At 35.3% G+C, this 144,179-nt stretch overlaps 2 protein-coding genes across 3 annotated transcripts; both read right to left on the reverse strand.

The window, feature by feature from the left end:
- Positions 1 to 2,254: 2,254 nt before the first annotated feature.
- Positions 2,255 to 54,134, reverse strand: LOC131050913 (uncharacterized). 2 transcript variants are annotated; one of them, XM_057985229.2, is made up of 5 exons: positions 53,732 to 54,134; positions 39,784 to 40,015; positions 39,451 to 39,487; positions 3,734 to 4,003; positions 2,255 to 3,597 (listed from the first exon to the last, which is right to left on the reverse strand). In XM_057985229.2, the coding sequence occupies exons 2-5, from the start codon at positions 39,983 to 39,985 to the stop codon at positions 2,388 to 2,390; spliced, it is 1,719 nt and encodes a 572-aa protein (XP_057841212.2). In that variant the 5' UTR covers positions 39,986 to 40,015; positions 53,732 to 54,134; the 3' UTR covers positions 2,255 to 2,387. The 2 variants fall into 2 exon arrangements, with proteins under 2 accessions (XP_057841212.2, XP_057841211.2); XM_057985228.2 differs by having other exon boundaries at positions 39,451 to 39,649; positions 53,732 to 54,131.
- Positions 54,135 to 105,595: 51,461 nt separating this feature from the next.
- On the reverse strand, positions 105,596 to 120,928 carry LOC131050910 (uncharacterized). Its single transcript, XM_057985226.2, has 3 exons — positions 120,892 to 120,928; positions 106,837 to 107,128; positions 105,596 to 106,700 (listed from the first exon to the last, which is right to left on the reverse strand). The coding sequence occupies exons 1-3, from the start codon at positions 120,926 to 120,928 to the stop codon at positions 105,704 to 105,706; spliced, it is 1,326 nt and encodes a 441-aa protein (XP_057841209.2). The 3' UTR covers positions 105,596 to 105,703.
- Between the last annotated feature and the right edge of the window lie 23,251 nt (positions 120,929 to 144,179).

Below are 144,179 nucleotides of genomic sequence, written 5' to 3' on the forward strand. Positions count from 1 at the left end.
ATTTAGATCTACAAAAGCGTGTTTTTGCAACGAAAAATTGCCTTGAAGACAAAAATCTATATCAGCCATAAGGTACAAACCGATGAAAAAACTTTTATGGTGATGAAATTTGATGATTTATCATGCATTTTTGGTTAATTTGGGATTTCTAGGTGCAATGGCAATGTGCAATTGGTTTCATGACACACTTATAATAGGATTAACTATGACATTAATCTAAAATTGACAAGGGAAGTATGGTTCATAATTTTGTTATCATGTTGAGTAACCAATATCTAAATAAAAAATACACTAGCTTCCACAAGATGAATATGTACAATGGAAATCTAAAAAACTATCACAAAATGTATGATAATATACGATGCACTCCTTATATATGTAGAACAAGGAGGAAGGGGGTAGAAATGAAATTGTGACTAATCCTTGAAGAAGTGTGACACATGTAGAATATTTGGGGCGAGTATGAGAGAACGTGTCATGTGCCTATGAGGTGAGACACCAAAACTATTAAGTGAACTTAAGCTAGTGAAAATAAATCTACTATAAAATAAATAAATGTAAACTACTTATGTAATATCTATATTTCACTACCAAGCTCCATCTCACAATTGAAAACCTTGTAAAACTAATAAGACACCCATTTTCAAATCTTCAAGTTCCTTTCCCTTTCACCACATAATTCTTACTCACCAAAACCAAAAGTAGAACCCCCACACAACCCACTATAAAACTAAACCAAAATCCCTATTACAAAGTCCACATTTCAAGATTGAACACCAAACAATGGATATAAAGAGGAGACTATCTACGCATGTCAACATGCACTATCACTACTTTAACCAACCAAATCTTCCTAAATGATTAGCTTCACTTTAATCACGTAAGGAAGGCCTTTAACTATTAAAAATCACACTATCCATATCACTCCAAGGAATATCATAACCTTGATAAATTAATACTCATTACTCCATCGAGTGGCAAACATCACAAAGTGGGTAGAGATAATTGAAGAGTCATCTCATTTGAATCTTTTCTAAAGTAGGCAATAGAGTGAATATATCTAAAGCCTTCAATCAAACCATGATGAAGCTAATTATCTCAATTTTATCATCAAGGGATATTGTGATACACCCATTTAGTTAGATAATCCAGAATAGTATTTACTTTTTATTGCAATGTTGAAAACGCAATTTTGAAAAACTTTCTTTCATAAACTAGACCTCTTCCACTATTCTATTGAAATACCAATTAAGATCCTTCTTTAAAGCATTGATCATGATAAGATAATCTTCCTTCTATCCCTTTATTCTTGTCACAAAGTTTTGACAACACCCAAGTCAATCATGAAAAATTCCCATTCTACTTTATTATTCATCTTTGAATTTAAAAAAAGAGACATCATACACAAATGAACCCTTACTATTTCAGATTTAAGAACCTCCACCAGATTTCTCTAGATATTACTTTACTTTCTATTGACAAATTGACAATTGAATGGAGAAAATGAACCCTTATTATTTCAGATTTAAGAACCTCCGCCAGATTTCTCTAGATATTACTTTACTTTCTATTGACAAATTGACAATTGAATGGAGAAGTTTATACTATGGTTGCACTAATTATATAGGAACATGAAAATTGAATTGATTATTTTTATTACACATGAGATATTTAACTCCAGATATATGTAAACAAGATGAGGAAGTTACCTCGAAGGCCTGAAAATGAAACCTTACTCATGGTTCGAACAGCATTTAAAGTTGTACTATTAAGTATTAAATTATTAAATTTATATATGATTCACTTTCTTTTCTATGAAGTTATATTGCCCCTTTGCATTGGATTTTGTTTTTAGTTTGAGAAATATTCAGTACAAATTTGAGTAATAGTAGTCACAAGTAAATTAGAGTTCAGTGATATATAACTAGGTCTTCTTGATCTTAGAAATAATCTTAGTATTTAACTGTTTTTTAGTCCCCTTATAAGCATTTGCATAGCCACCATGAACAATTTCCAATAAAAAAAAGTTGCCTATGCTTTTCGAACTTATTGCTCTGAATGCAATTTGACTAGAAGCTTGCCTTGTCAACGAGTGCAAAGATAAAGAAAATCAACAGAGAATTGAAATACATGGTAGAACCTTTTTAATACTGTGAAGAATTGATTTGAAAGCATAACACTAAGATCACTACAGTTGAGACAAAACTTAGAAATCTGACAGTCATCTTAAACTAATATTGTGTCATTGGAAAAATAACATGAAATAATCAACTTAATAATTATAAGATTCATAAACACAAGCTGCACTGTGTATAGTCTTCACTACGAGAACTACTAATTCTTTTAGGCTTATTTCTCAGGACTATATTTACATTGAAGAAATAATTTTAACGTCGAAAGCAACAATATGCAAAAATACTCCAACAAGTAATTTCTTCCTTTTGGTTTGCAAGATCATTGGGTTCGCTCAAAATCCTTTCTTTTTCAATGGTTGCTTCCTCTTTTAATAGCAAGGGCTCATTTAGCTGCTTGGAATTCTTCTCTTTCTTCCTGTGGGCTACTTCTTTGTGATAAAGAGCATCATCCTTCATCTTAACTGCATCTTCCTTCAATCTCAAAACTTCAGCTAGTAATTGTCTTTTCACTTTTGCTTCTTGGTTGGTAAGGTAATTGTGTTCCCTCAAAATCCTTTCTTTTTCATTAGTTGCTTCCTCTTTTAATCTCATGGCCTCATCTAGCTGTCTGGCAAGCTTTTCTTTTTCCCTGCAGGCTGCTTCTTTTTGATAAAGAGCATCATCTCTTTGTTTCACCAATTTATTCATTTCCTTGAGTTCCCAGTCATATACTGACACTTTGTAGTAGTTTAAAGAAGCCTCAATATTTGCATTTGCAGATTCAGCATTCTTTCTGGCTTTTCTTTCAAATTCAAGCTCCAAAAAACTCTCATCTCTTTTCTTAACTGCATCTTCCTTCAATCTCAAAGCTTCAGCTAGTAATTGTCTGTTCACTTTTGCTTCTTGGTTGGTAAGGTAATTGTGTTCCCTCAAAATCCTTTCTTTTTCATTAGTTGCTTCCTCTTTTAATCTCATGGCCTCATCTAGCTGTCTGGCAAGCTTTTCTTTTTCCCTGCAGGCTGCTTCTTTTTGATAAAGAGCGTCATCTCTTTGTCTTCCTAGTTGATTCATTTTATCGCGTTCCAACTCCAACTCATATTCTAACGCTTTGTAGTGGTAAAGAGAGCCATCAGATTCAGCATCCTCTCTGGCTTTCCTCTCAAATTCAAGCTCCAAAATAGTCACATCTTTTTGCTTAGTAGCATGTTCTTTCAATCTTAAAGCTTCAGCTAATTGTTTGGTAATATTTGCCTTTCCTCGCAATGCTTCATCTTTTTGCCTTCTAAATTTATCTCTTTCCTTTAATGCTTTATCTGCAACTGTCCTCAACTCATTAAATGAAAACTCCAAATTTGTTTTCTCAGTTTCAGCTGCCTTTCTGTTTTGCCTTTCAGTTTCAAGCTCCAAAATAGCTGCTTTAAGGCTCTTTGGATGACTTTGTGAAGAAATTTTGGGCAACATAGTAGGCGAGGTCATGAATTCCCTGTAAGCAGAATGCATTTGGCCATTAAAGCTGGGGATGCCAAAGGAGAGATTCTGTATATGAGGGAAAACACACAGTAGCAATTGCATGCAAACCAAAAGAAAAAATACCGAGCTTGACATGGGAATAATTTTACCTTAGGACGAACATGTAAGTCCGACACTCTCCCAAGAAGAAAGTCTCACCAATGTTGGGTCCAGCTCCTCTTCTATTAGTGTAGCCAGGATAATCTGCCTTGTCAAAGTTCACCGATTCTTTTAGAATCAAACCACAATTTTCTGCTTGCTCCACTAGCTTCCACTTGTCATAAGGATCTTTTTCTTTGTGTGTAACATGGATTTCTCCCATTTTGTTAAGCATGGTTAGCCCGTTCTTGAAGAACATCTGCAACAGATGACGGTGTTTTCTGTGCAACAAACAAATTTCAACTGTTGGTAACTGATGCGAATCAGCCAGTTTGTAAAATGTGTTTTTAGTTTAGATGTCTCTTTATTTGTGATGCAGTGAATTGTTATTTTAGAAGTTACAATATTGTTTCTATATTAAAGTAAATAAAATTTGAATAAATAAAAGATAATATTATGTTAAAAATTCAATTTCTGTTTTTTATTGTAATTTTAAATCTACAAAATGATATCAAAGTAGAAGATTGAGAAGAATTGAAGATTGCAGAAGCTTGAGATCTGAAAGAGATCAGAGCAGGTTGCTGAAGAGCAAGAAGATTGTGGGCACCAGGTTGTGTGAGTAAGAAGCAATTGCAGTGAGAAAAAAGAATTGAATGGAGGAATAGAATCACAGATAAAAAATGAGGCTGTTACATGCTTTTCAAAAAGCTGCAAGGTTGAAAAAATATGCATCTCTGAGTAATCACCTAGTTAAATGTGTAGGGTAGTTGCATGTTAGTACAAACTACTGCATGTTGTTAAAATAAGAATCATATGACTCAAGGAAGCCATGCAAAGAGAAATTGTTGATTGAAGGCTTTCATGTAGATCGAAGTAGTCAAATAAACGTCATTGAAAAAGGTATCATTTCTTTTAATGGGAAAGATAGATGAAGAAAAAAGGGAAAAACATGCTAACGAAAGCTGTTTAACAAATTTTAAAAAACACATGCAAACTGGCCGATTCTCATTAGTTACCAACATACTCCTTGATTTAGGGAGGACTCATAATACGATCTCAAGGCATACAAAATTAAATATTCGCAACTGCCCACTAATACATTTGGACTAGATTTCCGATTGAGGTTTCCGATGGAGAAAGTATATTGTGATCAAATTTGAATTTTTTTTTTTTACAAATGCTCAAATTCGTCATAATTCCGACGACAATTTACCATTTGGTTTCGATGAAGAAGGCATTAGCAATGAAAATTTTCTTTTTTTCAAAAAAGTGCTTGAGTTCGTCGTAATTCTGACGACAACGGCCATTACTTAAAAAAAAAAAAAGAGGGCAATTCATTTCTGCATTGCAATCCCGCATAGGTGTCCGTGGCGACTTCAACCCCCAACAAGATCAAACCCACGTCGAAGGCATTTGTGCATTGTTTGCAATCCTGCGCAGGAGGTAGATTCTTCACCTTAATTTCATGTTGCAAAAAATATACCATTCAAGATATTCTACAACTTTTGCTTGCTTTTATACATGCTAGCTATGCCTGCATTCTTGTGGGATATTGACTGATTGTGGAAGCAACTCTTGGAGTATGAGAGAATCCTTTTTTATGCAAAAGATGTTAGGAAACGAGACATGTGGTGGTTAATTGCCCTAGTTTTTAATGCAAATTGGTCAATCTTGTATTCATATTGATTATCCAATCTCAGGCCGGATGGCTCCTAGTCAAAGGTGTGGTTCCCTAAATGCGTAATACCCTGTAGGAATCCACTCCTCGTAAAACCATAGAACTGTGATTGAGGAGTGAGCATTCAATTTTGTCGCAGCAATCCCTTCCTCTCGTATACGTGTTGATTGATCACTATTGTACAAGCTAATATATAGGGCGGTGTCTGCCTCTGGCTGCTGAATCAATGGAGATCAAACCAACGCGCAAGAAAACAATGGGAATGAATATTATTCAAGTGATTTGCAACCTTCATTCAGTGTTGTTCGGGCAAGCCTTTCTTTCTCTTGCCAGCCAGCCTAACACACCCGACCCAGAAGCCCTAGGGAGATACAATTGTGTTCGGTTCAGCACAATCCTAACCTAGAAGGGGTGGACTGAAAATCTCCAACCACACAACTTATCACTTTGTAATTAACATATGGTATAAAGCTAGTCTATATGACCCCCAAACCATTTTCTTACTGTCTCGGGTTACCCTAGTTTAGGGTATTGCAAGTTTTTACTAAATCTTCTCTATTTTAGGGTATTGGCAACTATCTCTCCTTTTGCATAGTTTTAGGTGGCATACAAATTCAATGCCTTCTTTGGCTTCCTTGCGGCCTCAACCTCAACGATCATCTTTTGCAAACTTACTTTCTTCAATACTCTCTTCTTTATCCTTTCAAAGTTGAATTGTAGCCACTCGGGAACATCTAGATTCTCATCACTTTGGATGGACGGGTTCATGGTAGTTACAACCTACTTTGGCCTTTGTTCTTCATCTTGTTGTTTGTGCACCTAAGTTTGAAATTTTGGAGGAGTCGTCTTGGGGGTGGGGGCCTAGATAGATCCTCTTTTTCTTGTTCTCCATGCTTCTTTGACTCCATATTCTAAGTTCCTTCTGACTTATATTTCATTTTCATGAGTCAACATATAGTTCTTAATTCAGTTATAGGCTAGTATCTTGTGTGTTGATTGTACCTCTTAGTTTGATAAGGTTTTGGGTGGAATTTAATCTCTTATTTTGAGGAAAAAGTTTCCCTATAAATGTAATTTCAAAATTCATTTTGAGGGTCTAATAATTGATTATTTAAGGTCCAAGTTTAGTAACACTCATTAGTGTGTTTTCTTTCAAAAGACATTCAACAATAGGTTGTAGATTGAATACTTGTGCTTTGCTAGTATCTTTTGAAGAATTAATGGAAATGAAGTTCATAGTTTGCAACGGTATTGGTAGTCTTTTTTGATTGCTTGGTATTCTTTTATTTCTTTCATTTTCCTTAGTCCTGAATTAATATTTACATTTATGAAACATCTTCTTTGTTATAATCAATTTGTGCATCTTTCGTGGTGATTGAGGTTAATAAGGAACATGTGAATGAATAGTACTAGTTGTTCTAGAGCTTTCCTTGGTCTCATTTTCATGTTAGAATTGGCAATTGTGGCATGATAAATTATTTACATACAAGGTTATTTCTAGATTTTGTTGATAATGTGGATTTAGGTAATACTGATGATTCATTTTCTCATAGCCTTGTTCTATCTTTTGCAATTTATTTTAACCTTTTAGCTTAGGCAAATTGAGAAATTGGCATTTCAACTTGATTAGTGACATTTTCCCCTTGAACAACTTGATTAGGAAATGATAAATTCTAAAGGTAAGCTAACTTAACTCAAGGGACTAAGATGGTATCCTACCATGAAAGATGATAGTTCTAAGCAAAAGACTACCTAGTGATATGAAAGTTGATGCAAGATAGTAAGGACAACAAGGAAATTTATTTTGAACTTTGATAAGATTGAATCTTTGGGTGGAAGTTTGAATGGATTGATAGCGAAAAGGCATGTTGATGTAGAGAATCCAATAAACTCAACCAACAAGGGAGATATTTCTCCCAACTCACCTATTCAATTAGGTGTCAACCCTTCACTTACTCTCACAAGACCCCTCACAAGGCCACAAGTTACTCAAAACGATTCAATACCCCAAAACACACCCATACTCACCAACCCTCACCCAACCATTGAATCACACTCAAATAGGACAAATAAACATGTCTAAGTCACAATCCAACTCTCCAACATTCAATCACCATCAACACCCTCAACCCTTATTCACACAAATCCTCCTTCAACTAGGTCTTCTAATCCCCCATGGTACTCAACTCACAAAATGTACTAGATATCCAAAAACCAATGTACTTTCGGATACTCTTACAAGAACCACTTAACATATACCACCATGGGTCTTTACCCTCCCAACCACCCAAAGGTCAAAGGAAGATTAACTGCTGCAACACTAGGTTTTTGTGACAGTATCAAGCACTTAGGATAGTCCGTCCTTTTATGACAATATCAAGATCAGATCGATACTGGACTGGGTAATAACGGAACCGCCAACAATGTATTTCTCATCTCAAATAATAAAGAGAATATAGGGTTGCATCTATGAAGAAAAAAATTGTTGGAAAAGACTATTTCCACCTACTTGGCCACTGGAGTGGTTTTTGAGGTGTATTCAAAGCTTTTACTCCTTTTGTTGCATTTTCACTTGAAATATGGTTGAATTGGCTTTGTAAGCTCCTAGATACTTGGTACATATCCTAATTGAGTTAAAAGAGTCTCAAGACTACCCTATAGTCATGCTCTACCTTATCCAACTATTCAATTAGCTTCCCAAACTTATAGGACATATGGTTTTATTCCTTACTTTGAGTTGAAATTGCCTTCCAGGGTTAGATATAACTAAAATAAGCCATTCCTTCAACTACTTCAAAAATCGTCAAAAAGAATTCATACTACTATCTACATGTGTTTCTATCCTTAAGAAGTCTAATCTATGCAAGTGAAAAAACACCTAAGAGGTCATAGCTACTCCTTTTGACTTGGTAGTATTCATGGTTTTTCTTTGTCTATTTAACTTCATTCCTTGCATCTTACCCACTATCTTGTAGCATACTTTGTTTTCTTTTTTAGTGAATTGCTTTTAGTGGACTATTGTGCATCTTTAAAATCATTTGACAACTTCAGGAAATGGTTTTCCTTCTTTATTACTTGACTATATCATTTAATATGCATGGATGGTATTATCGTTTAATTTTCAAGATGGACCTTATATGGATGGTCCTTGCACCTTTTCAAATTGAAATTTTGCAAAAGTCCAAATTTGGAGAGGAAATTCCTACTATTTGTGAATCCAACATTCATCTTTCAAATTTTAGGTCCAATTTCCCTGAATAAGGGTTCCCAAGACCCTAGTCCTATAAAAATGAGCCATGAGGAACATCATGAATAAGGGAATGAACCAAATTTATGGAAACATTGTCAAACCTAAGTACAATTAGGCATAAATAAGGCACAACCACTTAAATTGAGTCCAAACTTAGTGTAAATTTTTAAAGAGATACAACTTATGATGCAATATTTAGCCCCCTCTTAGCAAGATTATGAAATTATGCTCATTTACTCTTTGAAAAATATGGAGAAACCAAATATTCTTTCACCAAGATATTGAAGATTCAAGATGTCTACAAGTTTGGAAAGGGGGTAGCTCCCAAGACTTATGATATTGTCAATCTACAATATTGAGATAAAAGGGAAATACAAAGTGAGTAATCTGAGTAACATTGGTAATACACATGAAGCATGCAAAACACAAAGTTATGACATTTAGAACAAGTAAGATTCATATATTCTCACTAGGAACCATATCAAAAAGACACGACATAGATCTAGGACTAGTAAGATCCTTATATAGTTACTAGGAGTTATGTCAGAGACACATAAAAGCATGATACCCAAGTTAGTAAGATCCTCTAATACTTAGTCATAGATCGCATTCTAACAACAAATAGACTCCTAGTTGTGAAAGTTTGAGGTCCATTGGGAAAAAAGTTGTCATATTGCCATGACAACTTTTGCATTTCTTGTAGAAACTTCTTAAAAATATGGTTGGAAAGTTAGTTTATGGTGGTTTGAGGTTGCAACACACTTGGATGGGAATAAATAGGCCTTTGGCATGCCATCCAAGAGTTTTTCTTAATGAAATTGGGGTTTTATGTGCATTTTTTCATGCTATGTATCATATCATGCTTGATGATAGACCTTTTTGCATGCTATGTATCATATCAGGGAATAATTTGGTGGGAAGACCAAGTGATTGGTATTTTGAAGTGGTTGATGATAGAGAGAGGGGTGAGGGGACCCTATGCAACCTTCGGAAGGGTTTGTCGATCAAAACCAAATGAAATAGATTAAATTTCTATGACTGTCCTAACGGTATTGATTGTCATAGTCATAGTTTTACTACTGATATTATTTTTGTTTTGACAGAGTTGTGTTTGTAAACCCAAGTGTGGACATGTAATGGAGTCATGAGATGTCTTAAGACTACATCAATATTTAACAACAACATAGTGTGTAGGCACCTAAAATATGAAAGGACTACATATTGAAAGGCACGTGTGATGATGCCATGAAAGGTCTGATATCCCTATGTATCAGACTAAGAAAACCAGTGAAAGACAAAAAAAAATGCATTGAGAAGGAAAAGGGTTGAATTGCCTAATGTTTGTTGTTGAAGCGATGTGTCGGGACCCTGCCAAGTCAAATACCTTGTTGTAGTTTCAAAGGGTGGAAAAAGAATAAGCATTTTATTTATCGTCCTAATAGACCATCCACCATAACAATTATTACCAATATTGATGTGTGCGTTGCAAACAAAGTTCTACAGGAAGGCTCTTTCTATTGTAATACCAAGTGAGTGTTCATAGACCTTCTGTAGGGTCCTCCTAGCCTAGAGTTAGGAGTTCAAAGCCTACATACATTGATTTGGCCTTGTGGCCATCAATGAGTACTCACCCAATAGGACAAGTCTTGAGATTGATAATTTTGGAAGTGTGGCATTGTTGAGAGCCAACACTTATGTGTGAACCCCGTCTTCACGTATTATGATTAGTTTCCATGATACTTGACCCTATACTCATGGTGTTGGGTCAATTCATATTAGTGTGTTTTGTTGAAGAAACATGATGTGTGAAATTTGATGTAGAGGCAAGGGTAGAACTCAGTATTTCATATTAAGACAGCAACCACATTGATTAGGCAAGTCAGATAAGGTCTCTCCAATGTTAAGGATACTGAATTCACATTAGACACTCATGAATTACCCCAATTAGACAATAGTCAACTTAATATATTATACAAGGATTGCATACCACAAAGCCATTAGATATGCTTTGAGATGAAAAAGAAGAGTTAAATGGTTTTGGTTCAATAATGATAATTTCTATTTTAAAGTAATTTAATTTGGTATATTATACTGAAACGTGATTTCATAACTAACATTTCAACTTCTATATAACTAGTTCTATAGCCCAATTTTCTTGCCTGTGAAGAAAGACCATGTCAGACAATATCAACGAACAAGAAAAGAAGGAGACAATTGCTAGATTGTGGTCTAACTTGAAAAGAAAAGGTGATGGAAAATGTTATTGTTCGTGCAAAATTTGTAAGGGGTTAAATACTAGAAGACTTCTAATCAAAATAATGAAGAAACATTGTAGGTTGCATGGTCACATTGAAGGTGGACATAATTATCATCCATTGGTAAGTTTTTCATTATATCGTTTTAACAATTTATATACGTAATAAATCACGTGATGATGAGATCATGGTCATGGTTTATTTATGTTTATCAATTTTATATAGGTCGAGCAGCCCGGAGCACATGGTATGGATCAACACAACCGAGAGAATATGGTTTTCAAAGTGGATGAACATGGAGGTGTGAATATCGAAGCTGAAGATAATGATCCCATGGAAGATGACAATCATGAGCCAGAAAACACAATCGAAGATTATGGTACAAATACATTGATCCATTACACATTTAGTACTTGCACAGCTGATCATGATGATGAAGATGACCTTGATGTTGTTGATGATGTCCCTCTACTTGAGAAGGCATTTGAGGCCCTTTACGAAGGCTCACATACAACTCTTCTCTTCACTGTATTGTTGTTGGTGAACTTGAAGGTTATGAATGGTTTATCCAACATAACAATGTCACATATGTTAAGGTATGTCATATATGTCATAATAAACTATGAATCATGTTGTACCATTAATATTCTTTATATTAACAAATTATATTTTTTTGTTGTAGATTGATAGGTGAGTTTTTCTTACCACCATCAAATATTCTACCTCGCTCATACCGAGAATTATCTGTTGTTATGAAAGATATTGGAATGGAGTATCAAGCAATAGATGCTTGTCCCAATGATCATATTATATATCACAAACAACATGAATTTTGAACTGAGTGCCTTGAATGTCATATAAGTAGATATCGAACAGATCAAATAACAAAAAGGGTTCCTCGCAAGGTTCTTCGCTATATTCTCATTATTTCACATATGCAACGATTATTCAAGTGCACTAGCTTGGCACAATTTATGGATTACCATGCACGCAATAGAAGTCGAGATGAGATTATTCAAATGCCTGCGGATGGTTCAGCATTTATGAACATAGAGGAAAAGTGGCCACACTTTAAAGAAGAACCTCGTAATCTCAGGCTTTCATTGGCAGCGGACGATGTCAATCCATTTGGAGAGATGAGATCTATTTACTCAGAGTGGCCTATTTTTGTTATCAACAATAACATTCCTCCATGAATGTCAATAAAGAGGGAGCACATAATGTTGGCAATGATTGTTCCAAGTATTTTATCATTTAAATATAGTCATCTAAATTTAATTATAAATATTGTAGTAAAATGGTCATAATAATTATGTAATGTTTTTGTTCATTCGATTAGGTAAGTACCAAGTTAAAGATATAAATGTATATATCGAGCCTCTTATCGACGAGTTGCTGGAGTTATGGAATGGTGTCACTATGTATGACGTCTCTAGACCAATAAGACAAAGACAATTTCAATTCCATGCGATGCTTCTATGGACAATACACGATGCCCCAGGGCTAACACATTTTTGTGGTATGTTATAGTGTTTAAGTTGTGCATGAACATTATAATTCAAAAAATTATCATATTTAATCCAATTATACATTATCTTGTAGGTCTTCAAACAAAGGGAAAATTTGCATGTCCTATTTGTGTTCCACAGACGAAATCTCGTCATTCAAAAATTTTAGGAAAGCAGGTGTTTAATGAGTATAGGCACTTTCTCCACAAAAAACATAAGTATCGAAATACTGAAAAACATATTTTCAATGGGAAAGAAGAGAATACATCAAAGCCACGAAGAATGACACCTCACCTATGGAAGTTGGAATATAATAGAATTAATCATCAAGGTAATGCCATTCCATCTATTGGTTTGTCATAAAACATCTTTTCTATTTTGTTTTGTTTACTGATGATGTGATTGATGATCATGAAGATCGTGAAGGCATAAATGACCACCTTCCTAAGCGACTAAAAAGTTATCCCCGACAATTTAGTAGGTTTCCCTACTACGAGTAGTTACAAATTGTTCATTTGTTTGATAGTATGCATATTGGAAAGAATATAATAGAGACAGTATGGAAAATCTTGGATGGAAGGCGTGACAAAGAAAAAATTGTCAAAATATGTAGTAACATTCAGAATTCCTATCATGCAATGATAAATGTCATTCAATCAAATAGCCATGGAGACCAGATTAATATAAGTGAGCTTCCTTGGTTATTAACGGACCAGTAAAGCAATGCTATAAAATAAGTCATATGAAAAATTTGATTTCCCACAGGATTTGTTGCGAACATAAACAATCTCATATCAAAGAAAAGTGAATTTGAGCCAGGGATGAAAACACATGATTGGCAAACCTTCATTAAGGGAATTCATGTTCTTGTGTTTTTAGTATGTATTTAAGTAGTGCACGTACGTGTACTTTTCATTGTATTATGTTACAAAAAAATGAAAAGATAATTTTATAATTGTTGTAGTACGTTCTACCTCTATCTCTCCCAGACGACTTCGACAATAATGTCAAGCAAGTCATATATGATCTTGGAAAACACATGAGGTAAGTAGTGATATTTGTTCAGTTTGTTGTATAGATATTATATTTGCTATTTGTTTTACTTGTTAAGTAATATATTTTTTTGCATCTTGAATATCTTGTAGGTGGTTGTCATGTAATCCATAAAGACGATATAAAATATTGGAAGAGAAAAATTCCTCATTTAATGTGTGAAATGCAAAAGTGTCTACCTCCAGCTTTTCTCAATGCACAAGAACACTACCTCATACACCAACTTGAGGAGATTGAATTGTGTGGACCTGTACACACTAGGTAAATGTGGATGATTGAGAGGCACTTGAAATTTTTGAAGGCTTTGGTTCGACAAAGAGCACATCCTGAGGGTTCTATGGTGGAGGGATATATGGTATACCATACTATTGTGTACATTTCTGAATATCTTCCTAAGTTTGCAGCAAAGATCCACGTGGATTGCATTTGGGATCCCAACCCCATTAACAAATTCGAAGGGGAGTACTTGACGGGGAAAGGTAGACTGAGAAAAGTGAGAGGTAATTATAAGATGTTATTGTAGTTAATTAGTTCTTAATCTTCAAAATAAATCGATTGTAAGATGTCTATTTATTTTTTGTACAGTTGGTCGAGATTGGGATGCACTACATTTGTATATTGCAAATAATATTGATTGGATGATGGTATGGATTAAGCATTGTCAACATTCTGAATGCACATTAACATGGGAAAGTGTGGCTTCATTGGTTAAAGAAGCTCATCGTAATGGAGATTCCAATGTTACGCAAAGGGAAATTGATTTAGCATATGGTTTAAGAGATAAACAGGTATGTATAAATTTATTAATCACCCATATGTTTATCAACTCACAATGCAATAAATTTTACATGTCTGACATATCGCAGGTCAAACACCACAACGCTATGTGTTGCAATGGTCATAAATTTTGCATAAAAAATTTGGATGACATGTAGAAAACTTATGATTCTAGCATCACTGCAATCTTTGAGGTGACAAATATTTCATAGAGAAATGACATACATCCTCAACAGTCTCAAAATCGATACTATGACATTTTGGATAATATACTTGAGTGTGACTTTAATTCCTTCAAATTAGTTTTGTTCGTCATCAAATGGTACATGCTACGATTGAATAAAAATGATCCTGATAGAACTGTTATTGAACATGATAATGGTTTTACAATGCTAAATACAAGGTCATTTGAACTAGTTGGGGATGAGCCCTATGTTCTTCCAAGACAATGTGAGCAAGTATTTTACTCAGAGGTTCCACATAAACTGGGTTGGTCATTTGTTGTTAGACATGATCCAAGAGGAAGGCCGATAAATTATAATGTGATGGAAGAAGAAGATACCGAAGAAGTAGAAGATGAAGTGGATGATAATCACGATCGACAGTTTCTCAATGATGATGAAGAAGAACAAGAACAAGAAGAAGAAGAAGAAGATGATGATGATGATGATGATGATGATGATGATGATGATGATGATGATGATGAGGATGAGGATGATGAGGAGGATGATGAGGATGAGGATGAGGATGAGGATGATGATGATGATGATGATGATGCTAATGTTGATGTTGATGCTGATGCTGATGCTGATGCTGATGCTAATGGTGCTGGTGGTGATGATGATGGTGAAGATGTTGATGGTGATGATGATGATGATGATGATGATGATGATGATGACCTTGATGTATATTATCTATTTAATATTGATTTCTTGATAGAATTTTTTTACATAATTAATTCATTATGTTTTGAATTCTAATGCCATTACATAATTAATTCATTATGTTTTGAATTCTAATGCCATTACATAATTAATTCATGATGCACCTTTTAATATGGAGATGGAGATAGGGAGAGTGACTATTTATGTGACATTTTTTAAACTGTGTTTATTTATGGAAATTGGATTGTTTATTAGCTATGTGATGGATGTTGATTTAAAATACATATGTGATGGATTACATGTTTATGATGATGCATGTGACATTTTTTGAACTTTGTGTTTATTTATAGAATGTGGATTGTTTATTACCTATGTGATGCATGGTGATTTATGATACATATGTGATGGATTACATGTTTATGATGACACATATGTGATGCTAATTGTGATGCTCAATTATATATATGATGACACATCATGTGATGCAATTGATGCTTATGATACGTATGTATTTATTGTTTATCAACTTACAAATGTATTAATGCTTATGATTCTCAATTGATGGTGTTGATTTTAGGTATAGTCCTTGTGTGATGGTGTCCACCTTGGTGGAAATAGGTCATTGACTACAGACATCATCAACCATTTAGTTGAGGATCCTACATAGTCTACATAAAGTAAAGGTAAGGAATTAAAAAATTTGCAATGATTTTGATGACAACATCTTTTTATTATTTAATACTCTTTTTGTCTACAAAGTTCATGTTGTTCATGTTGTGTACTATGTAAGTTTTAGCTAACATAAGATAATTGAATTACATTGTATAGGACCTTGAACCCCTTTGACGAGGATCCTGCACAGTCTCATGGATGGACAGGTATAACTAGTCAATACATCCTATAGAAACAGTTTATTTTTAAAAAATTACTTGGAAAACAAACTTCCACAGCTATTCAAACCTTGACATTAGCAGCAAATCTAATACAGTTATCAGCACTTGAGGCCCCAGTTGGACTTATTCCAATTTTAATCCCAAAATCAACTTTAGGGCTGACTTCTTCATCAACATTACCCTCATTTGCAAAAGTTCTCTCTCATTACCAATTAACTCTCTCATTTCATGGAGTGCGGGTACCCCCAAATAGGTATTTGTTAGATCTATCTTCGTGGAGTGAGGAAAATGCAGGAACAGAAAATGAAAGTGACACATGTAGTAGGTCTACAATAGGGAGATCAACAAGAGGTCAAAAGATTAGAAGAAAATTCAATAAACGCATGAAATTTTTCCTTGCTCAAGGGGGGTCATGTTCTTATGATGATGAGACCAAAGGCAGCATTGAGGTACCACTGAGGTACAAACATCTATAGAAACAATGGGTGCCCAAGGAAATTCCTCCAATAAACATCAATTTTTGTGTTAACGATAGGATATATCGCATAGCACCTTCATCGTTACATGGTTTAGGCTTATTTTCCATGGACGGCGTAAAGGTCTATTACAATAGAGTTGTTGAATTGGTGGAGTTTGTTGGACCTTGTTACAATTACAATAATTGGATGCAGATTGTTAAATATAAAAAAAGTATGCATAGGTATGCACTATCAGCAAATTATATACAACAGAAAGATAATGATCAAAGTAAATGAGTGGTTGTATACATTGATGGTCGGCCAAAAGCAACAGGGAATATTGCAGGTTTTATAAATAGTACGTGACCTGGGTCAACTAATAAACAACCCAATTGCATATTTGAGGCACGCGAGGGAAATCATGTATTTGTATGTGCGATAAAATCAATAAGTGCAGGCGAAGAGCTTCTAATCAATTACAGTTTGAATCGTATAGATACAAACAAAGTTCGTATCATGGGGGTGGCACGTACTATATACCATTTAAATTAACCAACCTCCAATTAATGAATCCGATATACCATTTTATTATGAATTTTTTTTGCTAAGTCTATTGGTTTAATTTCGCTAACGTTTTTTATATTTTTTCTTTGTCATGGGGTGACATGGATCCATCACATATCGCAGAGAGGGATGTAGCTTGCGACACTTCTACCGAGTAGGTAAACCTCATTGTAATTGTACAAATTAGATAGAAGCAAACTGTTACATTATTATGTTCTTTTTTTTAGTGATTTATACTAATTTTGTAATTGTTAATGATATTCTTGACACAGACGGATGTTCGGGGAAAGGGAAAGGGAGTTGCAGTACCTGAGCACCTTTCTAGGGAAGTGGAATCATTAGGGTTAAGCGATGATGACCTTGAAGATTCCACACACCTTATGAAATTCTTTAAAATGCCTCTTAGAAAAATTAGAAAAGTGATTGTTGCTTTGGCAGTCGTGCATCCTATTACTGATGAGATACGTGAGAGGGTGGAATTATTGCTTTGGACAACAGAAAACTTGCAAGTAAGCAGTAATGAAAGCTTTAATTATAACAAAAGTTCAAAAATGGTTTATATTTTATTCTCTTTTGTGTCATTAACTAAAATATGTACCTATTGTTTTTACAGCAATTTATCTGCCCTCATGAAAGTCGTTCCCACGATCAGGCTGTTGCAGGATCTTCAGGTGATGACGATTTTCTTATATTATCGCTTGCTTGGCTTATCACTCTGAGTACCCAAAACACATCATACTTGATGTAGTCACATAAATATGTCCAGATTAATTAAATGAATATTTGCTATTTATTTGATTAAAAATCCACTAGCCATCAGTTAATTAAATTAATATTTAATTAATTCATCTTCAAAATATTCTCCTATTAACTAAATAAATTATTCAATTTATTTTAATTAATTCATTTAACCAAACTCACAATCAATTAAATGAATAAATCCTATTTATTTCATTTAACCCTTTTCCTCTTTTAAATAAATTAAATAAAACATTTATTTAAATCATTTATTCCCCCCCACTTGCATTTTCCTACAAATGCAACTTGCACTTATTTATTGAAATAAATGAATTTTATTTTAATTAAAAAACCTATTTTCCCTCACCCACCAAACCCACTTGCAATCCTAACCCCCTTCTAGATTCTTCTAAGCCCTTCCTAATTAACCTAATCCATCCCCTAATTATTGTCACATTCCTAAGCAACTTGGAGTCACTTCTCAAAGACCTCAAAGTCTTTGAAAATCATTTATTGCTTTGTGTGTTCAACAATTTAACCTTCAAAGTCTTCCAAACCACTAATGGCTCTTACATGACCATTTATGGATCTTACATAACCATTTATGGTTAATTCAACTTGCACTCATGTGTATCCTCAAACATTTATTGCTTTGACCATGGGTATCCCTTTTACCTTTGCACAAGAATTTATCCATTGGATAAAAGATTTATTCTTTGAATAAAGAATTTATTCACTTAACCCAACCATTGACCTTAACTCCCAAGTTAACCCTTAGATCATGTCAAGCATTTAATGCTTCTTTCTTCTCCTCTCAACCCCTCTCATGTTGACTCTTGTCATCCTAGGATTGGGTTGAAAGCCCTCAAATGGATTGAATATCATTCAATCTTGACCCTTGTTGAGATTACTCAATCTCAACCATCCATTGCTCTATTTTTCCTATAAATAGAGCTCACATTCCTCATTTCCAAATCCTCAAGCCTCAAGCATCCTAAAAACTTGTATGCATCTAAGTTATAGAGAATTTTAGAGAGCATTTAGCATAAATCACTAATATATTATTATTTTGGCCTAAAATAAATCATTTTAGCATCATAGCATCTAATATTAGCTTTTATTCATACTTGCATAGCATAGTTTGTAATCATCTACAATCTTGAACATCCATAAGCATCCATAGTGCAAAAAGTTGTTGAAAGCTACACTAATTTGGAACTTGGAGAGGAGAGGAACAAAGGAGAAGGAACTAAGAGCATGCTAGAAGACATTTGGAGATGCCTCATTATACTGGTTTCCCTAGTTAATTATTTTAGCATGTTTCTAATATCTCTTTTGATATGTTTTCTTAGATTAGTTCTTGGTTGAATAACACTAACGATTTCTTGTGTGTTTTTGTGTGTTATACGACTACAGGTTCCAGTCTAACCTTTGGGTATTTTGCAGAGCATCATTTGGTGAACTTGACGTGAATCCAACACCCAACAATATTTTTTTTAACAAAACTAACTTGTTTGACTGTTTAGCTTGACACACAGGTCGCGCTTTGGCACTTTTGTCATGTTTGAGCGCTATTATTTTTTTGTCTTTTAGCACTTTTGTTCTTACAATAGCGCTATTGTCAAAGAATTAGTGCTTTTGCCAGTAGTTTGGCACTTTTGTTCATTAATTAGCGCTTTTGTATTTATATTAGCGCTTTTGTATTGTTGTAGAAATATTTTCTTTTAGCGCTTTTGTAGTCATTTTAGCACTTTTGTGTTAAAGTAGCGCTTCTGTTTTTACATAGACTAGCACTATTGTAACAGAACGTTGTAAAAAAGGTCTTGTAATCGATAAAATTATTTTTCTTAGGTTTGTGGAAGGTAGAATATATATGGAATATAACATTTAAGTATAAGAAAGATTCTTATACTTTAAGTTATATTCCATATATATTGTCAAGATGCTTGAAAGGGGTTTCAGACCTCTAGAAGTTGTAATGCAAAATCTAGTTTTTGGAAGATCCTCCAAATTTCAGACTTAGTCAAATTTCAGGGCATTTCAAGATCAGGATTGTAGAATTTGTAACCAAGATCAGAATTTAGGCTTGTGTAAGCCCACACTAACATTTGATCACTGACTGTGTGCAGGTTCTAATATTTTTTGTGCAAGGGAAGGAGTTAGTTTAGAGGCTTTAAGTTTCTTTTTTTACTTTCTTTCAACAAAAGTTGGTTAAAAAAAAATCCACTCTCCCTTCTTGTACAAATTAAAATAAACCTCACATTTTATTTTGGAGTGCATAAAATGAACCTCAAACTTGTTTTTGGTGCTTAAAAGAAAATTCATCTTTCTTTATTGCAAGGTAAAAAGAACAACAACTTCAAATTTGTTTTCATTGCACGTTAGGATACACTTTATTTTGGTTCTTAAAACAAGACAAGACAAATCTCATTTTATTGCATCAAACTTAAGAAAAACTCACAATCAACACTTCAATTTTTGGTACAAGTAAAAAGAACAATCAACTTGTCTCATTTTGCAAAAACGATTTACTTCATGCATATGTGTTTCAATTTTAGTTGACCAGGATTTCAAAAGTTCTAGTTTAATTAAACATATTGCCTTTGAAGTTAAAAAGAACATCATGGTTGTTGGAGTAACATTTCCAATTAGATAGAAAATCATTGCAATGACAAGTTAAAGAGAACAAAGTGCTTTTTGTGATTGGCACACTTGTACAAAAAGAGTTGGTCGAGTGGTCCTACTTCTAACACACACTATCCTCTCCCTTGGCTTTTGTTGTCCTAGGTGCAAGAGAAAAGTGTTAGTAACACTCAAATTTTTATCTTTTTAAGAGAGGCCTGCCAAGAGACACATCACTCTTGGGAACGACCTCGCAGGGTAAATCCTTCAAGCCGCTATAGAAATCAGGTGAGAGTGAAAGTTGTAGCCTTGGGTATAGCTGTTCCTACAGTGTAACTTGTTGAAAGGACAAATGGGCCCCACCACAAGTTACAAGGCTCTTAAGTGAGTCACTGCAGAATGAACTTATGTCCAAAAACATCAAACATGACTAAACACCTTTAAGTAGTAGCCCATCCGTTCTATTGATTGAAGATATTTGTGATATAATTCAGTGCAAGACCATAGATGGTTTTGCTCCCAAGATACTCACCATACATATTTCCTTGAGTAGAAGCATAGCTTTTTGAAAAGTCACTTGTGGCTTGATAAAAGTGGTGACTCCCCCATCATAGGGATCATCTATTTGTTATACTCGCACAAGACTTAGTATATCACATCCTTACCTACCACGGCGGGATTCATAAGGTATGTAGTACCAAAGTCGAAGAAATATCAAGATGTGGGCTAAATTTATCACAACTAGCCATTTGACCTTAAGGATACAAAGTGTTTGAAATGTTTTCATTTTAGTCAAAGACCAAGTGCAAATTGAGCCGACTTCAAGCTTTAGAAAGAAAACACCTAAAATACACTTAAAGGAAAGGGTCATATAAAAGTTCAAGGATTGGGTTGATCTAGACCCATACTTATTTGTGCCTTTTGAGGCAACATTCTTGTGTTTGTGTACTTGCTTTGTTTTCTTGTCAAAGAAACATCATAAAATCAAAAAATCAAAACAAGTATTCATCCAACCAAACATTTTTCAAAACAACCAAAAAGATCAAAAAAAAAGAAAAAAGTATCAAACTTTATGACCATTCTTCACATCTTGAGAAAGAAGAATCTTCATCAAAACATCAACTTGAAAACAAGACCATTGAGCTCGAAGGCTTTGATCAAAAGGAGGAAATTCTTCTATCTAAATAGATGAATCTTTGTCTCTCATAGAACTTTTCTACATCGCATGTGTCTATACCTTCAAGGTAAATCAAACTAATTTGATCTAGAGTCATTGAACCGCAGAGCTTTTATGCAATATAGAGCTTTGAGTTATCACAAAAACCAAGGAGGCAAGATTAATCCCAACTTCTTCTAAGACATTTGTATCACATACAACGTAGCTCAAGAAATGCCACCAACGCTCGAAAGAGAAGAGGTAGAATTTGTTCCATTTGTGACACAAAGCTTTTATTGAAGTTAAACATTTCATCCATTTCTCACCTTCACATCATCACTTCATTTCAACTCTCAAAACATTAGAGGTTCTTGTCCTAAATTCTCTTTTGGATATTGCTTGAAATCAAACACAACAAATCACTTTTAAGTTGTTTCTACATCTAGGATAAGCTCATCCTAAGAGACATATCTACGCAAGTTAAAACTAGTTTATGAGTGAATCCTCTCATTACTAGGTAGTTAAGTCTATAACACATCTCAGATTTCTCTAAACCTTATCACATCAAATCTTATCAAAACACAAACAAGCAATTCAAAGAAAGAATTTTGGTCACATCCACCTTTAAGTGCTAGAGATCCATATATAACACACCACACCAACCATAAATCTTTCATTTCATCAACAACTCATCATCATTTTCACCCAACTTCAACAAAAACTTGTGAACAAAATGGCTCACAGCAAATCCAAAACTAGACAACTAGAGATCAAAAAAAGAGGAGGACGAAAACCTCAACGATTTTCAAGAGGCAATTGGAGGAGGCACAAATGCTGAAGATCCCTAATCTAAGGGAATCTTAAATAATCAAGGGGATCCTCCTCAATGGTTCATTCATCCATTCCTTATATTTCTATACATTGGGGAAACCAAATACATCTTTCTTCTAATCCAAAAAACTCCAAAAAATTGAAATATCCAAAAATCAAAATAAAAAAATAGACAAAATCAAATCAAAATTGAAAATCAAAGCATGAATGCATGGCTCATCCATCAATTCAGCAACAAGAAGACTCTCAAAGTCTGTGATCAAACTAATTATATGTCGTGTTAATCAATTCATCACTCAAAATCTATCGACATCAAAATGTCTTATACAGGGATGGGTACACTCGAAACCAGACAGATCGGTCTTATACGGGGTACTCACTCTTTGAAACCAGACATTTTTATCAATCATCAAACAAAAAAAACAAAAAAATGACATAGATCAGTATGACTACTGGATTTTGTTCTAGTTAACCTTATCTTTATCAGTATGACATTCTAACATCTCATTTTCAATAAACATCTCATATCATACATCTCATTTTCAAGGTACATCTCATCATCATCATCATCTAGTCACATTCATCTTGTATCCATCACATGCATATCTGTCACATCATCATGGAATATTTCTTCACTTTCATATATTCACCATTCTTCCAACTCTCATGTCTTATACAGGATGCATCTTTCTTGAAACCAGACATTATGATCAAGTCTTATACAGGATGTATCTTTCCTGAAACCAGACGCTTTAATCACTTTTGTCTTATACAGGATGTATCTTTCTTGAAACCTGACATTATGATCAAGTCTTATATAGGATGTATCTTTCCTGAAACCAGACGCTTTGATCACTTTTGTCTTATACAGGATGTATCTTTCCTGAAACCAGACACTTTGCTCATCTTTGTCTTATACAAGATGTATCTTTCCTGAAACCAGACGCTTTGATCATTTTTGTCTTATACAGGATATATCTTTCCTAAAACCAGACGCTTTGATCATCTTTGTCTTATACAGGCAGTGTCATTCCTGAAACCAGACTTAATATAATTCTAATCAATCTTGTCAAACCCATGCATGTCATCAACTATTCACTCTTCTATCTTTCAAATAGCTTTCTTCTTCTTTCAAGAGATCATTCATGCCTTTAGTGCACAAAGGATCTCCTGAGGGGGGCAATATCATATCGCATCTTTGTATCAATCTCATATCAGTCTCATATCAAGATTAGTCTCATATAAAACTGTTCATATCAAATCAATTCTTTATATTTACAGTACCCACAATCCCATCAGTAGCATCAGTAGTACCAAGTACGCCAATCCAAATACCAACAACACCAATAATCCTACCTGCAAAACCCATAATCCCACTAGCAGTATGCACTATACCCATAGCACCAATAAAAATACCCACAACACCAATCATTCCACCAATCAAACTAGCAACCCCATCAGCAGCAACAATAAAAGCACCATTAGCAGCAGCCACTATATCAGAATTCCCAATAGTATCAACAACATTGGAAATTCCAACAGAAGCAGCAGAGTCAACACTACCAATACTCCCTGTATCGGATTCATTGATCCCTATCATCCTTCCTGTAGCTTCGATCATTTCATCTACAAAGGTACATCAACCAATCACACCGGCATTGTTTAACACAAAGGACATCCCAGTATAGTATAGTATAGTAATCGGATACTAGAAAGTGATTCAGAGACCGACTCACATGAATGGCAATTTGATTCCATCCAGCTTAATACTTCAAATAAGGAAGACACATCACTACCTCCACCTTGCAAAGACATCCCTGTTTACAGAGAAGCACAAATAAAGACCTCTTGGGTTCTTGAGCTAGAAACTTCTTCCACAGACCCTACGTCACATCCTATGCCTGATTCTGATAGGGAGAGTACCATCAACGACCTTCAGCACACTGTCTTAACCCTCACTAACACATCTAACGAACTTAACCTAATCGATGAAGTAATGCCCATTATCCATCCTGAACTCATCGAATGGAACCAACCTAATCCCCCATGTCTTGACCTTTTCCAAAACGATGAGGCAATCATTGACTTTTTGGAACTACGGGATAACATACCAAGTGGGGATCACAAAGTTGGATTTGCCATTGAACTTAATAGCGCGGCATACTTTGGGGTGGATGCCAAACCTTTCAGCTGCAAAATATAACAATAAAACATGGATCTTCCAGTGAAAACCACACCGTGGCACTGTTTGATTCAACAAAAGTAAAAAGAAAGAGCATATCCAATGGTGAAAACCTCTATGAGGCGCCTGAGGATGAAAGGTTTGACATCCTTCCCTGTAGCACACAATGGGAACGATCAATGATTCTTATCAAGGAAACAAAAGAATACAACATGGGGACTCCTAAAACTCCTCACCACATACACCTGACATCTCTTCTAACTCTAGAGGAATAGCCTAAATTTGTAGAGTTCTTTCAAAAGTGACAAATCAACTTTGCATGGTCATATGCAGACATGCCTGGGCTTGATCCTGATTTAGTCATGCATCACCTCGCCGTAGCAAAAGGAGCCAAACCTGTCAAGCAAAAGCTTCGTAAGATGCATCCTCAGATTGCAGTACTAGTCAAAGCAGAACTCAAGAAACTCCTAGATGTTGGTTTTATTAGACCAATTGATTATGCAGATTGGATATCCAATATTGTGCCTGTCGACAAGCCAAATGGGGGCATCTGTATTTGTACTAACTTCAGAGATCTGAATAAGGCATGTCCTAATGATGACTTCCCCCTACCAAACATCGACATCATAGTAGACCTAACAGTAGGACATGCCATGCTTTCACTCATGGATGGCTTTTCAGGATACAATCAGATAAAGATCGCGCCAGAGGATCAACATAAGATAGCCTTCACATGTCCATGGGGTACATACTGCTGGAATGTAATGCCTTTCTATCTAAAGAATGCAGGAGCAACCTATCAACAAGAAATGACCACCATCTTCCATGACATGACGCATACCATGATGGAAGATTATGTTGATGACTTACTAGCAAAATCACTCACCAGAAAAGGTTATCTCGACATATTAGATAAAATATTTGATAGACTGGAACAATATCATGTTCGACTCAACCCAAATAAATGTGTCTTTGGAGTAACCTCAAGGAAGCTTCTAGGATACATTGTCTCAAGAAAAGGTATTGAGGTCAACCCAGCAAAGGTCAAAGCAATCATGGACATGCCACCTCCAAAGAACATTAGTTAGCTAAGGACATTACAAGAACGGCTACAATCCATCCAAAGATTCATTGCACAACTGGCAGATAAGTATCACCCCTTTACACATCTGCTACACAAAAACATCCACTTTCAATGGGATGCAAGATGCCAGTAAGCATTCCAGATGCTTAAAGACTATCTCATGAATACACCATTGTTGATCCCACCAGATCCAAGTAGACCTCTGTTACTCTATATATTAGCAACAAGTACAGCATTGGGTGTACTATTGGCACAACATAATGCAGAAGGGAAAGAGTGCGTTGTTTACTACATCTCTCATACACTGGTGGGCTATGAACTCAATTACACACCTATTGAGCGAGATTGCCTAGCAGTAATCCTAGCAGCCACTAAACTAAGGCACTATCTGTTAACACACAAGGTACAACTCATTGCAAAGATTGATCCACTCAAGTATTTATTCAGCAAAGTAGCATTAACAGGCCACTTGGCCAAATGGGTGATGATTCTAAGTGAGTTTGACATCGAGTATGTGGACCGTAAGGCTATCAAAGGACAAGTTATTGTAGATTAGTTGGCCGAGGCACCACTCATAGGTGATCATCCTCTCATTTCCAATTTTCCAGATGAAGAGATATTCATGATCACAACAGGACAACCATGGAAACTATACTTTGATGGTTCGTACACTAGGCATGGCTCGGGGGCAGGTATTCTGTTTATCACACCTCAAGGTGACAGCATCCCGAAGTCTTACAGGCTCACATTTCCATGTACAAATAACATAGCAGAGTATGAGGCCTTGATCACAGGACTCAAGCTAGCCATACAATGGAAATTACAAGAACTACAAGTATATGGCGACTCCCAACTGGTCATTCGACAAGCAACAGATGAATATCAGACCAAGGATGATAAACTCATGCCATACAAGCAAATGGTGGACAAATTAAAGGCATCATTTACTACTATCACCTTTGAGAAGATACCAAGAGATTAGAATCAAGCTGTTGATGCTATGGCTACCATCACATCTCTTCTAGATCTTCCACAGAATTCAACACTCTATGAGTTCTTGGTAGAACAGCTTTGGATTCCCACTTATGATATCCCTAAATCCGAGATGATATGTCGCCTTGTCGATTCTGAATCCCCATGGTACAGTGAGTTCTACACTTATCTCCGCAATCACACCCTTCCTCCTAACCAATTGAATAACCAACGTAAAACCTTCATTCACCAAACTACTCGACATACCATTATTGTCAAAACCCTATACCAACGCAGTCTTGATGGTACTCTCCTTCGATGTCTAGAATAGGATGGGATAACAAAGGCCTTGGAAGAGGTATATAAAGGAATTTGTGGCACTCATGCAAGCGGTCCGTCACTAGCCAAGAAACTCCTGCACACTAGATACTATTGGCCATCTATGGAAAAAGACTCCTACTACTTTGTCAAAAAGTGCAAGAAATGCCAAGTTCATGGAGACCTGATACATGCGCCAGCACAGGAACTGCAACCAATAACAACACCATGGCCTTTTTGTCAATGGGGCCTTGACCTTGTGGGTAAAATCCATCCATCTTCATCCAATGGTCATAAATTCATCATTACCACTACCGAATATTTCACAAAGTGGATCGAAGTTGTTCCACTTACCCAAGTTACCGACAAGCAGATCACCTCATTCATCCTCAATTACATCATCTGTCAGTATGGTGTACCCATGTCCATCATCACAGATAATGGTCTTCTTTTCAAAAATCAAGATGTTCGTGAACTCTATGAAAAGTTTCACATCCAATAGCGCCTTTCCACCCCCTATTACCCACAAGGCAATGGTCAAGCCAAAGCATCAAACAAAAACATATTAAGAATCCTAAAGAAGATAGTCAATGATGGCGGTCTTGATTGGCATGTTCAATTGAATCCAACACTATGGGCATATCGAACTAGCATTCGAACCCCTATAGGCGCAACTCCCTACTCATTGGTCTATGGTGCAGAAGCTATTTTATCTATTGAAGTTGAGATACCATCACTATGAGTTTCCTTGCACAATCTCATCGATGATGAAGCATACAGAGTATCCCATCTTCAGCACTTAGAGCTACTTGATGAGAAGCGACAAGCTACATACAATCACCTCAAAGCCTATCAGCAGTGCATGAGCAGAAGCTATAATCATCAAGTTAGACCTCGTACATTTGAGGTAGGTGATCTTGTTCTTTGAGAAAATCCTCGTAACCAACCCAACCGAGAACATCAAGGAAAGTTTGAATCAAATTGGCTGGGTCCATATGTTATCACTGTTGTATTTGGGTCCGGGGCATATTAGTTGGCTACGTCAGAAGGAGAACCGCTAGCAGATCCGATCAACAGCATGCACCTCAAACGGTTTTATACATAAGCTGCATAGAGCATCAAGCTCCCATATATACTGGTAAAAATACCAAAAACATTCAAAACAATCACCAAAATATCAAAAACATTGGAAAACATTCAAAACAAATACCAAAAACATTCAAAAATATCTCACAAAATCCAAAAACATCAAAAAACATCAAAAAAACAAACAAAAACATGGCAACACATTGTACATACTCATCCGAGCAGATACCAAACAAGCATTGCAAAATACTCGCATGATGATCACTTCTCAAATTGACCAAACAATCAACATCAACAATCAAACTGTCTTCAACAAGGATGAATCCTTCCTTACCAAAACAAAGACAAAATGATGTTTTCTTTGACAAGAAAATTGTGTTAAGCTATCAAATACTTGGTTGATTTGTGAGTAATTCATTTGATTATCTATATCAGGATCTTACAGTATTGTTTGTGTATCGTCTGCACATTATTCTAATGAAGTTCTGGGGCATGTACTAATGGTGTCTATGTGGGAAGTTCACTAAGCTACATGATCTTATGCAAAATGCAGTCATAGATCACTACGGCTTGCTGACTACAGTGTATACCTCGACCATATGAGCATGAACCATTACCAAGGATCCATATTCTTTATTCTTTATGTACATACTGTTTGCTTACCGAACAATGCTCCTTCTTTGGTTCCTCCTCATCCAATTTGGATAAAGATTTTTGTCTCTTATTAAGGTATGAACTTGTCTCGGGATATGACCAGCCCAAGATCAAGGAGGACGATCCAAGTCATGAATGAACGGAGATGATCCTTGTCTATTCCGCAAGCAATACTCAAGTCCACTTGATCCATTATATCAAGTTTCTTGTATTAACTTGCTATATCAAAATCCATGAAAGGAATACTCAGGTCATTTTGAACCATTATGTCAAGTTGCTTGTATTTTGTTACAACATTTTAAAGCTCAATGATGAAAATAGAGCACTATGGATCATCATTTCATCTCATCTGTATATATTGCATTTCGTTGCATTCCACCCATCTATACATTCATAATAGATGCATATCATGCATACATAGTAATGACAATGCATACTCTATTTTCCTCTGCTTCCATAGGAATGAGTCATAGGTCCTCCATTTCTTCTATTTAACATCGAACCCCCCCCCCCACCCTCCCCATCTCAATATTCAACATCACATACCCTACATCGTTTCCCATCAACCCAATCAAGCCACGTTCATCACCATCCATCTCTAAATAGGAAGGGCGACGCTTCCCATCCTCAGTCATCCACATAATCAAGCCAGTTACTTTGTCTACACAGGCACATCAACTCACACACACCTAGACTCTCAACAGATACTTTGATCAAGTATCTTCGAGTCTCAACAAGTAATGGATCATAGTAATCCTAGACTACATTAGGCATTTATCATAATGACCTAGTCTCAACGGGGCTGCTATGATTCACCACAACCATCCATCCCACGCACACACTATCAATTGATCAACCAATCAAACACAATCGCATCGGACAATTACATCAATTGTCTAAGTCTCAACAAGTATTTTGCTTCATATACCTTGACTTCATCGGACAATTACATCAATTGTCTAAGTCACCATCAGGTCACTTTGATTCACTTACTGAGACTTTATCCTGTCCAAGCGACCAACTGACATCAACTATCATGCTTTGACCCGACTGGAGCAATTAAACCAATTGCACCAGATTGTCCAACCAATTTTGATCAATTGTATAGCATCACTTGAAAGAACAACACCACATTTGCATAGTATCTCCTGCATAACCTAAGGGTACTCACTAGCTTGATATTTCTCCGTATTCACTCTGTTTTCTTCCATTATTTCACCATTATTGCTAATTCTTCTCTTCTACCACCTTGCCAATTTTCATTCTTTTTCGCGAGATCGCCTGATTTTTCAAAAAAAATTGGCCTATCTCTCGAGGGGGCATACCACCCACTAAATTAACATTTATGAGGCATATTCTTCACACCTATTTTTCTTTCTTTGAAACGACGCGATAAACCACACCGTCTCAAAGAGGGGCAAATGTAGTCACATAAATCTGTCCAGTTTAATTAAATGAATATTTGTTATTTATTTGATTAAAAATCCACTAGCCATCAGTTAATTAAATTAATATTTAATTAATTCATCTTCAAAATATTCTCCTATTAATTAAATAAATTATTCAATTTATTTTAATTAATTCATTAAACCAAACTCACAATCAATTAAATGAATAAATCCTATTTATTTCATTTAACCCTTTTCCTCTTTTAAATAAATTAAATAAAACATTTATTTAAATCATTTATTCCCCCCACTTGCATTTTCCTACGAATGCAACTTGCACCTATTTATTGAAATAAATGAATTTTATTTTAATTAAAAAACCTATTTTCCCTCACCCACCAAACCCACTTGCAATCCTAACCCCCTTCTAGATTCTTCTAAGCCCTTCCTAATTAACCTAATCCATCCCCTAATTATTGTCACATTCCTAAGCAACTTGGAGTCACTTCTCAAAGATCTCAAAGTCTTTGAAAAGCATTTATTGCTTTGTGTGTTCAACAATTTAACCTTCAAAGTCTTCCAAACCACTAATGGCTCTTACATGACCATTTATGGCTCTTACATAACCATTTATGGTTAATTCAACTTGCACTCATTTGTATCCTCAAGCATTTATTGCTTTGACCATGGGTATCCCTTTTACCTTTGCACAAGAATTTATCCACTGGATGAAAGCTTTATTCTTTGAATAAAGAATTTATTCACTCAACCCAACCATTGACCTTAGCTCCCAAGTTAACCCTCAGGTCATGTCAAGCATTTAATGCTTCTTCCCTCTCCTCTCAACCCCTCTCATGTTGACACTTGTCATCCTAGGATTGGGTTGAAAGCCCTCACATGGATTGAATATCATTCAATCCTGACCCTTGTTGAGATTACTCAATCTCAACCATCCATTGCTCCATTTTTCCTATAAATAGAGCTCACATTCCTTATTTTCAAATCCTCAAGCCTTAAGCATCCTGAAAACTTGTATGCATCTAAGTTATAGAGAATTTTAGAGAGCATTTAGCATAAATCACTAATATATTGTTATTTTGGCCTAAAATAAATCATTTTAGCATCATAGCATCTAATATTAGCTTTTATTCATACTTGCATAGCATAGTTTGTAATCATCTACAATCTTGAACCTCCATAAGCATCCATAGTGCAAAAATTGCTGAGAGCTACACTAATTTGGAACTTGGAGAGGAGAGGAACAAAGGAGAAGGAACTAAGAGCATGCTAGAAGGCATTTGGAGATGCCTCATTATACTTGTTTCCCTAGTTAATTATTTTAACATATTTCTAATATCTCTTTTGATATGCCTGCTTAGATTAGTTCTTGGTTGAATAACACTAACGATTTCTTGTGTGTTTTTGTGTGTTATACGACTACAGGTTCCAGTCTAACCTTTGTGTATTTTGTAGAGCATCACTTGATACTGTCAATTTTCAAAATAAAGGTTCATCCTTGTTTACAATTCTTGCACTTTTCATATATTTAATGTTTGATATATTTAATGTATTATTATTTAGGTGTTGTCAATGTTCCTTTGCAAATATCGTTGCCACCTCATTAGAGGTTACCCTCACCTTTATTGTCGACTGCAATTTCGGAAACACATAACATGTAGACATCCTCTACTGCACGTCATATTGGCCCGCCCATTGTTGGTAGATCCTTCTTTTTCTCTATCTTCTGTCATGTGTTTATTTCCCTTCAAGTGTTCTTTCTTGAATTCTAATGCCATTTCATAGTGGATTCATTTTTTGCAGGAGGAGATGCACATGAGGATGTGCCAGAGGTGACTACTGCTGATAACATACCATCATTTTTTGTAACTTCTCGTATTGCTAGTACGGGAATGTTGTAGGCCACATTGGTGGTGAGTGACGAAGAAATGATTCCGTTAAAGATACAAAAGGTTCCAGGTACTTTTAAATTATTATTATATATACTCTAATTGTAATTTACTTTATGATCACTCGTTTTGGACTAATGATCCCATGAATTTTTTGCAGGCAATGATATTTTCTATAAACATCTTAGTGACATTGCATTGCAGATATTTGGGCCCACCATATGTAAAAGGTGGTACATCATATGTGAACTAACCCTAATCCATTATTTTGATTTCATATCATTGTTAGAATAGTTTTCCTTTGATCCATTTCTTGAAGTGTAATAAATGTAGCTTCAGTTCATTTCTGAATCTAATAGGTTTGTTTTTGCTTTAAAATGTGGAATGACCAAGAAAAAAGGTTAAAAGACGAATTGACAAACCAAATGGTTGAGTGGTTTGGAAATGACACCTTTGACAAAACCAAGCTCCTTGAAAAAGATGGCACATATCTAAAGTATGTGAGGGACCAATACAGGACCCATTTAGAGAGGAACCTAAAGTATGAGCATCCCCCCATGATTCCAGAGAGGGAGTGGAAGGACATGATTTTGGATGCCAAGGAGAGAATTGAAAGGAAAAAGGAAATACACCACCAAACGCCAAAAGAAGGTACGAGATACTATTAAGAATGTAATTATGTACTAATTAATTACTCTTTATATTTATATAATCTAACATATTTCAAAAATTTTATAGACTGAGTGACACATCAAAGGCAACCAAGGCAAGACAAGAAAAGAACAGGAAACACAAACTCGGCTCTGGTGGTTAAACGAAATATTGCATCAAAATATTAATAAATTGCAAATGTTTTTTTTTTTTATCAAACAATGCAAGCAAAATTCACGGTACCAAGCAAGAATGTAGGGCTCTAAATTCAATAGAGCGCCCACAGAAGATGACAAGAGAATTGCCTACCAAAAAGTCTATTCAGTCGTGGTTGATTGGCAACGAGAATTGAATGGGCATACACAACATTCGAGTGCATTCGTCACACAGGTAAATATGCTAAATGGAAATTATTTCAAATTGAATACTTTACCAATAATCTAATTGATCTTGAGTTCCAACATAAAGTGACTATATTTGTTTTAAATAAGCAAGCAATGATAACAATGTGCATGGCATTGGAATACAGCCTGCTAATAGTGAAACACCGCCTGCACATGAAGGTCCGGATGTGCATCCCAGTAGTGGAGGTATTCATTTTCTATTCAAATTTATTTATTTAGCTATTAATACAATTAAACATCTTAATTTGTAATTAGACTAGTAATTAATGTAACCTTTTTTGTTAATATTTTAGAGCATGTAGTCGATGGTGACCAAGTGGAGCATGATCTGGGTACACAACATCAGGAATGTGATGTTCCCCACTCAGGTAAAGAGGACTACTGTTATTTCTTTAAACAAATATAATTGCAATTGGTGTTCAGTATTAATGTAACCTTTAGTATTTCAACTCCAGATGACCTAGAGGGTGTTCAGCATGTTGAGGTTGAGGCTACACAAAATGATGTGGCCCCATCAAGTAAAGAGCGCAACAGTTATGTTCTCTAAATTAATGAAACACTTGTAACAATAATTAAAAAAAATTGAATTTAACCCATTTCTTTGTTATTGCAGAGGACCCCCCTTCACCTCAGTGTCCTTGTCCTCAGTATAGGACTAGGCATACATCTAGATCATGAGCAGTTGGCAGAACATCTACAGAGGGGGGAAATGATGAAGAAACCGATGTTCCACTTAGTCTTTTCATAGCTTCAAAGAAAAAACAAAAAAAGAAATGATTGTAATCTAACTTATTTGATAATGACTGATTTTTATGTGTTAGTGAGTGTAATTATGTGCTAATTAATGGTTATGGATGATATGTGTTAATTAATATTGATGAATGTTGCATGTTAATTAATGTTAATCAATGTTATGTGGTAATGAACGTTATGTGATATTAATGAATGAATGCTATATTTTATTAATGGTAGAAAGAATGAATGAATGAATGTTATAAGATGTTAACGGGGAATTTAGAGTGATGTTGGGGGGGGGAGGGGTCAAATGAGCTTCCACCTTCAAGTGGTTGGCCCTGTTAAGTAGAGAATATTAAACTATTCTCAAAACCAAACGAAGCTCAACAAGATAACACACTTTTCAATATTTCATTATGTTGCACAGTTAATCTTATTGAATAATGTATATTGAATCTTAATTGCAGAGTCCAACAGAGCCAACGCGAACAACAACACCACAAGTTGCTGGGTATAATAAACTCCCATATTGTCTTGTCTATACATGAACAATATGAGTTGCTTCTAGTGTTGATATCCAAGGCGGGACTGTAAAAGTTATGAATATGCCTCATCCTTGTAATTTTTTTTATTACTTGTAAGTCATGAATATTGCTCTTTAGTTGATTAAAATCATTTCAGTGGAGGCAAATCTTGATTATTCTAAAGTGATATCTGCACTATCAATATCAATTCCAAATTGAAACCCTTTCAGTGCATGCATGTTGTTTGCCAAAATGCCATCTCAAAAGTATCAGCAAACAAACATTGGCATTCACAAAATCAAGAAAGACAAACTGAAAATTAGTAGTAGAGCATTCAAGTAAATTGTTTGTCAAGAAGCATAGTTGAAAAGGTGCAAAAGAAATTGGTTTCAAAATAGGGGTAGACCATTACAAATTGGCAACTTGGCATCACTTCTCTTCTTACTTCTCCTCAACCCTCTTGCTCTGCACTCTCACTTTTTCACCTAGCACCTACAACTGTCACTCTCACATTCAAAGTTGTCAACTTCTTGCTCTTTGTTTTTGTGAGTTGAAACAAAAATAGGAGGCAATTTTATTAAGTTGGTGGGGTTTGGGTGGGGCCCATAGGCTGTGAGGGTTTGACCTTGGGCATGGAGTTTGAAAAAAAGTTCTGATTTTTTTTAAATCACTTATGGGTTGTTTGGCCATGGGAGATGCTTGGACGTCCCTGAGATGGTCAGGAGGCTCTTGGGAGTCCCTCAAATGTCTCAAGGATGTCCTAGAGATGTCTCAAAGATGATGGCATTGGATTGCTCTGGGGTGGCAAGGGGACGTCCCATCCAAGTCCCTGTATTCTGAAGGTGTCCCCATTTCAAAAACAAACTGTTTTGGGGGAGGAAATGTCCTTGTGGAACACTGGCTCCAATACATACGTCTTGGTATGATTTTTTAAATAAGACACCATAATTCATAAAAGAATATCTTTAGAATCTATATTAATCAATAAAAGATGTTTCTAATTCAATGTATGTACCAAGCCCTATTACCAACAATATAACAGCCCTAGCCTACAAATTGGACTGGTTAATTTTCTCCAATCAAACAAACATCTAATCACTCCATAAACTAGGTACATTAAGCACACATTGAATTATAAAATAACTAACTGTGATACATCAATATGTGAAAGTTTAATGACCTAGATATTAGGACTATAAAATACTATATCGTATCCTAATTCCTAAAATAACCTTTTTTGTGTGATGTGTGAAGTACAATACACAACTAGGAATTATGTTGAGTCAAATGCAAAATCGGTTCTAACCATGGAAGCTGAGGATAAATCATGAAGAACATATCTGAAGCAACACATGAATGACTCAAGCGCAGATGAATGCTATACAGGAAATAAAGTAGAAAACAATGCAAAATTAGGTAAGAAACTAGGTGACAATAAACCATGAACAACTTGAAATAATCTATAATTAATGGTCTATGTGATCCATCAACCTGTGACTATGAAACGTAATCTGCAAACAGTAAACTTGTGGACCATTAAGAACAAGAAGAAACTTGTTAGTAGATCTGCCATTTCTTATGAATCAATCATCAAAGAACTTGTGATCTTCCACACACCATGTATGTCGTATACCATATCTATATACAAACATTTTGTATCGAGTAAACTACATTTATTGATTCATTGAACTTGTTTTGCTTGGATCCAAACACCATGGAAACATAACCATTAATCCTAATATCCTGTGAACCATGGAGTGCAAACTAAATGGAATCATGTCCAAAATTTTAGTTAAAACAATCTAGGGAAAATAGTGTGATTCCAATTATCCATCTCAAAACACCATCATTGAAACTTCCATGTTCAATATACAGAAAAACTTTGTTTTTTTAACCATTTTACTCATCAATATTTTTTTTTGCTAAATAAAAGTTGGATTTATATTAAAAGACCTAAATATTACAAAACCATTTTAGCACAGTTTATATCCCTATCATTTATCACTATTTCTTTTTGACAGATTGCTGCCTTTTCCAGTGGCAGTGTTGTAGTATTGATTAATGTGCTACATCATAATGTGATCAATTTAAAAGAAGTACTAAATTTTACCTGATATTTCTTTTAAATTGAGGGGTGAATTAGCTATATCCTCTAAACCAAGCATTATTTTATCATATTTATTGTCAGCATTCCTTCAATACCTGTTTGTGAATATTTAGGGTGACATGATTAGCATCCTCCCCTTTGTACAAAATTATTGATTACATGAAATGGATTTTTTATGTCATTTTGCAATATACCATCGTTGTATATGTTTATACGTAAATTTATGAATCCAAAATTGTCAAATAGATGTTACATAGATAACAGTCTTTCCTTCTTGCTATCTATTACAGACAATGGAAAAGTTTCCATTGTCCTTTAATTCTCGTATACATTACTTGAACCTAGTCTATGTGTCTTTATGGTCGAAGTCATGGAATTTCAGCAATTTAATTCTTAGTATATAGCAATAGCCTATTAGCAAGTTGACTCTAGCGAAGACAAATTTGAAAGAATTCATAAAATAGGAGTTGTCAATGACATATACTGGCGCTTGAGTTTTATGTTTCTTTTGTTATAGGCTCCTTTGATGTAAGGGATAAAGAGGATCGATGGATAGAAGATGGGTTAAGAAGGGGGATATGATTGTCCTCCCAGGAGGAATGTATCATCGATTTACCCTCAACACAAACAACTACATTAATGTAAATGCTCTTTTATCTCAAGGACACTCACTATAAATCATTTCTTATATGAAATAAAGGATATTATTATTGTTTCTTTGACTTTTATCACAGATCCTAAGGCTTTTCTAGGGTGAGCTAGTCTGGACAACATACAATCGTCCTTGTGAGGAGCATCCTGCTAGGTAGGAACCCTAATACTTGTAAGACCAAGATGAGAATTTCAATTTGAATGTTTTCAAGAAAACCTGAATATTTTAGTTTTACTTATAAAAATGACATATTTTTGTGATGGCATGTTCCAATATGTATTTTCTTTTGATAGATTGGTTGTAGGTTCTAGAGAGAACCCACTTCCAAACAGATAAACTTGTTATAAATAGGCTATTGGTGAAGAATATCTGAAGAAAATCAATGAAAAACCACATCAACACTAACCAACACAGTCAAAAACATTAATCTAAAGATTCTTTTTAGCCCTCACCTTTCTTCACAACTTATTTATCTTTTGACAACACCAAACTGCTTGAGAAGTATCTTCTTACTCAAAGAAAAAATGTGATAAAAAACAATTGTCCAATCACTCGCATCATCATCAACCATGCTAGAATTTGATGTTGCAAGATCCAAGATGGATATTGCATAACATAGAGAAGCCATCATTTGAAGGAAACAGGAACCCAGTGAAGACATTAAGAGGGCATGAAGGCACAACCAAGGGCCATTGAGTAGAAGGCAAAGGAAAAATATTGGAAACAAGAGGAGGAGCACTTGGAGAAGAAGGTAGGGAAAATAACAGTCTGACCAATAGAGAAGTTGAACTCTGAGGGAAAACTACCAAAGATAGCAAGAAACTCTCCAGCCAAAGGAGGGGAGACAAAACCAACAATCTCTGCTTAGGGAGGAGCTCTAGACCCCAAATCTGAAGAAAGAAACATAGCTAAAGTAAGAGAATTGGATAACAACAAGAATGTAAAGTGCACCCCTGATTTGCTAACCAAATATTTTTCACTTTTTCATGATTTAGTTTTCAGACATTATAACAAACACTTGACATGTAAATTACTCAAATAGTATGCTCTGCAAAATTATGCAACCAACCCTTTTTTCCAAAATACAAACAACAAGTATTACATTAAATAGTTTGCTTGCAATTCAGATCACAGTGTTTCTGATTTGAAACAAGTTTATTGATGTCTGAGTTCTAATGATATTGCATGTACTGAATTCGAGTTTGTAAACCCAAATATCATTCATGGATAAAAACTGTTAGGACCATCTCAACCATGGTGCGCCTGAGCTTAGTCCTAGAGTGAGACTAGGGAGTTGGACCATCTCAACCATGGTGCGCCTGACCATATTAGCTTGAAACCATGCGCCTCATATTAGCCTCAAACCTATGCCCCCTACTGGTAGGTGGTGGGGATAGAAATATCATTCGCTGTACATATCAATGACTGGATAATAATAAAAAAAAATTGATAAAAATATTATCATCATCAGAATTACGACACATAGCAAGCTTTCCACCGACGATGAAATCGGTGGACATACAGCATTCTCGTCGGTGAAAATGTTTTGGAGTCATCGTACTTTCGACTCAAACTACACAAACATCCAACGAGGATGATGTATGTGCGACGGTACTTCGTAGTCGGACGGTCGTCGATGCCGCTGAATGGACCAACGACACAAGTGTCGAACAAACAACATCACCGTCAGTACGAAGTTCCAAATTATCATCGACTTTGCAACAAAATCTATTGAAGCATCTGATGGGGATGTTGCATGTCCGACGAAATTTTGGACCGGAAGAGCAATCATGCCCACCGTCGGCAAAGTCCATGGGATTATCGTATTTTTGACGATCAGAGCATCATCGACAAATCTGATGATGATTTTTCGACGGCTACTTTTGTTGGCACTCTGACGAAAATTAGTCGCAATTCCAAAAATCTGTCGTCAGAAATTAGCTCCGAATGTATTAGTGGCCTTGAGAAAATGTTTGCAAGTTGTTCCATAGTCTTGATATACCTAAGTTATTTTTTCGTTTGCACCAAATCTCTTATTTCAGATCAAAGTGTTTATTCCTAGTAAGTTTGTATGTGTTGTTATTAGCATGTTTTTTAGTTTTAATTTTTATTTATTTGTGATTTAGCAAATTTTTGTTTTTGTAGGTCCAAATTCTATAAAATACTATCTTCTTGTACTGTTTACACAAGTGAGAATAAAACCTCTATATTGAAGTGAATCGTGATGTAATACATGTTAAATAAATAAAAGATATATGTATGTTAAATTCAATTTGTATTTTTTTGTCTGATTTTAAATCTATATAGACTACTATATAACTTTTAATTGAAAATGATTACATGTTGCTCGATAAATTTTATTGAACTAGCAAAGGTTTTAAAATTGAAAAAACTTGCCTGATAAGTTTGTTATCATGCTCCTTCCCACAGAAACCTGCATGAGGGAAATTGTACACAATTCTATCAAACCTTCTTTCCCTAATAATCTCATGCTTATTCATTGTTTTTGCATCAACACCATGCAATATCATTGCTCCAAGATTCTCCAAATTATGAAGGTTGTTTTGGCCTGACTCATACGAACTTATGATCTTCTCTGCATTGTTGGCAGACATATAAGTATACAAGAATAATACTACCAAATTTGAAATATATAGATTATTAAAAAAGTGACAATAGTTTAAGAAAATGGAGGCAATAGAAAGAGAACTTGGAGAGAAGATTTTAGACCTCTGCTGTCAAGAGAGGTGGCAACCATATTGCTTGCAGAACCAAATGCATTGGCCAAAGCTAAAGAAAATGAAAAGTCCCCGTCCCCCACTAATAAAATCTGATGTAAGTTGGAATAATGCTTAATCCTTCTCTCCAAAGCAGACCATTTTAGTGAACATTTGGAAATCAAAATATCTTGATCATGTAACCTCGAATCCATTTATAAATAAAAAGAGAACCCACAAAGATCCTGTCAAAATTGAAGATAGTGTCAATGAAAAAAATCATCAAATCAATAGGTTAACCTTCAAACCACACTCCAGTGACAGTAGATGCATTCAAGAACTCTCAAATATACTTAAGTGCAATGAAACATGCATTTAAACACAAAAGCATCTTTTAAGGGCAATGCTTCTTTAATGCTCTTAATACAAAATTAATGGCATACAACCTTAGATTTTCACCTATTCCTTTAAGCATTACTCAACATTTGACACTCGAGTGATGAGTACCTATTGAAGAAATAGCTTATTTTGTTATATGGCAGAAACTATGCCATGTTGCTACTTATTCTATGAGTACTAGGGACAACTTCTTGATGCTTCAAACAATGCTACTACCTACCTCTACATTTTCCTCCATCTATGATATATGTGTTTGCAAATTTAAAAACAAGAATATCTTAGTGATATGGCAGAAATAATGATTTTTAACTTCTTGTCAAATAATAGTTGTGGAACTCAATTGAATTTCTGACATACTGCAAAGAATTATATAGAATTGAAAATGTTTATGTTTTTCATTAATCAAGCGATGTGAAAAATATAGTATTCCTTTCCTTTCATTGTTTTATCTATCTTCTTTTTTTTGTTATGCATTTCCCTTTGCTTTATTTTGTTCACTATATAAATATATCAAAGAACATATTCAGCCATGGAATCTATTGTTAGAATTTATTATTAATCTTCAATATGTCAGAAATCAATTTTTTTTTTTAATTTTCTCCATTTTGAATAATTTTTTATCCTCCTTTTAGTTTTACAGTAGCAGGTAGCTTCAGACAAAGAGTTCAGTGCAGTTCGAAAAAGTTAAAAAATTGATTGTGGTTGCAGCTCCAAATTGTTGTAAAAATTTTAATTTGTTATCTTAATTTGAAATATTCTAAATGTTATTTTATGATTAATTGAAATTTTAAATTTTGAATCTCTGTAAGTGTATTTAAGATTCTATTTTGGTCAAACTGAGATCAAGCAGCATATTTTTTGTTTTACTTGGAATTAAATTCAACATCTTTGTTGTAGCTATGAGGGTAAAATTATTGTATCAAACTGTGTAACTTGCTTAAGATATATAAGCCTTCCCTTTGTTAGAACAAATAGATTATTAAGGTCGTGTGCAATAACATAAGAAAATTGATAGTTTTTGTATAAAGATTATATATCAAAGAATATTGATTTAAAGTAAAAATTTAATGACAATATCTTGTAGTGTAATAATGTTTTTTAATTTATTTTTATATTACATATATGAGACAATTACTTAACAGATTTATGTTGTTTTAATTATTTTTAAAACAATTACTAAAATATTATGAATTCTAAAGATAGCTTATATTCTTCCACAAGATAAAGAAATACAATTATAAATTACATAAATATATTGTAAGGAGATTTATAACTAATAAGAGATTATTATTCAAAATTTTGATATGAAAAAAAAGTAACATGAACTTGATAAGGATAGGATAGGGTAGTTTCTTTGTTGGCCTTTGTTAAGTCATCTTGCTCTGTTTCTTTGTCTTTAAGTTCAAAAAAAATTTACCCCTTCTTTCTAAAAAAAAATTTTAAAAATAGGTAAAATTAGATTATCTAACACTCCTCCTATTCCTAACTATCATAAATTTGTACCCCTTCTTTCTAAAAAAAAATTTTAAAAATAGGTAAAATTAGATTATCAAACACTCCTCCTATCCCTAACTATCATAAATTATTGACTAGCATCCTTATGAAGTGATATGCTATATTTCTTTTGTCAAAAAAATGGTCCTTAGACAATGCTATAATTTTTTTTTTAATTGATCAAAGCTGTTTACAAGAAAATGAATAGCAGTTCACAAAAGGTATTTGTTTTTTACATATGGCACACCTAGTAGAACTATCCCATTGTTAGACTCTTTTAAAATTAAGGATTGTTGTGTCTAAAAGGTAACTCGGAAAATTTAACAAATTTTTGTAAAGGTTTTCGCAGCAAGTTTGAAGTTTATTTCATTTTGCATTAAATCATCAAGGTCTAGTGATTGTTTTCAATTATGTCTCAAATCAATTATAAAAATAATAATAATAAATAATAGAGAAACAAAATGAAAAGACGAGATATGTTACTTCTACAAAAATTATCACAAAAATATTGAACTCTTTACACTTAATATACAAAGCAATAACAAAACATTTCTTTTTTGAACATTGTTAAAAGTATTTTTTGAATATTAAAAAACATGAAATTTTCATTTTTTGAAACCTAGAAGAAACAAAAACAATTATTTTTGTCTTGATAATATTATATAGTAACCTACACACTAATTTGATCCTCTATTTTTCATTTAATATATATTTTCATACTATAGAAGTATGGACCATACACAACATTAAAAGAGTCTAATAGGATGGAGAAAGATGAAGAAAATTGGTTTCATACAATATTCATCTCCAATAAATGAAAGAATAACATCGAGTGAGATATTGTATGCATCAAAAAGAATAGGACAAAAATAATAATGATAGTTGGGAGTACATTTCCATAAATATTAAATTCAAGGATCCTCTTTATTGTTCACTAGCTAAAGTCATAAAAAAAAATTCTATGAAGATATGTGACACTGTTAAATTTTATTAAAGAAAATATTTCTACCCATTTGAAATAATAGATACAATTGTTGTTTAGTCAAGTATCAATAGAAAAATGTGTTGAGAATAAGTAATTTCACTATTGTGCTCTAACCTCTAAAATAAAAAAGATAGGTTTAGATTATTTTCAAAAATGTCTACATACAAAACCCCACAAGATCATTTTTTATAGTGTGTATTAGTAACAATATAGCTTATTAATTTAAGATTGTGATAGTTTAGACTGGATCAAAGAGTGTCCCTTGCAAATTTGAAAAGAGGATTTCTTCACATACTATTCTAATTTGAGTTTCTTTAAGAAGGTAAAATTCAAATGCTAACATGTTGTCATATGGTGCACCCATTTTGGTCTCTTTTTTAACACAAAAATGATAAATTTATTTTTTTTGTAAACAAAATTTCTATGATCTATTCAATTCCACATCCTTACCATTCCCTGTTAGGACCCCTTCCTCAATTTTCACTTCCCCTTTTGTTTTTTATCATAGGATCCCTTGCGTAAACCTAGTCATTTCTTTGCCCATCTCTTACTCCTTTGGTTCCTCTCCCTCCTTTCCCATTCAACCCACTTGACATCCCACACTATGTACCTTCTAGTGGTGACCACTTTAATCATGAGGTTGTCTGAACCATGTTGACTGTGATGCCCACCAAGAGATTGTCTTTCACGAGTCCATCATCAAAATAAACCTACCTAATGATGCTACTTATTACTCAATCTCTTCACTCACAGATTATATAAGAAATCTCTTCATCACCCATTATGAGGGGCTATAAATATTGTAAGGTATGGATTGTCCATGCACGTGCTCCTCTATGGTGTTAAATCAAAGTGTAACTATAAAATGAGATATGTTGATCTTAATGCGACCAAATTCAAGGGTAATGATAAATCATAATTAAAATGGGAATCAACCATAAAGTAGATGTTTAAACCCTAACACAAAGATTTACATAAATTCTTTACAATAATTCCTTTATGAGGAGAGGCAAGGGCATTCTTATTTTTTGTAGACTGGTTGGGATTGACATTGGTGGGTATCCATTTAAGATTATGTGTAGACATCATACTAGGGTCACCCTTGCTAACAATGATTCTAGAAAGTTCCATGACCAGGGTGGGGTTAGTGAAGGAACTTGAAGGCCCACTAGTAGGGATCAAAGTGAAATGACAATTATAAAGCCTTATGATTAACCCTTGATCTGCAGGGGAGAACATTCTTAGATTTAGCCACAACAACAGTCTAGGAGATAGAAGAGCAAATCCAATAGGGGAAGTTTGTTTTCTAATAGAGCGTTGTAAAAATAAATAATAAATTAATTATTAACCACAATATGGGTATTAGCATCTTTTAAAAATATTTTAATATATACAAATAAATTTGAGGCTCGAATCCTAATTGTTGCATCATCTTGATGATGAACCTCAAACTTAAAATATCATAAGCTCTTCAATAGAAATATAATGTGAGCAACAAAGATTTTTAACTTAATTTTTGGACTCATTCACTAGTTTTCCAAGATAAAGTTAGATTATCAAGAATCTGGCCTTATAATACTATAGTTTATAAAACCAATAATTTGGAAACAATTTTGTAACAAACATTGAATAATTTACTAGAACACAAGACATAAATAGTATTTTTATTCCTCTCTTGGGAAGAATCTTAATAAAACCCTTGTTAATATCTGAACCTACATAACCTTTACAAGATCCTCTAGATAAAGCTAATAAAATCATTTTTAATGTAAAACCACATACTCTAATAAAACTCCATGAGAAGCTCACCAAATTTTGGACTTTTGTTAAACTAGAGTCAATTTCATTAGGGATGTAATATTTTACAATCTCTTCAAAGGTGTCTTGTATATCTATCCATTACTATCCTCTTTATATAGTTTCAAGGGGTTCCATATATGTAATGAAACTTCATCATCAATTAAAGAATAAATATTTTCCTTCTTATAATTGTGATTCACATAATCAAAGAAGAGTTTTGAAATTATATTGCTTTCCTTGATCCAATTAATTCTATCTCTTATTCTAGCACCCTATCCTCTGTATCTATCAAGCTTACATAACTACATTTGAATAGTAAATAGAATTTTGGATCATAGCAATGCTAGGATCATTAATTATTTTTTTGCATTAACTAATTTCCCTTTGAGAGATTTCTACCCCATTTTACATTTCCTAGACATTTTTACCATAGGAATGAAAGAATCTAGTGCATTGTGAAAGAGTATTACACCATAATTTATTTTGGTAAACCCATTCATTTGGTTTAGGTCTCTAAATTTATATTCACATGAGGGCAACCACATATTTATATTTTTTTATGTGTGATGTATTAATTTTAAATGCTAGCTACTTGATGGCATAGATTAGCTTGAGAAACGAAGATAGATGATAAGATGAAAAAATGATCAAAGAGGGTATTGGAATAATCAACTTTTAAATTATTTACCAAAAAGAGGAGACACATGTAAGTTGTAAGATATGCCAAATCTACTCAACCTACCAATTTTCCTATCCACGTGAACTTTTCATATATACTAAGTAAAACAAGCATTATCATGACTTGACAATATACTATAAAAATGATCAACCAACCTCTCCTAGCTAATCGTCTCCCACTCTACCCACTCCAAGGAGTTACAATAGTAAATTAATATGGTTAAGTTTAAAATAACTATACCAACTATGATCACTATGATGTTCCACCATATCAAAATCTCCTCTTAAGATCTAATCTACATTAGGAAGATTCTTAGATAACCAATCCCAAAGAGAAACACATTCTTTAGCAACATTAGAAGTGTAAAGGTAGAAAACCTAATAACTTATCCCATTGTAAAAGTAAGAGCCCAAATGTAATTGTGTGAATGTTGCTCAAGCTTATTAATAAAAAAAAATTAAATTATCATGTTAATTTCCCTAAGGCATATCCACCACTATTGTATCTATGAGAAGTATACAAGAAAAAATCATCTTTCCTTATATTATGAAGAGCCATATCAAGACAACTTGACTCATTGAGTATAAGTTTCTATATCTCAATATTCTATTTGACTCTATATATTTGATAAGGTAAATAAATCCCTATTACATTAGAAGGGAAAATAATTCAATATATGATAATAAATGAAGAATATTTTGGTCTTGTAAAATAAATTTTTATTATGAATAATACGAGTAAGAACGAAAAACTAGGATCAAACAAAATGGTTCGTATTGTTGGAAGTGAAGTCCAACGGACTTCTTCTTAAGCTCTCGTCAAACATTGGCCTTTCACCTTCTCTCACGCAGCTCTTTTTAAGAGTTGTTTTGAATATCATTTCAGTTTAGTTTTTCTGTGTGAAGCCAAGTCATTGTGTATGTAAAATCAGATTTGTGATCATAATACAATGATTCCCCTACTTTGAGTGTCGATGTAGGCTGATTGCTGAACCACAATAAATTGTGTGTGTTCTTTTTGCCTTCGTTTTAATTCTCTGATTAATTTCTACAATTTAAATTCGCTTCTAGTCCTAACTATTGGTATCAAAGCGAGGTTAGATCATTGTTAAGATTTCGGTGGTTGAAATTCTAGAATCATAGAAGAACCAAAGATAGAGAAGTTCTTCGATCAGAACTTCGAGTTATGGAAGGTGCAAATGGAGTCCTTGCTGATAAAGCAAGACCTTTCTATTGCGCTTGAAAGGAAAGCGAAGAAGCCATCCACGATGGTTGATGAAGAGTGGGAAAAATTAGACAAGAAGGCAAGAGCAACGATTTTTCTCTCGCTGTCCAATAATGTCCTCTTCAATTTCACGGGTGAACCAACCATGAAAGATGTGTGGGATAAATTAACAACCATGTATGAAATGGTGTCGGCTGCAAATAAAGTGTTTATCATGAAGAGGTTGTATAAGTTTAAGATGAAGGAAGGTTCCACAATGGCAAATCACATCAATGAATTTAATACATTGATCAGCCAAGCAACTTCGGTGGGAATGACACAAGATGATTAGAGCAAGGTTGTTCTTTTGTTATGCTCTTTACCAAGCGGCTGGGATGGTGTTATAACATCTGTTGGCACTTCGGTATTCGACAAGAATAAGATAGCTTTTAATGATGTAGCGGCTACTCTTCTCAGCGAAGATTTGAGAAGAAAGATTGAAGAACCTTCATCTAGTGAAGCCTTAACGATAGTAAGCACTGAAAATAGAGGTAGGAGCCACAATAGGGGCAGAAATAATTATCATAGAAGATCGAAATCAGCAAGGAGATCGAAGTCTAGAAACAAAAATGGTGATTGTTGGTTTTGTGGTAAATCTGATCATGTAAAGAAAGATTGTAGAAATTACAAAAAGGCACAAGGGAAGGTGTGGGATAGTGAAGCTAATATCACCTACAAGAAAGATGAGAGTATTCTCGTCCTTTCAATCGCCAATGCTACCTCACATTCGTGGGTGCTTGATTCCGGTGCATCCTATCATGCCACTTCATGCACAGATGCGTTCATGAATTACGAACAAGGTCAATTTGGAAATGTTTTCCTTGGCGATAATAAAGCCTGCAAAATTATTGGCAAGGGTGACATTATGTTACTGCTGGAAGGAGGAAAACAATGGTTGCTTAAAGACATAAGGCATCTTCCAAAATTAAAGAGAAACTTAATTTCTGTTGGTCAACTTTTTGAACAAGCACTTCATGTCCATTTTCTTCCTGATACTTGGAAGGTAACCCAAGGTATCATGCTGATTGCCAAGGGCGATAGAGTTGGCAGCCTCTATGCATTTGAGGGTCATAATGAAGTGGGAGTTGCTATGGCGGTTGAAGACAGCAAAGCGGGCCTTTGGCACCAAAGGCTTGGACACATGAGTCAAAAATGACTTAATGTAATGCACACACGTAATCAGCTCTCGTGACTTAAAGCTATGGATTTGGGCTTTTGTCAACATTGTCTTTATGGCAAGCAGAAGTGGGTCAGCCTCTTGAAGACTGGAAGTGAGAAGAAGGGTACACCCTTGGAGTTGGTTCATTCGGATGTCTTCGGGCCTACCGAGGTAACCTCCATTGGAGGAGTTAACTATTTTGTTACTTTTTTAGATGATTATACACGGAAGGTGTGGATTTATATGCTTGCAAAAAATCTGACGTTTTCTCAAAATTTAAAGCATTCAAAGCCCTTGTTGAAAATCAGATTGAACATAAGATAAAATGTCTCAAAACGGATAATGGAGGAGAGTTTTGCTCCTCAAAATTTGATTCTTTTATGCTGATAATGATATTCGTCGCATTAAAGTTGTTCCTTATACACCTGAAGAAAATGGAGCTGCGGAGAGGTTGAATAAAAAGATATTGGAAAAGGCACGATGCATGCTTTCGAATGCAGATTTGGGCAAAAAATTTGGGCGGAAGCCTGCAAAACAACAGTTTATTTGATTAACCTGAGCCCTTCATCACAGTTGGATTTTGGTATTCCAAAAGAGGAATGGTTGGGCAAACAAATCTCTTACTCACACATCCGGGTATTTGAATGTGCAGCCTATGCACAAGTGCCTCAAGAAAAGAGAACCAAGTTGGATCCCAAATCTCAGAAATGTATCTTTCTGGGCTATGGTGAAGACCAGTTTGGCTTTTGATTATGGGATCCTATTACTCAAAAGGTTATACTAAGCAGAGACGTTGTCTTTAATGAGACAACATTCCCAGCCCTGTAAATTCCAACATTACTTATTAAAGAATATGTGCCCGCTTCTGTGTTTGAAAGCAATCCCACACAAAGATTATCTTCCAGCCAATTACACACAGTGCATACAGTCACACCTTCTACACAGCTCTCTGTTCTAATTCCTCCATTTTATTCACTGGCGAATTCCTCAAACGCCAATAGTGGCACCTCCTCCAGCAGTCGAGACAAAGCAGCAGACAGCCCGTTGGCATCCTCAGGTGAGATAGCTCGACAGCCCGATGGCGGTTTACAGGGAGTCTATGTGCAAAATGAAAAAAGGGTTGAACAGGGGACAATGCAACCATCTCCCCTCACGTCTGCACCATTAGAAGCACATCGTGCCCACACTGCCCCTCCCGCTGCACGTTTTCCCCTCACGTTGGGACAAGGGATAACCTCCACCTCGGCAAAGACTCTCTACAGTCAGCGGAGTCTAGCACAACAAATGTCTCTGAAGAAGCTCGGCATACAAATACGACTCCTACTGTCACGTGGAAGGAGACTACCCACGGGCCTGCAAATTGGAATGTTAACGATTTCAAACAAGACGTCTTCCCAGCGGTTAACAGAAATTAGCCCCAAAACCACCATTACGGTGGAAAGGTAGATTCAACAAATTGCATAGACAGTTTTTCTCACAACAGTCATGACATTGGGGGTCTAGTTGATTCAACGCAAAACAGAGCACTCATGCCACCAGTGCAGACCAGTACACAAAATTCATCTTATAACGGTCATACTCAGAGTCATGGTGTTGAGTTACGGAGATCTACAAGACAGAGAAGACTTCCATCCAAATTTTCTGACTATGAGCTATTGATTGTTGAAGGAGCAGAACCCTCCTTATTGACATCTGAACATACAGAGCCCGCAAATTTTCAAGCTGCTATGAAGGATGCCAATTGTCACAAATGGCAGGGTGCAATGCATGAAGAAATGGAAATTTTCAAGCTGCTATGAAGGATGCCAATTGTAACAAATGGTAGGGTGCAATGCATGAAGAAATGGACGCATTACTAAAAAATCAGACATGGGATTCGGAGCCTCTTCCACCTAACGGAAAGACATTACTGAATAAGTGGGTCTATAAATTGAAGGATGAAGCTGGTGGTTGGAAACGTTTTCAAGCCAGGCTAGTCGTCAAGGGGTACGCTCAGCAGCAGCAGGGTATTGATTTTCAAGAAATCTTTTCGTCAGTAGTAAAAATGACTACCATCCAAGCTGTTTTGGGATTGGTTGCACCATGAGATCTCGAACTTGAACAATTGGATGTAAAGACGACATTTCTACATGGCGACCTTAATGAGGAATTTTTTATGCACCAGCCAAAAGGATTTATGAAAAAGGGTCAAGAGCATCTGTATTGCAAATTTAAGTGGAGCTTGTGCAGGCTTAAGCAAGCCCCACGACAATGGTATCTCAAGTTTGACAAGTTTATGACTGATCACAAGTTCACACGTTGTGAATCCGATCCGTGTGCATACTTAAAAAAGCTTCCTGCTGGCGAATTTGTTATACTTCTCCTTTACGTGGATGATATGCTAGTGGCTGACACAAGCATGAAGATTGTTTGTGAGCTTAAGACTCACTTAGCTAACCAGTTTGCCATGAAAGATTTAGGGGCAACAAAAAAAATCCTTGGGACATTACCATTCTTTGAGATAGGAAAAAGAGAGAACTCAAACTATCTCAACGAGACTACATTAATAAGGTAGTGGACAAATTTGGTATGGCGGGTGCTAAGTCTATATGCATTCCCTTGGCCTCTTATTTTCGGTTGTCTTCTGAACAATGTCCACAAACACAAGACAATAAGGAGTTTATGGATCATGTCCCTTATAAATCTGTTGTTGGGAGTCTTATGTATGCTATGGTATCCACTCGTCCGGATATTGCTTATGTAGTGGGAGTGGTGAACATATTTATGACAAATCCAAGTAAACCAAATTGGTAGGCAGTCAAGTACAATTTCCAGTATCTTACAGGTACTTCAGATTTTTGTTTATGTTTTGGAAAGGGAAAGGAACACTTGCAAGGATTTTCTGATTCTGATTTTGGTGGGGACTTAGACAAACGAAAGTCTACTTCAGGTTATGCCTTCACATTTGCAGGGGCATCGATCAATTGGGGTGCTAAATTGCAACATACAGTTGCTCAATCATCTGTAGAGGCTGAGTACATGGCTCTTTCTGAGGGAGCCAAGGAGATGGTATGGTTGCAACTCTAGTTCAGCGAATTGGGTTTGAAGCAATCAAATTTTTCCTTGTTTTGTGATAATCACAGTGTCATCTTTATGACTAAGCATTAGACATTTTAGCCTCGATCTAAACACATTGACGTCTGCAATCATTATGTTTGACATATGGTTGAAGACGACAAATTTCATGTAGACAAAATTGGTACCGAGGAGAACCCAGCTGATGTGCTCACCAAAGTTGTTATGCGGGAGAAGTTCAAGTTTTGTTGAGCTTCTCTCGGCCTTTCCAACATATGATAGCAGGACTGAGTGGGGGAATCTCTTTGTTGCAGCAATTTGTTGGCCTTCAAGTGGGAGATTGTTGGAAGTGAAGTCCAACGAACTTCTTCTTAAGTTCCCGCCAAACATTGGTCTTTCACCTTCTCTCTCGTAGCTCTTTTTAAGAGTTGTTTTGAATATCATTTAAGCTTAGTTTTTTCTGTGTGAAGCCAAGCTGCTTTGTATATAAACTCAGATTTGTGATCATAGTACAATGATTCCCTTGCTTTGAGTGTGGATGTAGGCTAATTGCCGAACCATGATAAATTGTGTGTGTTCTTTTTGTCTTCGTTTTAATTCTCTAATTAATTTCTGCAATTTAAATTCGCTTCTAGTCCTAACACATATCAATTTAACTATAGAAAATTTTCTAGACTTGATATCAAATTATAAATATAATTAAAATAAAGTAAAATAAAACTATTTCAATTTAATTGGACAATAAACTATTGAAATACTTACGAAGTTGTCAAAATAAAAAAATAAAATTAACATTATGTTCACTTGATTTTTCTGGAGCTATTCTCTTACTATATATTCATCAAATCTTGAATAAAATTTCAAAACAAGATCTCCTAATTTCATCAAGTGATAAACTCTCTATCTATCTATCTATCTATCTATCTATCTATAGTATATATGTGTGTCTGTGTGTGTGTGTATAACAAAATAAATAAAAACTTCAATTTCAAAAAATCAAACCATTTTAGTTTTAAGAATATTAATTGATAAGATAAGGATTTTATTAAATTTAACATCTTATTGAAAATCTAAACATTTTTATTGTGCATAATTTCTACTTTTGAGTGTGTAAGTTTATTTCCTCTAAATAATATATAATCATTAATACAATCATTATAATCTAATTAAATTTGTAAAGTTTTATGCTACAATACGATTACTCTAAAGTTAATAAAGTAAAAGCATGATAAATTCGATAAAGTAGATAAAGTAAAAGCATGCCACACCATTTGTTGTCCTTTTCAACCTTTTGGAGTAAGAATAAAATAATGATGTATGCATAATAAATGATAATGTACACTATACTTTTCCTTCCAGGGAATCTAAATAATAATGTTGTGCATAACTTCTAGTTTTAATTATGTAAGCTCATTTCCTATAAATTATATATAATATATAATCATTAACACAATAATTCTAGTCAAATTAAATTTAATTGTTTTTAATTTAAAAACTAATATTGATAAAGTAAAAGCATGTTATATCATTCATTGTTCTTTTTGATCTTTTAAAGTAAGAATAACATAATGATGCATTCACATAAATAATTTTATGTGCATCAATGTATGCTATACTGAATAAAAAATAGTCTCTAGAAAAAAATGGATTCTGTTTAGGCTTCCTTCGACTGTGATTATTAATTAATTAATTAATTAAAAATCATGATCAAAAGTGTATTCTATGCTGGATAGGCATTTATTCAGCCTACCACTCCCCTCAACTTCCAAAGAAAATGGATGATGATACTATTTGACATTACTAAGGCAAACAAAAAAACATAATTATGTACGATCTAATAGACCAAAACATTTATGCTACTCCAAACAAATAAAAATTGTTGTTTACCTGATTGTCAGATGAAATAAACAGTTTTAATTGGAATATTAATCCAACAAAAACCTATCTTTGTATAGCCAAATTTTTGGAATATTAATCCTTGTATAGCCAAATTTTCAGACTAGCTTGATCTTTGGTAAAGGATATTTAAAAATTTGAAAGGAAAAAACTAATGAGAAATCCTCTAAGAAATTGAACAGAAAAAGATTAGTAAAACTTTAACGGAAAAAAAGCAGATCTTCTGCCAGCACTTCTTTATCAACTTTTAGCTCTGTGTCTACTAGAGAAATGCTATGGCTTTTGTTCATTTGGCTACCATACAGATCACTTCAAATCTAGACCAGAAATTGATGCACTAGCTAAGAATTGGTATGATGATGGAGATTTCATTGCTCCTGCGACTGTGGAATCGTGGATTGAATAGAAACAATAAGCAGCTTAGAAACAATAAGCAGCTTCTCTGCGGTTGCTCAATGCTTGGTCACAGGTTCGAAACTCGGTACAAAGAATCTCCTTTTTTTTTTTAAATCCCAGTAAACTGCCGACTTCCGTACTCTATTTTAATTGATGTGAATTGCTTTACTGCTTTTAAGGAATGAAACGTAGGTAGCCTCTTTTCAAGATCTAAAAAATAAAATTCCATTATTATTTCAGACTAGGAATGTTGTTTTGGTCGTACGAAATTATTATCCGCAGTGAATGTAATATAATTATATGCTATACCAGTGATTTCAATTATGTCTGAAAATAAAGTTAAATATACTATTTTTACCTTCGGAAGAAACAAGAAAAGTAGATGATAAATTTGTTTGAAGAAAAAGCTGCGTTCCGTTTCGGATCATTCTCATTGCTATTAAGGTTCCGAAACAAAAGCAAAAAGATAATGATATGTAATGAAGTATGATCCCTGAAAATACCGACACATTTCTTTTCAAATGCTATTTGAAATAAATAAAATTTGATATTTATTATGGATGCTACAATTTTTTTGCAGATGAGATTAATCAGTAATATTCGGAATACTAATTGCAGAGAAAAATACCTTTTTATAGCCAATTACTGCAATATTTCAGGTTCAGAAACAAAAGCAAAAAGATAATAATATGTAATTAAGTATGAACTATGATCCCTGAAAATGCCGACACATTTCTTTTCAAATGCTATTTCAAACGAATAAAACTTGATATTTATTATGAATGCTACAAATTTTTTGCCGATGAAATAATTAATATTTTTCCAGAGAAAAGTACCTTTGTATAGCCAATTGCTGCAATATTTCCACAGAATTAACCGGAAAAGCACTTCTGCCACCAGCGATCCTTCATCTACTGCTAGCTCTCCATCCACAAGAGAGAAAGGCCACGCTTTGGTTCATCGTGCTTTCACGCAGACCTCTTTAAATTTATACTTAAAATTGATGTGCTAGCTCAGCACTAGAATGATGGTGGAAACTTCTGTGCCCCTTCAACTGGGGATTAATGGGAATAATAAGCAGCTTCTCTGCGGTTGCTTGGTTGCAGGTTCGAAACCCGGTAGACAATCTCCTTTTATCTCTCCTTTTCTAGACCACTGTCGATTACCTACTTTGTTATTTGATGTCATTTATTTTTTATTTTACCGCGCGAGAAAAAGTGAAACATCGGGGACCACTTTTTTCAGGAATTATAAAATAAAACCCTTATAACATCCCACATAAAATGGGAAATCAGTCATACGTATTCCCCTCTTTTGGAAGATTAACTTAACATGAAAGTATTTGTATCGATTAAATCTTGACCTAAGTTCATATTCACAATAGCTATTCAAATTTAATTGTAGCAGGAATCTCTCTACAATATATATATAATTGATATTGTATTATATTACAAATAAAAATTTATGTATATTATATAATTATATGATGTTATTTATTTTATATATATTTATTTAGTTATTTTGTATCTTTAATTTTTTCACAATTAATAAATATAGATGAAGTGTATAAAGGGTATATATATGTGATTAAATTTTATTTCCTCAAAAAATATATTATTAAGTTTTGGGGTTTAAAGATTATTCTATTATGTATTTAAAGTTTGAAAATTGACACTCTTTAATATCATAAAGATGAAAAAGTGCATGTTTTACACTTTTTTCTAGTTATTTTTTATTCAATTTGTTTGGGTTGTCACAGGATATGTGCTCGAAGATGGTGAAAAAAAAAAGTGGCCACTAGCGAAAAAAAGTGCCTAAAATGGACGAAACGTGTGTTTTTTTTGATAAATTCAAAAACCACGTGCATGTTAAGGCTTGAAAAATCCACGCCAAAACACATGCATGTTCTTTGAATTTAAAAAGCATACATGTTATTTAAAATAAAAACATATATGCACTTTTATGAGGAAAAAACGTGCACGTGTTATGGTTAGCAAACAAAACACGTACACATTTTGTTTACTTTAAACTAGAAAAGGAACATGGCCTTAGATACTAATTCCTTTGGCCTTCCCTTAGTTTATTTCATCAAGATATATACATAAATATAACATTTAAATATAAGTTCAAAAATATAACTTATACTTTAAGTTATATTTTATGTATATATTGGCAGGATGTTTCAGATCTCTAGGAGTCATAATGCAAATTCTAGATTTTAGGAGATCTTATAATTTTTCAAACTTAGTCAAATTTTAGTAATTAGTGGGCTTTCATCGTCATTCTCTTTCTATCTCTCTATATCACACTCTTTGTCTCCCCCAAGCCTTAGACCTATCTATTTTCCTATCTCTCTCCTTCACCTCCCTCTCCACCTCTCTCTATCTCACTCTCTCCTCTTTCGCCAAGCTCTAGATCTTATAATTTCTCAAACTTAGTCAAATTTCAGTAATCACTAAGATCCTATTATCATTCTCCCTCTATCTTTAATTTACTCTCTTTGTCTCCCTCGATCTCTAGACCTATCTCTCTTCCTATCACTCTACCTCTCCCCTTCTTTGCCCTATCTATCTCACCCTCTCTCCCTCCCTCTCTATTATTTGTCATCTCACTCTCTTTATCTCCCCTCCTTCTCTCTACCTACCTCTCTATTTATCCCTATCTACTTCTCTCTCTCTCTCTCTCTCTCTCTCTCTCTCTCTCTCTCTCTCTCTCTCTCTCTCTCTCTCTCTCTCTCTCTCTCTCTCTCTCTCTCTCTCTCTCTCTCTCTCTCTCTCTCTCCTTCCCTTTCTATACTCTCTCTCTAACTACTTATCTCTATCTGCCCTCCTCTCTTTGAATACCTCCCCTCCACTTATGTCTATCTCACCTCTCTCCGTCTCTCTCCTTTCCTCCCCACCTCTCTCTCTCTCTATCTAGGTATTTAGATAAATAGAGTATGGGGGGAGTGCAAGAGAGATAGGTAGATATAGATAAGTAGAGAGAAAAGGAAACAGAGAGAGGTAAAGAAATAGGTAGGGAGGGAGAGAGTTGTATGTTGACAAAGAGGTAATAGAGAGAGATTGTGTGTGGGAAGAGATGTGAGATTGATATAAGTGGCAAGGGAAAATTTAGGAGAAAGAAGAAAAGATACAAATAGAGGTATTGCAGGGAGGGAGATATATATATAGAGAAAGAGAGAGGAAGAGGGGAGATAGTGATAAGTTGAGGGCGGAATAGATAGAGAAAGTTGGAGAGGGATGGATAGAGATAGAGAGAGGTGAGATAGATAGAAGTGGAGGGGGGAAGTTAGAAGAAGGGAGGGAATGAGAGGTATTCAAAGAGAGGTAGAGTAGATAGAGATAATTAGTTAGAGAGAGAGAGCAGTGTGGAGGGAAGGAGGTAGATAGTTAGGGGAGATAAAAGTAGAGAGAGATGGAAAGAGAGGTAGGTAGAGAGAGGGAGAGGGGAGATGAAGAGAGTAGGAGGGAAGATATATGGATAGAGACGGAAGAGACAAATGGAGAAAGGGAGAGGGAAGATAGAGAGTACATATAGATGTATATGTAGAGAGGTTGAGGGAAGGAGAGAGGGATGTAGTGATAGAAGGAGAGGATGAGAGGGAGATTTATTTAGATAAATAGAGGTAGGTAGGGAAGGAGGGAGAGGTATGTATAAAGAGAGGGAGAGGGGAGATATATATAAGCAAAGATAGAAGGGGAGAGAGAGGAGGGAAGGAGATCTATGTATAAAAATAGAGGAAGGGAGAGAGAGAGAGAGAGAGAGAGAGAGAGAGAGAGAGAGAGAGAGAGAGAGAGAGAGATTTCTAGATCTTGGGGTGAAGAGGAGAGTGAGACTGAGAGAGGTAGAGATAGTGGAGAGAATATGTGTGAGGTAGGTAGAGAAGAGGGGTGAGATAGAGAGGAGATAAGGTGTGCGAGGTAGGTAGAGAAGAGATCAGAGATACAAAGTATAAGGGTGAGAGAGATAGGTTTAAAGAATAGGGAGAGAGGAGAGAATGATATATAGAGATGGAGGAGAGAGGGAGAGGGAGAGTGATAAGAAGAAAGATAGGTCTATAAAGAGAGAGACAGACAATGATAATAGGAGCTTAGTAATTACTAAAATTTGACAAATTCTGAGAAATTATAAGATCTAGAGCTTGGGGAGAGAGGAGAGAGTGAGATAGAGAGAGGTAGAGATGGAGGAAAAGGAGAGAGATAGGAAAATAGATAGGTCTAGAGCTTGTGGAGACAAAGAGTGTGATATAGAGAGATAGAAAGATAATGGTGATACCTACCTATTGATTACTAAAATTTGACTAAGTCTACAAAATTATAAGATCTCCTAAAATCTAGAATCTACATTATGACTCATAGAGATCTAAAACCACTCTCAAATATCCTACTAATATATACATAAAATATAACTTAAGGTATAAGAAAGATAAATGACAGAGAGAAATCATAAGTTATAAATGTCATATTTTATGTATATATATCCTGATGAAAAAAATAAGGGAACACCAAAGGAATTAACATCTAAGGCCATGTTCCTTTTCTAGCATAATGTAAGAAAAATGTGTACGTGTTTTACTTGCTAACCATAACACATACATGATATAACGCGTGCGTGTTTTTTCGCATAAAAGCGAATGTTTGTTTTAAAATAACATGTACACATTCTTAATAAAAATAACACATGCATTTTCCCTTGTACTTAGCCTTGGATGAAAAGCCTTAGGCTTGGGAGCTTCATTTCCCTCCTTTTTACGCGTTTTCTTTTTCCAATTTGGTTCTCAACTTCATAGTCATCATGTTTACACATTATCAAGTGGCTATTTGTAAAATTACCACCATAATTTCACACATCTTCTAAGCTTTCTAACCATATAATTTTTTTTAGATTTGGGAAACATTAACAAATTAATTTTCAATTTCTTTTATCAATATCTCCAGAATTATCAAAGAAATTTTGAACTACTTAGATCCAAATTTGAAATAAATTATATATTATTGTTCTACACTTCATTCTTTACACTTAATTTTTTTTGAAATTTTGATTATTTTAGTGCAAGTTATATGACATGCACAAACAGGTACTTGATTTTTAAAATGCATCCACTTTGAAAAATCATAAAAAAAATACTCTTGCTAGTACTCACTCTTTACTATCTTTCTACCAAAGGGTTTTGAATATACTAACTGCAGCTATATCTTTTTTGATGTGCACACTAGACACTATGTTTTGTTTTGCTGGAAAAAAAAATAAGATCACTTTTATGTGCATGAAAGATTTGACCCCCTTAATCTTATCCATTTTTTAAAAAAATAGTAGTTTAGAAACTATATTTAGAGTACTAAAATTATTGTTCTTTTGGTATCTTCAAATTTTGAGTGGACAAGTCTCAAATAGCTCCTCCAAGTTCAAGTTTAGCTGAATTCAGAAAGAAAGAAAGAGTGGCCACTTATACCTCCCTTTTTGTCCACTATCTTGGTGCACTTACCCCACAATGCAATAGTTAGTGTACAAGTAGCACATGTTTTTACACAAAGATTGGTAACTTGATCCTTGCATAATCTTATCAACACATGCCTTTAAGGATGAATCATAATTTGCAATTTTATTTTTTTTTCATCCCAAGTCAAATCATAAGTATGAAATTAACATTGAGTTTGATTCACAATGCAAAATTGACTCCAAAATACTTAAAAATTAAAATTCAATTTTATAACTAAACTATCTCCATTTCTACTAGTCATTACTTGCCAAATTAAGTGTAAAATGTGTTAATTTATGTTTCAAGGTATTGTATTAAAGAACAAACAGTAATTCAAAAATTTATATCATTCAAATTCTAGAGAGAAATCAACATTAGAGCATTACACATGATCAAGTTACTTTAACATCTATATTTAGCAATAAACTAGGCGATATTGCATTAGTACTTGTTCCTTCAATCTTTGTCCAGAAGAATTAACTCAAATTTAATGTTTAACATAAGGAGAAGATATTTTCTAAGAAAACTTCCAAAGGTGTTCATCAACATCACTGATTTTGTAGAATTAGTTTCTAAGAAAGGGAAAATGTATTCTAACCATCAAGAAGTGTGCAAATTATTTATGTAGATATAGATCAAATCTATGTAATCGGGCTAAACATTAGTTCTAGGAGTGTGGATATGACAAATATAAGTAGAGAATAAGATATATATCTATCTATTGAGGTTCATTGATAAAAAATCTAATACTGAAGTAGATTTTTAAATAATAGAAAATAATCTTAATTAAAGTACCTTCTATCCACTTCTAAAGCTAAGTCCTTAATCTTTTTTTCATTTTGAATGAAATAATTACTATGGCTATACCCACTCCTTAATCCATGGTATTTACTAAATGTTGCACATTTTCCTTATTCACACCTATTGTCATGAAGGATTGCACCCGTGATGCTAAACTGAAAGCTCAGCAATCCTGTGAAACATGGGAATACTTTCAGGCCTGTGGGTATGCCTATTATTAAAGTATCTCCTCCCGATTATAGGTCGGCTTCCTATATGATGAATCTCCTGCAAACTATTTTTTGTCGAGTAAAAGGATAGAAGGAATACCGAAATTAAACCTATCCTACAAGGTGATGCACCAAATATTCTATCTGAGACCCACAATCTGCCTATTCTCACACAACCTTCAACAAATAGCCACACTAGTACATTCGATGCTAATTTTCAACGGCTGATTGTCAAAATTGTGACTACTTTTCATCGGACTGCCAACAAAAGTAGTCGTTGAAAACTAATTGTTGGACTTTCCGATGATACCTCTGACCGTCGGTATTCCGACGACCCCATGGACTCTACCAACGGTGGGCATGATCATTCTTTCGGTCAAAAAAGTTGTTGGACATACAGCATCCTCATCGAATGTTTGTTTACATTGCGTCGGAATGTCGATGGAAGTTTGAAACTTTGCACTGACAGGAATGATGTTTGTCTGACAGTTTTGTCATCGATCCAATAATATGCATCGAGGATGGTCCGACAAGGAAGTGTCGTTGAACATACAACATCCTCGTCGGATGTTTGTGTAGTTTGAGTCATAATTTCGACGGATTCCAGAAACTTTGCACCGACGAGAACGTTGTTTGTCCGACGATTCCATCGTCGGTGGAAATTTTAGTCTTCGTCGTAATTCTAGCAAAAAATTATTTTTATTTTTTTAAAATTATTATTATCTAGACATAAATCACACCTCATTGATATGTACAGTGACTAATATTCTATCCCCATTAGCTACCAATAGGGGGCATAGGTTTACAGCTAATATGAGGTGCACTGGTTTCAAGCTAATATCATCAAGCGCATCATGGTTGAGATGGTCCAACTCCTAAGAGGACTGTATGAACTATTGAGTACTAGTAAACCTATTAAAAATGGTGCTAATAGGGAATTAGCTAACCCAAATACAAGAGCCTTTAAAGCCAATCAGGGAGATGAAATGATTTTATATACCTTATCTAAGTTAGTTGTTCTTGGGAGCTACCAAAACTTATCTACTATATATATACATGAAATGAATTTATCTACTATATATATACACATTTCTTATAAGTATATCCCAAATTGATAATCTCATATAAAGTGTCATCCTATGTCAATACATGGCATATACCTATTGAATGACATGTATATATCTCTTACTAAGTAGTCACTCGTTATTATATATTCAACATATATTCAAAGATGATAATCATGCATTCCGGACTACATGAATATCCTCTTTAATAAAATAAATCACATGTACAAGGTTATTGGGTTGATCGAGTCCAATAGCAAAGTAAAGATAGTACTAAAAATAATGTTACTAGCATCTTAGAAGAAAACAGAAATGCATTATGACCACCACAAAACATTTGATATAAAATAGTTCCAACCTTTCTTTTGTTTAAGTAACTAGGGTATTTGAATTTAAATTTTGGTATAAAAAAATAAAATTTTAAAGGTCATCTCTCCCCCTGTATAGTTCAACATGCCCACATGTTTACTCCTAAAAATTTTCAACTCATTTAGATATCTTATTTTCTAGTTATGAAATTGATCTTGGGACCTATGGGTTATGGGCCCATAGTATACTTAAGTGTAGTTAGCATAAACCATATCAATTATATTCAATTACATCAATTTCCACTTGGAGTGTTCCACCCCATCGTGGTTGTGGAGATAGTTCCATATAGTCAATCAAAGTATACAAGGGGGATGATAGGCTCACACATGCCATACACGATGCATACATGACACAAGTAATGGAACAATACAGTGCAACATCAATAGAGAAGGATGATACCAAGTCATGAATCCACATAGGGTCACTACTTTAAAACTACACGAGGAATTAGATTCTAGAGTGCAGTGGAGGAAGTGTCATTTTATGTTCTCATGCGGACGCACCATATGGAACCAAGTATTCTCTCATATGGACAAGAACAATGATCATGCAATCCTTGTGCTACATTAGCAGGCATGTCTCTTCCGACAAGTCCCAACGCTCCATGTGTAGGAATGCCTTTCATCATATGTGCTCATGGGGATGCACCATATGGAACCAAGCATTCTCTCATATAGACAAGAACAACGATCACACAATCCCTGTGCTACATGAGTGGGCATGTCTCTTCGCACAAGTCCCAAATCTCCATGTGTGGGCTTGCCTTTCATTGTATGTGCTCATGGGGACGCACCATATGGAACCAAGCATTCTCTCATACGGTCAAGAACGACAATCACACAATCCCTATGCTACATGAGTGGGTATGTCTCTTTGCACAAGTCCTAATGCTCCATGTGTGAGCATGACTTTCATCGTATGTGCTACATGGGGACAAACCATATGGAACCAAGTATTCTCTCATGTGAACGAGAACAACGATCACATAATCCTTGTGTGCGTGGGCATGCCTCTTCGCACAAGTCCCAACACTCCATGTGTGAGCATGCCTTCCCAAAACACCCTTGGTGTTGTGATAGCCCTCAAGGCGTGCTCAAGGAGCCAATTTTCTTGTTATTTGTTTTAACCCAAGTCTATTGTTATGTTATCACTTGATTACAAAACTCCCAAAACACGAATGCCAAGTGTACCAATTTCAGATGAGGGACACGAGTGGGAGCCACTCCCTAGTCTCACTTTAGGACTAAGCTCGTGCAATATCGAAATGCAACGCATCTCAAATACATTAAATTGTCTCAATTGCAAAATGTCATTTTCATACATAAGCAATACATACTCAATTGGGCACAACACCAAGAGAACGGATCCCAATTGATCCCTTATCAAAATTCACATATATGTTATCATGATTCCATAATAGAATATCATCTCAAAATCATCAAATGCCACTTTTCAATAATTCCCAAGTTTAGACCAAAAAAAAGTCATGAGGCCAATTACCATTGGTGAATGAATGAATGAAAGATTTTAATGATGTCCATGACACTAAATAGTCTATGGGACCAAGACAAACACCCTTAACTAATGGATCTCAAAAACCCTGAAATTTCAAAGTGCATAAAATGAAAATGCAAGATTAGCCTTTTGATTCTAATCAACTCAACAATACAATACTCCCTCGATTTGTCATTTCAACATCCCAAATATAATTAAACAGCATAACCTCATATATACTCGGAATTTCCAAATTTGGTTCATACAAATCATATAATCATCCAAATGGAGAGATTTAAATTGGAAGAATACTTTAATTCACTAAACAATTCATTTGCAACAAACTAAAATCAATTCAATTGAAAAATAAAGGAGGAATTTGAGCTCCTACCTCAAACTTGACCAAATCTTCAAATTGACAATGTAATTGAACATAATTGAGATGATACATGAGTTTCTTAAGTGAAGTTACCCATAAACTACGTATAGATATTTGAATTCTTTTAGCATAAACCACAATGAATCTACACCTATAGTCTAAAGCAATCTAGCGAGGCATGCTATCTAAAATCCAAAATCATGAGTATTGGATCCAAGACTATAGCACAAAAAATCGATTATAGCAATATGTTATACATAATATATCAAAGCAATTTGCAACCATATCTATTTAAGAATGGTTCAACATATAAACTCTTATCTTTCTTTTTTTGGGTAAGCATTATCAGCTATAATGAATATATAATACTATAAAGAAGTCTTCATTGTTCATTATATAAATGGGGATATGTATAATATGGTATCGTTATGTTTATTTAATTGTAATAGATAAGATTTGAAAATTTTGTTTTATGTTTATATGTATTTATTCAAATAACTGATCTTTTGTCATTGAAATATAGGGATATATACGACTTTATTACTATTGAAAATTACTCACTGAGAATTAAAACAAAATAAATCTAGGATACGGAACAAAATTTTCTTAAGGTTTTACAATGGATGTATCCCTCAAATCAATCACAAAATTAACTATATAGATCAATATCTTACTTGAAATCACATAGAGAAAGCTTATTGATTGACTATGAACATGTTACCTTAGGATGAGCTTAGATATGAATTTGGAGTTACCAAAGCAATGTTAACAGCGTGTATCAGACATCTGGGATAACAGCATAGAAAAAGTGGAATATAAGATAGGTGAGAGTGAAGTACCTTGGATGGAATGTTGGAAGAGATGTGTGGGACCCCTACACACCCCATAGAAGCATTTAGAAGCAATAAAAAAGTACCATAGACTAAATATTAATGACTGTCGTAAGGGTACCAATTGTGACAATCACAAGTTTACCAATGATACTGCCTACTCAAACAAGTTGTGTTTGGAAACCCCAATAGGTGTGGATATGTAATGGTAAGAAATATCCTAAGAGTAGCCCTTACACCAGTATGCAAAAACCTTGGTGTCACAATGGTGGTGGTGTGGCCTTGGGCTAATGGTGGTTGACTGTTACAATTAGGACAATGATCTCAAACACAATTTATGGTGTTTATAACTCTAATGTCCCAATCTACTTGTATATATTTTGACAAAACAATTATCAACCCAACCATAGCTATTAATAAGATTTCCCCATAAAATGCATGCAAAAAGTATCATCATTGATAGGATAACTGACTTGCATTTAGTAAGAGACCTCAATGAGTGGAGTTTCATGTTGAAAAGAGTAATTGCAATAAAGATATTGAAATCAATGAGACATTATGCATTCAAAAAGCCCCAAGGAAGATCTAATATTTATGAATAAATTGCAAATCAATCTAAGTTACATGTTTGATATCTTACTTATATCATGGCAACATAAAATGTAAATATGCATTCAACGTGCCTCTTTGCTTGTTTATTTGAGAATGTTGCTAGGAATTAATAGGTGAATGATATGTTGATCTACACATTAATCACTTGTACTTTCCCGATACTTTCATCCCTTGGTCAAGGCCGCGTACCCCCTAACACTTGAATATTGTTTCCACCCTCATGATTACATGAAGTTCATGCTCAAATCACACTAAATGACAATAGTTAGTACAAAATAGTGACCATAGCCAAGGAAGCCCAAATTTACTCTTACTCAACATAATAAGAAATAACTAAATCATCTAGACCATTATTCATAACATAACCTCTTTTTCACATCATGGAAGACCAAAATTACAAGGATCATGCTTCTTCGAAGGAGCCATTGTTCAGAGCCACCAAACTATCAACAAGAGTAGAAGCTATTAGGCTCATACAATTTTAGGACATATAAAGAGTTGAATCAGAAAGCGACAAAAAAAAATGAAAATTGTTGAAATATAATCTTCATAATTCTATCATCACGAGTGCAAACAATCTAATGAGGAGGAAAAAGTTGAATAGTGTGATGAGGATCAGAGCCATCCAATCTAGGAGGCATAATATGAGACTCTTTCTGAACCAATGCTAAGGGCTATTATGATTTGAAGCTTCTCTTAAATCCTCACATTTTGTTGTCACATAATGAGCTAGAAGAGGCAGATTCAAATCCTTAGAATGAGGTCGATATATATATTAATGGTAATATATGAAAGGATATATGAAAGATATATGAAGGCCATGGTAGAGGAGAATAATTAATTCACACTAAGTGAAGTTATGAAGGTAGTTGCCATGGATGTAAAGTGGGGAGTGTAAAGGAGTCTTTGGATTCATGAAGAACATTAAGGAGAAAAGGTTAGTTATATCAAGAAAAAATAAATAAAAAGGGAAGTGATAAAGAAGGGAGGAAGAAAATAGGGAAGAAAGTGAAGAAATAAAGAGGGAGATCTAATTTATTTTGGTATGTAGCCTCTACTATTTTTCTTGTTGAATGATTTTGCAATATTTTGAGAACATTGCAAGGCATGAAGTAATACTCATAATGCATGAAGGAGCTATGTAAAGCAAAAACCATACATATGAATACATGCAAGGCATGAATTATACATGTAAACCATGAAGTAATACATAAGGTACAAGCATATATGAGAAAGGTTCTCATGGAGTGGACATGCTGAAGACACATCAATCATGCAGCATAAAATAGAGAGGTATTCATGGAATAGACATTTGAAAACATCTCATTCATGAAGTAACAAAATGCTAAAGAAAATGACAAGTAATAAAAAAACTTACAAGAATGAGGCATATTCATAACTTTTGCAGACCTTTCATGGATATCAACACTAGAACAAACTCATACTGTTAGTGTACATACAAGACAATATGGGAGTTCATTATACCCAACAACTTGTGGTGTTGTTGTTCATGTCGGCTCTGTTGGACCCTACAATTAAGATTCAATATACATTATTCAATAAGATTAACTGTGCAACATAATGAAATATTGAAAAGTGTGTTATCTTGTTGATCTTTGATTGGTTTTGAGAATAGTTTAATATTCTCTACTTAACAAGGCCAACCACGTGAAGGTGGAAGCTCACTTGGCCCCTCCCCCCCCCCCCCCCCAACATCACTCTAAATTCCTCGTTAACATCTTATAACATTCATTCATTCATTCATTCTACCATTAATACAATATAACATTCATTCATTAATATCACATAACATTCATTAACACATAACATTCATTAACATTAATTAACACGCAATGTTCATCAATATTAATTAACACATATCGTTCATAACCATTAATTAAAACATAATTACATTCACTGACACATAAAAATCGGTCATTATCAAATAAGGTAGATTACAATCATTTCTTTTTTTGTTTTTTCTTTGAAGTTGTGAAAAGACTAAGTGGAACATTGGTTTCTTCATCATTTCCCCCCTCTGTAGTTGTTCTGCCCTCTGCTCATGATCTCAATGTATGCCTAGTCCTATGTTGAGGACGAGGACACTGAAGCGAAGGGGGGTCCTTTGCAATAACAAAGAAATGGGTTAAATTCAAAACATTTTTTATTATTGTTACAGGTATTTCATTAATTTAGAGAACATAACTGTTGCGCTCTTTACCTGATAGGGCCACATCATTTTCTCTAGCCTCAACCTCAACATGTTGAACACCCTCTAGATCATATGGAGTTGAAATACTAAAGGTTACATTAAAGTTGAACACCAATTGTAATTATATCGATTTAAAGGAATAACAGTGGTCATCTTTACCTGAGTGGGGAACATCACGTTCCTGACGTTGTGTAACAAGATCATGCTCCACTTGATCACCACCGGCTACATACTCTAAAATATAACAAAAAAGGTTACATTAATTACTACTCTAATTACAAATTAAGATGTTTAATTTTATTAATAACTACATAAATAAATTTGAATAGTAAATGAATACCTCCACTATTGGGATGCACATCCGAACCTTCATGTGCAGATGGTGTTTCACGATTAGCAGGTTGCATTCCAATGTCATGCACATTGTTATCATTGTTTGCTTATTTAAAACAAATATAGTCACTTTATGTTGGAACTCAACATCAATTAGATTATTGGTAAAGTATTCAATTTGAAACAATTTCCATTTAGCATATTTACCTGTGTGATGGATGCACTCAAATATTGTGTATGCCCACTCAATTATCATAGTCGATCAGCCATGGTTGTATAGCCTTGCTGGTAGGCAATTCTCTTGTCATCTTTTGTGCGCGCTCTATTGAATTCAGAGCCCTGCATTTTTATTTGGTATTCTGAATTTTGCTTGCATTGTTTGATAAAAAAAAAATCGTTTGCAATTTATTAATATTTTGATGCAATATTTCATTTACATGAGATACTTACAATTCATGCAGCAAGTTTCATATAACCACCAGAGTCAAGTTTGTGTTGCCCGTGCTTTTCTTGTCTTGCCTTGGTTGCCTTTGCGGTGTCACTCGGTCTATAAAAGTTTGAAATATGTTAGATTATATAAATATAAAGAGTAATTAATTAGTACATAATTACATTCTTAATAGTATCTTGTACCTGCTTCTAGCGTCTGGTGATGTATTTCCTTTTTTCCTTTCAATTCTCTCCTTGGCATCCAAAATCAGGTCCTTCTACTCCCTCTTTGGAATCATGGGGGGATGCTCGTACTTTAGGTTCCTCTCTAAATGGGTCTTATATTGGTCCCTCACAAACTTTAGATATGTGTCAGCTTTTTCAAGGAGCTTGGTTTTGTCAAAGGTGTCATTTCCAAACCACTCAACCATTTGGTTTGTCAATTCATGTTTTAACTTTTTTTCTTGGTCATTCCACCTTTTAAAGAAAAAACAAACCTGTTAGATTCAGAAATGAACTGAAGCTACATTTATTATAGTTCAAGAAATGGATCAAAGGAAAACTATTCTAGCAATTACATGAAATCAAAATAGTGGATTAGGGAGTTCACATATGATGTAGCACCTTTTATGTATGGTGGGCCCAAATATCTGCAATACAATGTCACTAAGATGTTTATAGAAAATATAATTTCCTGCAAAAAATTCATGGGATCATTAGTCCAAAACGAGTGATCATAAAGTAAATTACAATTAGACTATATATAATAATAATTTTAAAGTACCTGGAACCTTTTGTATCTTTAAGGGAATCATTTCTTCGTCGCTCACCACCAAAGTGGCCTGCAACAATCCTGTACTATGAAATGCCCCCAAGAAAGAACACTTGAAGGGAAATAAAAACATAACAGAAGATAGAGCAAAAGAGGGATCTACCAACATTGGGCGCGCCAATATGACGTGTAGTAGAGGATGTCTGCATACTACGTGTTGTCGATATTGCAGTCGACAATACAAGTGGGGCTAACCTCTGATGAGGTGGTGGTGGTATTTGCACAGGAACATTGACAGCACCTGAAGAATAATACATTAAATATATGAAAAGTGCAAGAATTGTAAACAAGGATGAACCTTTATTATGAACATTGACAGTATCAAGTATGATGTGTTTTGGGTACTCAAAGTGATAAGCCAAGCAAGCGATAATCCAAGAAAATTGTCATCGCCTGAAGTACCTGCAACACCCTGATCATGGCCACCACTTTCATGAGGGTGCATAAATTGTTGTAAAAACAACACGTACATATTTTAGTTAAGACATAAAAGAGAATAAAATATAAATCATTATTAAACTTTTGTTATAATTAAAGCTTTCATTATTGCTTACTTGCAAGTTTTCTATTGTTTGAATCAATACTTGCAACCTCTCTCATATCTCATGAGTCATAGGATGTATGGCTGCCAAAGCAACGATCTCTTTACTAATTTTTCTAAGAGGCTTTTTTATGAATTCCATAGGGTGTGTGGAATTTTCAGGGTCATCGTCGCTTAATCCTATTGAGTCCACATCCCTAGAGAGGTGCTCAGGTACTACAGCTCCCTTTCCCTTTCCCCGAACATTCGTCTATGTCAAGAATATCATTAACAATTACAAAATTAGTCTAAACCACTCAAAAAAGAACATAATAATGTAACAGTTTGTTTCTATCTAATTTGTACAATTACAATAAGGTTTACCTACTCGGTAGAAGTGTCGCGACCCACATCCCTATTTGCGATATGTGATGGATCCATGTTGCCCTCTGACAAAGAAAAAATATAAAAAACATTAGCAAAATTAAACCAATAGACTTAGCCAAAAAACTTCATAATAAAATGGTATATTGGATTCATTAATTGGAGGTTCGTTAATTTAAATGGTATATAGTATGTATTACCCCCATGATATTCACTTTGTTTGTATCTATACGATTCAAACTGTAATCGATTAGAAGCTCTTCGCCTGCACTTATTGATTTTATCGCCCATATGAATACATGATTTCCCTCATGCACCTCAAATATGCAATTGGGTTGTTTATTAGTTGATCGAGGTCACGTACTATTTATAAAACCTGCAATATTCCCTGTTGCTTTTGGTCAACCATCAATGTATGCAGCCACTCGTTTACTTTGATCATTATCTTTCTGTTGTATATAATTTGCTGGCAGTGCATACCTACACATACTTTTTTTTATATCGAACAATCTGCGTCCAATTATTGTAATTGTAACAAGGTCCGACAAACTCCATCAATTCAACAACTTTGTTGTAATAGACTTTTGTGTCCTCCATGGAAAATAGGCTAAAACCATGTAATGACGAAGGTGCTATGTGATATATCCTATCGTTAACACAAAAATTGGTGTTTATTGGAGGAAGTTCCTTGGGCAACCATTGTTTCTGTAGATGTTTGTATCTCAATGGCACCTCAATGTTGCCTTTGGTCTCATCATCATAAGAACATGACCCCCCTTGAGCAAGGAAAAATTTCATGCATTTATTGAATTTTCTTCTAATCTTTTGACCTCTTGTTGATCTCCCTATTGTAGACGTACTACATGTCTCACTTTCGTTTCCTATTCCTGCATTTCCCTCACTCGAGGAAGACACATCTGACAAATACCTATTTGGGGGTACCTGCACTCCATCAAATTAGAGAGTTAATTGGTAATGAGAGATAAATTTTGCAAATGAGGGTAATGTTGATGAATAAGTCAGCCCTAAAGTTGATTTTGGGATTAAAATTTGAATAAGTCCAACTGAGGCCTCAAGTGTTGATAATTACATTAGATTTGCTACTAATGTCGAGGTTTGAAAAACTGAGGAAGTTTGTTTTCCAAGTAATTTTAAAAAAATAAATTGTTTCTATAGGGTGTATTGACTAGTTATACCTGTCCATCCATGAGACTGTGTAAGATCCTCGTCAAACAGGTTCAGGTTCTTGTACATGTAATTCAATTATCTTATGTTAGCTAAAAATTACTGTAGCATCGGAATTAGGAATCATCAAAGCAATATATATAAAGACATATTAATCATTATTAGCTCAATCACAAACACACATTGCAATGATCTAATCCTAAGCACACTCAATAGAGACATAAAAACAAAGCATTCAAAAGCAAAGATCATGCAAACCAGATGACGATTTGGATGCTTCTTCCATGTGGCTCCATTGTTCTTCTTTCCTCTTCAAATGGATTTGTGGATCTCACCTACAAGTGCACACATACAATTGAAAGCAAGATTGATATTGATGAAAAGCTCAAGAGTACTAGAAGCATAAATTCGATAGTCTGATAGGGATTAGCTTTGATTGATGAAGATCATCCAATTTATAGAGAAATTGGAGAAATGAACAAATTAGCATGATAGTGATTCGAATAGAAATTCAAGTCAAGAATAGCAAAATTATGACATGTCTATGACAAATTGCTATGCAAAGGCTTATGACAATTTATGACAAATTCTATGACAACTTTCTATGTCAAGAATTTATGACAAATTTCTATGTCAAGAACTTATGACAATTTATGACAAATTTCTATGTCATTTCCATAAATTTAGGAGAGAAATAGGAGAAAATTGAATTTGGATAAATTAGAAAATTAGGAAATTAGAGAATTAAGAATTTAGGAATTGAAATTGATGGAAATTAGAAGTTAGTGAATTAATCAATAATTTTTCATTTATTAATAATTCACAAAGAGGGAAAATTGATGAAAGATTAGGAAATCAATTAATAATTCTTCATTTATTAATTAATTCACAAAAAGAGGAAAAATTAACGAAAGATTAGGAAATTAGGTGAATCAATTAATAATTTTTCATTTATTAATTAATTCACAACAAGAGGAATAATTAATTAGCCAATCAAATGAAACATTTAATTGTGACACGAAGACCTAGGATAAATAAATAAATTATTTAATCCTAGAGGAAGAAATGACACACAAGGTTAAATGATTAAATCACAAAACCCTGGAAGACGAATTAGGTCTTGAAAGATAATTGACTCGATTTGATTTGATTTTGGATTGATAAATGACCAATGTGATAAATGATTTGATTGAGAAAATGCGCCAATTGACGAGGAACAATGACAAATTGATCTAAATTGACATAATTGAGACAGACAATGATCGATAGCGAAATGATCGCAAAATGACAAAATTGACAAGAGGACAAGAATCGATTGACAAAATAGATTGCAAGATGACAAGATTGGAAATGACCACGATCGATGACAAATCGATCGCAAAATGACAAGATTGAACAAGACAACGATTGATGACAAATCGATTGCATGATGACAAGATTGAAAAGAGGACAAAACCCTAATTAGGATTGACGATGTCCAAAATGATAAGATTGAAAAGAGAGCAACGATTGATGACAAATCGATCACAAGATTGACAGGAGGACAAAACCCTAATTAGGATTGACGATGTCCAAAATGATGACAAATGAATACGCACATTGATGTGACAGGATAAGATTGATCAAAATCATGACTGGATAATGTTGTCGACAAGACCAAATTTGAGGACAAGATTATTGAAGAATGTAGAAGAATGACTTGATGTTCGCAAATGATAAAGACCAAGTGCGTGACATAGGAGAAATGTTAATGCGACGCAAAAACCTAAAATGAGGCAATGCGCAAATGTTAAAGTATGACTTCCGCGAGCGTTGACCATTTTTGGGTGTCTACATTTTGCCCCTCTTTGAGACAATGCGATTTTAAGCATTGTTTCAAAGAACAATAACGAAAATGCCCCAGACAATGATAATGACATATGCATGCCCCCTTGAGGAATTGGCCGGAAACATGCAGGAAAGAGGCCAATTGATCGATAAAAATGATAGGATCAAACGGACGGACAATCGGAGATCGGATGCAGGAAGGACAAACAATTTAAGGTGCACAAGACCGCGACCAACATAAGATGGAGAGGACACACGTCCATCTATGCAATGACAAAGAGCTATAAATGAGACCAAGAGGGTGAAAATTGCTCATTTGCACTAGCTAAAGAGGAGGATTTGTTGCTCTGGATAAGGACACTTGCAAATAGATGGCGAACATTCCAATGGCGGATCACCTTGGGGAATGTGTACGCACATTCAGACGACCGGACGATGCAGGAGCCGCAGTATGTAGCTCGAAAACCCATGTTTTCAATTTGATGAATTTGACTCGTTTGCGGGACATTGCGGGGCCCACAAGGAATGCAAAAGAGGACTTCTGCGCTTGTGTCATCTAATTTTGCGCTTGTGTCATGTCTTCTGCGCTTGTGTAGGGGTACACAGGCGCAAGTTAGTGGACACAGGCGCAAGAGTCAAGACACAGGCGCAATTGTTCTCTGAAAACCCTAATTTTGATCAAAATGACATGCAAAAGGTCCGAAAAAGGGGGGAGAAGGGTAGGATAGGCCAATGTAGATGAAAAACACCCTGATTTGGACACGCAAATGAGGAAAATGCAACCCATAGGAGCAAACCCTAAAACTGACAAAATGATGCCCCGATTGTGATGCAGAGTCGACAGTATCCGTTGATCACGCGGGAGAATCGACCTGACTGCTTCATGCTACGACATAGACTCAGGAGCACAGAGAGAGACACATTAGCAGGACTAGGGCTATATTATATCACATACATGCCCGAGATTAGGACAAACACAGGATTGCTTACCGCATTGGCAGAGCGATGGCATTCGGAGACCTCCTCATTCCATTTGGCGACTGGCGAGGCGACAGTGACATTAGAGGATGTATGGCGCATCCTCTGCATTCCGATACATGGGGAGATGGTAGAATATGACCCAGTGACTGGGAGAGACGCATTATGCAGGCTATTTGAGTGTGACACAGATGATCTGGACATTGTCGAGAGGGAGATCAGTTGGGAGAGCATGGCTTCTGAGTATGACCGACGATATGTGGTGATAGCAGTTGTGATAGCATGTCTTCTAGCAGGTGACAGACGAGGTCATGGATTCCCTATTGGATGGGGAAGAGTGCTAGAGTGGATGGCGACAGAGGGGACAGTGTATGCGTGGGGACCATGTGTACTGGCGATGCTCTATTTTCAGCTGCATCAGATAGCATATCAGGGAGTGCAGACTCTGAGCTGTGGAGTCACATTGCTTCAGGTATGGGCATTCGAGCATATTGCCATATGTCGACCGATTACAGATAGACAGGTTGTACCACACCGACCATATGTGTATAGCTATGGAGGAGCACTGAGACAGGGTCCATTTGGATACATACTATACTGGCGACATGAGCTAGACAGACTGGGAGAGTTCATATGGAGGCCATATCGAGATTGCCCCGGATGGTTAGATGATCATGATGAGCTACCATGTTGCAGACAGGAGAGGTACTTGATTGGGCGACCAGTGAATCGCCAGAGAGTGATTGAGATGTACCTGCTAGAGAGGGTCAGACGACAGTTTGGAGAGACACAGGATATACCTAGGAGGACGGCATGCTTTGCCCGATCCCACAAAGAGACGAGTCAGTGGGGGAGTATGATTCAGCCACACATAGCATATGTCGACTTTGCATAGCTTCAGCAGAGACAGTGGGAGTGGTGGTCAGATGTGGTGGATGTTGGGACGACAAAGGAGTATGAGACATGGTTTGCACGACGACGGCCAGTGCCTTTGACGGATCCGGACATTCCAGTACCGAGGAGACAGGAGGACTTCCCACTCACAGGAGAGGAGGGAGATGATGAGGATGAGGAGGATGATGAGGGTGATGATGAGGATGAGGGAGATGATGGTGGGGAGGATGATGATGACGAGGGTGATGAGGATGACAGGGACGGAGATGATGGAGATGATGGTAGAGACCGGAGAGGAGAGACTGTACTGGAGGACATTATATGAGAGTGCAGTTCCACCAAAGCGGAGAGCACCTTCATATCGGGCACGATCGAGGACAGAGAGTAGGTCACGCTCTCGGAGGTCATTGAGCAGCATGGGAGTGAGTGGACCGATGAGACCACCACAGCTAGGACCAGGAGGGACATCATCTGCGAGACATGGCAGGGATGAGGAGGACAGAGGGAGCACCCAGTGACAGAGGCACGTGCTCCTTATGATAGACAGTGGACATTATGTAGTTAGCCTGCGGGCCATACTTAGGACAGACAGTCCGATTTTGTACTCCGATATTATTATGATATGTGATATGAGATGCATCGATATGATGGGATGCAATGTGTTATGATTTGTAGTTATTTTTCATGTATGGATGACTTATGCACTGTTGATGTATGAATTGTGGAACATGTATGGATGTATTTTTATGTATTTTTGATGTATTTATGCAATGAAATGGATAAAATGTTTGATGTGATGCTTGATGGAATGCAAATGTACTAACCAAATGGATGCAGGACGCAATATGTATGTTTGGATATCGGAGCACTAGATCGAATTGACTATCCGGACTGATGGAAGAAACGTTAGTAAGAAGAAATGAGACAAAGGACAGTTAGAGATGACGAAAAAAACTTGCGTTCAGTAATGCACTTTGTAGGTGAGAACCTTTATTTTTATGTAGCAAAATGGATGCGTAGCATCATGGCATTGAAGGCCAGAGCTGAAATGCAACCCTTTTTGCAAAAGACAGACACATCACAGACAAATGACAATCATAATCAAAAAAGAAAGGGATCATGAACCATCCCGGTCACTCTAAATCACTCAGTGACATCATCAATCAACATAGGAACATGATCGAAGATAAATCAAGAAAAAGATAAGATGCGCAAATTCAAACAAATCAAACAAACATCTTGATCTTCATTGTCAAAAGTTGAAAGTGCTGATAGGACGATCATGCTGTCTGGTTTCAGGAAATGCGGTACCCCGTCTAAGACAGGACACAGTCTGGTTTCGAGTATACCACACCCTGTATAAGACCCATGATAGAAGTGACAAAGGACAAATGATTTGGATGTTGATATTCGATTGATATGACAGTTTGGATCAGTTTGAGTGTTTGATTTTGATTGAAAAAGTTCATCTGTTAATGCGTGATTCCATTAAAGCACAGTGTGAAATGGATTGTCGTTGGATGTATGCTCAGCAATCTGTCGATGCTCAAAGGGAATACTTTATTGCAAAATGTGTGTTTTTGTTTTTTGTTTTTCTTTTCGAGTTTTACAATTTTTTTGTTCATTTTTTCAGGACTTTATTTGATTTTTATAAAAATTTTCAGGATAGTTATTCGATTTTTATTTTTTTTTTAGATTATTTCAGGACATTTTTCAATTTTTTTTGGATTATTTCAGGACATTTTTCAATTTTTTTGGATTATTTCAGGACATTTTTCGATTGTTATGATATTATTTCAGGACATTTTTCAATTTTTATGATTTATTTCAGGACATTATGTGATTTAAAACGCTCCAGTGATTGATCATGACGAGGGGCAGGCACCCAATGCGCACTTAAAAGACACATAGACTGGGACCAAAACATATGTACAAGAAATTGGAGTAGGCAAGACAGTGATGTTAAGCAATAACAAGCCTGGAATAGAACATTGGGTCGAGACAAAGATAGGCATGATAAACCGGCCGAGAGAAAGCATATCTAGAAGTCATGATAGATGACGGAGCAATAATCTCATTACTCATGGCGCCTGATTGCTAGGTTTTCACCATGGTACTTGCCCAAAGCGCCTATTTTCCAGGTTTTCACTAGAGGGCGAATCATTTTTTGCTCTTTACTTGTTTTTGCTTTTTTGCTTTTTTCTCTTCTTTTTTTTTTTTTTTCTTTTTTTGATTTTTTTGATTTTTTTGTATTTTTTTGTTGTTTTCATTTTTTTTTGGTATTTTTTTCAGGATCATATTTGAAGAAGTGCTGAGAGAAAACTACGCCCAGTACTTGCGAAGATGCATGCTATTGATAGGATCATATAGAGGTTCACCTTCTGGAGTCGCAAGTTGATATGCCCCCGAGCCATAGGCTGCAGTTACTATGAAAGGCCCAACCCAATTAGGTTCAAACTTTCCCTTGATGATGTCAGTGGATTGTGCATTCTTGGGATTTGCCTTTAAAACCAGGTCTCCCACTTCGAAGTGTCACCCTTTGACCTTCTTATTATAAGAGCGACGGAGACGGTTTTGGTATGCTTGCAAATGTGTCAGAGTTGTCTGACGCTTTTCATCTAACATCTCAAGCTGATGCAGCCGAGAGACTCTGTGTGTCTCATCATCAATCAGGTGTTGCAAAGAAACTCGCAAGGAAGGAATCTCCACCTCCAAGGGCAAAATGGCTTCCGCACCATACACCAAGGAATAAGGTGTTGCGCCAGTAGGTTTGCGGATAGAAGTGCGATAGGCCCATAGTGCTGGATTTAACTATACGTGCCAATCTCGACCAGCGTCATTGACAACTTTCTTCAGGATCTTGATAATGGTTTTATTTGAGGCTTCAACTTGACCATTACCTTGTGGATAATACGGACTGGAAAAACAATGCTGACTATGAAACTTGTCACAGAGTTCTTTGACATCTTTATTCTTAAAAGGTTGACCATTATCTGTGACTATGGCAAGGGGAACCCCATATCTGCATATGATATAATTCAGCAAGAATTTGGAAATTTGGATACCAGTGATATAGGTCATGGGGATGGCTTCGATCCATTTTGTAAAATACTCCATAGCTGTAATAATGAACTTGTGTCCATTTGCAGATGTTGGCTGAATCTTGTCGATAAGATCCAATCCCCACTGAGAAAAGGGCCATGGAGATATGACAGAATGAAGCTCTTGAGCTGGTGCATGAATATAATTTCCATGGATCTGGCACTTGTAGCACTTTTTAACAAAATCATGAACATCTTTTTCCAAAGTGGGCCAATAATACCCAGCACGAATCAACTTTTTCGCTAAGCTAAGACCATTGAAATGGCCCCCACATATACCATCGTGAACCTCGTGTAAAGTCGTTTGTGCTTCGTCAGAATCCAAACACCTGAGGAGGGTACGGTCAAAAGAACGACGATAAAGGGTGTCAGCGATGATGACATATTTGGCTGTTTGTCGGATAAAGGCTCGGCGTTGGTTCACGGAAAGATTAGGTGGTAAGGTTTGGGATTTCAAATATTGATATACGTCATTGTACCACGGGGAGTTAGGACCAACAAGAACGCACATCACATCAGCTGTCGAAATGTCGAAAGAGGGAACCAGCAATTGTTCAACTAAAAATTCACATTTGTCCATATTATGAGGCATATTCAACATAGAAGCGATTGTAGCCATTGCATCTGCCGACTTGTTTTGCATTCTTGGCACTTGACTGAAATGAATGGCTGTGAATTTTGTCTTGAAGAAATCTACCATGTGCTTATAAGGAATAAGCTTTTCATCTTTTGTTTCGTAGTCATCATTGACTTATCGGATGACTAGTTGAGAATCTCCATAGACTTGCAAATGCGTGATGTTCCAATGGACGGCTACTCGGAGTCCAGTGACCAGTGCTTCATATTCTGCAATGTTATTGGTACAGTGAAAAGTTATTCTGTAGGACTTTGGAATAGTGTCACCTTGAGGAGTGACAAACAAGATACCTGCCTCGGACCCAAACTTGGTATGGGATCCATCGAAGTATAACTTCCATTCATTAGATGGTGTGAGAGCAAAGACTGATTCATCTGGAAAATCGGTCAACATGGGATGATCATCAGAAATAGGAGCGTCTGCAAGTTGATTTGCTATGACTTGTCCTTTTATCGCCTTTCGCTCCATATACGCAATGTCAAATTCACTGAGAATCATGACCCATTTTGCCAGGCGACCTGTCAGTGCTGCTCGGCTAAGCAAGTATTTTAAAGGATCAATTTTTGCAACCAACAGTGTTTGGTGGCTTAGCATATAATGTCGGAGCTTTTGTGTTGCAAATACCACTGCTAAGCATGCCCTTTCAATAGTTGAATAATTTAACTCATAGCCTACCAGTGTCCGGCTTATATAGTAAATAGCTCGCTCTTTGCCGTTCTCATCTTGTTGGGCCAAGAGAACACCTAATGTCGTTTCAGTTACATAGATATACAATAAAAATGGCTTGCCACCGATAGGAGGCATTAGGATAGGTGGCGACAGCAAATATTCTTTGAGAGCTTGAAAGGCTGATTGACATTGCTCAGTCCATTTGAAAGTGACACCTTTATGCAATAGATGTTGGAATGGATGACATTTGTCGGCCAAGTGAGCTATGAAGCGACGAATTGACTGGAGCTTTCCTTGCAGACTTCTTAATTGCCGGAGGTTGGAAGGTGGAGGCATATCCATTATTGCTTTGACCTTGGCGGGGTCGACCTCGATGCCTCGGTGAGAAACAATGTATCTGAGTAATTTCCCAGCTGTAACACCAAAGAAACACTTCTTTGGATTGAGCCTGAGTTTGTAGGTCTCCATTCTGTCAAAGATTGGGCCCAAGATGGCTAGATGACTATCTCTGGTAACAGATTTGCATAACAAGTCATCAACATAATCCTCCATCAAAGTGTGCATGAAATCATGAAAGATTGTCGTCATTGCTCTTTGATATGTTGCACCGGCATTTTTGAGACCAAAGGGCATCACATTCCAGCAATAGGTGCCCCAAGCACAGGTGAATGCTGTCTTATGCTGATCTTCAGGTGCAATGCGGATTTGATTGTAGCCGGAGAAACCATCCATTAGTGAAAGCATCTCATATCTAGCCGTCATGTCCACTATGATGTTTATGTTTGGCAATGGAAAATCATCCTTAGGGCATGCTTTATTGAGGTCCTTGAAATCTGTGCAGATTCTGATGCCCCCAGTTACTTTGCTAACTGGTACTAGATTTGAAATCCAATCTGCATAATCAATGGGTCTAATGAAGCCCACATCTAGCAATTTTTTTAGCTCCACTTTGACCAAAAGAGCCACCTGAGGATGCATCTTTCTAAGCTTTTGTTTAACAGGCTTAGCATCTGCTTTCAATGGCAAATGATGAAGGACTAACTCTGGATCGAGGCCAGACATATCTGCATAAGACCACGCAAAGATGATCTTCTTCTCCAGAAAGAAATTGATAAAATCTATCTTCTCTTGTTTTGACAGGGAGGCAGCAAAGTGGATGACCTTAGGGTTGTCAGGTGTACCCAAATTGATTTCCTTGGTCATCTCCACCAGCAATGTTGATTTATCCTGAATTGATAGGGGTACATCCACTCTTCCACCTTTGGGCGCCTCAGAAAGGTTTTCACCCGCAGGTACGTCTTTTATTTTTACTTTTGTATGATCAAAGAGTGCCTTACGGTTTTCACTCAAAGATCTATTCTTTTGATTTTTTTCTTTTTCTTTTTCTTTTTCATGATTGGAAGAGGGAGTTGACTCCCCAAAATATGCTGTTGAATCCAGGTCAATAGCAAATCCTGCCTTATGATCGCCCTGTGGTATGCCTTCCCGTAGTCCTAGGAATTCTGCAATTGCTTCGTCATTTTGAAAACAGTCCAATGTGAGCGGTTCTTGTTGGTCATATTGGATAAGTTGGGGATATATGAGGGGCATGTCATCATCGGTTGTAAGGATAGAGAGCGCCGATATGGTAAACATGTGAACATCTGTGGTGTCACTATCCGAACTGCTTGTATTGGATTCGGAGCTCGGATCCCAAAATGATTCTATCCAAGCATAAGGACATGTTTTAGGAAGAGGAGTTATTTCATGTTTGTCTTCCATGGGTAAATTGTCAGGTTCAATGAAGATATTATCAAGGGAATAGGAGCTAGAAGAAAAATAACTCCACTCCCATTCATTAGAATCAGTCTCGGGTCGGGTATCCTCAGGTGTTATTTCATCGTCAGAATCACGCCCTTTTCGACACGTGGACCTTTTGGTAGATGTGGATCCAATTCGTAATGGTACAAAACCTAACCCTAAAGTTGGGGGTCGCCTCGTGGGTATGACAGGTTCTAGCCTTCCATTGTTGTTCAGGCCTAAGCCACTGCAACCATCATATCCTTTCTTCTGCAGCATAGTAAATCCTTTGCCATATAATTCCACTAGCAACTTGACAGGTGGGGTTTCAGTTGGATTTTTATAGAGCCAATCTATGACATCATCATCTACAGTTTCTTTGTCAAGTTCTCCCCATCTTGCAAATGTAGTGGGAGGCTGATATTGAATAATGACCTTGGGTTCCTTTTGCAATAAATGCGGTTTTCCATATGATTTTGGAGACATCGACAAATTCCCAATGAGGAATGTTTGGTCCATTGAATATTCTCCACACCCTTGATCCTGTATTTTCAGTTTTCTTTTGATAGCATCTAACAATGCATTAGGATCCACATAACTGTCTGATTTGGCCTCTCTATTGACTGGGACCTGCTGCTGAGGAGTATCCTTTAGGGTAGCACAAAACTTGAACGGATTAGGATCTCCTGGAATTGTTACCTCAGTTCCATTGTAAGGATATTTTAGACATTGATGATAAGTGGATGGAACTGCCTTCATGGCATGGATCCATGGACGACCAAGAATCATATTATAAGGGAGATCAAGGTCTAGGACTTGTAGGAAAGTGTTTTCTGTCGCTGGACCAACTCTGATAGGCAATGCAATTATCTCTTTGGATGGGCGCTCAGCGTCATCATAGGCTTTGATTGTTATCCTTTTGGAAGCATCAATGTCATTTTCTGTATATCTGAGGCCAATGACCACTCTCAAGGTGCAGATATTAAGACCTGCTCCGCCATCTATCAAGACTCATCGGATTTTGCAATTATGGACAAAGACTTCTAGGTGCAAAGGGTCATTATGGGGAAGCTTGTCAGGTGAGATATCACTATCGGAAAATGTGACACTTTGAGAAACAGCTAAATGTCCAATCCGTGCTTGAAATTGGTTAACATCAATATCTGTCAGGATAGTGGACTCAATCAAGGCTTTATCCAGGACTGCACGATGCATGGGAGACATTTTCAACAACTCGAGAATGGATATTTGTGCAGGTGTTTTTCCTAGATGATCCAAAAGATTATACTGACTTGCAGGAATTGGTTTGGGAGGAGCTACAGGAGCTCCTTTCAAGACTATTTTGGATTGACGAGTGGTGACAACACAAGAAGGATCTTGTTCTTTTATTCACAAGGTGGAAACATACTCATTTGCCACATGAAAACAATTAATAACATTGTGATAACCGGTATTTGCATAATTGGCCGTTTGAGCAGAGTTGGAAGAGGACGCTTTACCCTTGTCATGATCAAGCAAAGGAGTTTTGAAAATGGTATGATCAGTGTTGGAGGTCGGATGGGGTGGATCTACCTCAATTACTCCTTGCTCTAATAAATCTTGAATTATATGTTTTAATTGAAAACATGAAGCAGTTTTATGTCCTTTGGACCGATGATACTCACAGTACGCATTATCATTCCACCAATGCGGCTTTACCGCTGGTTCTGCCTTAATATCTGGTAGCTTGATAAATTTCGCTTGTATTAATTGCTTCATTACTAATTCGATAGGCTCTCCCAATGGCGTAAACTGTCAAGGGGGCCCATCCCGTGATCGGAAGGGTTTGCGTTGTTGATTTTGTTGTTGGCCTTGTTGTTGATTATATTGTTGAGTATGCTGTTGTTGAGCATTTTGTTGATATTGCGGCTGTTGAGTAACATTGCTCATTGGTGCTTGATTTTGTTCCATAGTCGACATATTAGGAACACTCAACTTCTTGATTGTGAATGGGGGTTGATTTGCATTCACCGCTCGTGCATCAACAACACCATCATTAGTGATGTTCTTGTTCTTATACCAAAATCTGTTTTTGTCCCCTAAATAATTTGTGTTGTCATTGTCTTTATTGAGCTTGATAATTCCTTTAGCTACAAGAGCCGTTTCAATGCTCATTCCTTTCTTAATGAGTTTCTCTATAGTACTGGGACTTTTCAATTTTAGCTCATACATCATTTCTAGGACCAAATTTTGGATAAATAGATTCACTTGCTGTTCTTCAGGTATATCGAGAGAAGAACGACTATACAAACTTCGCCAGCGTTGCAAGAAAGTCACTAATGGTTCACCTTGCTTTTGTTTGGTATTGCATAAATCTGACATAGTCACGTCACTGTCGATATTGAACGTGAAATGAGATAAAAACTTTTGAGCCAGTTCCGACCAAGTCTTTATATTTCCTGGCAAATGTGAATACCAATCCATGGCTTGTCCTGTGAGACTTCGTGCAAATAATCGCATTAAATATGTCTCCTCATAGCTTACTTCCGTACATGCCGCAAAAAATGCTCGAATGTGATCTTTTGGATTGCCATTCCCTTTATATTTCTCAAAGTTGGGTGCCTCAAAATGCTTAGGGAATGGAGGCATGTATACACTCTTATCAAAAGGATTAGGACATAAATCTTGATCTGTATACAACTTCTTTGTTCCTTTAGTTTCTAATGCATCAACTTTTCGTTGCAACATCTCAAGTTGTTGTGCAATTGTATCAGATTTTAGAGGTCCATCATTAATCCCAGTTGGTATTCTTTGTTGATATATCGCATTTCCGATCGGTTGTTGATACTCTGCAATGGGCATTTTTTACGTTTCCGGCACATAAAGTTCTTGGTACATCTCTTGTTGTTGCGGTTGTGCTATGCTTTAATATTGACCTTGTTGTTGTGTTTCTTGGAGCCTGGGTTGATATTGTAATTGAGTAGGCTGTTGATATTGCATAGGCGCCACTTGCGGTTGTAAAGTAGGATAGCTTGTTTGCCTTGGCACATATTGTGGCACATGTTGGTGTTGAGGCTGGCAGATCGGAATTTGTTGACTTTGTGCCAATTGTTGTCATGGTGTATATCCCATCAATTGTAAAAAACTTTGTTTAGATGGTTTTCGTTGCTTCTCCTTAGGATGGGGTATTGCACGTGCATTAACTTGCTGTGTTGTTTGTCCAATCCATTGTGATGGTTGCAAGTTTGCGTTAACTTGTAATGGTGCCGAAGGCGCTGCAATTTCTTGTCGAATGCGATATTGTTGTTGTTGCACATCATTTGTTTGCACATTCGATTGTACCTTTTGTATATTATTCAATCGTTGCAACAATTGTTGTTGGTACAAACCACTATCCATAGTTCTTTGTGTCGCCATTATCGAAGGATCTGTCGCAATAGTGTTTGGCAAATATATTGAATTTAACAGGATATAAGAACTTTTTTGCATTGTGGAATTGCTTTGGACATTATTGACATTAGGCATTCCAGTTGTGAAGCTTTCTTGTATCTTAGATGTTGATCCAATTTTATGCATATTAGAAACTACTTCTTGTTGAGGGATATTTGTCAACATTTGTGTAGTCCTTGTTTGATCTTGTGTTGCAGGTGTTACATTGAATAGTGGATTATTTATTGTCTCAAAGGGTGACTTTTGAGGAATAGTCATTGTCAGTGCCTTTGAAGCACGTTTACTCATTAAGGTAGACTGAGTTTCAGGTTGCACATTTTCTTCAGTTGGATGTGGAGAGAAACTTAACAACTCACCACTTTGTTGTTTTTGCACATTGACTTGTTCGTTTGAAGAGGTCACATTACTCATCATGTTAAGATATTTTTGTGGAAACATCTTAAAGACCTTACTCAAGAATTTATCCATCTTTTTTGTTATCTTTGGATTCTGAAGGAACATGTCAATATCATCTGAATCATTGGAATCGGATGAAGAGTCTGGTTGAATATTTGGATTTGTTTCTTGGTGAATGTCTTGACCTAAACCAAATCCTTGTGAGAGAGTTGGTTCTTCATACAATGTTTGTATTTCCTGTTGCAAGCTGGACTGATTCCAATTGAAAGGTGCATTTCCTCTTGGAGTTGGTGGGACACTCCCTTGTCCTGGTTTCATAGGTACAAACACTGGTTCATATAATGGTGGTGGTCCAAGTTGAACCATTCCATATGGTGGTAGAGATGTGTTTGATGAACCTTCAACTTGCACTGTTTGACTAGTTTGAAACTGCGAATTTTCTATGTTATCCATGGGTTGATACATTGGTTCACTCATCTTCTTAGATCTTGATCTTGTCTCAACAGGCATGTCACTTATGCAAATGCAATGTTTTTGGAATTTTTCAAAGACAATATATGATATGCAACTAACGCAAACTAAATAGATGAAAATGCAATCTATGTTTTTGGTTGCTTTTGAAGATTTTGACAAACTTATGAATGCAAATCTAAAAAGAGACCCTTAGGAGATTGAAATGATGTCTAGACCTCAAAGGACAAAAGGACTTAATTGACAAAGGACAAGATGACAATGTCTCCCCTATATGCTTGGATACTAAGCTAGGTTTGACGAAATGATATTGATGACAAAAGGACAAAAGATTTGATAAGGTCTAGACTTCTTAACAATGACTTAGGGTTTATCAAAGATTTGGATTACTCAAGTATGACAAGACCTAGCTTTGACACTATATGCAAAAGGATAATTGCTATGAAAGTGACCCTACTATGATATGATAATGACTCAAGCTTAATGAAGAGACTTGGGGTTTGCAAATATGAATGTATGACAATATTTTGACTTTAATGCAAGAGGACATATGCAAGTGGATGACTCTTATTGAAAGGAGTATGACTTAGGTGAAACCTAACCTTGATATTTGACAATAAACTTTGCAAAATGCAACCTAGGATGAACCTAAATGTAAGTGACATTAGTGTTGAGACAAGTTTTTGAACAATGTTGGATAACCATGGTTTAGGAAGATGATCTTTGAATCTTGTTGAACTTTTGTTGAATGAATGTCTCTTGTGTTTAATCTTATGTTGGATCAATGTGTTTGTTCTTGAGATAAAATTCAACTTTTGACAATCAAAGAATACAAGATATTGCAACTTAGACTCAAGACAATCATGCTCATTTCCACATTCCTTATGGTAGGCAAAGACATTAGGTACTTGAGAGGTAGACTCATTATGAGATTCAAGGAGAATACATAGATGCTTGACCCCATGGGCTCCCCTCCACGGCACTCACTTCTCAGGGCAGCCAAGCATCAGTCCCCATGGAATCTCCCCATGGTGAACTTAGTATCTCTTCCAAGTATCCGAATTTGTCCTTCTCAAGCAACTAGAAGGGTTTTTGGCCTCTAAAAACAAGGTGTTTAGTAAGGATTTCTGTTAAGCATTACTCCTTGATGTCATGCAAGCATGATTGAGACATTAAGCCCATCAAGATACCAAACAAATGTAGTCGCGCAAGCACAATTTAGACCAAGAGGCCCTACTTAGATGTTGATATGAGAAAGAGTTCAAGGGTCATCACTTCCCAAGTAACTACAATTCCCACGTAACCCTTCCTTCAAAGCTTTCACCCATCAGGTATTTTTTTATAGTGAGTTAGAATGCCAAGGAATTCTAGCCGTACTCACTTTGGGTCGTTCCCTTCTCACGATTATCACTTGCTTGCAAAAGAAAAGTGGTCGGGAAGGCAGGCCCTCTAAAGGAGACACACAATCAACAACACAAGCATGTTATCGAAGATCTGGATTTCTGATCACCCTATGAAGGATGAGAGCATACTCTCCTACTCCAATGTCATACTTAACAATCAAAGCAAACAAATGTTCATTCCCACCTATTTATAATTCACTAAGTGCCTAATTAAAAATCTCAAACACACAGTTTGGTTGTTTCTCCAAGGCAACCTGCAAAACCCAAGTTAGAGGTTTGATTTGCTGTCTTTGACCATCGATTCTGCATAACACATGTTAGTAGTTTGATTTGCAGTCTTTGTCATGCGTATGCCAAGATCCTGTACAAATAATTAGTACCAAAATCCAAAGCACAGAAAACAGAATGCAAAAACACCAAAAATTTCAAGTAAACACTGCATTTTTCACCTTTGTTCTGGACTTTACACAAGCGCAGAACTCATGACACAGGCGCAAGATGTATGACACAAGCACAAAATGTCACCTACACAAGCGCAAGATGCAGGACACAGGCACAAGATGCAGGACACAGGCGCAGAAGTGTCCAGAATACCCTGCACGACCCTGTTTTTGGGTTTTTTGACCTGCAAAACAACTTGAAAGCACTCAAAACACTAGTTAGAGGGTTAGATGGTTAGTGTTCACGTCGGGTTCAGGTTCTTGTACATGTAATTCAATTATCTTATGTTAGCTAAAAATTACATAGTACACAACATGAACAACATGAACTTTGTAAACAAAAAGATTATTAAATAATAAAAAGATGTTGTCATCAAAATCATTGTAGATTTTTTAATTCCTTACCTTTACTTTATGTAGACTATGCAGGATCCTGAAATAAATGGTTGATGATGTATGTAGTCAACGACCTATTCCCACTAAGGGTGACAGCATCACACATGGACTATACATGAAATCAACACCATCAATTAAGCATCATAAGCATTACTACTTTTATAAGTTGATAAACAATAAATACATACATATCATAAGCATCACATGATGTATCATCATATATGTAACTGAGCATCATAATTAGCATCACATATGCATCATCATAAACATGTAATCCATCACATATGTGTCATAAATCACCATCCATCACACAGGTAATAAACAATCCACATTCTATAAATAAACACAAAGTTCAAAAAATGTCACATGTATCATCATAAACATGTAATCCATCACATATGAATGTTAAATCAACATCCATCACATAGCTAATGCACAATCCAAATTCCATAAATAAATACAAAGTTTAAAAAATGTCACATAAATAGTCACTCCCCCTATCTCCATCTCCATATTAAAAGGTGCATCATGAATTAATTATGTAATGGCATAAGAATTCAAAACATAATGAATTAATTATGTAAAAAAAATTTCTTTCAAGAAATCAATACTAAATAGATAATATAATAATCGCATACCTCATACATTTTATTCATCATCATGAACATCATCATTATCATCACCATCATCATCATCATTATCATCATCACCACCACTATCATCATCTTCGCCATCGTCATCACCATCACCATCACCATCACCATCACCATCACCATCATCATCATCATCATCATCATCATCATCATCATCATCATCATCATCATCAGCTTATTCTTCTTCATCATCATCGAGAAATTGTCGATCATGACCATCTTCTACTTCTTCGGTATCTTCTTCTTCCATCACATTATACTTTATCAGCCTTCCTCTTGGATAATGTCTAACAAAAAATCACCAACCCGATTTATGTGGAACCTCTGAGTAAAATACCTGCTCACATTGGCTTGGAAGAACATAGGGCTCATCCCCAACTAGTTCAAATGACCTTGTATTAACCATTGTAAAACCATTATCATGTTCAATAACATTTCTATCAGGATCAGTTTTATTCAATCGTAGCCTGTACCATTTGACGACGAACAAAAATAATTTGAAGGAATCAAAGTCACACTCAAGTATATCATCCAAAATGCCATAGTATCGATTTTGAGACTCTTGAGGATGTATGTCATTTCTCGATGAAATATTTGTCACCTCAAAGACTGCAGTGATGCCAGAATCACAAGTTTTCTTCGTGTCATCCAACTTTTTTATGCGAAATTTATGACCATTATAACACATAGCGTTGTGGTGTTTGACCTGCGATATGTAAAACATGTAAAAAATTTTGCATTGTGAGTTGATAAACATATGGGTGATTAATAAATTTATACGTACCCGTTTATCTTTTAAACCATATGCTAAATTAATTTCCCTTTGTGGAACATTGGAATCTCCATTACGATGAGCTTCTTTAACCAATGAAGCCACACCTTCCCATGTTAATGTGCGACCAGAATGTTGACAACGTTCAATCCATACCATCATCGAATCAAGATTGTTTGCAATATACAAATTTAGTGCATCCCACTCTCGACAAACTGTACAAAAAATAAATAGACGTCTTACAACCGATTTATTTTGAAGATTAAGAATTAATTAACTACAATAACATCTTATAATTAACTCTCACTTTCCTCAGTCTACCTTTCCCCGTCAAGTACTCCCCTTCGAATTTGTTAATGGGTTTGGGATCCCAAATGCAATCCATGTGGATCTTTGCTGCAAACTTAGGAAGATATTCAGAAATGTACACCATAGTCTCTATACCATATATCCCTCAACCACAGAACCCTCAGGATGTGCTCTTTGTCGAACCAAAGCCTTCAAAAATTTCAAGTGCCTCTCAACCATCCACATTGACCTAGTGTGTACAAGTCCATACAATTCAATCTCCTCAACTTGTTGTATGAGATAGTGTTCTTGTGCATTGAAAAAAGTTGGAGGTACACACTTTTGCATTTCACACATTATATGAGGATTTTTTCTCTTCCAATATTTTATATCTTCTTTATGGATTTCTTTACATGACAACCACCTACAAGATATTCAAGACGCAAAAAAATATATTACATAACAAGTAAAACAAATCGCAAATATAATATCTATACAATGAACTGAACAAATATCTCTACTTACCTCATGTATTTTCCAAGATCATATATAACTTGCTTGACATTATTTTTTAAGTCGTATGAGAGAGATAGAGGTAGAACCTACTGCAACAATTATAAAATTATCTTTTCATTTTTTTCTAACATAATACAATGAAAATTACACATACACACAATACTTAAATACATAGTAAAAACACAAGAACATGAATTACCTTAATGAAGGTATACCAATCATACATTTTCATCCCTGGCCCAAATTCACTTTTCTTTGATATGAGATTGTTTATGTTCGCAGCAAATCCTATGGGAAATCGAATTTTTTGTATGACTTCTTTTATAGCATTGCTTTGTTGGTCCGTTAATAACCAAGGAAGCTCACTTATATTAATCTGGTCTCTAGGGCTATTTGATTGAATGACATTTATCATTACATGATTGGAATCTTGAATGTCACTAGATATTTTGACAATTTTTTCTTTGTCACGCCTTCCATCCAATATTTTCCATAATGTCTATGTTATATTCTTTCCAATATGCATCGTATCAAACAAATGCACAATTTGTAACTACTCGTAGTAGGAAAACCTACTAAATTGTTGGGGATAACTTTTTAGTCCCTTAAGAAGGTGGTCATTTATGCCTTCACGACCTTCACAATCATCAATCACATCATCAGTAAACAAAAAAAAATAGAAAAGATGTTTTATGACATAAACCATTAGATGGAATGGCATTACCTTGACAATTAATTCTATTATAGTCCAACTTCCACAAGTGAGGTCTCATTCTTTGTGGCTTTGATGTATTATCTTCTTTCCCATTGAAAAGATGTTTTTCAGTATTTTGATACTTAAGATTTTTGTGGAGAAAGTGCCTATACTCATCAAACACCTGCTTTCCTAAACTTTTTGAATGACAAGATTTCATCTTTGGACCAGAAACTAGACATGCAAATTTTCCCTTTGTTTGAAGACCTACAAGATAATGTATAATTGGATTAAATATGATAATTTTTTGAATTATAATGTTCATCCACAACTTAAACACTATAACATACCATAAAAATGTGTTAGCCCTAAGGCATCATGTATTGTCCATAAAAGCATCGCATAGAATTGAAATTTTCTGTGTCTTATTAGTCTAGAGACATCATACATAGTGACACCATTTCATAACTCCAGCAACTCGTTGATAAGAGGCTCGATATATACATTCACATCTTTAACTTGGTACTTACCTAATCGAATGAACAAAAACATTACATAATTATTATGACCATTTTACTGCAATATTTATAATTAAATGTAGACAACTTTATTTAAATGATAAAATACCTAGAAAAATCATTGCCAACATTATGTCCTTCCTCTTTATTGACATTCATGGAGGACTGTTATTGTTGATAACAAAAACAAGCCACACTGAGTAAACAGATCTCATCTCTCCAAATGGACTGACACTGCTGCCAATGAAAGCCTGAGATTATGAGGTTATTCTTTAAAGTGTGGCCACTTTTCGTCTATGTCCATAAATGTTGAACCATCAATAGGCATTCGAATAATTTCATCTCGACTTCTATTGTGTGCATGGTAATCCATAAATTGTGCCAAGCTAGTGTACTTGAATAATCGTTGCATACGTAGAATAATGGGAATATAGCGAAGAACCTTGTGAGGAACCCTTTTTGTTATTTGATATGTTTGATATCTACTGATATGACATTCAGGGCATTCGGTTTGAAATTCATGTTGTTTGTGATATATAATATGATCATTGGGACAAGCATCTATTGTTTGATACTCCATTCCAATATCTTTCATAATGGTAGATAATTCTCATTATGAGCGAGGTAGAATATTTGATGGTGGTAACAAAAACTCACCTATCAATCTACAGCAAAAAAATATAATTTGTTAATATAAAGAATATTAATGGTACAGCATGATTCACCATTTATTATGACATATATGACATACCTTAACATACGTGAGATTGTTATGTTGGATAAACCATTCATACCCTTCAAATTCACCAACAACAATATAGCGGAGAGAAGAGTTGTCTACAAGCCTTCGTAAAGGGCCTTAGATGCCTTCTCAAGTAGAGGTACGTCATGAACAACATCAAGGTCATCTTCATCATCATGATCAACTGCGCGAGTACTAAATGTGTCATGGATCAATGTATTTTTACCATCATCTTCAATTGTGTTTTGTGGCTCATGATCGTCATCTTCCATGGGATCATTATCTTCAGCTTCAATATTCACACCTCCATGTTTGTCCACTTCCAAAACCATATTCTTCAGGTTGTGTTGATCCATATCATGTGCTTCGGGGTGCTCGATCTATATAAAATTGATAAACATAAATAAACAATGATCACATATTCCCATGGCTACCTTGGCTCAACAAGTTCAAGATCTCAAGAGAGAAATATATGACATTCAAGTCCAACAAAATGAATCAATGATCTCTTTTGAGAGACAAATTCAAGATCACATGAATCCTTCACCAAGAAAAAAAGACATTTCTTCAAAATATCCCTCAGATAGACAATTTACACCTTTGGGACAATCTATTGAGTCATGTTTGAAAGAGCTTCTTGAGCATAATCTTATCACATTTCCTAACACAACCCTACGAGGTTGTAAATTTTTTAGTAACTATTGTGCATATCATAGACAAAACAAACATAAGCCTTCAAATTGCATGGAATTAAAGCATAAGATTCAAGACCTCCTTGATAATAGTGTCATTGAAATTGAAGATTCTATTAACTCACCTAAAGAGAAACAAGGCACTACTCCTAAGCATGATCAAAATTATGAACCTATGTCTAGCAAGGCTCCACATGTGGCCTCCATCTCTTCCACCATGCCTTCATCTCCTAAAGCTCCTGAGCAACAGTCCATACAATCTCCTTCAAACAATGAACCTAATGATGGCACTTTTCATGTTGACTCAAGGGCTATCGACAGTAAAAATTCAAGCTAATCCATTTCTTCATACAAATCCTTTATATGATTTGGTTATCTTAGATCCTATGCCATCATGTACTCCAATTTCAATCATACCCACCCTAGAAAGCCCCATCCAAAATGCTTCCCCATCATGAAAAAACATGAACACCTTCCAAGAATCCCCCATGCATATTCAAAATCCTACCCCTCCCTTAGAAGTGGCTCCATGTCAATAGGATAATTTGAAGAATGAATAAACAAAGTTCTATCATAAATCAATATCAAGACTCCCAAACTCTCCAATCCCATCCAATGGTTAACCAAGATCCTACCTCCGTAGAATCCCATGATGATCCCCTTATACCTTTCCATTTCTTCCAAGATGATCCCCTTCCATATCAAGATAAAAGCATCCTTCCAATCCCATTCGTAATCCACTTCATAAGCAAGATCATGATGTCTCTTCCACCTTTTCAAATGATCTCATTCAAAATGAAGAGCCAAACACCCTTTCCACTTTATCCAAGGGTCCTCTTCCATGTCAAGATCAAAGTATCCCTTCATTACCCTATCATAATCCTACATGTCCCCCACAAGATTCCATCTCCCAAGATGAGAATATCATGCCTCTATATCCAAATAAAGATCCCATCATTATTCTTAGTCCTACTCATGACCCTAGCATCTTTGTGCAAGTTGTTAATGAACCTTTAATAGGTCAACTGAGTTCCTCTACTCCCATTGGGTCTGGTCTAGCTTGTGACCCTATCATTTCTTCCATTCCATCTTCATCTAAAAATGAACTCACATCTTCTTCCAAAAGCAACGAGTATCTCATTAGCCAAAGGATTAATCAAGGCAAGAAGTCAGGCCTCCATGAACAAGATACATCAAAATCCCACCATATTAAAGCAAAACCTGATGCTCATGGTCCCCCCAAAAAATCTTACTTTCAAGACGTTGGTATCCCTACTAAATCCCACATTTTCCCATCTAAGTCCAAATATATACTTAGCCCTTCATCCCTTCCATCCATTTTAGGTCCTTATACCCCTCCAACCCTTATTCAAGATAGACAAAGGCACACATTTTTTAGAACCTTCCCACCATCTACCTACACTGCTCCACCCATAAACCTTCCATATAATCCTTATCCACCCATAAATCACATTCCTCTTCCAAGCAATCTGGATGCTAAGCATGAATTCCACAAGTCTAAAAATCCACATGCACTTAAGGATCAACATGTCTCATCTAATCGACATGTAAAAACAAAGCAAAACGTGATCCAAAAAGAAAAAGAGATATACAAAAGGCCACAAAGGCTCGTTGAGAAAAAGAAAGAAAATTCAAAAGCCATATGGATTCCTAAGGTGCTTGTAGAAGCAATGTGTTCCAACGAACTACAAAAGAGAAAAAATTCAAAAACCATATGGTTACTAAGATGTTTGTAGAAGCAATGTTTTCCAAGGAACGACAAAAGAAAAAAAATTGAAAAACCATGTGGATTCCCAAGCGACTCCTTGAAGCACAACATCCTAAGAAAAAATCAGATTTGGCATCCAAGATTGCTATCCCTACTTCAACACCTCTGCAACCTTTCAAATCCATTTTGGGTCCTCATGTTCGAAAATCCATTTTCATTCTTCCATCAAAATCTCAAAATCCAAAATACACTTTTCCTACATCACTCCATTACTCCTCAAGGTGTGTGCCAATGTTGATCCTACCTACATTTCCATTCACTCATGCACCAATCTTTCGATATTTCATCCATTATCCAACACCTATTTTCCCTCCTTCCATTCCTCTTATCTAATCCTTTGCATAAATCCTTACCCTAGTTCCATCCAATCATCCATTTCATCCCCCTTCACCATTATCCTATCAATACCTGAGCATACCTTCATAGCCATGGTCTATTGCAACAGATATTTTTCAGGGGTACCATCCAACGCACAACAAGATGCTTGAGTCCTCCCTCCATCTCATATCATGTATCCATTATTTTCCAAAAGTTCAAAAAAGTCAAAATGAGAAAAAAAAAATTAAAAAATCAAAAAGAGAAAAAGAGATATAAAGAAAAAAGTGAAAAAATCAGAAAAAATTAAAGAGAAATAATTTCGTCCACTGGTGAAAACCTGGAAAACATGCGCCTTGGGCAAGTACCATGATGAAAACCTAGCAAACGAGCGTCATGCGTAGTCATTTTCTTACACTATTCACTGGGGGAAAGTTTCATCCATGCTATCATATCCTCCACATCCATCTATTATCCTTCATCCTCCATTATCCCTCATTTATTCTATATCCATACATATCCCTTTTCCACCTTTGATCTTGACAAGGTTAAGGATCTTTGTAGGCTTCATGTGTCCTATCTATTGCATTTGATCCACACCCTTCAACTCCTATCCTTCATTACCACCCTTTGATGTTGCTTATTCTATCCAAACCCATCTCTTGATCTTGATCAAAACTAAGGACATAAAATGCAAAAAAAAAAAACCTCTTGACATGTCCATTCCTTTGGATCACATGACACTCATTACAACTACCCTTGCTTTATATTGCTATATCTAGTTCATACGCTTGGATTAACGTGTTATCTTATTGTGAGATAGTCCTTGAATATCACATAAGCCTTTGTCATCATTCATATCCATTCCTATCTCATTCATTCATTCTTCCACTAAAAATCCCTTTTACCTTGCTAAACATTAGGGGCAAACATTTCGAAAAAATCATTAAAATCATAAAATGTCCTGAAAAAAATCTTTAAAATCATAAAAAGTCTTGAAAAGAAAATCATAAAATGTCCTAAAAAATCATAAAAAGTCCTAAAGAAACCCTAATAAAAAAATAAATTAAAACATTCATAAAACCCTAAAAATCATAAAAAACGAAAAACATGTAATAAACATTGCGATGACACAAACACTTCGGACAACCATGTAGCTTTACACTTCAATGAACTCATGACATGGTGAGATTACGATTGAGAAAACATAACAAAATCTGATCGACTTATCAAAACTAAACACATTAACTATGAACAAAAATCATTCAGCATGAAATATATTGTTTGCTTGTTTTCTTATTTTCTTTTGATTGATTCTGATTTTCTTTTTTTGGTGACATGTCTTTTAGCTTTTCCCGGATGTCTCTGACTAGAGATTTTATCTCCAGGCTGTCTTTAACTAGAAAGGTGAGGATGGGACATGTTCACTTGTTTGTTTCTTGTGGATTGTCCTTAGTAATATGATGACTCGTCTTAGGACATGATCATCCAAGATCATTGAGGATGTATGGGTCTCATATGAATTGGAGCATTCCTTGACTGTCTGATGTGTTTTTCTACTCACAATTGGTATGTCAATTCATTTGGGTATGATCCATATCCAAATGAGTTTTTTACATTTACCATAATAAGCTCGATGATGATATAAGCACAAGAATTTTCATCACTTTTGATATCCAATTTCTCACTTTTCTCTTATCATCACCCCCTTTCATCTCTCTTTTTCATCATCTTCTTCATTCTTCTTATTGTAGCAAGATCTAGATCATTCAAATGCTTTATCCAACTGATGCATGCCTTTGAATCTTCAATTGCTTTATCAAATCAATGAACTAGCTTCTTGCAATCTCAATGCCCCTTGGATCAATCAATCAAAACAGTCATTGGACCACCTTATCTTGCACTAGCATCAATCACTATCAGCTTAATCAAATCAATCAACTTAATCAACTTATCAACCTAGCTTTACTGTTCATTTCTATCATTTGTTCAGTTACACCTCATCAATTGTGCATTTCCATCAAATGTACCTCTCAACTTAATCGCTTGTGTAATATCAATCATCTAGTCTCCAATTCGATCAATCTCCATCAACCTGTTTGATCAATCTTTCGAGGGAGCATAACCAATCAATCATCACGCCTACCAGTATATCTTTGGGGCCTATCTCATTTGATCAATTTTTCTTTGAAACAATGCGACAGGTTGCATTGTCTCAAAGAGGGGCAAAATGTAGACACATAAAAATTTCCATTAAATATTCTCTTATTTAATCTCAATGTTCCAATCATTATCAAGTGGATCCATATAATATAATATTATTATTCTCCATTATCTCACAATATTCATTTTTCATTATTCCATTATTCCTCTCTATATCATAATATTCATATTATATCATATATAAAATAAATCCATTTAATAATATTGTTTTTTATTAAATCCATTTCTCAATACATCCTCTATTTATCATTTATCATTTCCATCTATTACATCCACCTAATCAATATGGGATAAACATTTGCATTTCCACAACCAACCTTTTATCCCACATTCACTCTAATATTGGATCCAACTCTGAGAATAAATATAAAAACCTAGCTCCCTCTCTCATTTGAGGCTATCTAGCAATATGGAAAATCTCTCTATCATTTGCATGCTTGCATGTTCAAATCATTTTTTGTGCATTCTAGTTCTTCATCTCTTTGATTTTTAGAGCTTTCATATCATTTACATTAATCTTTCAAATCTTCGTTCTTCATAGCATCTTGTGTAATGCTTCTGAGAGCATCCATTTCAAACACAAGACCTTGATAGATATGAGTGCAATGGAGACAAACTCTTGGTAAATGCATGTGTGTGCACATTGTTTGTTTTTCTTTGCATGTATTGTTTTTCTGTAGGTACTTCATTGTTTGATGCTGAATCAATCTAGATCTTCTCCCATAAGATCTCAAATTCGATTTTCTCCATCTACAGACATAATCGGGGGAGATGTGGACTTTCATAGGAATGGTGTCTCATGTACAAATGTTTGGTTGGTGATTTGTATAGAAGAGGAGGGATTGTTCTATTGACACTTGAGGAGGCATTAGACACAATTGGAGGAGATTTTGGAGGAGATGTGCCCCATTGTACATGGAGAGTGGGAAAACTTTTATGTTCTCTCATGTTGTGTAGATGGTTGCAAGTTCTACAATTAGGAGATCTACTAACACAATCAGTTTGGTATTTCCTAGGTGAACAAGGAGGATTGGTGAAGGTGCTTCGTCAAAGTAGAAGTGTTGTGTTCAACCCTTGCAAAGTTACACTCTTGTTCAAATTAATGTAATAAGAGGGGGGAATGTTGGAGTTTTACATTAATTAGTGTAATTTTAGATTATTAGTTAAATAAAATAAATTAGTTAGATTGTTAGTTGTCAAAAAAATTCTTTCTAGTAAGGGAGTTTTGATACTTTTTAAGGAAAATAATGACTTTATATAGGTAATGAAGATCAATGTAAAATTCATCTGATTGAATTCATTGAATATCAAATTTTGTTTAATTGTTTTATTTGTTTTGTGTTCACGTATGGTATCAAAGCTAGTTTTGTGATAGCGAGTGATGAATCACAACGATCAGAGCAATAGGACAAAGTTTTGTGTCATAGCATGAAATTATCATAGGTAGAAGTTGGTCAATTGAGGAAAACAGACTCCATGCCTTTAGGCATGACTTCTACATATCGGGAAGTGTTATATCAAGGAAATTTTCACTACGAATTCATTGTATAAGCATCAAGGATTTTGAAGTTTTCTTTGCAGAATATTTTGCAAGTAGATGGCTCTCTATAGAATGACAAAGGGTTTCTTAAAGCCATAATGTTATATCCCATGAAAAAGGTCTACAAATAGTCAAAGGTTTGAGAGTGGTGCATAGACCAGGAGGGTCACTAGTACATTCGGGGCTAATTTCTGACGGCCCTTCGTTGGAAGTCCGACTACAACACATCGGACTGCCGACAAATGTAACCATCGAAAACTCGTTGTCAGGCTTCCCAACGATGCCATTAAGCGTCGAAATTCTGATGACACTATGAACTCTTTCGATGGCTACTATGTTTGTTCTTCCGGCCAAAAATGTCATCGGATTACGGTTGGAATTCCGATGCTCCCCCACTACCATGCATCGATGACTGTCCAACAAGGAAGTGACATCGAAAATACAACATCCTTGTCGAATGTTTCTTTGGTTGTCATCGGAATTCTGACAAGATCAGATGTTGTGGGTCCGACGACTTGGTCGTCAGTGCATGAAAGCATTGAACGAGTTCTACTTTTAAAAATTACATAATACATTTTTAATTTATTTGATTTAGTCTTATTTGAAAAAAATATTATCAATGATGTTTCCTTTCTCCAAGAATTGGATCTAGGATCTTTTCGTCAGATAATATGTAACATCCAATGACTAAATCTATTCTTTACAAATGCTTATTTTATGTAATCATCTGAGCTTGAATTATAATTTATATCTGTGCAGAAGCAGAAGATACAAGTTGAAGAGTCGTGTGCAAGTAAATTTTGTAAAAGAAAGCAAGCAGGCATTATCTTGAATGACATGGAAACAAGCTCATCAACTACCCAAAAGAGAGCAATTGGAGAAAAGCAAAGGAAAGTGTTAAAGGGTGATAAATACATAGAGAGTATGCAATACAAACAAACAATGTCTAGAGTGTGTGATGTGATGTCTCTAGTTTATGTTCGGAGGGACTAACTAGTTTTGGAGTTCCTCGGAAACCTATGGGGCCATGCTTGGAGGAAATCAATGTGTTCATGCAAGGGCCACCTTTTTTCTATTATGAGAACGATGCTTTTGCACCGAAGGATATTTGGAAGACAATATCCAAAAATTTCTATAGTGTGGAACCAAAGTTGGTGAACTTGAAGTACTTTTCAGCTTCTAGAAGACCAAGAGGTTATGTACACAATCTCCCAATAGAAGGGTGGTTTCAAGCATTACCTCTCCCCCCCATGACTATTCAAGAAGCACTTCCTTAGACAAAGGACTATTAGCCTTCATGGGATCAAAGAAAAAAATTGAATTGCATAGACTCTAGACGATGTGGTGGTGTCCTTTGTGAAGAACTTTGTACTATAATTAAAAATTTATTAGGAAAACTGCAAGATAGTGAATAGAAATACATTCTTGAAAAGTGCGAAGAATGGAACTTGGTTTGGGTGGGGTCAGGTTAGGTGGCTCCTCTAGAGGTTAACTAGATAGAAATTATATTAGGATTTAAAAAAGATCACACTCGTGGAACTTCTTGTGAGACTGGTCGATTGCACTGTTTGGGTAATATATTCCAAATAGATACAGTTGCATACCATTTATTTGTCTTGAAAGCATTTTATCTTGATGGCATTAAAGTTCTTTCTCTATTTTCTAGTATTGGTGGAGCAGAGGTTGCTTTGCATCGACCTAGGATAGATTTAAGTTGCGTTGTATCTCGAAAATATGTGAAAATAACAAGCTTGTCCTTAATAGTTGGTGGACAAAAACCCAACAAACAGCTAGGTTGATTCAAAGGGAAGATGTCCAAAAGTTGAATACAGGATTATCAATGTTTGATTCAGTTTTAGATTTGATTTCAATAAAGTGCAATGGTTCCCTAGTAAATAGGGCATTTTCTTTAGAAAATTGATCCATCATTAATTTGACTCATTTTGTGTAGAAATTGTAATATCTAAAGATAAAGTTGTGCCAATGAAGTACAAGTTCAATGGGTATATTTCCCCCACCAAGCTAGTGTGGATGGATAGGAATGTCACTAACATAGACTTGGGGGATGTAGACTTGGACGATTTTTTCAAAATAATGTCAAACCCAAATGGAAGGAGTTACTTGGGTACATCTTTGGTTTGATTCGGGTTGGTGTAGACTATAGATTTCCCCATTTCACTACAATCCCATATTTGGTACCAACATGCATGAGGAACTACAAGGTAGAGAAAGAATATTGTATGGTCCACCGGGGGAAGTAATATCAAGGATATCTCACCAAACTTATTTGATAAAGTATTTTCTATCCCTCTTCATGATCAATATACCAAGGTTGTGATAGCCCAAGGTGAACAATTGTATGCAAATGAGAAGGATCCTATGACCTATATAAATGAATAGTTATTTGAGAAACCAAGGAAAGGTCAACATATAGAGAATTAAAGAAATACCTGAGGACATTTGAAGGGTTTAAAAAATACTAAGGAAATGATGACATACAAGAACAACTATTGATTCGTCAAAAGAGGAAGCAGAATATGAATAACAACAATTTCAATGAGGAAAAAGGGCAAGGATAGATCCCCCTAGTTCATAACAGTAGGATGATCGCATTCCTCCAACAAAAATGGATTCAACCAATCCTCTTCCTAAGTTGCCTTCAATACTTCAAGAGGGTGTTCCCATCCAAACTTCTTTGAATAATTTACCAAAAAAGGAAACCATAGAGTAGCAAATTTTGGATGCAATTAATATTAAGCATGATGAAGAAGATGAGACTGAAAAGAATGAGTCCCAATAGATTAATATATAAGGGGATCCTAAAGAGGTTGAAGACTATCCTTGGGATGATACACAAGAATAAGGCTTTCCCCAAATGAATGTGGAAGCCAAAGAGACAGAAAAGAATGACAGTGAGGAGGATAGAAGTGATAATCCAATTGTTGATATGGATGAAATTAATAAGGAAAGTGAAGAGGCTTTTCATTCCATACTTGGTGGGGGATGCGCTGATGAAGACAATGAAGAAGGGGAACAATACTGACATACCCCAAAGGAACAACAAGAGGAAGAAATTCTCAAAGAATGTCATGAAGAGAGAGCTAATCTGGAAGACAAAGGAAGTGAACTCCATAAAGATCAACATGGACAACAACGTGTCAAGCTATCCGAAGAACAAGAGAAAGGAAAAGATTAAAAAGATGAAGGAGAGAAACCTTCATCACATGATAAAGAAAAAAATGTTGAAGATAAGCATAATGAAGAAAAGCCAACTGGAAATGAGAAAGCACTAGATGACGGTAATATAAGTTGTCTTAGGATCAACAATATGACAATAATTTCATTAAAACAAAGATTTCCCTTAAAACAACCAAAGGTACTACTCTTGATTGGTTAACACATACTATTGAGAGAAGGTCGAGGTAGTACAAGAAAGTAAGTGAAGAAGACCTTTCTATCTTGGAGAAATACTTTAAAACTCTAGAGTCAAAGAAGACGGCCACAAAAATGTTTGTGATCACAATAGATGAACTATTGGTTATCAAAAGGATCCTATTGCAGTGCCTCAAAATATAGACCTAGGAGTATAAACAAAAGAAGGAGAAAGACATTCTCTCAAGCAAGTTGTTGATGAAATCTTTAGAATAATTGATAAAGAGGAAGATTCGAAGGGATAATTAAGAGCAAAAGTTTAAGAATTGAATAAATATATTGGTTACTTCTTAGGACCAACAGAATATAGTGCTCCACCAACAATGAGCTATAGGCTACATTATCATAAGGCACAGTCTTCCAAAGTAATGATTCATTTATTCCAACTGCATGAGAATGGAGAAAAGAGATAAAACAATAGGGATAATAAGTAATTTATAAAGTCATGGGTCTATATTGTGTTATCAAAGATCAGCTAATAGTGTTGCACAAAATAATAATTGGAGAAGGCGAGGAAGGGTTAAGTATTGATGAAACAATTATTTTGTGGGATAATTACCTCCCTATTCTCTAAATCATCAAGACAAATGCGAAGATACATTGTCGAGGAAGGGAGTTTTGGATGATTCAAATAAGAATATGCTTGTAGAGTGGGTGAGAGGCATCAAAATGGTAGTAAAAGAGTATATGAAAGCTAAAGGGAATATCCTTGAGTAGATGAATATTGTAAATACATTGTTGGTTAGAGCATAGGAATTGATAGATCATTCCCTTGTACACTCTTGGATGATTGATTGGTAGTGAACAATGCTCAACATATTGTGTAGCAATTAAAAAACTAGCTTTATAGAGATTGAATTCCTAACACAATTGATCAAATGGAAGCTATGAAGAAACACATTCAAATAATGTAGGCCCATAAATTCCTCAATTCGAGAAGAAAGGAGAATTGAAGATTTTAAGTAAGAACATGATTCTTAAGATAAAATACACTAAGTCACCAAACATGGAGGAGATAAATGATGTTGTGAGTGATTTTAACCAAGCTTTTCCTAAAATGATTGCTCACCTACATGAATGGTGTGTTTTTCAATAAATTATTTTGCAATTATTGTACGCTAACGAGTGAAAAAATGGACCACAAAAGGGTAAACTCTTCTTGTATTATCATGCCACCAGAATATCAATTCACTTCCAATTAGCTACACTATAATTTGGGTATTGAAACTCGTGTTTTGAAAGAGGAGGTTGCACCAATTAAAACACATTAGTAGGGCATGTTTTCTATAGATTAGGAACTCTAAACTAGTCTTCTACCTCTTTCACAAGGATTAGTTGTAGTTTGCTTCATTTTTAGATGATTTTTTAAGTAGTTTGCCTAAGTTTTGAATAGATTTCGATCGTCAATTGCCTAGATTTACACTAGTTTTGGTTTTGTGGATTGATCATTGTAAGTTCTATATAAACTCTTCATTTTGTCATAAAAAGGGTTGCATGTTTTATGCAGAATCTTTAGAAAATTATTTTTTATATTTTTGGTGTGATATTTCTACCAAACTTTTTGGATTTGAATAAAATAAAGTTTAGATTCAATCATTTGCTATTTATAGTGAGTGTTTAAACACATTATTTGGATAGTATTGCGTGTTCCATTGTGATTTAGTTGTGAAGATAAATTAGTTTGATTGCATTCCTAGTGCTTAAAAAAAATGAATTTGTCTCACATATGTGCATGGGTAATGGCTATGTGATTTGATGAATTTTGAATATTTGTTACTTTGTTTAATTCTTTTGGTGATTGCATCATACTTACATGAATTGTGATATTCAAATTTATGTTTGTATGGTTTAGTTTGATCTAATCTAATCATAATATGTAGCAAATCATTTTGTGATTATCAGTGTCCTTTAAATAGTTGTTTGCTTTCTTATTTCATTTCTCTTGCACCACCTTACCTTTTTCTATTTATTTAATAACCATTAGTAGAATAGTTGGTTAGAATGAATGTTATTAGTTTAGACTAGTTTTATTTTATGATTGATTCATGTAGGTTTATTCTAGAAAAGACCAAAAACATTTAAATCATTTAATTGTGAGACTCTATCCAGTCTTGAAGTGTTAAAATACCTGTGACCACCGTGAAAACATTCACACTAATCTATCCCACATGGCTAAGACGGCGGTTTTTAATCTTGGGGCGAGAAATATCACCTTTCAAGAGAGGATATCATTTTTGGACCTCCTACAGTTGTCTATGTTAACACTATAGTCAAAAAGACTTGTAAAAAAAATGGTTTAAAAGAGATAAATTTTGATAAATGAGTTTCACCATGGTGTGGTCAACACAACTAACTTTTCTACTATTTAAATTCAAAGAAATTGCCCTATTTAAAATTTATAACAAAAAATAATCCCCTTTTAAAGTTTAAAATAGATCTAATGGTTAGTACAAAATGCTAATATCAAATGTAACCACTAATGGTTAACATAACATGTTAATATATATCATTACTCATTTGGTGTGGTTAGTTCATGTGGACACCCTCAAATTTTTGTAATGAGCAAAAAAACAACTAAAACAATTGAAGTTCATTAGCAAAGGCTATTGATGAATACTGTAAAATCCTTGTGCTTGCCAAAAAAATGCCTACAATAGAAAAAGTACCCTCATGATTGTTTCTTATGTGTAACATCTTGCAAAACAAAACAAAAAATTGAAATGTTCATCTTCAATTGAGAAGCCAAACCCCTGCAAAATTCAAATGCCTAAAAATCAACCTAGAAAATAAATTTAGATCTATAAAAGCATGTTTTTGCAACAAAAATTGCCTTGAAGACAAAAATCTATACAACCATAAGGTACAACCCAATGAAAAAACTTTTATGATGATGAAATTTGATGATTTATCATGCATTTTTGGTTAATTTGGGATTTCTAGATGTAATGACAATGTTCATTTGGTTCCATGACACAGTTATAATAAGATTAACTATGACATTCATCTAAAATTGACAAGGGAATTATGGTTCATAATCTTGTTATCATGTTGAGTAACCAATATCTAAATAAAAAATCCACTGGCTTCCACAAGATGAATATGTACAATGGAAATCTAAAAAACTATCACAAAATGTATGAGAATATACGATGCACTCCTTATATATGTAGAACAAGGAGGAAGGGGGTAGAAATGAAATTGTGACTAATCCTTGAAGAAGTGTGACACATGTAGAATATTTGGGGCGAGTATGAGAGAACATGTCATGTGCCTATGAGGTGAGACACCAAAACTATTAAGTGAACTTAAGATAGTGAAAATAGATCTACTAGAAAATAAATAAATGTAAACTAATTAGGTAATATCTATTTTCCACTACCAAGCTCCATCTCACAATTGAAAACCTTGTAAAACTAATAAGAAACCCCTTTTCAAATCTTCAAGTTTCTTTCCCTTTCACCACATAATTCTTACTCACCACAACCAAAAGTAGAACCCCCACACAACCCACTATAAAACTAAACCAAAATCCCTATTACAAAGTCCACATTTCAAGATTGAACACCAAACGATGGATATAAAGATGAGACTATCTAAGCATGTCAACATGCACTATCACTACTTTAACCAACCAAATCTTCCTAAAAGATAAGCTTCACTTTAATCATATAAGGAAGGCCTTTAACTATTAAAACTCACACTATCTACATCATCCCAAGGATTATCATAATCTTGATAAATTAATGCCCATTACTCCATCTAGTGGTAAACATCACAAAATGGGTATCTATATAATTGAAGAGTCCTTTCATTTGAATCTTTTCTAAAGTAAGCAATAAAGTGTGAATATATCTAAAGCATTCAATCAAACCATGATGAAGCTAATTGTCTGAATTTTATCATCAAAGAATATTGTGATACACCCATTTAGTTAGATACTCCACAATAGTATTTTTTTTATTGCAATGTTGAAAATGCAATCTTGAAAAACTTTCTTTTATAAACTAGACCTCTTCCACTATTCTATTAAAATACCAATTAAGATCCTTTTTCAAAGCATTAATCCTAATAAGATAATCTTTATATTCTTATATTCTTGTAATAAAGCTCTGACAACACCCAAATCAATCATGAAAAATTTCCACTCTACTTTATTATTCATCTTTGAATTTGAAAAAAGAGTCATACACAAATAAACCCAAACTATTTCAGATTTAAGAACCTCCACCAGATTTCTCTAGATATTACTTTACTTTCTATTGACAATTTGACAATTGAATGGAGAAGTTTATGGTATGGTTGAACCAATAATATAGAAACAAGAAAATTGAATTGGTTTTTTTATTACATATGAGATACTTTAACTCCAGATATATGTAAACAAGATGAGGAAGTTACCTCGAAGGCCTGAAAATGAAACCTTACTCATGGTTCAACCAGCATTCAAAGTTGTACCAGTAAGTATTAAATTATTAAATTTATATATGCTTCACTTTCTTTTCTATGAAGTTATATTGCCCCTTTTCATTGGATTTTGTTTTTTATTTGAAAAATATTCAGTACAAATTTGAGTAATAGTAATCACAAGTAAATTAGAGTTCAACGATATATATCTAGGTCTTCTTGATCTTAGAAACAATCTTAGCATTTAACTGTTTTTCAGTCCCCTTGATAAGCATTTGCATAGCCACCATGAAAAATTTCCAATAAAAAAAAAGTTGCCTATGCTTTTCGACCTTATTGCTCTGAATGCAATTTGACTAGAAGCTTGCCTTGTCAACGGGTGCAAAAAAAATTAAGAAAAGCAACAGAGAAATGAAATACATGGTAGAACCTTTATAATACTGTGAAGAATTGATTTGAAAGGAATCAAAGATAAAGTTACCAAATTTTGAAAGCATAACGCTAAGGTCACTACAGTTGAGCCAAAACTTAGAAATCTGACAGTCATCTTAAACTAATATTGTGTCAATGGAAAAATAACATGAAATAATCAACTTACTATGTATAGTCTTCACTACGAGAACTACTAATTCTTTTAGGCTTATTTCTCAGGACTATATTTACATTAAAGAAATAAGTTTAACGACGAAAGCAACAATATGCAAAAATATTCCAACAAGTAATTTCTTCCTTTTGGTTGGCAAGATCACTGGGTTCGCTCAAAATCCTTTCTTTTTCATTAGTTGCTTCCTCTTTTAATAGAGAGGGCTCATTTAGCTGCTTGTAATTCTTCTCTTTCTTCCTGTAGGCTACTTCTTTTTGATAAAGAGCATCATCTCTTTGTTTCTCCAATTGATTCATTTTCTTGAGTTCCCAGTCATATACTGACGCTTTGAAGTAGTTAAAAGAAGCCTCAATATTTGCTTTTGCAGATTCAGCATCCTTTCTGGCTTTTCTTTCAAATTCAAGCTCCAAAACACACTCATCTCTTTTCTTAACTGCATCTTCATTCAATCTCAAAGCTTCAGCTAGTAATTGTCTGTTCACTTTTGCTTCTTGGTTGGTAAGGTAATTGTGTTCCCTCAAAATCCTTTCTTTTTCATTAGTTGCTTCCTCTTTTAATCTCATGGCCTCATCTAGCTGTCTGGCAAGCTTTTCTTTTTCCCTGCAGGCTGCTTCTTTTTGATAAAAAGCATCATCTCTTTGTCTCCCTAGTTGATTCATTTTATCGCGTTCCAACTCCAACTCATATTCTAACGCTTTGTAGTAGTAAAGAGAGCCATCAGATTCAGCATCCTCTCTGGGTTTCCTCTCAAATTCAAGCTCCAAAATAGTCACATCTTTTTGCTTAGTAGCATCTTCTTTCAATCTTAAAGCTTCAGCTAATTGTTTGGTAATATTTGCCTTTCCTCGCAATGCTTCATCTTTTTGCCTTCTAAATTTATCTCTTTCCTTTAATGCTTTATCTGCAACTGTCCTCAACTCATTAAATGAAAACTCCAAATTTGCTTTCTCGGTTTCAGCTGCCTTTCTGTTTTGCCGTTCAGTTTCAAGCTCCAAAATAGCTGCTTGAAGGCTCTTTGGATGACTTTGTGAAGAAATTTTGGGCAACATAGTAGGCGAGGTCATGAATTCCCTGTAAGCAGAATGCATTTGGTCATTAAAGCTGGGGATGCCAAAGGAGAGATTCAGTATAAGAGGGAAAACACACAGTAGCAATTGCATGCAAACCAAAAGAAAAAATACCGAGCTTGACATGGGAATAATTTTACCTTAGGACGAACATGTAAGTCCGACACTCTCCCAAGAAGAAAGTCTCACCAATGTTGGGTCCAGCTCCTCTTCTATTAGTGTAGCCAGGATAATCTGCCTTGTCAAAGTTCACCGATTCTTTTAGAATCAAACCACAATTTTCTGCTTGCTCCACTAGCTTCCACTTGTCATAAGGATCTTTTTCTTTGTGTGTAACATGGATTTCTCCCATTTTGTTAAGCATGGTTAGCCCGTTCTTGAAGAACATCTGCAACAGATGACGGTGTTTTCTGTGCAACAAACAAATTTCAACTGTTAAAAATAAAATTTGAATAAATAAAAGATAATATTATGTTAAAAATTCAATTTATGTTTTTTTATTGTAATTTTAAATCTACAAAATGATATCAAAGTAGAAGATTGAGAAGAATTGAAGATTGCAGAAGCTTGAGATCTGAAAGAGATCAGAGCAGGTTGCTGAAGAGCAAGAAGATTGTGGGCAACAGGTTGTGTGAGTAAGAAGCAATTGCAGTGAGAAAAAAGAATTGAATGGAGGAATAGAATCACAGATAAAAAATGAGGCTGTTACATGCTTTTCAAAAAGCTGCAAGGTTGAAAAAATATGCATCTCTGAGTAATCACCTAGTTAAATGTGTAGGGTAGTTGCATGTTAGTACAAACTACTGCATGTTGTTAAAATAAGAATCATATGACTCAAGGAAGCCATGCAAAGAGAAATTGTTGAGTGAAGGCTTTCATGTAGATCGAAGTAGTCAAATAAACGTCATTGAAAAAGGTATCATTTCTTTTCATGGGAAAGATAGATGAAGAAAAAAGGGAAAACATGCTAACGAAAGCTGTTTAACAAATTTTAAAAAACACATGCAAACTGGCCGATTCTCATTAGTTACCAACATACTCCTTGATTTAGGGAGGACTCATAATACAATCTCAAGGCATACAAAATTAAATATTTGCAACTGAATTAAATATTTGCAACTGGCCACTAATACATTTGGACTAGATTTCCGACTGAGGTTTCCGACAGAGAAGGTATATTGTGACCAAATTTGATTTTTTTTTTTTAAAATGCTAGAATTCGTCGTAATTCCGATGGCAATTCATTTCTGCATTGCAATCCCACATAGGTGTCCGTGGCGACTTCAACCCCCAACAAGATCAAACCCGCGTCGAAGGCATTTGTGTATTGCTTGCAATCCCGCGCAGGAGGTAGATTCTTCACCTTAATTTCATGTTGCAAAAAATATACCATTCAAGAGATTCTACAACTTTTGCTTGCTTTTATACATGCTAGCTATGCCTACATTCTTGTGGGATATTGACCGATTGTGGAAGCAACTCTTGGAGTATGAGAGATTCCTTTTTTATGTAAAAGATGTTAGGAAATGAGACATGTGGTGGTTAATTGCCCTAGTTTTTAATGCAAATTGGTCAATCTCGTATTCATATTGATTATCCAATCTCAGGTCAGATGGCTCCTAGTCAATGGTGTGGTTCCCTAAATGCGCAATACCCTGTAGGAATCCACTCCTCATAAAACCATAGAACTGTGATTGAGGAGTGAGCGTTCAATTTTGTCGCAGCAATCCCTTCCTCCCGTATACGTGTTGATTGATCACTATTGTACGAGCTAATATATAGGGCGGTGTCTGCCTCTGGCTGCTGAATTGATGGAGATCAAACCAACGCACAAGAAAACAATGGGAATGAATATCATTCAAGTGATTTGCAACCTTCATTTAGTGTTGTTCGGGCAAGCCTTTCTTTCTCTTGCCAGCCAGCCTAACACACCTGACCCGGAAGCCCTAGGAAGATACAATTGTGTTTGGTTCAGCACAATCCTAACCTAGAAGGGGTGGACTGAAAATCTCCAACAACACAACTTATCACTTTGTAATTAACATACAGTATAAAGTTAGTCTATATGACCCCCGAACCATTTTCTTACTGTCTCAAGTTACCCTAGTTTAGGGTATTGGCAGTTTTTACTAAATCTTCTTTATTTTAGGGTATTGGCAACTATCTCTCCTTTTGCATAGTTTTAGGTGGCATACAAATTCATTGCCCTCTTTGGCTTCCTTGCGGCCTCAACCTCAACGATCATGTTTTGCAAACTTACTTTCTTCAATACTCTCTTCTTTATCCTTTCAAAGTTGAATTGTAGCCACTTAGGAACATCTAGATTCTCATCACTTTGGATGGATGGGTTCATGGTAGTTACAACCTACTTTGGCCATTGTTCTTCATCTTGTTGCTTGTGCACCTAAGTTTAAAATTTTGGAGGAGTCATCTTGGGGGTGGGGGCCTAGATAGATCCTCTTTTTCTTGTTCTCCATGCTTCTTTGACTCCATATTCTATGTTCCTTCTGACTTATATTTCATTTTCATGAGTCAACTTATAGTTTTTAATTCAGTTATAGGCTAGTATCTTGTGTGTTGATTATACCTCTTAGTTTGATAAGGTTTTGGGTGGAATTTAATCTCTAATTTTGAGGAAAAAGTTTCCCTATAAATGTAATTTCAAAATTCATTTTGAGGGTCTAATAATTGATTATTTAAGGTCCAAGTTTAGTAACACTCATTAGTGTGTTTTCTTTCAAAAGACATTTAGCAATAGGTTGTAGAGTGAATACTTGTGCTTTGCTAGCATATTTTGAAGAATTAATGGAAATGAAGTTCATAGTTTGCAACGGTATTGGTAGTCTTTTTTGATTGCTTGGTATTCTTTTATTCCTTTCATTTTCCTTAGTCCTAAATTAATATTTACATTTATGAAACATCTTCTTTGTTATAATCAATTTGTGCATCTTTCGTGGTCATTGAGGTTAATAAGGAACATGTGAATGGATAGTAGTAGTTGTTCTAGAGCTTTCCTTGGTCTCATTTTCATGTTAGAATTGACAATTTTGGCATGATAAATTATTTACATAGAAGGTTATTTCTAGATTTTGTTGATAATGTGGATTTAGGTAATACTGATGATTCATTTTCTTGTAGCCTTGTTCTATCTTTTGCAATTTATTTTAACCTTTTAGCTTAGGCAGATTGAGAAATTGACATTTCAACTTGATTAGTGACATTTTCCCCTTGAACAACTTGATTAGAAAATGATAAATTCTAAAGGTAAGCTAACTTAACTCAAGGGACTGAGATGGTATCCTACCATGAAAGATGATAGTTCTAAGCAAAAGACTACCTAGTGATATGAAAGTTGATGCAAGATAGTAAGGACAACAAGGAAATTTATTTTGAACTTTGACAAGATTGAATCTTTGGGTGGAAGTTTGAATGGATTGATAGTGAAAAGGCATGTAGATGCAGAGAATCCAATAAACTCAACCAACAAGGGAGATATTTCTCCCAACTCACTTATTCAATTAGGTGTCAACCCTTCACTTACTCACAAGATCCCTCACAAGGCCACAAGTTACTCAAAAGGATTCAATACCCCAAAACACACCCATACTCACCAACCCTCACCCAACCATTGAATCACACTCAAATAGGACAAATAAACATGTCTAAGTCACAATCCAACTCTCCAACATTCAATCACCATAAACACCCTCAACCCTTATTCACACAAATCCTCCTTCAACTGGGTCTTCTAATCCCCCCTCGTACTCAACTCACAAAATGTACTAGATATCCAAAAACCAATGTACTTTCGGATACTCTTACAAGAACCACTAAACATATACCACCATGGGTCTTTACCCTCCCAACCACCCAAAGGTCAAAGGAAGATTCACTGCTGCAACACTCGGTTTTTGTGACAGTATCAAGCACTTAGGATAGTCACTCCTTTATGACAGTATCAAGATCAGATCTATACTGGACTGGGTAATAACGGAACCACCAACAATGTATTTCTCATCTCAAATAATAAAGAGAATATAGGGTTGCATCTATGAAGAAAAAAAATGTTGGAAAAGACTATTTCCACCTACTTGGCCATTGGAGTGGTTTTTGAGGTGTATTCAAAGCTTTTACTCCTTTTGTTGCATTTTCACTTGAAATGTGGTTGAATTGACTTTGTAAGCTCCTAGATACTTGGTACATGTTCTAATCAAGTTAAAAGAGTCTCAAGAGTACCCTATAGTCATGCTCTACCTTATCCAGCTACTCAATTAGCTTCCCAAACTTATAGGACATATGGTTTTATTCCTTACTTTGAGTTGAAATTGTCTTGGGTTAGATATAACTAAAATAAGCCATTCCTTCAACTACTTCAAAAATCGTCAAAAAGACTTCATACTACTATCTACATGTGTTTCTATCCTTAAGAAGTCTAATTTATGCAAGTGAAAAAACACCTAAGAGGTCATAGCTACTCCTTTTGACTTGGTAATATTCATGGTTTTTCTTTGTCTATTTAACTTCATTCCTTGCATTTTACCCACTATCTTGTAGGATACATTGTTTTCTTTTTTAGTGAGTTTCATTTAGTGGACTGTTGTGCATCTTTAAAATCATTTGACAACTTCAGGAAATGGTTTTCCTTCTTTATTACTTGACTATATCATTTAATATGCATGGATGGTATTATCATTTAATTTTCAAGATGGACCTTATATGGATGGTCCCTGCACCTTTTCAAATTGAACTTTTACAAAAGTCCAAATTTGGAGAGGAAATTCCTACTATTTGCAAATACAAAATTCATCTTTCAAATTTTAGGTCCAATTTCCATGAATAAGGATTCCCAAGACCCTAGTCCTATAAAAATGAGCCATGAGGAACATCATGAATAACGGAATGAACCAAATTTATGGAAACATTGTCAAACCTAAGTACAATTAGGCATAAATAAGGCACAGCCACTTAAATTGAGTCCAAACTTAGTGTATATTTTTAAAGAGATACAACTTATGATGCAATATTTAGCCCCCTCTTAGCAAGAGTATGAAAGTATGCTCATTTACTCTTTGAAAAATATGGAGAAACCAAATATTCTTTCACCAAGATATTGAAGAGTCAAAATGTCTACAAGTTTGGAAAGATGGTAGCTCCCAAGACTTATGATATTGTCAATCTACAATATTGAGATAAAAGGGAAGTACAAAGTGAGTAATCTAAGTAACATTGGTAACTCACATGGAGCATGCAAAACACAAAGTTATGACATTTAGAACTACTAAGATTCATATATTCTCACTAGGAACCATATCAAAAAGACACGGCATAGATCTATGACTAGTAAGATCCTTATATAGTTACTAGGAGTCATGTCAGAGACACATAAAAGCATGATACCCAAGTTAGTAAGATCCTCTAATACTTAGTCATACATCGCATTCTAACAACAAATAGGGACCTAGTTGTGAAAATTTGAGGTCCATTGGGAAAAAAGTTGTCATATTGCCATGACAACTTTTGCATTTCTTGTAGAAACTTCTTTAAAATATGGTTGGAAAGCTAGTGTATGGTGGTTTGAGGTTGTAACACACTTGGATGGGAATAAATAGGCCTTTGGCATGCCATCCAAGAGTTTTTCTTAATGAAATTGGGGTTTTATGTGCATTTTTTCATGCTATGTATCATATCATGCTTGATGATAGACCTTTTTTCATGCTATGTATCATATCAGGGAATAATTTGGTGGGAAGACCAAGCGATTGGTATTTTGAAGTGGTTGATGATAGAGAGAGGGGTGAGGGGACCCTATGCAACTTTCGGAAGGGTTTGTCAATCAAAACCAAATGAAATAGATTAAATTTATATGACTGTCCTAAGGGTATTGATTGTCATAGTCATAGTTTTACTACTGATATTGTTTTTGTTTTGACAGAGTTGTGTTTGTAAACCCAAGTGTGGACATGTAATGGAGTCATGAGATGTCTTAAGACTAATTCAATACTTAACAACAACATAGTGTGTGGGCACCAAAAAAATGAAAGGACTACATATTGGAAGGCGCGTGTGATGATGCCATGAAAGGTCTGATATCCCTATGTATCGGACTGAGAAAACCAGTGAAAGACAAAAAAAAATGCATTGAGAAGGCAAAAGGTTGAATTGCCTAATGTTTGTTGTTGAAGTGATGTGTGGGGACCCTGCCAATCAAATACCTTGTTGTAGTTTCAAAGGGTGGAAAAAGAATAAGCATTTTATTTACCGTCCTAATAGACCATCCATCATAACAATTATTACCAATATTGATGTGTGTGTTGCAAACAAATTTCTAGAGGAAGGTTGTTTCTATTGTAATACCAAGTGAATGTTCACAGCCTTCTATAGGGTCCTCCTAGCCTAGAGTTAGGAGTTCGAAGCCTACATACATTGATTTGGCCTTGTGGCCATCAATGAGTGCTCACCCAATAGGACAAGTCTCGAGACTGAAAATTTTGGAAGTGTGGCATTGTTGAGAGCCAACACTTATGTGTGAACCCCGTCTTCACGTATTATGATTAGTTGCCATGATACTTGACCCTAACCTCATGGTGTTGGCTCAATTCATATTAGTGTGTTTTGTGGAAGAAACATGATGTGAGAAGTTTGATGCAGAGGCAAGGGTAGAACTCAGTATTTCATATTAGGATAGCAACCAAATTGATTAGGCAAGTCAGATAAGGTCTCTCCAATGTTTAGGATACTGAATTCACATTAGACACTCATGGATTACCCAAATTAGAAAATAGTAAACTTAATATATTATACAAGGATTGCATACCACAAAGCCATTAGATATGTTTTGAGATGAAAAAAAAGAGTTAAATGGTTTTGGTTCAATGATGATAATTTTTATTTTCAAGTAATTTAATTTGGTATATTATACTGAAACATGATTTCATAACTAACATTTCAACTTCTATATAACTAGTTCTATAGCCCAATTTTCTTGCCTGTGAAGAAAGACCATGTCAGACAATATCAACGAACAACAAAATAAGGAGACAATTGCTAGATTGTGGTCTAACTTGAAAAGAAAAGGTGATGGAAAATGTTATTGTTCGTGCAAAATTTGTAAGGGGTTAAAGACTAAAAGACTTCTAATCAAAACAACAAAGAAACATTGTAGGCTGCATGGTCACATTGAAGGTGGACATGATTATCATCCATTGGTAAGTTTTTCATTATATCGTTTTAACAATTTATATACAAAACAAATCACGTGATGATAAGATCATGATCATGGTTTATTTATGTTTATCAATTTTATATAGGTTGAGCACCCCAGAGCACATGGTATGGATCAACACAACCCGGAGAATATGGTTTTCGAAGTGGACGAACATTCAGGCGTGAATATCTAAGCTGAAGATAATGATCCCATGGAAGATGACGATCATGAGCCAGAAATAACAATTGAATATGATGGTACAAATACATTGATCCATGACACATTTAGTACTCGCGCAACTGATCATGATGATGAAGATGACCTTGATGTTGTTCATGATGTCCCTCTACTTGAGAAGGCATCTGAGGCCCTTTACGAAGGCTCGCAGACAACTCTTCTCTCCACTATATTGTTGTTGGTGAACTTGAAGGTTATGGATGGTTTATCCAACATAACAATGTCATATATGTCATAATAAACTGCAAATCATGTTGTACCATTAATATTCTTTATATTAACAAATTATATTTTTTTGTTGTACATTGATAGGTGAGTTTTTGTTACCACCATCAAATATTCTACCTCTCTCATATCGAGAATTATATATTGTTATGAAAGATATTGGAATGGAGTATCAAGCAATAGATGCTTGTCCCAATGATCATATTACATATCACAAACAACATGAATTTTGAACTGAATGCCCTGAATGTCATATCAGTAGATATCAAACAGATCAAATAACAAAAAGGGTTCCTCGCAAGGTTCTTTGCTATATTCCCATTATTCCACATATGCAACGATTATTCAAGTGCACTAGCTTGGCACAATTTATAGATTACCATACATGCAATAGAAGTCGAAATGACATTATTCGAATGCCTACAGATGGTTCAGCATTTATGGACATAGAGGGAAAGTGGCCACACTTTAAAGAAAAACCTCGTAATCTCAAGCTTTCATTGGCAATGGACAGTGTCAATCCATTTGAAGAAAAGAGATTTGTTTACTCAAAGTGGCCTGTTTTTGTTATCAACAATAACATTCCTTCGTGGATGTCAATAAACAAGGAACACATAATGTTGGCAATGATTGTTCCAGGTATTTTATCATTTAAATATAGTCGTATAAATTTAATTATAAATATTGCAGTAAAATGGTCATAATAATTATGTAATGTTTTTGTTCATTCGATTAGGTAAGTACCAAGTTAAAGATATGAATGTATATATCGAGGCTCTTATCGACAAGTTGCTAGAGTTATGAAATGGTGTCACTGTGTATGACATCTCTAGACCAATAGGACAAAGACAATTTCAATTCAATGTGATGCTTCTATGGACAATACATCATGCCCTAGGGCTAACACATTTTTGTGGTATGTTATAGTGTTTAAGTTGTGCATGAACATTATAATTCAAAAAATTATCATATTTAATCCAATTATACATTATCTTGTAGGTCTTCAAACAAAAGGATAATTTGCATGTCCTGTTTGTGGTCCAAAGATGAAATCTCGTCATTCAAAAAGTTTAGGAAAGTAGGTGTTTGATGACTATAGGCACTTTCTCCACAAAAATCAAAGTAACGAAATACTAAAAAACATCTTTTCAATGGGAAAGAAGAGAATACATCAAAGCCACGAAAAATGACACCTCACCTATGGAAGTTGGAATATAATAGAACTAATCGTCAAGGTAATGTCATTCCATCTACTGGTTTGTCATAAAACATCTTTTCTATTTTGTTTTGTTTACTGATGATATGATTGATGATCGTGAAGGTCGTGAAGGCATTAATGACCACCTTCCTAAGGGACTAAAAAGTTATCCCTGACAATTTAGTAGGTTTCCCTACTACGAGCAGTTACAAATTGTTCATTTGTTTGATAGTATGCATATTGGAAAGAATATAACAGAGACAGTATGGAAAATATTGGATGGAAGGCGTGACAAAGAAAAAATTGTCAAAATATGTAGTGACATTTAGGATTCCAATCATGCAATGATAAATGTCATTCAATCAAATAGCCATGGAGACCAGATTAATATAAGTGAGCTTCCTTGGTTATTAACGGACCAGCAAAGCAATGCTATAAAAGAAGTCATACGAAAAAATTGATTTCCCACAGGATTTGCTGCGAACATAAACAATCTCATATCAAAGAAAAGTGAATTTGGGCCAGGGATGAAAACGCATGATTAGCATACCTTCATTAAGGTAATTCATGTTATTGTGTTTTTAGTATGTATTTAATTACTATGCGTACGTGTACTTTTCATTGTATTATGTTACAAAAAAATGAAAAGATAATTTTATAATTGTTACAGTACGTTCTACCTCTATCTCTCCCAGACGACTTCGACAATAATGTCAAGTGAGTCATATATGATCTTGGAAAATACATGAGGTAAGTAGTAATGTTTCTTCAGTTCGTTGTATAGATATTATATTTTCTATTTGTTTTACTTGTTATGTAATATATTTTTTTGTGTCTTGAATATCTTGTAGGTGGTTGTCATATAAAGAAATCCATAAAGATGATATAAAATATTGGAAGAGAAAAATTCTTCATTTAATGTGTGAAATGCAAAAAAGTCTACCTCCAGCTTTTTTCAATGCACAAGAACACTACCTCATACACCAAGTTGAGGAGATTGAATTGTGTGGACCTGTACACACTAGGTCAATGTGGATGGTTCAGAGGCACTTGAAATTTTTGAAGGCTTTGGTTCGACAAAGAGCACATCCTGAGGGTTCTATGGTGGAGGGATATATGGTATACCGGACTATGGTGTACATTTCTGAATATCTTCCTAAGTTTGCAGCAAAGATCCATGTGGATCGCATTTGGGATCCCATCCCCATTAACAAATTCGAAGAGGAGTACTTGATGGGGAAAGGTAGATTGAGGAAAGTGAGAGGTAATTATAAGATGTTACTGTAGTTAATTAATTCTTAATCTTTAAAATAAATCGATTGTAAGACGTCTATTTATTTTTTGTACAATTGGTCCAGAGTGGGATGCACTACATTTGTATATTGAAAACAATATTGATTGGAAGATGGTATGGATTAAACATTGTCAACATTCTGGATGCACGTTAACATGGGAAGGTGTGGCTTCATTGGTTAAAGAAGCTCATCGTAATAGAGATTCCAATGTTATGCAAAGGGAAATTGATTTAACATATGGTTTAAGAAATAAACAGGTATGTATAAATTTATTAATCACCCATATGTTTATCAACTCACAATGCAATAAATTTTACATGTTTGACATATCACAGGTCAAACACCGCAACGCTATGTGCTGCAATGGTCATAAATTTCGCATAAAAAAGTTGGATAACACAAAGAAAACTTGTGATTCTGGCATCACTGCAGTCTTTGAGGTGACAAATATTTCATCAAGAAATGACATACATCCTCAACGGTCTCAAAATCGATACTATGGCATTTTGGATAATATACTTGAATGTGACTTTAATTCCTTCAAATTAGTTTTGTTCGTCGTCAAATGGTACAGGCTACGATTGAATAAAAATGATCTTGATAGAACTGTGATTGAACATGATAATGGTTTTATAATGCTAAATACGAGGTCATTTGAACCAGTTGCGGATGAGCCCTATGTTCTTCCGAGCCAATGTGAGCAAGTATTTTACTCAGAGGTTCCACATAAACCAGGTTGGTCATTTGTTGTTAGACATGATCCAAGAGGAAGGCCGATAAAGTATAATTTGATGGAAGAAGAAGACACCGAAGAAGTAGAAGATGAAGTGGATGATGATCACGATCAACAGTTTCTCAATGATGATGAAGAAGAACAAGAAGAAGGTGATGATGATGATGATGATGATGATGATGATGATGATGATGATGATGATGATGATGACCTTGATGTTCATGATGATGAAGAATGAAATGTATGAGGTATGCGATTAGTATATTATCTATTAAATATTGATTTCTTGATAGAATTTTTTTTACATAATTAATTCATTATGTTTTGAATTCTAATGTCATTGCATAATTAATTCATGATGCACCTTTTAATATGGAGATGAAGATAGGGAGGGTGACTATTTATGTGAGATTTTTTAAACTGTGTTTATTTATGGAAATTGGATTGTTTATTAGCTATGTGATGGATTACATGTTTATGATGATGCATGTGACATGTTTTTAACTTTGTGTTTATTTATAGAATGTGGATTGTCTATTATCTATGTGATGGATGGTGATTTATGATACATATGTGATGGATTACATGTTTATGATGACACATATGTGATGCTAATTGTGATGCTCAATTACATATCTAATGACACATCATGTGATGCTTATGATGCTTATGATACGTATGTATTTATTGTTTATCAACTTACAAATGTAGTAATGCTTATGATGCTCAATTGATGGTGTTGATTTCAGGTATAGTCCCTATGTGATATTGTCACCCTTGGTGGGAACAGGTCGTTGTCTACAGACATCATCAACCATTTAGTAAAGGTAAGGAATTAAAAAATTTACAATGATTTTGATGACAACATCTTTTTATTATTTAATACTCTTTTTGTCTACAAAGTTCATGTTGTGTAATATGTAATTTGTAGATAACATAAGATAATTGAATTACATTGTACAGGACCCTGAACCCCTTTGACGAGGATCCTGCATAGTCTCATGGATGGACAGGTATAATTAGTCAATACACCCTATAGAAATAGTTTATTTTTTAAAATTACTTGGAAAACAAACTTCCTCAGTTTTTCAAACCTCGACATTAGCAGCAAATCTAATACAGTTATCAACACTTGAGGCCCAGTTGGACTTATTCCAATTTTAATCCCAAAATCAACTTTAGGGTTGACTTCATCAACATTACCCTCATTTGCAAAATTTCTCTCATTACCAATTAACTCTCTCATTTCACGGAGTGCATGTACCCCCAAATAGGTATTTGTCAGATCTATCTTCGTCGAGTGAGGAAAATGCAGGAATAGAAAATGAAAGTGACACATGTAGTAGGTCTACAATAGGGAGATCAACAAGAGGTCAAAAGATTAGAAGAAAATTCAACAAATGCATGAAATTTTTCCTTGCTCAAGGGTGTAATAACCCACCATAATTCATCCAACAAAATTGAGTATATATTTATTTTTTTTCTTTATTATGTTTTATTCAACTGCATACTCTGGGCATCCATCCATTTAGGATTAGGCATTCATCCATTCGGGATGAGCTTCTAACCATACGGGTTAGGCAATTGTCCATACGGGACGTAAATTCCATCTATCCAATACGGGATAGGCATCTACCCATACGGGGTAGGCATCCATCCAAACGGGATAGGAGATGCTCTGGCCAGAGACTTAGACTCATCGGGACCATCCAGGTCCTGAGCCACTCACTAAGTACTACATTCTTCTAACAAGAATGCACCGAGGTCGCCGTCCTTAGGAGTAATAAAAAAATAATACAAGCTTGAATTCCGCCTCGGAATTTGGCTTAAAGCCTCGGGAAGTCAAGCGAATCCATACGGGATTCCTTCCGAGTATGCATTGAATTAAGTGTGATTATCTTATCTTTCATTTAGGATTCTTACTCAACCAAGCCTAGACCCCACCCACGAACGCCTGAGTACGAGGGACAACTCCGTCCCAAGACTGCCTACATACCCGCTTCGGCACGGGATCAAGGCGTAAAGTATGTAGTTCTATTTTCTAATCTATGGTTTGATGTAAACTGATTTGTGGGTATGCAACCCTTTCTAGGGTCAGTGTCCCAGACAGTTTCTCTGCGGTTGCTACCCACGATGGTAGCACTTAAGCGAAGGCTCAAGATGGCCTATTGCTTGTGGCCTAAACAAAATGACTAGATCCTAATACTTATCATGAGCGTCACCCAATTGCAATCACCAATATCCCTTCGAGATAAATAAATAAATAAAGAAAGTAAATTTCATGAGAGCTTTTAACTTGACCATCCCTAAGAGGGGTTTACTATGGTTTATCTCAACGGATGTGAAAATTCATTTAAAAGTTATCTTATTAAATAATCGATCCAAGAGGGATTACCCGCCCCTTGGATATTTAACTTCCAAATGTCCCTTATTACTCCCCGACGATTTATAGGGACGATGCCACAGACGTCGTTAATGCAGCTTTATTAGGCGTTAAGTGCAGTAGTTCAACACGACGGCATTACCCGTAAGCGTGACCCAGAGGCACCGTATATACCGAACGCTGCTAGTTTTGGTTTTCCAACTCCTTTTGTTTAGTTTTCTAAACTAGCATCATGCTTGTATACAATTTAAACTTTAAATACTTTCAAAAAAAAAAAAGAGAGAGGTATCGATATTCTACAATTGACATGATAATTGAGTACTTATGAGCAATTGCGAAATAAAAGCAAGGTAAAATAATATCATTGCACAAAAAAATGAAGGAGTGTTTACTCTTATTGTAAGAACAATTAAATATAGAGTTACTAGAAATTTGTTTACACTTTTGGAATTAATCATAAGACTTAAGATTTAAGTAAGCTCAAGTTTATCACCCAAAAATCAATTAGATCCTCAATGGTTTGGGAAGTCCATTTTTTTTTTCCAATGAAATACCATGTCATAATTTCATTTGATCATTAAAACTATTATCAATGAATATCAATATTAATAACTATTACCAATTACATTAATAATAATTATTGACAAGTTATTAATTATTGTTAAAACTTAAAATAAATAAAAAAAGAAATAAATTGAAAGTTTACCAATTATTAACATCTAAACTTTAATTACCATCTATTAACAGTCACATTCCATGAAAAAGAGTTTTAAAAAAAAATGCAAAGGTGTGGTATTGCGTGCCCAGCGCGCTTAGTGGGAGGAGGGGGGGGGCCACGGTTCCCCCCACTACCCTGCGGCCACTGCCATAGCAGTGACCGCAGGTTAGTGGAGGGTACCATAACGGTACCGCTCCCCTACCTGCAGAGCTATTACTCCGCCTGTGGCCGTTGTCCATGCAACGTGCCGCGTGGTACAGACAGTTTCTCACATGCAATGGGGTTTTTTTGAAGCGTTTCGTATATATATATATATATATACGTACGGTTTCATTCATTCGTTTTATCTTATTATTAATTTATCTTTTCCAGGTTAATTTAGATAGATAGAGAGTAGATTTAACTTCAAAAATAAATTAAAATGTTAAGTAGTAATGGGGTTCATTCTCAGGAATAATTAACCCAGAGGGATTAACAACCCAGGGAGAATAATTTGATCCCAGCATAGTGCAAAGGATTGAAACCCAGATGAGCAACTAAGGGTAATTCTTTTTTTTGTTTCCACACAGAGATTAAAATATCCCAGAGAGTAAATCATTTCCAGCCATGAAAGGTAGATGGATTTATGCAGGCTTATGATTGTATTTCGTTGGTATGATATCAATCTTAAATTTACAGGGATGAGTTTATTCCTACAGGAGAATTTTTATTTATTCAAAACAAGATTTTGTTCATAGAAATGAATATTTAATTCTACAGCAAGAAATTGAAGATATTATTTTAAATTTGCAGGCTAACAGTATCCAATCCACAGCAAGAATTGAAGGATAATAATATTATTTAACAGTATCCAAATCAGAGATTGAAAAAAAACAATAATTTAATTCTTACAAACAAATTTTCAACTAAGTTTAACAATCTATATTAACCCTTGATCTAAAAAAAAAAATTTCTTTTTACGCATGAGTCTAAAAAAAATCTGAAACTAAATTTCTTATCAAGACTCAAAAAAAAAACAATTAATCTAGTTCTCATCAAATGATTTCAACTAATTCTTTCAAAAATCTGAAACAAAAAAAATATCATTCTCTACAAAATCTAAAACTAATTTCTTATCAAGAAATTAAACATTGAATCTCATTCTCTACAAAATCTGAAACTAATTTCATATCAAGAATTTAAACAATGAATCTCATTCTCTACAAAATCTAAAAACTAATTCTTAACAAAACACAAATGAATTTCATTCTCATAAATAATTTAATCAATCTAATCTACCACAAGAATAAGATGCATAAACTAAGTTAAAGGAACCTGGGTGCTTGAAAATGGTGTAGAGTCTTCCTTGATCCTCCAAATTGAAGAGAATCCTCCCAACAAAATCTTAGCTGCCAATGAAAATGGACTACAAAGGAGAATTTAACTTGCAGAATTTCTTATGGAATAGCCAACACTCATTTTGAAACTTGTACCTATTTTATAAAAGAAATTTCAAATTCCCACTACCTAATTATTAATTGAAAAAAAAGAGATTCTCTCCCAATTTGGCCTCCATGCAAATTGATTAGGCTAAGTGGGAGGAGTTACATGCAAGGAGGTGGAGAAGCCTCTAGAAGCTTCTTATTCCTCCTACAACATGTGCCTTAATTTGGGTGAGGGAAATTAAATAACAATTAAAAATATATATATGTATTTACCATGTGTGTGTGGTTTATTATTTTTATTCCCTTACATTATTCATTCATTAATTTATCCAAGGAATATAATAGAGTTTTGTATTTAAATCAAAAAGGTGATAAAGGAGGGTTGTGACAAAGGGGGGTCATGATCTTATGATGATGAGACCAAAGGCGACATTGAGGTGCCACTGAGGTACAAACATCTACAGAAACAATGGGTGCCCAAGGAACTCCCTCCAATAAACACCAATTTTTGTGTTAACGATAGGATATATCGCATAGCACCTTCGTTGTTACATGGTTTAGGCTTATTTTCCATGGACGGCATAAAGGTCTATTACAATAGAGTTGCTGAATTGATGGAGTTTGTTGGACCTTGTTACAATTACAATAATTGGATGCAGATTGTTAAATATAAAAAAAGTATGCGTAGGTATGCACTGTCAGCAAATTATATACAACAGAAAGATAATGATCAAAGTAAACCAGTGGCTGTATACATTGATGGTCGGCCAAAAGCAATAGGGAATATTGCAGGTTTTATAAATAGTACACGACCTGAGTCAACTAATAAACAAACCAATTGCATATTTGAGGCACACGAGGGAAATCATGTATTTGTATGTGCGATAAAATCAATGAGTGCAGGCAAAGAGCTTCTAATCGATTACAGTTTGAATCGTATAGATACAAACAAAGTTAATATCATGGGGGTGGTACGTACTATATACCATTTAAATTAACCAACCTCCAATTAATGAATCCAATATACCATTTTATTATGAAGTTTTTTTGCTAAGTCTATTGGTTTAATTTCACTAACGTTTTTTATATTTTTTCTTTGTCACAGGGCGACATGGATCCATCACATATCACAAACAGGGATGTAGCTTGTGACACTTCTACCGAGCAGGTAAACCTCATTGTAACTGTACGAATTAGATAGAAGCAAACTGTTACATTATTATGTTCTTTTTTTTAGTGATTTATACTAATTTTGTAATTGTTAATGATATTCTTGACACAAACAGATGTTTGGGGAAATGGAAAGGGAGTTGCAATACCTGAAAACCTTTCTAGGGATGTGGAATCATTAGGGTTAAGCGATGATGACCCTGAAGATGCCACACACCTTATGAAATTCTTTAAAATGCCTCTTAGAAAAATTAGAAAAGTGATTGTTGCTTTGGCAGCCGTGCATCCTATTACTGATGAGATATGAGAGAGGGTGGAATTATTGCTTCGGACAGCAGAAAACTTGCAAGTAAGCAGTAATGAAAGCTTTAATTATAACAAAAGTTCAATAATGGTCTATATTTTATTCTTTTTTATGTCATTAACTAAAATATGTACCTATTATTTTTACAGCAATTTATCCACCCTCATGAAAGTCGTTCCCATGATTGGGGTGTTGTAGGATCTTCAAGTGATGATGATTTTCTTGTATTATCGCTTGCTTGGCTTATCACTCTGAGTACCCAAAACACATCATACTTGATATTGTCAATTTTAAAAATAAAGGTTCATCCTTGTTTACAATTCTTGCACTTTTCATATATATGTTTTATTCTTTAAGTGTTGTCAATGTTCCTTTGCAAATGTCACCGCCGCCTCATTTGAGGTTATTCTCACATGTATTGCCGACTACAATGTCGGCAACACATAGCATGCAGACATCCTTTACTACACATCATATTGGCCCGCCCATTGTTGGTAGATCCCTCTTTTTCTCTATCTTCTATCATGTGTTTATTTCCCTTCAAGCGTTCTTTCTTGAATTCTAATGCCATTTCATAGTGGATTCATTTTTTGCAGGAGGAGATGCACATGAGGATGTGCCAAAGGCGACTACTATTGATAACATACCATCATTTTTTGGATCTTCTTGTATTTCTAGTACGGGAACGTTGTAGGCCACATTGGTGGTGAGCGACGAAGAAATGATTCCCTTAAAGATACAAAAGGTTCCGGGTACTTTAAAATTATTATTATATATACTCTAATTGTAATTTACTTTTATGATCACTCATTTTGGACTAATGATCCCATGAATTTTTTGCAGGCAATGATATTTTCTATAAACATCTTAGTGACATTGCATTGCAGATATTTGGGCCCACCATACATAAAAGGTGGTACATAATATGTGAACTAACCCTAATCCACTATTTTGACTTCATATCATTGCTAGAATAGTTTTCCTTTGATCCATTTCTTGAAGTGTAATAAATGTAGCTTCGGTTCATTTATGAATCTAACAGGTTTGTTTTTGCTTTAAAAGGTGGAATGACCAAGAAAAAAGGTTAAAAGATGAATTGACAAACCAAATGGTTGAGTGGTTTGGAAATGACACCTTTGACAAAACCAAGCTCCTTGAAAAAGCTGGCACATATCTAAAATATGTGAGGGACCAATACAAGACCCATTTAGAGAGGAACATAAAGTACGAGCATCCCCCCATGATTCCAAAGAGGGAGTGGAAGGACATGATTTTGGATGCCAAGGAGAGAATTGAAAGAAAAAAAGGAAATACACCACCAGACACCAGAAGAAGGTACGAGATGCTATTAAGAATGTAATTATGTACTAATTAATTACTCTTTATATTTATATAATATAACATATTTCAAACTTTTTATAGACTGAGTGACACGTCAAAGGCAACCAAGGCAAGACAAGAAAAGCACGAGCAACACAAACTTGGCTCTGGTGGTTACATGAAACTTGCTGCACGAATTGTAAGTATCTCATGTAAACGAAATATTGCATCAAAATATTAATAAATTGCAAACGGTTTTTTTTTTTTATCAAACAATGTAAACAAAATTCACAGTCTGAATTCAATAGAGCACCCACAGAAGATGACAAGAGAATTGCCTACCAGAAAGGCTATTCAGTTGTGGTTGATCGGCTATGAGAATTGAGTGGGCATACACAACATTCGAGTGCATCCGTCACACAGGTAAATATGCTAAATGGAAATTGTTTCAAATTGAATACTTTACCAATAATCTAATTGGTGTTGAGTTCCAACATAAAGTGACTATATTTGTTTTAAATAAGCAAGCAATGATAACAATGTGCATAACATTGGAATGCAGCCTGCTAATCCTGAAACACCACCTACACATGAAGGTTCGGATGTGCATCCTAGTAGTGGAGGTATTCATTTGCTATTCAAATTTATTTATTTAGCTATTAATACAATTAAACATCTTAATTTGTAATTAGAGTAGTAATTAATGTAACCTTTTTTGTTAATATTTTAGAGCATGTAGTCGGTGGTGACCAAGTGGAGCATGATCTGGGTACACAACATCAAGAACGTAATGTTCCACACATAGGTAAAGAGGACTATTGTTATTTCTTTAAAGAAATATAATTGCAATGGGTGTTCAACATTAATGTAACCTTTAGTATTTCAACTCCAGATGATCTAGAGGGTGTTCAGCATGTTGAGGTTGAGGCTACACAAAATGATGTGGCCCCATCAAGTAAAGAGCGCAATAGTTATGTTCTCTAAATTAATGAAATGATTGTAACAATTATTTTTTATTTTTTTTGAATTTAACCCATTTCTTTGTTATTGCAGAGGACGCCCCTTCACTTCAGTGTCCTTGTCCTCAGTATAGGACTAGGCATACATCGAGATCACGAGCAGTTGGCGGAACATCTGCAAAGGGGGGAAATGATGAAGAAACCGATGTTCCACTTAGTCTTTTCATAGCTTCAAAGAAGAAAAAAAAAAAGAAATGATTGTAATCTAACTTATTTGATAATGACTGATTTTTATGTATTTGTGAATGTAATTATGTGCTAATTAATGGTTATGGATGATATGTGTTAATTAATATTGATGATTGTTGCGTGTTAATTAATGTTAATCAATTTTATGCGTTAACGAAACGTTATGTGATATTAATGAATGAATGCTATATTTTATTAATGGTAGAATGAATGAATGAATGAATGTTATAAGATGTTAACGGGGAATTTAGAGTGATGTTAGGGGGGGGAGGGGCCAAATGAGCTTCCACCTTCAAGTGGTTGGCCCTGTTAAGTAGAGAATATTAAACTATTCTCAAAACCAAGCGAAGCTCAACAAGATAACACACTTTTCAATATTTCATTATGTTGCACAGTTAATCTTATTGAATAATGTATATTGAATCTTAATTGCAGAGTCCAACAGAGCCAACACGAACAACAACACCACAAGTTGCTAGGTATAATGAACTCCCATATTTTCTTGCCTGTACACGAAAAAATATGAGTTACTTCTAGTGTTGATATCCAAGGCGGGACTGCAAAAGTTATGAATATGCCTCATCCTTGTAAGTTTTTTCATTACTTTTAAGTCATGAATATTGCTCTTTAGTTGATTAAAATCATTTTAGTGAATGCAAATCTTGATTATTATAAAGTGATATCTGCACTATCAATATCAATTCCAAATTGAAACCTTTTCAGTGCATGCATGTTGTTTGCCAAAATGCCATCTCAAAAGTATTAGCAAACAAACATTGGCATTCACAAAATCAAGAAAGACAAACTGAAAATTAGCAGTAGAGCATTCAAGTAAATTGTTTGTCAAGAAGCATAGTTGAAAAGGTGCAAAAGAAATTGGTTTCAAAACAGGGGTAGACCATTACAAATTGGCAACTTGGCATCACTTCTCTTCTTACTTCTCCTCAACCCTCTTGCTCTGCACTCTCACTTTTTCACCTGACACCTGCAACTGTCACTCTCACATTCACAGTTGTCAGCTTCTTGCTCTTTGTTTTCGTGAGTTAAAACAAAAATAGGAGGCAGTTTTATTAAGTTTGTGGGGTTTGGGTGGGGCCCATAGGCTGTGAGGGTTTGACCTTGGGCATGGAGTTTGAAAAAAAGTTCTAATTTTTTTTAAATCACTTATGGGTTGTTTGTCCATGGGAGATGCTTGGATGTCCCTGAGATGGTCAGGAGGCTCTTGGGAGTCCCTCAAACATCTCAAGGATGTCCTAGAGATGTCTCAAAGATGATGGCATTGGATTGCTCTGGGGCAACAGGGGGACGTCCCATCCAAGTCCTTGTATTTTGAAGGTGTCCCCATTTCAAAAACAAACAGTTTTGGGGGAGGAAATGTCCTTGTGGAACACTGGCTCCAATACATATGTCTTGGTATGATTTTTTAAATAAGACACCAAAATTCATAAAAGAATATCTTTAGAATCTATATTGATCAATAAAAGATGTCTCTAATTCAATGTATGTACCAAACCCTATTACCAACAATATAACAGCCCTAGCCTACAAATTGGACTGGTTAATTTTCTCCAATCAAACAAACATCTAATCACTGCATAAACTAGGTACATTAAGCACACATCGAATTATAAAATAACTAACTGTGATATATCAATATGTGAAATTTTCATGACCCATATATTAGGACTGTAAAATACTATATCCTATCCTAATTTCTAAAATAACCTTTTTTGTGTGATGTGTGAAGTACAATACACAACTAGGAATTATGTTGAGTCAAATGCAAAATCGGTACTAACCATGGAAGCTAAGGATAAATCATGAACAACATATTTGAAGCAACACAGGAATGACTCAAGTGCATATGAATGCTATATAGGAAATAAAGTAGAAAACAATGCAAAATTAGGTAAGAAACTAGGTGACAATAAACCATGAATGACTTGAAATAATCTATAATTAGTGATCTATGTGATCCATCAACCTGTGATTATGAAACGTAATCTGCAAAGAGTAAACTTGTTGACCATTAAGAACAAGAAGAAACTTGTTAGTAGATCTGCCATTTCTTGTCAATCAATCATCAAAGAACTTGTGATCTGCCATGCACCATGTATGTCGTATACCATATCTATATACAAACATTTTGTATCGAGTAAACTACATTTCTTGATTCATTGAACTTGTTTTGCTTGGATCCAAACACCATGGAAACATAACCATTAATCCTAATAACCTATGAACCATGGAGTGCAAACTAAATGGAATCATGTCCAAAATTTTGGGATTCCAATTATCCATCTCAAAACACCATCATTGAAACTTCCATGTTCAATATATAGAAAAAACTCTATTTTTTTAACCATTTTACTCATCAATATATTTTTTTGCTAAATAAAAGTTGGATTTATATTAAAAGAGATAAATATTACAAAACCATTTTAGCACGATTTATATCCCTATCATTTATCACCATTTCTTTTTGACATATTGCTGGCTTTTTCTAGTGGCAGTGTTGTAGTATTGATTAATGTGCTACATCATAATGTGATCAACTTAAAAGAAGTACTAAATTTTACCTGATATTTCTTTTAAATTGAGGGGTGAATTAACTATATCCTCTAAATGAAGCATTATTTTATCATATTTATTGTCAGCATTCCTTCAATACTTGTTTGTGAATATTTAGGGTGACATGATTAGCATCCTCCCTATTGTACAAAATTATTGATTACATGAAATGGATTTTTTATGTCATTTTACAATATACCATGGTTTTATATGTTTATATGTAAAGTTATGAATCCAAAATTGTCAAATAGATGTTACATAGATAACAGTCTTTCCTTCTTGCTATCTATTACAGACAATGGAAAAGTTTCCATTGTCCTTTAATTCTCGTATACATTACTTGAACCTAGTCTATGTGTCTTTATGGTCGAAGTCATGGAATTTCAGCAATTTAATTCTTAGTATATAGCAATAGCCTATTAGCAAGCTGACTCTAGCGAAGACAAATTTGAAAGAATTCATAAAATAGGAGTTGTCAATGACATATACTGATGCTTGAGTTTTATGCTTGACGATATTTGTAGTCAACGACCTGTTCCCAGCAAGGGTGACAACATCACACAGGGACTATACATGAAATCAACACCATCAATTGAGCATCATAAGCATTACTAGATTTGTAAGTTTATAAACAATAAATACATACGTATCGTAAGCATCATAAGCATCACATGATGTATCATCATATATGTAATTGAGCATCATAATTAGCATCACATATGTGTCATCATAAACATGTAATCCATCACATATGTATCATAAATCACCATCCATCACATGGGTAATAAACAATCCACATCCTATAAGTAAACACAAAGTTCAAAAAATGTCACATGTATCATCATAAACATGTAATCCATCACATATGTATTTTAAATCAACATCCATCACATAGCTAATAAACAATCCAAATTCCATAAATAAAGAGAAAGTTTTAAAAATGTCACATAAATAGCTACTCTCCCTATCTCCATCTCCATATTAAAAGGTGCATCATGAATTAATTATGTAATGGCATTAGAATTCAAAACATAATGAATTAATTATGTAAAAAAAATTCTATCAAGAAATCAATACTAAATAGATAATATACTAATCGCATACCTCATACATTTCACTCATCATCATCATCATAATCATCATCATCATCATCATCATCTCCACCACCATCATCATCTTCACCATCGTCATCACCATCATCACCATCACCATCACCATCACCATCACCATCACCATCAACTTCTTCTTCTTCATCATCATCGAGAAACTGTCGATCGTGATCATCATCTACTTCATCTTCTACTTCTTCGGTATCTTCTTCTTCCATCACATTATACTTTATCGGCATTCCTCTTGGATCATGTCTAACAACAAATGACCAACCCGGTTTATGTGGAACCTCTGAGTAAAATACCTACTCACATTGGCTTGGAAGAACATAGGGCTCATCCCCAACTGGTTCAAATGACCTTGTATTAACCATTGTAAAACCATTATCATGTTCAATAACATTTCTATCGGGATCATTTTAATTCAATCATAGCCTATACCATTTGACGACGCACAAAACTAATTTGAAGGAATTAAAGGCACTCAAGTATATCATCCAAAATGCCATAGTATCGATTTTGAGACTGTTGAGGATGTATGTCATTTCTCGATGAAATATTTGTCACCTCAAAGACTGCAATGATGCCAGAATCACAAGTTTTCTTCGTGTCATCCAACTTTTTTATGCGAAATTTATGACCATTGCAGCACATAGCGTTGTGGTGTTTGACCTGTGATATGTCAAACATGTAAAATTTATTGCATTGTGATTTGGTAAACATATGGGTGATCAATAAATTTATATGTACTTGTTTATCTCTTAAACCATATGCTAAATCAATTTCCCTTTGGGTGACATTGGAATCTCCATTGCGATGAGCTTTTTTAACCAATGAAGCCACACCTTCCCATGTTAATGTGTGACTAGAATGTTGACAACATTCAATCCATACCGTCATCCAATCAAGATCGTTTGCAATATACAAATGTAGTGCATCCCACTCTCGACCAACTGTACAAAAAATAAATAGACGTCTTACAACCGATTTATTTTGAAGATTAAGAATTAATTAACTACAATAACATCTTATAATTACCTCTCACTTTCCTCAATCTACATTTCCCTATCAAGTACTCCCCTTCAAATTTGTTAATGGGATTGGGATCCCAAATGTGATCCACGTGGATCTTTGTTGCAAACTTAGGAAGATATTTAGAAATGTACACCATAGTCTGGTATACCATATATCCCTCCACCATATAACCCTCAAGACGTGCTCTTTGTCAAACCAAAGCTTTCAAAAATTTCAAGTGCCTCTCAACTATCCACATTGACCAAGTGTGTACAGGTCCACACAATTCAATCTCCTCAACTTGGTGTATGAGGTAGTGTAAAGTGGAAAATCGAACCCTAGGTGTTCCCCCCACTCCAAGGAGAGAGAAAGGAGGTCACTAGGATTGACAGTTTTCACTTAGGAGAGACTTTACATTCAAAAGAGGGATTGAAACCCACAAGATCCAATCCCACACAATGCAAGATTGAATGCTGAATGAGTTTCAAGGGTTAAGACAGCAAGGCTACCCTCTTTTGTAAAGAATGTAGATAGAAGGATTGAACTAGGAGTGCATGTAAAGTAAGAAAGATTCTCTTATAAACAGAGATAGGAATACGGGATGAAGCTGCGGACCTCGAATTAGCAGTAAAATGTCGAGATGACACTATCCTGCAAATTTGAGTGAAAGTTGATGGGACAATGGCGCCTGGCGTGCACACGGTCCTCCGAAAAATCCGCAAAACGAAGGGGGATCTGTTCGTCTCTGCACAAGGATTCCAGATCTTCAATTACAGCCGCGTACCTGCAACCTACACATAGAAAAGAGAGGACAATTGGGGGGTTAGGGATTAGGGGTTTGCCTTTAGGTCAAACCCCGGTTTTGGAATTAACCAAGAAATGAGAATGTTGTAAATGTAAATGTTTGTAATGTAATAAAGTACTGATACCTTGTTGTAAGAATGTTTGTATTCTTACATGCAAAGGTGTAATTATGTTGTATGTTGTATGTGATCTCCTCTTCAATGGTTGAATCCTTGTCTTGAATGCAACACTTAGCCTTGAATGGAGACTTAGAATGAAGGAATGCTTGAATGCTTGAATGTTTGAATGTTTGCCTAGCGCTTCCGCCTCTTGTACGCATATGTCCTTCCTCCTCAAAATGGGAGAGGAAATGTAGTTTATATACTTGTCAATTAGGGTTAAAAGACTGATTTTTCCGACCTTAGGCCGACCTAGAAACATTATTTTCTGAATTGCAAACTTAAAGACCCGCTGCCCCATAAGAGACCGGGCCCAAAATAGGGCCAAGGACCAGGGTGCTGGGTGCCATGGTCCCACCTCCCGTGACAGTAGGGTGCAAGGAAGGATTAGGCCACGGTGCAGAAATATGCAGTTTTTGATGTCATAAACAGATTTCGGGGTCTCCATTCAAGTTCAGTGTTGCGTCACCATCGTGAAGACCCAAATGCAGTCGAAATTGCAAGTGTCACAATTTTAGGACGCTACATTTAGCCCCCACTTTAGCGGGAGTATAAGCGTACGCCCATACTTCCGGTAAAGTACAAGGAAACAACATTGAAAGACTGTCACCATGTCAAGGAGGCAAGATACACCAAGCCCCCAGTGGACTAAGGATCTTACGACTTCGATTGACAAAGTAAAAGGGAAGATCACGAGGGAAAACCATGACTGTCAGTAGTAAGGTTCCCTCACTATGAGTCATGCAAGAAAAATACCAAAAAATTTCAAGGCAAAGCTAAGTTTGCCAAGAAGTTTTCAAGTATCTTGAAGAGATATGGACGGAGTGTATGCCCCCTACGTTAAAGCGATCGCACATGCCTCATCGGGGGTGATTGCTTTAAGGTAGTGATACATATAAGAAATCAAAAGGGAAAGGAGCATGTTATCACAAAGATTTAGCCCCCAAGTGTGAGATAAACCCAAGGATAATAGACACAAAACACAAAGCACGAGGTGACTTCACTTTCCTTGGGGTTAGTATGTTGTATGATAATTCATGTATATCATATGTATGTATGCATAATTGTTCTTCATTCCCGAATCAAGGAAGGTCACCTAGAACAAGGGAACACATGTGTCTTTTGAGTCAACATGAGAGAGACCAAAAGAGATCTCAATGCTTTGCATTGTCCTCAAGTAGACAACACTAAGGACAACAAATAGAAGAATGAGAATAACACATAGAAGAAGTAACAAAAGAGATCAAGAGAGGAGGAGAGAGTCTGCTATGCTAATGAACTAGTCTAGCATGTCATCCACCCCCCGATCTTGTTGATCAATATTTCGGGAAGGCAGGAAACATGTTAGAGGAGGAACATCCAACACAGCAGATGGAGCTATCGCAAGATTCAAACAAGGGCTATGTTCATGTTCCAAGCCACGTTGTTCTTGTCTAGGAGCTAGGATAAGTGCTTTAGAAAATTCGTTAGATAAATGGTTATCAATATCAACAAATTCATATTCACTATCAGAAGCAAGAGAAGTAACATTTTCATCATGAATAACATTTTCATCTATATCATCATCAAGATTTATAAAAATAGGATCTTTAACTCGCACAGGATCAAAACCATCATGCATCTTATGTTTAGGAGATTTTGGCTCAATTTTTTGGCTGAGGAGAAAATGGAATAATACTAGCTGAAGATGTTTTTGGGGATTGCAAAGTTTGAGAAGCAGCTGCACGAGCTTTAAGATGACGCTTTCGTAGGCGTTCATGCACAGAATGATTTCGTCTAGTCTTAGTAGGAAGTTGAGGAGATTGAGGAGGAGGAATGTTCTCATCCTTATCACTTGGGTGTTTAGGTTGTGGTCTCTTAGGTTGGATAATAGGAGAAGAGGAAGGTCTCTTCTCTCTATAAAAGGAAGGAGGAGGAATTGCTCCATATAAAGGAGGAATATTTGGTTTAGGAAGGAGATGAAGTCCATCATGACGAGGAGGTATAGGTCTACTTTTATAAAGTTTATTAGACATAGACATAGTCACATCCATAGGAATGGGTTGGGAATCTTCTTGAGGAAAGACATTAGTTTTATCTTTCAAAGGAAGAACTTCCTTCTCAAGAACGATAGGAGTATCAAGTTTGGGTGTTCGAGGTTCACTTAGAGATAGGGTCATATCTTTTTTCCACTTTTGATAAGATTTGAAAAGGTGATCACTTCGCGGTGGAAGAGATTGGAATTGTTTAGGCCAAAAATAATCAATAGGAACGCTAGAAGTTCTTTCAGCTGGTTTAAAGAGACTATGATTGACAGTAACAACTTCACCATTATGGGGAAATTTCAAACACTTGTGAATAGGAGAAGCAATAGCTTTCATGGAAGATAGCCAAGGATAGCCTAGCTTCACACGAAATTGTTCGAACGATGGAATAATAGCAAAGCTCACATCAAGGGATTTGTTATGGACCTCAATAGGTAATGTAATAGAACCAATTGCAGGAGAAGAAAATGCATCAAATAATTTCATAACCACATTTGTTTTGTCATAGATCACTTGATTCAATTGCAAAGTAAAAAGAAATTCTTCAGTAATAACATTAACCATGCAAGAAGGATCAATAAACACTCTACAGCAAGGTGTATTCTTGACTTTTGCAACTATATATAAAGGACCATCAGGTGCCCTGATAGTTTCACTAGAATCAAATGTGATGGAAGGTTCTTTAGGGGTTTTATGCTGCTCTACAAAGTTAATCACATTCGGAGTCATAGACACAAGACCATCAGGTGAGAAAGAAGAATCATTAGTCTCAATCACATTAGAGGTATGAGAAGGTAATGGATCAGTAAAAATCTTAAGATTTTGGTTAGGAGGAGCTACAGATGTGTTGCCTTTATCATTCACTCCTGAAATAGAGATAGTATTATTATCAATCAAATCTTGAATTTTACCCTTTAAAGCAAAACATTTTTCAGTATCATGCCCAAGTTGACGATGAAATTGACAAAAGGATTTGTTATCAAAATAGGGTGAATTAATCTTTGCAGGATCTATTTGCTTTACGGGAGGGAGAGTAAGCACATTTTGTTCCAATAACTTATTCATAATACTATGCAATGATTCATTCAAAGGAGTAAACTTTCTTTCTTTCTTGAAAAACTTAGAAATAGGAGGCACACCTGATGCTGCATTCACATTGTTGTTGATGATGTTTTCATTGAATTTAATGGACTCTCTGTTCGGTTTAAACTTCCCAAATGGTTGTTGACTACTATCACCCTTATCACCCGGAGCCATAGGATTTGCTTGTTCCTTTTGACTCACAGTCAGTTGATAATTGTGAAGAGTTGCACACAACTGTTGGAAAGAAGTAAACTCAGAAAACAAAAGTTTTTCTCTAATATCTTTTTGTAAATTAGAAATAAAGATTCTTTGAATATCATTATCAGGTACTGGAAAAGAAATTTGAGCACACAAATGCTTATATCTACCAATGGAATCAGTCACTTTTTCTTTAACACCTTGTTTACAATGCATTAAATCAATCAAAGTCACTTTAGGACTTATATTGTTTTGAAATTGTTGAATAAAAGCATTTGCAAGTTGTTGGAAAGAAGTAATAGAATAGGAAGGCAATGAGCAATACCATTGTAGGGCCTTATCTCTTAATGTTCTAGTAAACAGTTTTGCAAGCAACCTTTGGTCATGAGCAAAATCAGTACATACTGTTTGAAAGGTCTTAACATGTGTTAGAGGATCACCTTTACCATTATAAAGCTCCAACTATGGGATTTCAACATGCTTAGGTGGGATAGCTCGAACAATGTCAAGAGAAAGTGGGCTCGCAACATCAAATGTGGGCACACTAATATTAGATTGATTCATAGAGGCAATTTGTTGTTGTAAAGAAGAGACAGTTTGCGCAAGATTGTTAATGGTTGCTTCAGTCGAAGAGTTCATATTAGACATGTTAGATTGTGATGGAGGTATTATGTTGTTGAAAGAAGGTATTGATTGAGAGTAAGGTGGCGGGACACTATGATGGTTAGTCATAGGAAATGATTGGAAACAAGGAACACTACAAGGAGGAATGGAATGGTTGAATGAATTGCCCCCTTGCGTCATATTCATTTGTGGAGATGTAATAGGGACACTCATTGAACGAATGAATGAAGAAGTCGGATTGAATGAAGGAAGAGGGTTGATTGAAGAGGAAGGATTGCCCCCATGACTGGTGATCATAGGTGGAATGTTTTGTATTGAAGTAGTCATTATGTTTGATGTAAAAGTAGGTATACTAGCAATAGAAGTTGTTAAAGGAATAGAATGATTGACTTGAGTAGGAGGTTGTGTATAACCTAAAGTTTCGGCACAACTCTTCATAGGCATCACATTCGAATCCACGATGTGTGCAATACCATGCAAAATATCAATTCCATTCTTATCACTTTGAACCATACGTTTTAGACCTTCGATTAATGAAAGAGCTTGACTATCGGGGTATTCATGAGACATCCATTGCTGAAAATCATCAAATTGGTTATCCAATTTCGAAAGTTGTTCTACAGAAACCTCATGGAGAGCTTCTTCATCACTAAGAGGATTAGAGGAATTACCCGTGTCCTCGTTAAAGAGGCCATTCAAATTAGGTTCCATCTCCTCAGTAATTAAACCTTGGAAAGACTTAATTCTAAGGCTTCGTCTAACGAGAATAGTGTAAGTAGGGCTTATTGTTGTAAAACTCATGCACTAGAGAGGGAGAGAAGATTTTGAATTTAAAGGTAGCAAATTTCAATAAAATCAGCCAATCTACTAGATTTAAGCTGTTAAATGCAATCACGACAATCTCCCGAAATTTCGAAAAAAATGTCAAGGACCGTGGCGAACGGAGTGCACACGGTCCTCGCAACTTTTTTCTAAATTTTCAGGGATGAAAGTTATGATGATTTTAAAGCTAATCTAAAAAAATTGAGTGATTTTACGATCTGTAGATAGGCCAAATTAAAGTTGCAATCTCAAAATTGAACCCTACCAAGATTGTTGAAAAATGCAAGATTTGAATTTTGAAAAAGAGAGGGAAACTGAAATTTTGAATTTTATGATTTTAGAGGGAATACTAAAAGCAATGCAAGCTTTGAAATTTAAAAGTTGACTCAATTTCATGCAAAATTCAATTTTGAAAGCGGAAATGAAAGTTGTTGCAATTAAACACTTAATTTCAAAAGTCACAAATTGCAAAAATTTGAATAAAGCACTGAAACTTTGAATGAATGCCAACACACTTTTTAGATTTAGGACAGTAAGAAACACAATTTTGACACAAAATTTCAATTTCACCAATTTTTTGAATGATTATAAGCCTTAATCCAAACAATCACTAGACCAACTTTGACTTTAATTTTGAAAGTGTTAGAATTGATGAAATCAGCCAAGATTCTGGATTTTAGCAGAAAAACACAGTAAGATCTAGCTCCCAAAATTTCAGAAAAAATGTCGGGGACGATGGCGCTCGGGGTGCACATGATCCTCGCAACTTTTTTCAAAATTTTCAAGGATGAGAGATATTATGATTTTGTTGCAGAATCCAAAGTTACAGCCGATTTGGAGGTGTTTTGATCAGTGAAATCCTCGGTCAAAGGTTGAATCAAGAGGGTTTTAAAAATTAGGGTTTTGACACTTAACCACCTAATTTTTAGAATTAAAGCACAAATATGAATTGACAATTTGCAATAGAAGGGTAGATCTAAAACAAGCATTAACAATTAAACATTTCACAAGCTCAATTACTAAAAAGAAAATTTTAGGGTTTTTATGCAATTAACCTCTAAAATTTGCAAAAGATCAAACATGGAAATGTAATTAAGGAAGCAAATTTTTCAGATCTAACCATGAATAATCAGAATTAGGATGTTCATGTCGGGTTCACCAAAATGTAAAGCAAAAAATCGAACCCTAGGTGTTCCCCCCCACTCCAAGGAGAAAGGAAGGAGGTCACTGGGATTGACGGTTTTCACTTAGGAGAGACTTTACATTCAAAAGAGGGGTTGAAACCCACAAGATCCAATCCCACACAATGCAAGATTGAATGTTGAATGAGTTTCAAGGGTTAAGACAGCAAGGCTACCCTCTTTTGTAAAGAATGTAGATAGAAGGATTGAACTAGGAGTGCATGTAAAGTAAAAAAGATTCGCTTATAAACAGAGATAGGAATACGGGATGAAGCTGTGGACCTGGAATTAGAAGTAAAATGTCGAGACGACGCTGTCCTACAAATTTGAGTGAAAGTTGACAGGACAATGGCACCCGGCGTGCACACGGTCCTCCGAAAAATCTGCAAAATGAAGGGGGATCTGTTCGTCTCTGCACAAGGATTCCAGATCTTCAATTATAGCCGCGTACCTGCAACCTACACACAGAAAAGAGAGGACAATTGGGGGGTTAGGGATTAGGAGTTTGCCTTTAGGTCAAACCCTGGTTTCGGAATTAACCAAGAAATGAGAATGTTGTAAATATAAATGTTTGTAATGTAATAAAGTACTGATACCTTGTTGTAAGAATGTTTGTATTCTTACATGTGAAGGTGTAATGATGTTGTATGTTGTATGTGATCTCCTCTTCAATGGTTGAATCCTTGTCTTGAATGCAACACTTAGCCTTGAATGGAGACTTAGAATGAAGGAATGCTTGAATGCTTGAATGTTTGAATGTTTGCCTAGCGCTTCCGCCTCTTGTACGCATATGTCCTTCCTCCTCAAAATGGGAGAGGAAATGTAGTTTATATACTTGTCAATTAGGGTTAAAAGACTAATTTTTCCGACCTTAGGCCGACCTAGAAACATTATTTTCTGAATTGCAAACTTAAAGACCCACTGCCCCATAAGAGACCGGGCCCAAAATAGGGCTAGGGACCAGGGCGCTGGGCGCCATGGTCCTAGGGGACCAGGGCACTGGGCGCCATAGTCCTGAAGGACCAGGGCGCTAGGCGCCATGGTCCCACCTCCCGAGACAACAAGGTGCAAGGAAGGATCAGGCCACGGTGTAGAAATATGCAATTTTTGATGTCATAAATAGATTTCGGGGTCTCCATTCAGGTTCAGTGTTGCGTCGCCATCGTGAAGACCCAAATGCAGTCGAAATTGCAAGTGTCACAATTTTAGGACGCTACAGGTAGTGTTCTTGTGCATTGAAAAAATCTAAAGGTAGACACTTTTGCATTTCACACATTATATGAGGAAATTTTCTCTTCCAATATTTTATATCTTCTTTATGGATTTCTTTACATGACAACCACCTACAAGATATTCAAGATGCAAAAGAATATATTACATAACAAGTAAAATAAATCACAAATATGATATATATACAATGAACTGAACAAATATCACTACTTAGCTCATGTATTTTCCAAGATCATATATGACTTGCTTGACATTATTGTGGAAGTCATCTGGGAGAGATAGAGGTAGAACGTACTGCAACAATTATAAAATTACGCTTTCATTTTTTCTAACATAATACAATGAAAAGTACACGTACGCACAGTACTTAAATACATACATAGTAAAAACACAAGAACATGAATTACCTTAATGAAGGTATGTCAATCATGTGTTTTCATCCCTATTCCAAATTCACTTTTCTTTGATATGAGATTGTTTATGTTCGCAGCAAATCCTGTGGGAAATCGAATTTTTCATATGACTTATTTTATAGAATTGCTTTGTTGGTCCGTTAATAACCAAGGAAGCTCACTTATATTAATCTGGTCTCCATGGCTATTTGCTTGAATGGCATTTATCATTGCATGATTGGAATCCTGAATGTCACTACAGATTTTGACATTTTTTTCTTTGTCATGCCTTCCATCCAATATTTTCCATAATGTCTCTATTAGATTCTTTCCAATATGCATAGTATCAAATAAATGCACAATTTGTAACTACTCATAGTAGGGCAATCTACTAAATTGTTGGGGATAACTTTTTAGTCCCTTAGGAAGGTGGTCATTTATGCCTTCATGACCTTCACGATCATCAGTCACATCATCAGTAAACAAAACAAAATAGAAAAGATGTTTTATGACATAAACCATTAGATGGAATGGCATTACCTTGATGATTAATTCTATTATATTCCAACTTGCACAAGTGAGGTGTCATTCTTCGTGGCTTTGATGTATTCTCTTCTTTCCCATTAAAAATGTTTTTTTCAGAATTTCGATACTTATGATTTTTGTGGAGAAAGTACCTATACTCATCAAACACCTGCTTTCCTAAACTTTTTGAATGACGAGATTTCATCTTTGGACCAGAAACTGGACATGCAAATTTTCCCTTTGTTTGAAGACCTACAAGATAATGTATAATTGGATTAAATATGATAATTTTTTGAATTATAATGTTCATGCACAACTTAAACACTATAACATACCATAAAAATGTGTTAGCCTTGGGGCATCGTGTATTGTCCATAGAAGCATCGCATGGAATTGAAATTGTCTTTGTTCTATTGGTCTAGAGACATCATACATAGTGACACCATTCCATAACTCCAGAAACTCGTCGATAAGAGGCTCGATATATACATTCATATATTTAACTTGGTACTTACCTAATCAAATGAACAAAAACATTACTTAATTATTATGACCATTTTACTACAATATTTATAATTAAGTGTTGATGACTATATTTAAATGATAAAATACCTGGAACAATCATTGCCAACATTTTGTGCTCCCTCTTTATTGACATCCATGGAGGAATGTTATTGTTGATAACAAAAATAGGCCACATTGAGTAAACAGATCTCATCTCTCCAAATGGATTGACACCGTTCGTTGCCAATGAAAGCCTAAGATTACGAGGTTCTTCTTTAAAGTGTGGCCACTTTTCCTCTATGTCCATAAATGTTGAACCATCAGCAAGAATTCAAATAATGTCATCTTGACTTCTATTGTGTGCATGGTAATCCATAAATTGTACCACGCTAGTGCACTTGAATAATCGTTGCATACGTGGAATAATGGGAATATAGCAAAGAACCTTGCGAGGAACGCTTTTTGTTATTTAATCTGTTTGATATCTACTGATATGACATTCAAGGCATTCAGTTTGAAATTCATGTTGTTTGTGATATATAATATGATCATTGGGACAAGCATCTATTGTTTGATACTCCATTCCAATATCTTTCATAATGGTAGATAATTCTCGTTATGAGTGAGCTAGAATATTTGATGGTGGTAACAAAAACTCACCTATCAATCTACAGCAAAAAAATATAATTTGTTAATATAAAGAATATTAATGGTGCAGCATGATTCACCATTTATTATGACATATATGACATACCTTAACATACATGAGATTGTTATTTTGGATAAACCATTCATAACCTTCAAGTTCACAAACAATAATACATCGGAGAGAAGATTTATCTGCGAGCTTTCATAAAGGGCCTCAAATGCCTTATCAAGTAGAGGGACATCATGAACAACATCAAGGTCATCTTCATCATCATGATCAACTGCACGAGTACTAAATGTGTCATGGATCAATGTATTTGTACCATCATCTTCAATTATGTTTTGTGACTCATGATCGTCATCTTCCATGGGGTCATTATCTCCAGCTTCGATATTCACACCTCCATGTTCGTCCACTTCGAAAACCATATTCTCTAGGTTGTGTTGATCCATATCATGTGCTCCAGGGTACTCGACCTATATAAAATTGATAAACATAAATAAACCATGATCATGATCTCATCATCAAGTGATTTATTATGTATATAAATTGTTAAAATGATATGATAAAAAACTTGCCAATGGATGATAATCATGTCCACCTTCAATGTGACCATGCAGCCTACAATGTTTCTTAGTTGTTTTGAATAGAAGTATTCTAGTATTTAACCCGTTACAAATTTTGCAGGGACAATAACATTTTCTATCACCTTTTCTTTTCACGTTAGACCACAATCTAGCAATTGTCTCCTTATTTTGTTGTTCATTGATATTGTCTGACATGGTCTTTCTTCACAAGCAAGAAAATCGGGCTATAGAACTAGTTATATAGAAGTTGAAATGTTAGTTATGAAATCACGTTTCAGTATAATATACCAAATTAAATTACGTGAACATAGAAATTATCATCATTGAACCAAAACCATTTAACTCTTCTTTTTCATCTCAAAACATATCTAATGGCTTTGTGGTATGCAATCCTTGTATCATATCTTAAGTTGACTAATGTCTAATTGGGGTAATCCATGAGTGTCTAATGTGAATTCATTATCAATGTTGTGAGGTCATCGAGAGTATGGTGATAGTCATTCCTTATAGGATCCTCTCAATACTGTCCAAATCAATCTAAAAGGAAAGCAACTATCCATTCCCATGCTCATGCATACTTACATGACTAATGTTGCCCTTGTGTATTCTAAACATTGGAGAGACCTTATCTGACTTGCCTAATCAATGTGGTTTTTGTCCTAATATGAAATACTGATTTCTACCCTTGCCTCTGCATCAAACTTCTCATAGCATGTTTCTTCAACAAAACACACTAATATGAATTGAGTTGACACCATGAGGATAGGGTCAAGTATCATGGCAACTAATCATAATACGTGAAGACGGGGTTCACACATAAGTGTTGGCTCTCAACAATGCCACTCTTCCAAAATTGTCACTCTCACGACTTCTCCTATTGGGTCAACACTGATTGATGGCCACAAGGCCAAATCAATGTATCTAGGCTTCGAACTCCTTACTCTAGGCTTTGAGGACCCTACACAAGGTCTATGAACACTCACTTGGTATTACAGTAGAAAGAGCCTTCCTCTAGAACTTTGTTTGCAACACACACATCATTGGTAATCATTGTTATGATGGATGGTCTATTAGGACAGTAAATAAAATGCTTATTCTTTTTCCACCCTTTGAAACTACAACAAGGTATTTGACTTGGCAGGGTCCCCACACATCACTTCAACAACAAACGTTAGGATATACAACCTTTTGCCTTCTCAATTCATTTTTTTTGCCTTTTACTAGTTTTCTCAGTCTGATACATAGGGATATCAGACCTTTTATGGCATCATCACACGTGCCTTTCAATATGTAGTCCTTTCATATTTTAGGTGCCTACACACTATGTTGTTGTTAAGTATTGTTGTAGTCTTAAGACATCTCATGACTCCATTACATGTCCACACTTGGGTTTACAAACACAACTCTATCAAAACAAAAACAATATCACTAGTAAAACTATGATTGTTACAATCAATACCCTTAGAACATTCATAGAAATTTAATCTATTTCATTTGGTTTTGATCCACAAACCCTTCCAAAGGTTGCATAGGGTCACCTCACCCCTCTCTTTGTCATCGACCACTTCAAAATACCAATCGATTGGTCTTCCCACCAAATTCTTCACTCTTACTGCCTTTTACTATGCAATACATAGAGATATTAGACTGTCCTCATGCCCAAACACGTACCAAATCTAATTTGGAGCCCTACACACAACATAATATGATACATATCATGAAAAAAGGCCTTCCCACACATTTGGGTGAATTTACATGCATGGGAGACCAAACTATATATTATTTACTCCTCTCGGTAAACACTAGGCAAGGTTTTGACATTTTTTGGAAAACCTATGATATCTTCTTTAAAACACTATGAAATTCAATGCCACAAAAAGACAAAATAAAGTTAACTCTATAAACTGCAATCTTGTATTTATTTTTAATCGATGCTTTCCTAAATTGTTTGATCTGTCATCTTGTTAGAAATCTCATGTCTATTATGCTTTGATGAATGTCGCATCCTATTACAAACCTCACATTTTGGCACTGGCAGAAAGGATTTTAGCAAAGGTCGTGGAAAATGGCTTTTACATCTACCAATTGTCATTCCATCTTGTGCATATGCCTTTTACATGTAGAAGAAATAAATTTGATAAATAGGCCATATGGTGGATGATAAGTGAAGGATGTAAGTGCTAAAGGCGTGGCACTAGTGACTTTGGTACATGAAGGTGACTAGAGGTTGTGGAAGGATAAATGGTGGAAGTTGGATCTATGGTAGTGGGAGTAGATGTTATTTACGCATGAAAATGTTAAGCTAATAATCATAAAATAGCTAGGAATCCAACTTAAGGCATTCTATTTGTTAATAAATTTCTATACCATTGAGCTACTACCCCCTTTCTTACCATTCCATTGTTGGCTTGAGTGTAGATTATTTTCAGCACCCATTATAAGACACATTATAGGTTCTTGGGGCTCCTAACCTAACCTAGCTTTGATAACATTTTGAGCTACTACTCATGGACTAGTTAGGTTACCAAGATATGGCCTTCTATTTGTTGTTAGAATGCGATCTATGACTAAGTATTAGAGGATCTTACT

Source organism: Cryptomeria japonica, chromosome 10 (genome assembly GCF_030272615.1).
Source record: "Cryptomeria japonica chromosome 10, Sugi_1.0, whole genome shotgun sequence".
NCBI lineage: Eukaryota > Viridiplantae > Streptophyta > Pinopsida > Cupressales > Cupressaceae > Cryptomeria > Cryptomeria japonica.

Excerpts from the sequence above, each read along its gene's own strand:
- LOC131050913 (XM_057985228.2), bottom strand. The coding sequence starts at position 39,985 with ATGGATTCGAGGTTACATGATCAAGATATTTTGATTTCCAAATGTTCA. Across the intron at positions 39,650-39,783 it reads CACCTCTCTTGACAGCAGAG|AGAAGATCATAAGTTCGTAT; the intron begins GTCTAAAATCTT and ends CCAACAATGCAG. Across the intron at positions 4,004-39,450 it reads CATGATAACAAACTTATCAG|AAAACACCGTCATCTGTTGC; the intron begins GCAAGTTTTTTC and ends TTTGTTGCACAG.
- LOC131050910 (XM_057985226.2), bottom strand. The coding sequence starts at position 120,928 with ATGGACAACGGCCACAGGCGGAGTAATAGCTCTGCAG. Across the intron at positions 107,129-120,891 it reads GCGGAGTAATAGCTCTGCAG|TTGAAATTTGTTTGTTGCAC; the intron begins GTAGGGGAGCGG and ends TATTTTTAACAG. Across the intron at positions 106,701-106,836 it reads ACTTACATGTTCGTCCTAAG|GGAATTCATGACCTCGCCTA; the intron begins GTAAAATTATTC and ends TTCTGCTTACAG.